The sequence below is a fragment of the Schistocerca serialis genome, chromosome 3 (genome assembly GCF_023864345.2).
Source record: "Schistocerca serialis cubense isolate TAMUIC-IGC-003099 chromosome 3, iqSchSeri2.2, whole genome shotgun sequence".
Classification (NCBI taxonomy): Eukaryota; Metazoa; Arthropoda; class Insecta; order Orthoptera; family Acrididae; genus Schistocerca; species Schistocerca serialis.
The window spans coordinates 91,961,768-92,105,946 of NC_064640.1; the positions used below are offsets into that span (position 1 = coordinate 91,961,768).

General features: G+C 41.9%; 1 non-coding gene across 1 annotated transcript; it reads left to right on the forward strand.

The window, feature by feature from the left end:
• The first annotated feature begins 117,535 nt into the window (after positions 1–117,535).
• Trnas-uga (transfer RNA serine (anticodon UGA)) lies at positions 117,536–117,610 on the forward strand. Its single transcript has one exon. It is a non-coding gene; the product is annotated as a tRNA-Ser (tRNA).
• Positions 117,611–144,179: the final 26,569 nt, after the last annotated feature.

Here is a 144,179-nt window from a genome sequence, read left to right on the forward strand (position 1 = left end):
ATTAAAAGTGCTTTATTTTTCTTGTGTTCTTTACTTATTTTCTGAGATAACTTGACTCTGTGAATGTTTGCATTGGGCCTTGTTTGTGTCCACGTGATTCTGGATTAGTTTATTTATTTTGTTACCTAGTGCATTCTTATCAGAATGATTTAAATTGGTTGTGTCACACTCAATTTGTGTTTTAACAACTACTCCTTTGCTAATATTTTTATTTGTTTTAGGTGCAGTATTATGTTTTAGGCCCTTCTTTAGCAGATTTTGCTCACAATCAGCGTGGTTAACAGTTTTGGAATTGATATCTCTACCATAGTAACAATCTTTACCAGATGGTGGGTTATTCTATGATTTCTTGCTTCAAATCAGGGCTGTTAATTTTCTCTTATGCCTTTGTGATGCGACATGATGTTCTGTCCTAATGAAAACTCAAATTTAATCTGCGATACGTATGAAATGCAGAAGAAACAGCACGTTACTCGGGTCTAAATTAAGCACATACATCCGTCTGTTCAGAAGCGCTTTGTGTTTGTACTGAGCTCTTATTTCACTACGTGACAAATACAGTTCACACTTTACCTTTGCTACTTGTGCCCTTATAGCGCTCTTGATGTTCGCTTTCTTATACACTATGTGATCAAAAGTATCCGGGCACATAAATGAAACCGACTTACAAGTTCGTGGCGTCCTCTATCGGTAATGCTGGATTTCAATATGGTGTTTGCCCACCCTTAAACTTGATGATAGCTTCCTCTCTCACAGGCATACGTTCAGTCAGGTGTTTCAATGTTTTTTGGGGAATGGCAGCCCATTCTTTACGGAGTGCTGCACTGAGGAGAGGTGTCGATGTCGGTCGGTGAGGTCAGCTATCCAAAACATGCCAAAGGTGTTCTATAGGATTTAGGTCAGGACTCTGTGCAGACAAGTCCATTACAGGAATGTTACTGTCGTGTAACCACTCTGTCACAGGCCGTGCATTATGAACAGATGCTCGCCATCCCCGAATTGCTCATCAACAATGGGAAACACTAAGGTGCTTAAAACATCAATGTAGGCCTGTGCTGTGATAGTGCCATTCATAACAACAAGGAGTGGAAGCCCCCTCCATGAACAACACGACTACACCGTAACACCACTGCCTCCGAATTTTGCTCTTGGCACTACAAACGCAGGCAGATTACGTTCACCGGACATTCGCCATACCCACACCCTGCCATCGGATCTCCACATTGTGCACCGTCATTCGTCACTCCACACAACCTTTTTCAAATGTTCAGTCGTCCAGCGTTTACGCTCATTATACCAGGCGAGGCGTCGTTTAGCATTTACCGGCGTGATGTGTGGCTCAAGACAAACCGCTCGACCATGAAATCCAAGTTTTCTCACCTCCCGCCTGTCATAGTATCTGCAGTGGATTCTGATGCAGTTTAGAATTCTTGTGTGATGGTCTGGATAGATGTCTGCCTATTACACATTACGGTCCTCTTCAACTGTCGGCGGTCTTTGTCAGTCTACAGACGAGGTCGGACTGTATGCTTTTGTGCTGTACGTGTCCCTTCACATTTCCGTTTTACTATCACATCGGAAATAGTGGACCTAGGGATGTTTAGGAGTGTGGAAATCTCGCATACAGACGTATGACTCAAGTGGCACCCAATCACCTGACCACGTTCGAAGTCCGTAAGTTTCGCGGAGCACCTCATTCTGCTCTCTCACGATGAATAATGACTACTGAGGTCGCCGATATGGAGTACCTGACAGTAGGTGGCAACACAATGCACCTAATATGAAAAACGTATGTTTTGTGGGGGTGTCCGGATAATTTTGATCACATTGTGTGCTTTGGAATCACTTTTTCAGCTAGACACTTCTTGTTAAGTGTTATATAGTAGCAAGTATCAGTTTCAGTAGTTGAAACTTGCACTCTCAGAAGTCTTAAACAGTTCTGTTTACCTGGATGGGTAACAACGACATTATTCTATTCATTTTGGTTGGAGAAACGGCGGCTGTTTTTGTAAATTACACTGTGGGAAATACTGCAACCTGCCACTAGTTACCCTGAAATGAGTACGTCTGCTTAGCTGGGTGGTAACTTGCTTGCCTCCCGTGCAGGTTCGATTCCCGGCGTGGTTGGAGATTTTCTCCGCTTGTGGACTGCGTATTGTGCTGCCCTTATTATCATTTCATCCTTATAACCGGCCCGCAACTCGCCCAAGGTGGCGTCAACTGAAATAATACTTGCACTTGGTGGCCGAACTTCCCCAGATGGGGCCTCCCGGGTCAACGATGCCTTACGCTCATTTCCATTTTTTTACCTTGAAATGATTATATTATACAAATACTAGTTTAGGGCGTAGGCCCATCGTCAGACGGTAGGATTGACTTTTTGCAAGTCTTAATTTTGATCCTAAAGTATTACAAAATTTTTCTGATAGGTATTTTACAAAAGGTTTTCATTTCACATTTATGTCATACAATTTTTAAAAAAATGTGTGATTACATCGGTTTGCTCTTAAATGTGCTCTGTAAATTGTACTTATTTTCTGGAAAGCCCTCCTTTACATATTATAACACAGAGATCTCGTTTTGTTTTACAATCCATCTGATCGATGAACAGAATTACAATGAAAATGATGAATACGTTTGCTTACATCAGCTTCTGTACGTAACAGTGTGCTTTGTGTATAGATACGTTACACTTCTGGAGTTACTTCAAAGATGCTTCTACATAGTACAGTTAATTTTATACAGTTCGACATTTAAAAATTTAGGTTTGAAAGATGCTGGAAAGGGTCAATGAAGAAATTTCTCTCTGTCAATTAAGTGTTTCTGTCGTTTCAATTTATAAGAGTTGTACGAAGTTGTGAGTACACATTTGGCTTTTTAACTGTAGTTGTTCATTAAGTATGCACTCAGGTTTATTGTCAATGTGTCTGTATATTTCTAATTCTTCTAACAAATTCATCTGTACTACTTTTTTGGCAAAATATAATATTTCTTAGTTTCCTTCAATGCTTATGTCTATGTTCCCGTGTTGGTCCATGCCGGTAGTGAAAGTTGACTTATTTAAGTTGTTGAGTCTGAGAGTATCCATGTGTTCTCAGAATTGTACACTGAAACTCCTATCCGTTTGGCTAATGTAAAATTGGGACACACGGAACAATTAATTTATAAATGCCAGACCTGTTGTATATTTGTTATTAAACATAAGCTTTAAAAATTTTGTGTTTCATTTTATTGTCTGTGGAAAAAATTATTTTGATATTTTGGTACGGAATAGGTTTAACATATGATATGACACTTTGCAAATGAATGGAATGGAGACATATTTTAAACGCCTCTGAGAAGCAATTTTTGCTAAAGTGCTGTTTGTTTTCGACTTAGACATACATTTGTTGACGGCCGCTGTGACCGAGGGGTTCTAGGAGCTTCAGTCCAGAACGGCGCGATTGCTACGGTCGCAGGTTCGAATCCTGCCTCGGGCATGGATGTGTTTGATGTCCTTAGGTTAGTTAGGTTTAAGTAGTTCTAGGTTCTAGGGGACTTCTGATCTCAGATATTAAGTCCCATAGTGCTCAGGGCCATTTGAACCATTCATTTGTTAATGGATTTATTTTTAATTCTATTATGAAGTTCACAGATGATGTCTTAGATGTATCCGTTATTGTAGGCTATTAGTTTATTTATTTAGTTATTTTTCTTCTTGTCATATCTTCAATCTCCAAAGAGATTTTTCCATTCTGTTAAGCATTGTTCTGTAATATAGCAATTTGTGTTTCTCAGTGTGACATGATGAGCTGTTGATTGCGACATCTTTTGTATTTTGTTTTCTGTATATTTTAAATTTATGTTACATTTGTATTTATTAATTTTTGAATCCAAGGAATATATGCCATAATAGCTATAAGATTCTCTGCGCTATGTAGAACAATCTTTGAAGTAACTTGAGAAGCGTAACATATCTGTATAGACATATCGTGTTCTTTCGTATATAAAATCAGCAGTTTATGTAAGCAAATGTATCCAGTATCTTATTTTTAGTTGAGTTCATCGATCAGTATGGGCTGTAAAAAATACGAAACCTCATTGTTATAATGTGTACAGGAGTGTTTAAGAAAGTATGTTGAATTATAGAGTACATGTAAGTGTAGAACTACGTAATCAGAAAAAGTTTGTTAAATTTTAGGAAGTGACTGTAAAATTGAAAATCCTTTATAAAGTTCATATTACAAAATTTTTCTTATGTTTTAGGACGAAAATTTAAAACTTGTCAGAATTGAACAGTACCATCTGTCGATGGGCTCAGGCCTCAAACTAGTAATGGTATAATAAGATCATTTCAAGAAAAGTTGTGGCTGTTTGCAGTATTTTGTACACTGTAATTTGCGAAAACGGCTGCGGTGTTCTTCAACCAAAATGGATAAAATAATATCGTTTTTACCCCAAAAGTAAACAGAACTGTGCATGAATTCAGAAAGTGCAATATTCAACTAATTAAAATAATACTTAGTATAGCATTTAACAAAAAGTGTGTAGCTGCAAAAGTGATTCCAAATTATATGTAACTGAACATCAAGAACAACAGTGAAAGGGCACAAATTGCAAAGGTAGAGTGTTATCTGTATTGGTTACATAGTGAAATAAGAGCTCAGTACAAACAGAAAGGGCTTCTGAACAGACGGATTTATGTACTTCATTTGGAACTATGTAATCTTCTTTTTCCTCTGCATTTTATTGTAGATGAAATTTGCGTTTCCATTAGGACAGAACGTCGTATAGCATCACAGAGGCATAAGAGGAAATTACCGGCCCTAATTTGAAGCAAGAAATCATACAGTAACCCACCATCTGGTGAAGATTGTTACTGTGATAGAGTTATCAATTCCAAAACTATAAAGTTCGCTGATTATGAAAAAAACCTGCTAATCAAGGGCGTAAAACATAATATTGCACCTAAAACAAATAAAAATATCATCAAAGAACTAATTGTTAAAACAAAAATTGCAAGTGACGTAACCAAATTAAACATTACATAGCCTAATTAAATAACTGTGATAAAAATGCACTAGTTAATAAAATAAACAAACTAATCCAGAAACGCGTGGTCACAAAAAAGGCGCAATGCAAATTTTTACGAGAGTCAAGTCATCTCAGAGAAATAAATAAAATACTTAAGGAGAATAAAGCACTTGTAGTTACAGCAGACAAAGGAATCCCTGTAGTAATAATGTATGAAGACGATTGCATAGATAAAACACTAAATTTCTGAGAAACAACACCAGAGAAAAACTTAATACCGACCCAACCATAAAATTGAGCATAGAAGAAAACCGTGAAACATTACCTTTTGCCAAAAAAGGGGTATAGATGTATTTGTTACAAGAATTAGAAATATAATAAACTGATTGCAAACTGAATGATCAACTAGAATTAAAAAACTAAATGTACATTCAAAACAACACACAACTGTTATAATATGAAATGATAGAAACAATTAATTTACAGAGAAACATTTCTTTATTGACTATTGACAACATCTTTCAAACCTAAATTATTGAATGTCTAGCTGTATAAAAGTATCTGTACTATGTAGAAGTAGCTTTGATGTTCCTCCAGAAGTGTAACATATCTGTACACATATCACGTTCTTCGCTACTTCTGATAAGCAGCTGATGTAAACAAACGTATCCGCCATCTTGTATTTAGTTCAGTTAGTCGATCAGTATGAATTGTAAAAATAAAAAAAAACCAACCTCTGTGTTATAATATGTAAAAGACGGCTTTTCAGAAAGTTCAAGCTGGGCAGATGGAGGAAACTGAACTGAGAAATGAAATGGGGCACCTCAACTGTGCAGATTTTTCTATACATTATCAATTAGTTTATTATTTATTTAGTTTCCCGTCACAGCTGCATTTAATCTTTAATGGTGACTAGTTACGAACGCTTGCGATCACCTTTAAACAATTACTCTCCATCTCTAGTGCTTAACTGCAGTATAATTTCAATGGAACATTCGAATTATTTGTTCATACACCACGTCAGCACAAAAAACTAAACAAATAATAAATAGATTGAGTTGCTTATTCTTCATGCCAATACAAAGTGGGAATGAGCATCACTTAATTAATAAATTATCAGTCACTTTCATGTAATGTGTTTCTTAAATAATGTAATGTAAACATTTAACGTCGAAGAAAATATGTGTCCTCAAGGAAATCCATAGAGACAGCCGCTGTCCGATCCGTATGCAGCTGAACCCGAACACCACTCGTAGGTGATTCAGAAGTATTTTCTGATTGCTTTGGCACAAAGAACTCGTAACCTCCGGCGGATCATCAGAGAATAATTGTAATTTGTATTACTTATTATCCGCTTTTATCTTTGTGTGTGTGTTGCAATCAGAATGCTAGTTCCATCCGTTCAAGATACTTGCCGTTGGCTACAGTAATGGTCAGTTTACCTTTTGCACTAAAGCTTGCATCCAGTATTGCTCGGTTCTCTCTCGTGTTAGCTTTTCAGGCAGTGTTAATTGCATGTTAACAGTGTCAGACAGTGGTATGGATAGGTTTACTGATCAAGAGTAGACCAATAGGTTGCTCATGAGCGAGTCCACTTAATGCAGTGGATGAGTGGAGCAAGTGCGCCATACGAAGTGAATGGAACAAAATCACAGTGCGTATGTTTCATCAGAGAGTTGTTGCATTACTCTGTTTACTGTGTTGGGTGACTGGGTGATTACACATTGCATGCTTTTTCAGTCATGAGAAGGTATTTTCACAGAAAAAAAGAATGATTGGGAAAATACGGAATAGATTATCATTACTTTTACTGTCCTGTAATTGGTCACCGGTGACCTTGGACCTCTTATACAAAATTCTCGTAATATATCTTTATGGCTTCCAACATATTCTTGGTGGAGTTAGAGTTCGCCCTGTATTCCCAGGGACGCATAGTTTTTGTCGTTTTCCCGCAGGTATTGTTCAGAAATGTGTAGCGAGCTGCCCACGACGCGATAGTCAAGGTGCGTACCTCGCGAACACTTCACTCGATTTCATATAGTTCAGGCCCGAACCAGCTGATCGATACACTGGGCACTGGTGCACTGTATTGAATCCAGGCTCTCCCACAAAATGTTAGTCCTTGCCAGGCTGCCACACGCATGCCGGACGCAATAGCACAGTATTTGAGCAAAAAAAGTGCCTTCACACGAAAGAAACGTTTTCCAGTTTTTCCATGTAGCGAAAAAGCTCTCGAAATAGAACAAAAGGGCTTAAACGTAATTCTTCTGATGAGAGCTATTCAGAAAATTGTTCACTGTTCCACGCAGAGTATTCTATGCTCTGCATTGTACAATAGTTTCAAAGCGGCATTGAAATATAGTTTCCTCAAAAAGTAAAATCTCTGCTGCATATGAAGTTACGTAAACCACAACGAAGTAAATTTTGCAGTTTCACTACCAGAGATTCACAGCAAACTTCAAGTTTACAAAATATTATTAGTAAGTAACAGTTATCAACCTTTTTTCTTCAGTGGCTTCCCTCATTTGGGTACTGTCATCCTCTCAGCCCTGCTGCAGTTTTTCAAAATCCAAAAATGTCATAATTCCAGTCAAAACATGATTTTTACAAAACACATAATGCGAATTGTGAGAACCCATTGTTGGCCCTCGATAGTGGACAAGTAGTTTTGTCCAACTCTGCGGCTCCATCCAACCATCTTAGTCTGTTTTATTTGCGGTGACAGTTTCTTGAGAGTTGAGCAATACACGTTTTTGTACTCCATTTGCAATATTGAAAATCGCCAATATTCCGTTCTCCACAGATGAACATCCTAAGTTATCAGTACATACACTGTCACTTTCAGACATACGCTTTTTATTTTGAGGCGTAAATGAATATTAAACGCAAGGTTTTTTGTTTTATTAATTCTGATTATTATAGCTGGACGTGCCACACTCGAATTCTAATTTCCGCCACAAAACACTATATTCCACGTATCGTCCTTCCTATGAGTGAAGCACCCGCACGGAAGAAACTTCGTACTTTTAATTCGGTGTTCTGAATTTTTATGAATCGCAGGCACGGATACAACCAAGGTTTCTCGCGTTTAGTGCTATTACACTGCCTCTTCTTCCTCCGTTGCATTCCATACCAGCAATATTCTACCCTCCTGGCGATTAAAACTGCAACGCCAGGAAGTATGCAGATAACGAATTCTTAATTATCGTGAGTATAGGGTATAGTAGGAAGAATACTTTCTTAAATGTTTTGGTGATTTTGTGGTATACATATGCGAAATTTCTTACACAGAGCTGTCAACTCTAGTAGCAACAACAACTCTATATGAGCTTTAATGACAGAAATGGGTGCGTCATTCCATGCTACTTCAACTCCGTTGCTGAGTTAGCCACTTGTAGTGGTTGGAAAATCTCCAAACTCCGTCCGAACAGGTCTCGGAAGACCCAACGGCACCGACCGACCGCCGCGTCATCTTCACCCGACCGGCGTCACTGGATGCGGATATGGATGGGCATGTGCTCAGTGCACTGCTCCCCCAGCCGTTGTTAGCTTTTGTGATTGCAGCCGCTATTTCTCATTCAAGTAGCTCCTCAATAAGTCTCACAAGGGCTGAGTGCACCATGCTTACATGCTTACCAACCGAGCTCGGCAGATCCGGACGGTCACCCATTTAAGTGGGAGCCAAGTCCGACAGCGCTTAACTTCGATGAGCTGATGTAACCGGTGTTACCTCCTGGGTCAGGGCTTACGGTGTGACTTTCAAATGGTCTCATGTTGAGCGCTTGCCAACACATAGCCCTAAATTTCCAGTGGGTGATATATCTATGTGCTGGCCAGGGCAACACCCAAACAAAACCTGTATCAAAATGAGACAGGACGGCACGGGAAATATGTTGTCTTGCGTTATCTTGTTGAGAGACAACGAAATGGAGATCTCGGCTGTAAAAATCCAGAAATGTAAGGTCTGCAGCCCAATATATAGGCTATTTGAACCGGAGGTGATTGTGTTACGTATCCAATGGCCCATACCATCACGCATGGTGCAGGGCCCATTTGACAAACGCGAATGCAGTCTAGGAACGTTTAATCTCCTCAGAGCGTCCACACACAATTACGTCCATCGTAGCGCTGTACGCAGAATCGGAAGTTGTCTGAAGAGAGGATATAGTGCCACTTCTGCTTCCAGTTATGTCGTTAGGCACATCACCGCTGCCGCATTAGTGGAAGCTGCCCCAGTATTCACTGCACTGAAAGTCTATTGTGGTCTAAACCTATTTTACTGTCCGCTTGAGTACTTGTATTGCTGCAAACAACCGATGGTCCTAACGCCACGTACGTGACGTATGATCCTGCGCAGCTTAGCAAATAGTTTGTCTGGCCTCCCGTGTGCTAATCGTGTGCGATCATTTAGATCGTGCATGGTGTTGAGTATGGCCCCCCTTGATTCTGTGATCGTCATGGGATCTCAACCAACACAAGCAGCAATATTGTTGAATGATGTATTGATGTATACAGTACAATCGATAGGCCACGATCCTACAGCTGACGCGCAGAAAGGCGTTCCTCCTCCTTACACGAAGTATGACATAATCTTCTCAAAAACAAACAATATTCATGTGGGATTTCTGAATAAGAAACCTACTGCGTAATCTTTCCTTATTTACAGAAAGTTCATTTCCATGTCCAAGCGCCGGCCGCGGTGGCCGTGCGGTTCTAGGCGCTCCAGTCCGGAGTCGCGCTGCTGCTACGGTCGCAGGTTCGAATCCTGCCTCGGGCATGGATGTGTGTGATGTCCTTAGGTTAGGTAGGTTTAAGTAGTTCTCAGTTCTAGGGGACTGATGACCACAGCAGTTGAGTCCCATAGTGCTCAGAGCCATTTGAACCATTTTGAACCATGTCCAAGCATGTAGTACACTTCATTCCAATTTGACGTTTGTTGCGTGCTGCCTTAATTATGTTGCAGTTTTAATGCTCAGCAACGTATTAGTGGCAGAGGAAGAAGCTGTAGCGAGTAGTGACTGTCCTCAGTGATACACCTTGACACATGAGAATGTAGTACAGCGATGTGGAAAATCTTCTCCAAGGGTTGGATTCATCTCCAACGAGAACAGACCCTTCACTCGGTTCCAGTATCAAATCTGTTGATGCTAACTGATCATTAGCTGAGATCAAACTGGTACTACGTTATTTCATTTCATTGCAATGATTGTATAGTTTGAGAACTGAATAGCTTTCTTGCATTAGCGAACGCCACACATGTGCAAATTTTCAATTTGACCGACTGTAAGGTCCGGCAACTTTCTTCCGGATAACCATTTAACAATTCTTCTATACAGTCTTAAACGCATACAACATTGCTAGCCACTGGCGTGCAACTAAGCTCTCATCCACCACAAGATATGCACAAAACTTAAAAAAGAGCTCGGTTAATCTCCCAGAGGTCACTTTTAATTAGTTTCACTTTATCTCGAGAATATCAGGGAAACCTTTAAGGTTTCTAAAAGTTTGAATATCGAAGGATTATTCATTAGCATAATTCAGGGTAAACTATAGTTCAATTTGCGCTATGAATATTAATTAATCCAACACTATTCGCAACAAAGACATATATTGTTTTCTTTGTCTTAATTAGCACACATAATATGATCGATATCTATAGCCGTGTTTTCGTCTCGAAGCTTCCAGTCTAAGTTCTGTAAATATTCCAGCTACGGGATGTTTAAATAATGAAAATAAAATTAGAGATTTCCACAAATTATCGTAGTTGCCTTTATGTAGACAGTGTGTTCGTAGTGTATTTTAATAGTTTAATATCTCGTCATACATACTCGTATAGTAATGAATTATTTAGCAAGTGACAAACAGTGAAAGAATTTCTTTGTTGTTTACAGATAAACATCTAGGAAGTACATGACTTACTTCTGGCGGTAGATGTATTCATATACCTGGGCACCTACCTGCTAGTCTGTTCTCATTATAATTCACATAAAAATATTCATTTCAGAGAAACAGGTTTAACTTTTACTTTAAATCACACACTGGAGATAATATTCACTATGATCGTTGCTCTTCTCTGTTTTCGTGTTTCTGCATAGTTTGAAATAATGTGATTTCTGAGTCCACGACAGAGGTGTTATGAGGAAATGATCCCTTCATTCATATAGTTATAAATAAAGATAATCATTGTCAATATATAAGGACTGATGAACAGTTACGGTGCCCTTATAGCCCAAAACACTATAATGTCCACCACAGCAGGCAGTATCAGACATTTAATTACGTCTCAACAATATTCGTGGCTAGGTAAGCTGTTTTAAGTTTGTATTGTGAGACTCTGCGCTACATATTATTTTAGTATGCACCATCATCCTCACAGCGCGTGACTATGATTTGTGAATTTTGAAAAACATCCTTCAGAAGCCTGATACCTTATAGACATCACTGTAGAGAATATGTACCGATTTTTTTCTCTTCTCTCGGTATCCCAAACCGTGATTGAAACATAACAGGTATATGAGTACTCATATCAACATATTAACACATTTAATCCATAAGAGATGAAAATCAGTGAGTAAATTTCGAAGCAGGGTCCTATAAAAATAATGATAGACAGCATTATTTATTAGCAAAAGTGTTCCCCTTGACTGTAGTATTTCATGGAAATCAACTGACATCAATGTATTGGAAAGCCTGAATTTAAATTATTACGTCACGTTAGAGCCTGAACACATGGATACACAAGATTAATACACAGAAGTCTTTTCGCGGATAAAAGAATACAATTTTGCGATGTGTTCCATCTCTCTGCCTGTTTCTGGAAGGCCCTTAGATTATTTATTTGTTTGAGATACATGTCAGCTGTCGTGAAGTGAAGGCCCATTTCATGCTTTATTCCCCTGAAGCGTCGGCTGTCTTGTCGGCTACCTGCCTCGTGTAGCTGCCACTCAGTGAGCTGCCACGGCATGTCTGGCTGACTTTACTTACAATTCAGCATGTGTAGCGCTCAAATGCAGATGAAAACCGCAGTTTGTACATAGTCACCCCTACTTCCGTCACACGAAAATCTCAGGAGAAACTAATCAGTGCCGACAGAGCGCTTAGCTGTTTTTCTTAGAAGAAGACTCGAAAGCAGAAATTATTCAGTACACGGAGAGTTTAATGGTGACAGCGATCCTGTCACCATGAAACTGTCTGTGTACTGAATAATTTCTGCTTTCGAGTCTTCTCCTAAGAAAAACAGCTAAACGCTCTGTAAGAGAGCACGTACATAAGAAACTATAATGATTAGAAACTTGGGCAATGGAAAATTACAAAGTAAATCAAGCTGAGACCATCCAAATGACATTGAGGAAGCGAAGAAAAATATCACCCCAACACAGTATAGCTATATGATAAATAGTATGGAAACATAAATATTTTGGAATTGCATTACAGACAACTGCAGCATTTTTCCGTATGCTTATCCAGGAAAGAGCAGCAGCGGCCTCCAATGCCTCAGACCATATATCGCAACATGACCAATCCATCGACAATCGCAACGATGACATTATTCAAAGCGTCAGTGGCGCCCATGATAGCGTATGAGGTAGATATTATATGGGAAAGAATTAATAGTGGCGATATGAAAGAAATAGAATTATCTTTACAGGTTGATATTACATCCTTTTCTTGAAAATATCGCCACCTATAAGTAAAGATGGTGAAACGGTAAGAAATTATGTTTGAGTACGGCAGCAGCTGTTTTATGTTCCGGTCTGACCACCGAAATTTTACGTATTGTGTATTTTCACAAAACAAGTTTAGGTGACTATTTAGATGGATCCTTCACAGATTTTTGCGACCAACAATTTTTATCAAATGTATCACTCGCCAATACATGTTCAACAGTACGAAAACTATAGCAGGAGGAGTTAATTAGAAAATTAATGTTTCAGGAATATGGTACAGAGCTACACTTTGTTTCTGGTAAGTGTATTTCAATAAGCATCTTTTCATCGTCATCCCCATTTACTGGTGTATAGGCCATTCATGAAATATCCATCAGTCACAGATGCTTGGTGTGACAATATCTCATTTGTGATAGAACACATAAATTGTCGCCGGTGGTAGCAACAGTCACGTAATTTAGATATCCTTGTACATTTACAACTTATATCTACATATGTTATTACAAATAGCTTAGGTGATAGGTAGTACCTAGAGCTTTCATTACTCTTTATTATAGTTTAAAATCTAAAGATTCCCTAATTCGTCAGAAACTGGTAATACGAGGCGTATTCCAAAACTAAGGACCCTTTGGTCACAGAAAAAAGCTCAGGAGGAAAGATTTTTCTGACAGTAATATTTTATTACACATCTACTTTACTTTTCCACACAATCGTCGTTCACATCCAAACACTTTCTGTAACGCTGCAACACCTTCCTTAACTACTCAGCAGAGAATTCTGCTGACTGGAATTGAACCAGTGGGTAACGCCAGTCTTGAGTTCATCGTCGTTTTGAAATCGTTGTTCACCCACTCACATTTACAATTGCAGGAGAAGGAAATACTCGCTTCGTGGAAGCTCGGGACTCTATGGATGGTGATCGAAAAGTTCCCAAACAAGGTCTTCTATCTTCGCCTTGGTTTTGGCAGCGGATTAGGTCAGACGACAGTTTTCCGCGGTGTCGATTCTGGATCGCACGTCTCAGCTGCTTAGTGTTTCACATAATGCGTCAGCTGTAATTGTTGACCATCGGTTCATGGAATCAACCAAAAGGACGCCCTTTTCGTTCCAAAAACGGTAACCATTATTTCTCGATTCAAGAACGGAGTATGGTTAAACTTCAATGGTTTCGGTGAACCTGAACGGTGTTATTGCATTTACAGTTGCTTCGATTCTGCGTTGGTATGCCATGTCCACCATCGCTGCCTGTAACAATGTGGGAAAACAGATAATTTCCATCTTTTCTGTAGCACCCCAAAAACTGCCCTGCACTACACATTCTTTGCTCCTTTTGCTGATCAGTGAGCATTTTTGGAACCACTTCGCACACGCTTGTGATATCCAAGCTGTTCAGTGACAGTCCTGTTAATTGAAGTTAGATCAACACTAATCGTTTTTGATTCACTTGATTAACGATGTCGTCGTTTCGAATACTGGGCCTGCCACTTCGCTATTCATCGTGAAGTTTTGTTCCTCATTTTGAAATTCTTGACACCATTTTCGAACGTATCTGTCACTCATTACTTCAGGTCCATAGCCTAGGCATAACTCACGATGGATTTCAGCAGCTGAACGCGGCATACGCCGGCCCCACATAATGCCACCCCAAAACAGCAGGGAAACTCCACTTTGCTGCACTCGCTGGACAGTGTGTCTAAGGCGCTGAGCCTGACCTGGTTGCCTCCAGACACGTCTCCGACGAGTGTCTGGTGGAAGGCATATGCGACACTCATCGGTGAAGAGAACTTGATGCCAATCCTGAGCCGTCCATTCGGCATGTTGTGGGGCCCATCTGTACCGTGCTGCATGGTGTCGTGGTTGCAAAGGTGGACCTCGCCATGGACGTCGAGAGTGAAGTTGCGCATCACGGAGCTTATTGCGCACAGTTTGAGTCGTAACACGACGTCCTGTGGCTGCACAAAAAGCATTTTTCAACTCGGTGGCGTTGCTGTCACGGTTCCTCCGAGCCATAATCCGTAGGTAGTGGTCATCCGCGGCAGTAGTAACCCTTGGGCGGCCGGAGTGAGGCATGTCATCGACAGTTTCTGTCTCTCTGTATCTCCTCCATGCCCGAACATCGCTTTGGTTCACTCAGAGATGCCTTGAAACTTCCTTTGTAGAGAGCCATTTCTGGCAGAAAGTAACAATGCGGACGCGATCGAACCACGGTATTGACCGTCTAGGCATGGTTGAACTACAGACAACACAAGCCGTGTACCTCCTTCCTGGTGGAATGACGGGAAGTGACAGGCTGTCCGACGCCTTCCATCTAATAGACGCTGCTCACACATGATTGTTTACATCTCTGAACAGTCAAAGGGACTGTTTCTGTGATACAATATCCACATTCAACGTCTATCTTCTGGAGTTCTGGGAACCGATGTGATGCAAAACTTTATTTGATGTGTGTATTATGTACAAGCACTTTCTCCCCTCTAGAAGTTTGTAACGGGAAATTTGGAACACCACCAGACTACCAATATATTAAATAATGTAATTTTACCAGGACACTGTTTACGCACCATAAATAAAGCTCTGTTATTTTTTAATTTTTTCTGAAGTTACTGTTTTAATGGCTAGTAGTGTAGTTATCTAGAAACGAGATGCAAATGTGTTTTGTTTATAAAATAAACTATGTATGCTCCACAACTGGAGAGTTTGTCTCCTATTGTACACTATCCACATTATGTTTTCATTCATAAAAATTACTACCTTGTTCTCTATTTGGTTAAGGTGTAATATCTATTAACTGTTTTCTTTTCTTTCGTAAATTTTCTGCAGTGATGCGTTTATATTTGCCTCACAGTCATCCATGGCTTTTCCTATGTGTTACATTCCTGTTCAAGACAGCGGTTTTTCATAAGTTATGCCTCCACTTTCTCTTTATTAACCTAATTCTTAGGTTAGTACTATTTTTTCAGTTCCATAGGAATCATCTCAGTACATTTGACACTGATGAGCTACCGAGGCTTGTAGAATATATCATGAAATAATGGCATGTACGCTGAAGTTCCAGCTTACGCATTTATTTAGGGGGAAGTGTGCCACATTTACGCATAATGTTTTGATCTAGAAACCCCTGATGATGTTACTAGTTTTCATATTCTGCACAAGTATAATTAAATCTTTTTCATTTCAATCCAGTGACACTTCTTCGATGTTCTACAAGATAATTTTCCTGTTCTTATATATGTCCGACATAATCTCCTTGCTGAATTTTGAGGTCCTTGACCTTTCTACCCATGGTTCGTGATATACTTAATGGTTTTCCGCTATCGGTAATGCACCACAGGAGTTTTTTTAAAAAAGGCAAGTGGCTGTATACAGAAAGTGGAGCTATGAAAAAATTATGTGTTTCTAACAATACCAGCTTGGCGCTTTTCCTCACTATGGTAACATCGGTTGTCGTCAGATCACCGTAGTTAAGCATTGTCGGGCTTGGCTAGCACCTGTGTGGGTCACCGTCTGGGTCTGCCGAGTGATGTTGGTAATTGGGATGTACTGAACCCTTGTGAGGCGCATTGAGAAACTTCTTGATTTAGAAGTAGCGGCACCTGTGATGAAGACTGAAATCGGCCGGGAGAGCGGTGTGCTGACCACATGCCCCTCCGAATCCGCATCCGGTGACGCCACAGAACTGAGGGTGACACAGCGGCCGATCGGTACCTTTGGGCCTTCAAGACCTGTTCCGAAGGTTTCACTTTTTCTTTTCTTTAACCCCACTACTCTATTCTATACGTAATCTCTTTGTATCCAGGATTTATGCTTTATTTTGGGGTGTGTAGACGACAGGCTCCAGGCCTATTTGTTATTATTGCCTCTGTAGATGCAGAGGACCTGTGTTCAGTTCCCTGTACTTTCAGGGATTTTTCTTTGCTCGGAGTACTGGAAAGGGGCCAGTCAGCCTCGTGATGGTAACTAAGGAGCTTCATGAATGGGAACTAGCAGACTGACGGTCTGCTGTAATTAACGACAGCCGGAAGAGTGGTGTGATGAAGCCACACCCATCCATACCGCATCCTAATTACGCCATAGACAGAGGATGACACAGCGATCAGTCCGTCCTCATTGGTCCGTCTGCGACAAGAGCGGCGGAACTTTAACATATTATAGATATTTCAGTTAACAGATTTCATTTCTTTCCCATTTTAAGGTAGGAAGGAACATCTTGTCTGTCATCTGTCTGCGTATCCAGTAAGTACTGTTCTTAATGTTTTCGTGCTTAAATTATTTTTGTGTTTCGTCTCTAGCGTTCAGGGGAGAAATTAGCTCAGCTGTACAGATGCAAGAAGGAGCCTGGTCAGGAAGGTTTTCCAGTGAAAGGATTGGCTAAAAAGTAAAAGTTCAATGTATTTTTTATACAGGTAATCATGGGATCAACCAGGTTGACCTGTGATGCCGTCAGCAAGTCGTAGTGGTCATGAGAAGATGTTAAGTTCGGTGTCGGAAGAAAGTCAAATTAAAGGAAAATAGGAGCAGGATGAAAACCAGTGCCAGAGATATGATGCTTGTAGGCGACGCCCTTTGACAGCGGGACAAGTATCTCAAAATTCACCAAGAAGATTATATCGGACATATAGTAGAAAATGAACATTATCTTGTAGAACTTAGAAGTGTCATTATGTTGAGAAGAAGAAGATTTAACTACGCTTGTACAGAAATTTCAAGGTATTTTCATTCAGTTTTACAAAATATGAAAGATCAGTAATATCTTCAGGGGTTTCTGGATCAAAACATGATGTGTAAATATGGCATACTTTCCCCTCTATAAATGCGTAAGCTGGAACTCCTCCGAAGACATCACTGACGAACATCGTGAATGCGTAATATATTCTACAGTCACTGGTGACTCAGCAAATATCAAATGGCCTGAGATGTTGCCTATGGAGACAGATGAAATAGTACTAACCTAAGAGTTAGAATCATTAAGAGAAAATGGAGGCATAAGTTACGAAAAACAGGTGTATTGAACAGAAATATAGCACATTTGAGAAAACATGGATGGCCACGAACCACTATAAACGCATCACTGCAGAAAATTTATGAAAGGAAGTAATATAGTAAATAGATATTTCGTCTAAGAAGAGAACAAGATAGTAACTTTTATGAATGAAAACACAGTATGGACACTGATCTCTCTCTCAAGCTTCCTACTGGTTACCGAGAACTTCTGAACAGTGATAATGCTGTCAGCTGATCACGTTGCACAGGAACAAACAACCTTTACTGAGGCGACGACTCTACTAGTCAATTAGACTTCAACGAGCTGTACTTGAACACAGTAGGAGAATGTTACAGTGAAATATTGGAAATACGAATAGCGTTCAATAAATAAAGCAATACTTCTTTTTCTCGGCCAGTTTTGGTTGATCAAATGCGGGACGTCGTAGAATATTCCCGCTTCAGCCGTTGTAGTTTCATGAAATTGAGATAGGTCGTGACTCGACATGTAGCCTTCAACATTGCGTCTGTAACGGAGGTACGTTCCAAGCAGTGCGCTATCTTTCAGTTTCTTTTGGCGGGAAACCATAGCACTGCATTGTCATGCTGAAGGAAAGAGAACTCCATGTGTGGACGAAGTTTTCTGCGGTTAAAATCTCGATAACAGCACTTTGTTTCTCACAGACACTGGTACGCTACACACCACCATCTTACGCCCTACAATTCGGAGTCCTCTAGCGGCAGAGGGTTATAACATGCAAAAATAAAGCGGAAAAGTCGACTGTGTAACGCGCATGACATGTAATAATCATCCGGTATTGGGAACGGAATAAAAAATTCGGAGGCATTACCTTTCATCACGCCCTCGTATAATCTTATTGCAGTGTGATTTCATGATACAAGTGTTTCATTTCAATAAAATTAGGATTTCCATCTGCATTTTTCCTTACGCAGTTCATCTTCTTTGCTGAGAGGTTATGTTCCTGGAGTTGGTTGACTATGTGCCATACTTTAAATTTAAAAAGCGATACATTTATTTAACTGAAGGGCCTTCTGTACCTATAGATTGACAGCCGTATGAGGGACGTAACAGAATATCAAAGAAAAATGAAAAATATATCAAATACTTCTGTAAGTATGCATTTGCAAAACCATTCTACGAGCCGAAGTTTCTTTGAGCTTTGGAGGAGACCGTTGACCATGATATCTAAATATTTGCGAGTTCCATAGTTTATTCAGACACCCCTTCTTTTCCATTGAGTCTGGGAAGAAGAGTCTGTGGAAGCCGTTAACCGAAATTACGTTTTCTGCAAGTTGTATCTGTGAGTGTAGTAGATCGTGAAACTTACTCTTAAACGCCTCTTCGAAAGACAAATTCTCACCTAGTCCTTGGGGCGGCTTGATGGTGATCATGGTGATCCTGCTCTGACTTCATCAGCGTACTACATACATCTGCAAAATTTTACAAATATCGCTGATGACAAATGCGCTTACGATACAAGAGGCAACCCAGCTTACACAAAATTATGTCAATCAGCGGAGATGAAATATATCATTCATCTGAAACAGTTTCCGCTTGCTAGCGGAAAAATTTGATCGAAGACCGTAATTTACTTGAAAGCAACTGGCTGATTAACGACCCACTTCCCTTGTATCTCGGATGAAAATAAGTAGGCTCACTGGACTGCAGCCAACGAAAGCACCACGCACACAAAAGCACACAATACGGGCGGCCCATACAAGTATAAAAGGAAACCTGACAACCTGTTCTTTGGAGACTTCATCTCATTCCCTTCTTTTTACTCGATAAAAATGAAAATGCTATTATCCCTATAGAAAAAGGAAAAGATAACTTCATAAATGTAGAAATTATAACTGTAGTCGATTCTAATAAGTAAATCGAAAATATGACTGTGTGTTACTCAGAAATTTGAGATGAGCGTATTGCCGAGACGTATAACAGGCGATTTAACCTCCACCGGTTCAAAGACTGAAAGAAAAAAAAAAATAATAGCGTTAGACACAGATGTTAGAAATAGAACAGAAAAAATAATCCGGAAAAAACATCAGCAATTAGGGCATGTGTAGCCTGGACACATGCATTGTACAAGAGATTCCTGCAACATCTTCGGAATGAATTAATTTAAAGCCGGAAAGGCACTGACTGATAAGGAAGTGTGTGAAATCTTATGCAACTTAACTGCTAAGGTCATCAGTCCCTAAGCTTACACACTACTTAACCTAAATTATCCTAAGGACAAACACACACACACCCATGCCCGAGGGAGGACTCGAACCTCCGCCGGGACCAGCTGCACAGTCCATGACCGCTCGGCTAATGGAAGTGATAAGGAAGGATATTAAACTTAAGATAGGTAGTTTCAGATGTTATTGATTAAGTCTTTATTTCTTTGCATGGCCTGCAAAAGGAATGTGTTATAAGAGATCTGAGAAAAGTGCTTAACTGCCTATTAATACTCACATAGCCACAGACACGGAGCACAGTGGCTGTGCCAGCAGAAGCTGTTTCTTTCAGTGCACCTACGCAGTGTGAATTGACTTTCGAGTGTAGTAAAAACAAGAAGTAGCCTACCAGAAAACTTAGATGCCACCCAGTGACTACATGTGGCATAGATAAAAACTGATTAGAGGTAAACAGGGAAAACATCTGTTGTGTATGGATGTAAAGTCCATAAACAGTTGGAAGCAGTGTTGGCCACAGTCGACAGGTTTCTGGCTGTGGCTTCGACTGCGGTAGCACTGGTTCACCTAAGACGAGTGGTTTGGTCTCTGGAGTCTATTGTGTCAAATGGGATCCCTACTGTCGCAGCGCTTTCCGTTGCGCCCGTCCGGACCGATCGATACTTACCTGACGGTAAATGGAAAACAGTGGTGGGGTCAAAAACCTAGGGGCCCAAGGTGAAAGTGTCTACCAGCCGCACGGTAGTCCCATCAAACGTAGGTTTGAAGTAATAGGCCTCTGCTGAACGTTCATCTGTGCCAGCTTGGGATGCCCTATCTCATAAGATTAGGGCCGACATTCCTTGAAGATCCGAACGAGATTGTCATTCTGAGGTCCAACTTCAGGGCGGTGCTGGAGCTCCTTAGTAAATCAATGGGCAGATCCGAAAAGAAAGTCAGCACCCACTCTGTTGGCTTGCTGTAAGGTCCAGTCTGAGATGTGGGGAAGGCTCTGACGGCAGCGATTCACCGTACTGGATGCACCTGGCTGCAAAATTATGGCTTACGTCGGCACAAATGATACCACCCGCCTGGAATCAGAGGTCTTCTTCGCTTCCTATACGTGCTGCTTTGGTGAGGACACGTAACCTCACTCGTGATGTGGAAGCAGTGCAAGGGTTTTGCAGCATTGTTCCCTGTATCGATCACTGTCCTATTGTTTGCAGCCGAGTGGAAAGCTTAAAACCAAGGCTCATACGATTCTATGACAATACTGAACGCGGATTTCTAGATCTCTACTATTGCGAGGAGAACTGTAGGACAGTTCATAATAGACCAAGCATGAACTACACGCAAAAAGCGGCTACTGGCTTCGAGGAGTACATATTGCAAACACATACAGTTTTTGTACGATTATGATATCGCTCCACGTTCCTCCTGCGGAGTGCAATCTTCATTGGGCCAAACAGATGGTCCTTTGTTGCTCTTTATGGTCTTGTACACTACCGGCCATTAAAATTGCTAAACCCCACGAAGTTGACGTACTAGAGACACGAAATTTAACCGACAGGAAGAAGATTCTGTGATATGCAAATGATTAGCTTTTTAGAGCATTCACATAAGGTTTCCGCGTGTGGCAACACCTACAACGTGCTGACATCAGGAAAGTTTCCAACCGATTTCTCATACACAAACAGCACTTGACCGGCGTTGTCTGGTGAAACGTTGTTGTGATGCCTCGTGTAAGGAGGAGATATGCGTACCAACACGTTTCCGACTTTGATAAAGGTTGGATTGTGGCCTATCGCGATTGCGGTTTATCGTCTCGCGGCATTGCTGCTCGCGGTGGTCGTGATCCAATGACTGTTAGTAGAATATGGAATCGGTGGGTTCAGGAGGGTAATACGGAACGCCTTGCTGGATCCCAACGGCCTCGTATCACTAGCAGTCGAGATGACAGGCATCTTATCCGCATGGCTGTAACGGATCGTGCAGCCACGTCTCGATCCCTGAGTCAATATATGGGGACGTTTGAAAGACAACAACCATCTTCACGAACAGTTCGTCGACGTTTCCAGCAGCATGGACTATCAGCTCGGAGACCATGGCTGCGATTACACTTGACGCTGCATCACAGACAGGAGGGCCCGCGATGGTGTACTCAACGACGAACCTGAGTGCACGAATGGCAAAACTTCATTTTTTTCGGATGAATCCAGGTTCTGTTTACAGCATCATGATGGTCTCATCCGTGTCTGGCCACATAGCGGTGAACGCACATTGGAAGCGTGTATTCGTAATCGCCATACTGGCGTATCACCCGGCATGATGGCATGGGGTGTCATTTGTTACACGTCTCGGCCACTTGTTGTTCGCACTGACTGCACTTTGAACAGTGGACGTTACATTTCAGATGTGTTCCGACCCGTGGCTCTACCCTTCATTTGATCCCTGCAAAACCCTACATTTCAGCAGGATAATGCACGACCGCATGTTGCAGGTCCTGTACGGGCCTTTCTGGATACGGAAAATGTTCGACTGCTGTCCTGGCCCTCACATTCTCCAGATCTCTCACCAACTGAAAACGTCTGGTCAATGGTGTCCGAGCAACTGGCTCGTCACAATACGCCAGTTACTACTCTTGATGAACTGTGGTATCGTGTTGAAGCTGCATGGGCAGCTGTACCAGCACACGCCATCCAAGCTCTGTTTGACTCAATGCCCAGGCGTATCAAGGCCGTTATTACGGACAGAGGTGGTTGTTCTGGATACTGATTTCTCAGGATCTATGCACCCAAATTGCGTGAAAATGTAATCACATGTCAGTTCTAGAACAATATATTTGTCCAATGAATACCCGTTTATCATCTGCATTTCTTCTAGATGTAGCAATTTTAATGGCCAGTAGAATATTAGGCGACGAGGAAGCCAGTGGGCACACACCTTTGAGTACAACAAGTGCTGTACGAGTGTGTCAGCACTACCAACACAGATGTCCAGATCTGCAGCGAGGTTTTTCATTGTGATCCATCGATCGCTTAGGATGAGAATGTCCGCACGTTACAGCATTGCAGGCTGGTTCAAATGGCTCTGAGGACTATGGGACTTAACTACTGTGGTCATCAGTCCCCTATAACTTAGAACTACTTAAACCTAAGTGACCTAAGGACATTACACACATCCATGCCAGATGCAGGATTCGAACCTGCGACCGTAGCAGTCGCGCGGTTCCGGACTGCGCGCCTAGAACCGCTAGACCACCGCTGCCGGCTACAGCATTGCAGGGATCACAGCTGTGTGCGGCCGGCTGACACGCGGGAGATCGGAGAGATTTGCGCGACTTAGTTGCCATGACGTCTCACCGTGTTTTTTTTTTCATTGCCAGCTCTCTGTAGGCATTCTGCAACAGCCTATTAAAATCCGTAATATTCTGATTTTCCGCCAAAGGAAACACAATTACAGCTCTCTGTTTGGAACGCACCTCCGTTACATACGCCATTTTGAAAGCTTTTGCACCACCACCTATCGGAACTTCATGGAACTGTAGGAGATGAAGCGGGAATATTCCACAATGTTTCACAGCAAATTCTCAATTTTTTTCTATCGAAATTTTCAGAGAAAAAAATGTATAGCATTACTTGTTGAATACGCCTCGTAGTATTAGTTAGCTGCACGAGCATCTACGGAAAAGACCCTAGAACTAGTCTTGCTTATAAACGGTAACAGCACATGCAAGCACTGGGTACAGGAAGCTGGCTGAAACCAGATGTTAATGGCTATGAAATATCTTCGCATGTCACAAAGACAGGTTGAACGCTGGCGGTGGAGGTATGTTTATAGCCTTACAAGACATGGTAATATCTAGCAAAGTTGGTACAGGTTCCGGATGCGAAATATTTTTGGTGGAGATAAGCGTTAAAAGTGGAGAAAACATGGTTATCGTACGATTTTGTAGACTCTCTCTCTCAGGAGCAGTAGTGGCGGAACGTAGACGAAATCTGAATAACATTTCACGTAAGTTTTCTCGTCATATTAAAGTGTTCAATAGAGATTTCCACTTACCAGCTATTGACTGCGAAACTCCGCTGGTGAAGCACAAGTTGACTAACAAGTCACATATTTAGCTTTTCTGATTGTTTTCGTAGTTTAATTCTCATGTTAGCGTTAGTAAGATAAATAGCGTTATCAGCAGAGAAACTGGCGCGTCGCATGGGACACCTCAGGTGTCGCTTGGTTGACCCGCGGTCTCTGCCATCGGAGAAATTTCCAGCGTACTTCACGCGGGAGATCTACGCTCACTGAAGTGTAAGTGGGTTGATACGCGGTCGCGCCACTCGAGGCGGAGAGTCAATATGGAGGTTGGTCGTCTGTCCTCGTCCATTCACCCTGTGTGCACTCGGTGTGGCTACTGGGAGGCCTCGTCTGAAATGTGGAGAAGGCGCTGACTGAGGCTATACAGGATGCAGGAGACAGTTGTCTGCAAGTTGTTGTTAATGTCGGCACCAACGACGCGTGTCGGTTGGGTTCTGAGGTCACCCCCAATTCTAAGGGTGGCTGGTGAAGATGCTGGCCTCGTTCGTGGAGTGTAAGAAGAGCTCACAATTTGCAGCATTATACCCCGAGTCAATCGGGGTCCTTTGGTTGGAGCCAGGTGGAGCGTCTCAGTCAAAGGCTCCGTCGATTCCGTGACGGTCGTAGCTGCGGAGTTCCGGACCTGAGTTATGGGGTGAACAGCTGTAGGACTTTCCTTGATATGCTGATGCAGCGCTACAAATAATGAAACAGATAGTCCAGTAGCAGAGTACTTGGGGAGTACACACGGGGTTTCTTAGGCTAGGTTCAAATGGTTAAAATGGCTCTGAGCACAATGGGACTTAATATCTGTGGTCATCAGTCCCCTAGATCTTAGAACTACTTAAACCTAACTAACCTAAGGACATCACACACATCCATGCCCGAGGCAGGATTCGAACCTGCGACCGTAGCAGTCCCGCGGTTCCGGACTGAGCGCCTAGAACCGCTAGACCACCGCGGCCGGCTCTTAGGCTAGGCGGTAATTTGATGTCTACGGATTCATTGTAGATGATACAGACAGACAGTCTTCAGAACAACTTTTGAATACTTTTGCAGAAAAATACCTTGAACAGCTAGTTATACAACAGATACGCAATGGAAATGTCTTAGGTCTTCGAGCTGCAAACAGGCGGCACCTTATCGATAGTGTCAGTATAGAGACAGGGATTAGTGATGACGATATAATTATAGCGACAATGGTTACAGTGTGAGATTTGTTCAAAGTATTTTCATTGGGGAAAATGCAGTAGGTGAGCCAGTGGGTATTCTAGCGAGATTCTCTCCTGGAAATGCAGAATTTGTAGCAGAAATAAGTTGATCGAGGAGCAGGAGCGTAACTTCCGTGTCCTTCAGATGCAGTTACAAGATGCAGAGGAGGAACTAGATAGTTTGAGGAGGGTCAAGGGCGATGTGGAATAGGAAATGGAATTTGGTAAGAAGGCAGCTAGGAGGAGGAGGTATTCAGACAGTTGTACTTTGCGTATATATAATAGGTTTGACCAAATGTCAAAGTTGAGTGGAGAGGAGCCTCTTGCAGCTGTAAGTGTAGCAGTCCTCAGCAGTCATGAGGCCTACGTCAGTTGCATACTGTAACAGAAAGAAGAAGGTTCTGCTGCAAGGTAGTTCGCATGGCAAAGGTGTCGGCCAGCAGCTGCAGGAAGTGCTGGGGAGTGAGTTCCAGGTAATCCGCTTTGTGAAGCCTAGGACACGATTGGCTGAGGCGACTTGTTAACATAGGGGAGTTATGCAGGAACTTAACGAAAGAGGATCAGGTAGTGATTGTGGGTGGACCTGGAAATAGTCTTGAAAGGGACGTGGAGTATGATGTAGGTGGTGGCCTGGTAGAAATAGCTACTGAAACTGGTGGCACCAATGTGCGCTTCGAGCAACTGTTTCAGCGTTGTGATCGGCTTCGTCTTAATGATGCTGTTAGGCTGGAGAAATACTGATGGTAGACAGCATGGCTCACATTGCAGTGGTTCCAGTTGAGTCTATCAATAGATCGTGTTTCACTGGACGTGGCCTGCACCTCAATAGCTAAGGGAAGGTGAGGCTGGCAAAGCTTATAGGTGACAGATCACTGATGGAAAAATTCCTGAAGTAGTTGCTGTTAGAGCTGCAACTTTTTTTTAGATTGAAGTCAGCTGATAGGTATCCCTGCTTAAAGGAAGTCCCTCTAACAAAGAAATCACCTTCAGAGGAGGTCAGGTATCAAAATAGACAAGGAATTAACATATTTCATCAAAATATAACAAGTATTAGAGATAAAGTTGGTGAACTGCTTATAGATGTTGACACTGGCATAATTGGTATACTGGAGCACCACGTAAACAATTTGACTGATCAGAGTCTTCCTTTACCAGGATACAGATTAGCTGGCTGTTTTTCAAGGACCATCTTGCGGAATGGGAGAGTGGCCATGTAAGAGAAAAAATTATTCCATTTGAGTCCGTAGAATTATCATGGCACTGCACTGAACAGGTATTTGAATGTTCTACAGGGGCAGATGAATTTAGTGAAAGTAAACTTTTAATTGTTGTTGTTATTGGTCCCCTAACTCTGACTTCAGAGCATTTCTCCTCAAGATAGAGAGAGTTCTTGGTTCACTTTATAGGAAGTACCAAAAATTAGTTATATGTGGTGACATCAATATTAATTTAGTATGTGATTGTGCAAGAAAAAAGGTGTTGGAAGGTCACCTAAACTCATATGATCTGATGCAGATTGTGTTTTTTGCCACCAGGGTGCAAAGGAACAGTAGCACCTAGGTATATGCACGGCTGGGGTACAGATGGCAGGGCTGGGGTGGCCCACTGGACGTTCGGTGGTTTGTAGACAGAAACAACAGTTAAGCCACTCAGCTCCAGAGTTATCACTTCTGTGTCACTGATCACCTGGCAGAACACTCCTTTAACACCAGAAACGCTGTTTTCGGCGTACATGATAGAGCCATGTGTAGATGATGGCAGGTATCCCATCATTTTGTAACCTGTAACCTTTCCCTTTCTTATATTGTCTTCGTTTAGACGGGCTTCCTGGAGGGCTATGATGTCAGTGGCACGATCCGTGGACAGTTTGCTGAAGTAGTCACATTTGTCTTTTGTCAATCCTTCTACACTGATTTGTAAAATACTAATACTTTGTCCAAAATTCTTCATGCTCTTTGTCTGGCTCTGAGAAAAGCCTTTGTTGAGGTTCGTTTTCTAGTTCTGTTGTCTTGAGTAGCCATGAGAGACTGATCTAGTATGCCTGCTGATAGTGTAGACTTTTCGCTGTCATGCCTTAGCAGCCTGTTGCCCGGGTACATCATCTTGGAGGTTGTCTACACATTACAATACATCCCTTGCTGGGACGACACAATAGAAAACTTGTTTGCAGAATACCAACAAACTGAAAACCCTGATACTGGTCAAATAATACTAGAACAGCTAAATGAAGCAAGAAAGCAGAAATGAATGGACCTGACGTCTAGTTTAATTTTCATTCATTCAAGCAGAAAGTCATGGGGATTATTAAGAGAACTTGGCACTGCAAACAAAGTCTGCAATCAGTCACCGAAGATAACGCCATCAGAACTTGCACTACATATAAAATCGAGAGTTAAGAAGGTCCCTGTGGGCAAAACCATGAAAGAAAAAGTAAAGAACAAACTGAATGAAGTCAATAGGCACCTCCATGATAACACCACACTATCAGACCCCTTCCTGGAAGAGATATAAGTGAGGCCATTAAGACATTGAAAATGAGAAAAGCTGCAGGACTGTACGGCATATTCCCTGAATTTATAAAACACATAGGGGGACATGCTAAGTGAGGCCATTAAGACATTGAAAATGAGAAAAGCTGCAGGACTGTATGGCATATTCCCTGAATTTATAAAACACATAGGGGGACATGCTAGAACTTGGCTGAGGAAGTTCTACAATGATATACTCAAGACCGGAAGGGTGCCTCAACAGTTCAAGATCGCACACACATTAGCAATCCTCAGATCTGGAAAGCCAGGACCTGACCCCTGAAGTTACCGACCAGTTGCACTGCTGAGCGTGTGCTTCGAGCTACTAAAACAACCTCATCCGTAACAGAAGACAAGGAATAATAAGCAACACAATCCCTGGGTTCAGAAGTAAGCGGAGCTGCTGCGAGCAGATCCTAACCTTGTCATCTTACCTTGAGACTGGATTCCTAAAGAAACTAAAGACATCAGTGGCCTTGGTTGACCTGTCAGCAGCATATTACTCTGTGTGGCTAGATGGACTCCTGCTTAAGTTAAGAAGCATGTCCCAAGTAAGAAACTGACGACACTTCTGTAAAATATGTTAACCAACCGTTACTTCAAGTTTAGCTTTAGACAAAAACAGAGAAAGTCATTTACCTCGAAAAACGGGCTCCCCCAGGGGTCCGTCCTAGCACCCCTACTTTTCAATCTGTAGACCAGTGACAAGCCAAACACCGCTAGCGAAAAGTTTTGCTATGCCGATGACCTTGCCATAGCCGTACAAACCAGCACACTTGAGGAAGAAGAAGCTCTGTTATGAGACCCACATTCCCAACTTATTGTCCCTCAATATATTTATAGTGCCCATGCTCATTGTACTCATTACTCGCTGCGTTTTGCCGATTCCCGTAAGAGTTCGGGCACTGTTAATGCATCTGCAGTGAGAGACTGGTCTTGCAATGACACCAGAAACTGGGAAAAGAACGTAAATTGTTTTCTACTTCCTGACAGTACCTCGCTGCGCTTTGATTGCTGTGTCTTCTGACTAGGGAAGACTAATCTTGTTCTTACTGAGGGTACTCGCTTCGAGAATATATCTGTATTAGCAATCCGTCGTCAGGCCACGAGTGGCCTACCGGGACCATCCGACCGCCGTGTCATCCTTGGTGGAGGATGCGGATAGGAGGGGCATGGGGTCAGCACACCCCTCTCCCGGTTTTAAGATGGTATTCTTGACCGAAGCCGCTACTGTTCGGTCGAGTAGCTACTCAATTGGCATCACGAGGCTGAGTGCACCCCGAAAAATGGCAACAGCGCATGGCGGTGTGGTTGGTCATCCATCCAAGTGCCGACCACGCCCGACAGCGCTTAACTTCGATGATCTCACGGGAACCGGTGTATCCTGCAGATTGGATTTCTGCCGAGCATTAACTCAGTGAAAGCTGCTAATTCTTCGGAATAAGCTGATATTGTTATCAAGAAACAACAGTTTATTTATTTATTTATCATATGGCAACAACAGCAAACACTGACAGGTACATAAAGTTTAATTTTTCATGTATATCTAGTTAAGTATTTACATATAGTTTAGTTTTATATATATGAAGATGGTATCTGTATGGCTTTACTTTCCCATCAAGTCCATGGAAAATCTCTTATAATATAGATATATTCTCGAAGCGAATCCGCTCAGGATGTGTTAACAGTGACAGAACAAGATTAGCCTTCCCTAGTCAGAAGACCCAACAATAAAAGCACGTACGAATGTACTGTGAGGAAGTAGAAAACTATTCCTGTTCTTTTGCCAGTTTTTGGTATCATTGCAAGACCAGTCTCTCACTAGGAGGCTCTTGTGTTTTAGCGGTGTTTCATCCACTCAGTCGTGATAACGGCTATTGAATTACATTTTTTATGAACTCTTTCATAACGTAGTGTATATGAAGGTCCTTAAGTAACATCATACTTCTATGTCTACATTTAGCTCAAACATTCTTTCTTATATCGATGTGCAACATAAGTCACAGTGCTGAGGGATGTTTGCTTCTGGTGGGTGAGGATTTTTATGCGCTATCTGAAAAAATATGTTGCACATTTTTTACAAGAAACTATAGACATATATTAGTCGGCTTTGCCGGTAGTTTAGAGCATGTTCAATTGTATGACTGGAATACACGAAAATGTGCTCCTGTAGGTGAGTGCACTTGTTCTCGTTAAATAGTTTAACTGTTTGTGGGAAGTCTCTTACTGTGGTAGTATGGTAGTATGATGACATAGTATCACTTACAGGGAGTGAGTAATTCTGAGGAATAAATCCGATATCTGCATTGAGACACTACATACCACTTTATTCCACTCATCTGGGGATAATATTACTGTGACATCACTATATCGTGATTTTCGTGTACCACCACTGGATAAAATTCATGATCCGACATCGTTCCTACGCTTGCACATTTACAGGCGCTATTTTTCATGCTGTACTGACCTTAAACAGCACTATTTACATTCCAGGCGGCTATAATCAGTTACATCTCGACATGAGTAGCCTTTGAAACCTGTCACAAGACTGGGTGAGCAATTCATCGGCAGCTCTTAATAGATATTTAGCACCAATGTATGCGGAGTTGAAAAAGAGAAACTTCTACATGAAAATATCGTTTTGGTCTTCTTTCATTAATATAAACTAGTAGAACTACAGGATAAAATTTTGTTTCTCCTCACAGAAGCTGGCAGAAGTGAGTATTGGTGACACACGTGTATATCTCCGAGCCAAATCCACTGCCCCCCAGTTACAGTACGACATTTCATTTAGTATTGTGGTGTGGGTGTTTTCGGTCGGAACAACTCTCCCCAATTCGGCAGAATCGTGATGTCAGCTCTGTTTCCGCTTCGCTATCTGTTCGTGACATGAAGGACGTTCGCAGGTCCACTTGCTATTTGCACAAAAAGAGGAAGTCTAGCGATATATCGTCACAAACCTTTAAAAATAAATGAGAATGATAGAAGACACAGATAAGAATTCTCGGTATACATTACGCACTTACATAGGCGATGGGTACTCCACTACAATACCATGCAGGGAGAATTAAAGGATTTAGTTGGAAATGAAAGAGCAACAACTTATAAGCACGGAAAGATGGCATCTACTTTTCTGTACATCCAAAACGGTTTGTGCTAAATTTGCTGACTTGGAGCTCTTGAATAAGTAGGTGGTACAAACAGTAAAATTTATGAAGTCGCACGCAGTGTTTCAGTTGCAACAGTTTCCAGTGGTACTGAACGAAGAGCGTGGAACCTTTATACACAGAATAGCCAAAGAAATTGATACGCATGCCATTATATCGTGTGGGGCCCCCGCGTGCACGCAGAAGTGTCTCAACACGACGTGGCATGGACTCGACTAATATCTGAAGTAGTGACGGAGGGAACTGACACCATGAATCCTGCAGGGCTGTCCATAAATCCGTAAGAGAACGACGGGCTGGAGATCTCTTCTTAACAGCACGTTGCAAGGCATCCCAGATATATTCAATAATGTTCGTGTCTGGGGAGTTTGACGTCCAGCGGAAGTTTTTAAACTCAGAAGAGTGTCCCTGGAGCCACTCTGTAACAATTCGGGACGTGAGGGGTGTGGAATTGCCCAAGTCTGTCGGAATGCATAATGGAAATGAATGGATGCAGGTGATCAGACAGAATGCTTACGTACGTGGCACGCGTCATAGTCGTATCCAGACGTATCAGGGATCCATATCACTCCAGCTGCACACATCCCACATACTTACAGAGCGTCCACGAGCTAGAACAGTCCCCTGCTGATATGCAAGGTCCACGGATTCATGAGGTTGTCTCCATACCCGTACACTTCCATCCGTTCGAGACAATCTGAAATAAGACTCGTCCCACCAGGCAACATGTTTCCAGTCATCAGCAGTCCAATTTCGGTGCTGACAGACACAGGTGAGGCGTAAAGCTTCATTTTGTGCAGTCATGGAGGATACACGAGTGGGCCTTCGGCTCCTAAAGCCCATATGGAGGATGTTTCTTTGAATGATTCGCACGCTAACACTTGTTGTTGGCCCAGCATTGAAACCTGCAGCAATTTGCGGAAAGGTTGCACTTCTATCACGTTGAACGATTCTCTTCAGTCGTCGTTGGTCCCGTTCTTGCAGGATCTTTTTCCGGCCGCTGCGATGTCGGAGATTTGATGTTTTACCGGATTTATGTTATCAACGGCAAACTCGTGAAATGGTCGTACAGGAAAATCCCCTCTTCATCGCTACCTCTGAGATGCTGTGTCCCATCGCTCGTGTGCCGCCTATAACACCACGTTGAAACTCACTTAAATCTTGATAACCTACCATTGTAGCAGCAGTAACCGATCTAAAAACTGCGCCAGACAGTTGTTGTCCTATGTAGGGGTTGCCGACCGAGCTTCGTATTCTGCTTGTTTACATTTCTCTGTATTTGAATACACATGCCTACAGCTGTTTCTTTTGCGCTTCAGTGTGTATTAGTGCAAAGTACTTTGGCTAAATCAAAGGGCATGCCTGAAACGTTTTCTTCTGTTTAAAACTCGCTATTGTTGAATTTATGAAGGAAAAAGGAATGCAGGAACGAAAATTAGAACAACCGGGATGGATTGCCGACTGCTCATTTTAAGTGGACTTGTCTACTCACTGCCCATAGTAAGAAACTTCGAGGCGTTCTACATTACTTTCTTCGGGTAGTTTCCGCTTCTCCCTAATAAGGGTGCAACAGTGATACAATATGTCGACCAATATATCTGTGTGAAGAACTTTTTTTCGTTCAAGAAACTAAATAAGTCACGATTACGTGGCAACCGAGTGCAAAAAGCTGTGAAAGTGTTTGTGTCTGTCTGTATGCCGACAAGTCTGTATCAGATAAAAGTTATATGTCCTCAGTGGGCCAAAAATAACTGAGTAATACTGAAATACCCAGATCGGATGTTGCAGTGGCTCTGTAACGACACCGTCTAGGTCGCCTGACCTCAGCCGCTCGATCTCTTCCTGTGGGGCCAACTGAAGATCGCTGTGTACAAAAGACCAGTGGAGTCAGCGGAAGACCTAGAGGCGATGCTACATGTAGCGTGTGAGGTTGTTCGCACTGTGCCCAGTATCTATGAGCGAGTGGGGAAGTCAACAACACGCAGAGGTCATGTTTTCTGCGATTCAGGTAGGCTTTTTGAGCAGCTATTATAACTACATTTAATTCGTAATTGGTGAAAGCATTGTTACTGGGGGTACCAGCGATCCGATAAACTAATTTAAAAAAGTGAAGAAAACTGTCTCGATCGCAGAAGAACACTGTGTTTAACGTTGGTTTCTCATGTTCTTTACTTTGTAAAATGTATTTATTTTCCTGTTCCAGAGGAATAAGCGGTAAAGTACGTTCTATGGATCCTGCTGTCTGGTGCCTGCCACGGTGTCTACACATATGCTTCCTCCCCGTTTCCTTTCATTCATGGTTCCTGTCCTCTGAATTCAATAAAGGCGCCGAAGTCTCGGAATGTCTGCCGCTATTCATGTAACGCGGCCGACCACCACACAGTGCAGTTGAGCAGACGGCGAGGGCTGCTGTGTAGTCTGAAGTTCACCGCCGTAAATTCGACGCTGCCGTTCTCTGTCTACTATACCGTAAAACATAGGAGATTGTATAGAGGATTCCGCGAGACAATACACTACGAATAGAAGCCCGTGTCCGACACAGTCAACGACGACTGCAAGATAGCACCGCATTCAAAGGAGATAAGGCCTGTCGATGCAGCAGCGGGCCCCATCTGCTCCACTGGCGATCGTGGCAATCCGTCGCGATCACCGAATGTCAAAAACCACACGTCACGACCTGCACACAGTTTGTTCGCGTACAACGTCACGCCTGCTGCCGAAATTGAGGCCTGGTGGCAGGCACCGGCACCTCTACCTTCGACTGTCTGTAGCATCGTCGGATGACGTTCCCGGAGACTGGTTTCTATCCTCATGTTGTTCCTTAAGACACCTACATGCCCCTAAAATTTTTCAAAAAAATGGTTCAAATGGCTCACAGCACTATGGGACTTAACTTCTGAGGTCATCAGTCCCCTAGAACTTAAAACTACTTAAACCTAACTAACCTAAGGACATCACACACATCCATGCCGAAGGCAGGATTCGAACCTGCGACCGTAGCGGTAACGCGGTTCCAGACTGTAGCGCCTAGAACCACTCGGCCACCACGGCCGGCCAAAGTTTTTCGGTGTCATTTTGAAACACTCTGCATATTCTTCACAGAGATTATGCCGCAGTCGGGAAGGCGTTTGTCTGGATCACTGTCTTCAGACATTGTGGTGCTAGAATTGGTATGGCTCCAAATAGATGCCGAGATGTTTATCTGAAAGTCTATAAAAGAACATTAATATACAAGGAACGACAGAAAATAAACGAAGAAACAGTTCTTGTCAAAGTGAAATCACTAAGTGAGCCGGCCGCTGTGGTCGTGTCGTTCTAGGCGCTTCAGTCCGGAACCGCGCTGCTGATACGGTCGCAGGTTCGAATCCTGCCTCGGGCATGGATGTGTGTGATGTCCTTAGGTTAGTTAGCTTTAAGTGGTTCTAAGCCTAGGGGACTGATGACCTCAGATGTTAAGTCCCATAGTGCTTAGAGCCATTTGAACCATTTCACTAAGTGAATCAGTCATGTAATGCTTGTCTTTACCTAAACAAAATAATTTCATTAATGTGAACTCAACTATGATGTAGAAGTATGTTTTCTGATATTGTTGGGAAAATTTCTTAAGCAGGTATTTTGTAACAAAAATATGACCAGTATTTTAATTTACCCTTCTCTTCGATTAGTTATCACAATTTACACATAGTTTATGTTGTACGCCACAGTCAGCGACAGCTATTGTAGCGCGGCCGACATTAACAAGAATTTATTTTCTTTGAAAAGTCAAGATTATGACTTCAATTCTAACAAGGTTCGTCTATAAAACCTGTGTTTAGTTTTATACATTTGGATCCAAGTTGTAGGACTTCGAAAATTCAGTACAGCTAGTGAAAACTGCAATCCAGAAAGAATCGCCCAAAGCAATCCAGACTTGGAAAATGTTTGTAGAGAGATCGGGGCACGTAAGTCCAGTAAGTCCCAAAACTTGCTAGAAAATCCAAAAAAAATCTGGTCATATGTGAAATACGCTGGCGGCAAAACACAATCAATGCCTTTCCTGCGAGATAACAATGGAAATATCATAGACGACAGTGCTACCAAAGCACAGTTACTGAACCCAGCCTTCCGAAATTCCTTCAACGAAAAGGACGAAGTAGATATTCCAGAATTCCTATCAACAACAGCTGCTAACGTGGAAGTATATATCCTAGGAGTTGTGAAGCAACTGAAAACACTTAACAAAAGCAAGTATTCCCGTCGAGACTGTATAGTAGTTAGGTTACTTTCAGAGTATGCGGATACAATAGCTCCATACTTAACAACCATATAGAACAGTTCACTCGACGAAAGATCAGTACCCAAACACTGGGAAGATGCACAGATCACACCAGTTTTAAAGAAGGTAGTAGAAGTAATCCACTAAATTACAAGTCCATATCATTAACGTCGATATGCAGCAGTATTTTGGAACATATATTGTGTTCGAACATTCTTAAACTACCTCGAAGAGAATGGTCTATTGACACACAGTCAACAGTGATTTAGGTAACATCGTTCTTGTGAAACACAACTAGCTCTTTATTCGAATGAAGTGTTGAGTGCTACTGACAAAGAATTTCAGATTGATTCCGTATTTCTGGATTTCCAGAAGGCTTATGACACTGTATCACAGAAGCGGCTTATAGTGAAATTGCGTGCTTATGGAATATCGTCTCGGTTATGTGACTGGATTTGTGACTTCTTGTCAGAGAGGTCACAGATCGTAGTTACTAATGGAAAGTCATCAAGTAAACCAGAAATGATTTCTGGCGTTCCGCAAGGTAGTGTTATAGGTTCTCTGTTATTCCTTATCTATATAAACGATTTAGGAGACAATCTGAGCAGCCGTCTTAGGTCATTTGCAGACGATGCTGTCGTTTATCGTCTAATAAAGTCATCACAAGATCAAAACAAAATTGAACAACGATTTAAAAAAGATATCCGTACGGTGCTAAAATTGACAATTGACCCTCAGTAATTAAAAGTGTGCGATAATACACATGAATGCTAATAGGAATCCGTTTAACTTCGGTTACACGATAAATCAATAAAATCCTATGGCCCCAAATTCAACTAACTACCTAATAATTAAAATTACGAAAAACTTAAATTGGAAAGAACACATACAAAATGTTGTGGGGAAGGTGACCCAAAGACTTCGTTTTATTGACAGAACACTTAGAAAATGTAACAGAACTACTGAAGGGACTGCCTACAATACGCTTGTCTGTCCTCTTTTAGAATAGTGCTGCTCCGTGTGAGATCTTTACTAGATAAGAGAAATTTCAGAGAAGCTCAGCACGTTTTGTAAGTAGGGGAGAGAGTGTCTCTGAAATGATTCAGGATTTGGGGTGGACAACATTAAAACAACGGCGCTTTTCGTTGCGGCAGAATATTCTCACAAAGTTTCAGTCTCCAACATTCTCTTACGCATGCGAAAATATTATGTTGACGTCGACCTACACTGGGAGAAACGATCATCATAATAAGATAAGGAAATCAGATCTCGCATGGGAAGATATAGGTGATCGTTTTTTCCACGGACTCTTCGGGAGTGGGATAACGTAGTATTATTGTGAAGGTGGTTCGATGAACCCTCTGCCAGGCACTCAAGCGTGATTTGCAGAGTATCCATGTTGATGTAGATGTAGATTTAGAAGACCCTAAATAAGTTTCGGTACAACTCGTCGACGCGAACGAGTGCAATATCAGCGTGTGACTGAGTTCCGGCGGGAAATTTGAACTTGTATAAGTTATATTGATATGACAGTGATGCGTATGTGGGGCAAGTATTCAGAAGAGGGTTTTAAGCAATGACAAGTAGGGACTGCTGTGCGCGCTCTCCGTATAGGGGCGACAGCCAACCGCCCGTTAGCAGCAGCATTTAAACTACCGCGACCGGCACTAGCAGCAGTCGGACCACATCAAGAAGTCAACTGATGGGCCGTAACGAGTCAATAAAAGCGGCCACATCCTCGCGGCCAGGATTTAAGACCGCACTCTGTCCACAACCGGCAGTTCATCTACCCATTCGCATGTCATTCTCCAAAGTCGTGGCTCGTTCTGCTCCCTAACCGCCGTTAGCCGCGGCCGCCGTCTGCCTTCGACGTCGCGCTTCTGCGGACGGGTCTTGCTCAGCACGACACTTTCGGACTTCGAGAAGATTGCACCCGTAACTACTGAACTGAGACAGATTGTCATAGCTCAGAGTCAAGGTAGGACATATTACGCCCCAGTGTAGAGCCTTTAACTGTTTTTTTTTTCTTTTCTTTTGTCCCAACTGTTATCTGAGTTTCCTGCTAGCAACTGACAAATTTGGTTCTTTGGACCTGGAAACTTCAAGAAGAAGTTAAACCTTTATTGAATGTCCACAAGAATTTTGTTTCACTTCTCGAGTGAAGCATCAGATCAACTTTGTTCGAAGACCTTTCAAACTGTGTATTAATAAAGGTGTTAAGCACCCTGTTCTCAATTTATTGGAGGCTTTTCAGGGACTAAACCACGAAATGTGACCACAGAAACGAACAGCCACCATCTTGTACATGTATATCTATAACGACACTCCCAAGCCCTCTGATAGTATGTGGCGGAGACTACTTTGGGTACCACCGTCAGTTCCACACTTTTTTAATTGCGAGTGGTCAGTGGGAAAAACAATTGTCGGCGAGCCTCCATGTCAATATGAGTAACTAATTTTACCGTCGTGGTGTGCTGCAGACTGGACTACTGACACTCATACTGTTGTATCACTTCGATTGTTCAAAACCTTACAGTAATTGGAAATAAAACAGCACATATTCTACTTAAAGGCAATTTGGTAAGAAATCTCACTTTAAAGTGTCTCCATTCGACTATGCAAGACATGCAAATTTTTGGATGTCATTCTTGACGAAAAACGGAATTTCTTAGCTCATATTACGGATATTAGTCAGAGAATTACAAAAGCTGTGTATAAGACTGTGATACTCTTTACGAAAGTACACGGGCTTACAATATTTGAATTAAAAATTAAATTAAATGTCGTAAGATAATACTGGCTGCGGAATCGTAAAGGGTGGGCTGAAATGCTTGTCGGAAACGGTGTTCTGTCTCGAAGAAAATTGTCCCCAGTTGTTATGGCTATGTCAGAGTTTAGTTGTGTGCGTACTTATGGAGCGCAGGTGATCTTAATGGATGTTTAGAGTGTATTGAGTAGGTAGACAGTGGATATTTGGGCATGCTAGGGGTACAGATGACGTCATCAATGACATCATGAGATTTTTTCCCCGCTGATAACGGTTAGTTGCTCGATGTATAAAATAAGGAAATTCAAAAACTGCAGCGGCAAATATATCGGAGCAGCACAGGGAACTCTTTGAGGAACTTGAGTTTCCAATATTTACGTCGCCTGCAACACTCACCAAATCTCAGGTAAGCCGCTACCGAATGCTGTTGTTCAACACTATATATCAACTGACCATGAACGGATCGAAGAGTGTTATTGTTGGGTTATCACCTGACATAGACTTCCATGTTGTAGTAGAAACAGAGAATGAAGCGCGCGGTGCAAAGGCGCAGTTCAAAGATACGGAGTGGAATCAACTTTGCTGCAAACTGAAAAACATTGAAGATTGCATGACAAGCGTGTGTTATGCATTTCCTCAAGACATCAGTATCTTCAGCAGCATAGTGCATCCATCATCAACATATTTAATGGCGCTATGATGAAGTTAACGTCTCTAAACCCGACGTAATGTGTATATTTAAAGAGCCCAAGTGTCATTAACCCTTTTTGGCCTTTATGATACAACACTAACCGCAATGGAGACAATCAGTGGTGTAGGTATGTTAAACTGCTCTTTGATGATTTTGTCAGTTATCCATTGGCATACAAAGTTCACGATAAGTATGAGGAGTGAAATCAATCCATAGGTGTATGTATGGGTTCTATGCCCGAGTCTACTAGTATTACTTCTGTAAACGGAATTTCGATACTAGCAGAGTTTACGGATGGCCTCCTCAAGTCTATTAGTGCTCCAATTCGTTTTTGTGAAATGTGTGCTGAATTTAAAGCACATAAAAAGTTTTTTGGAAAGTATTCCAGAATGGTGAATAGGACTGATGTAACAAATATATAACGGCAGTGTTTTTAACGATGGTGATTTGTTTTCCAGAGTTCATAAAGCACACACTGTGTATTAACGATGTACAAATGTTTTACCAGAGTATGTAATAATAAATAATACTTTTTTTATCAGTTGCAATACGTTTTATTCCATCGTATACATATACCATGTGACTTAACAATTCAGTTGCTGGAGAGAAAGCCTTAGTATCTCGTACATTTGCGATGTTAGAGAGACTTTACATCTCAGTTGTCACTATGTCCAACAGGCTTAGCCAACACCTCATGCAGTAGATGGCTGATCCCATATATACCCATTTGACATAAGCTCTGCATCAAGTGATACGATGAATAACATTAATGTACAACTGAAGTTATATGTATCGAACAGATCACAGAGTTAAAGTATGAACAGTTGAAATACGCGAGGTGTTTGTGGGAGCGAGGGAGGCAGCTCTTTGGGTACAGCATCAGACTTTACAGTCTTGCCCTTGGGCTGTACTACCTGTACCTAAGGGTGCCGATATGGAGGGTCAGTCTTCGTCCTCTTACAGATACCTTGTGTGATTAACTTGTTCACACTTTAATTCAGAACTGTTCGCTATATATAATACCAATCATCAATGATTGTATTCATTATACCAAAGGGGATAGGACATACATCAGACGTGTATACATATGGGATCAACGATCTAGCGCAGAACGTGTTGTCATATTCGATTTTCGAGTATATGTATGATGCATTAAACCGTGAATAAACATTTTGCTTTGCCTATTAATAAGAGAAAGACAGTGCAATTTGTAGAAGAAGAATGTTGTAAGAAAGCATATGCATTAATTGTTTGGGATTTTGCATGTCGTGCTGCACGTATTAGTCTATTGGAACAGGCGGTCTGCCACCTGTACTGGATGAATGCCATAGAAATAATACATGGAGTAAGTTTCATGAAAAAGGCACTTTATATATTCTATAATTCGAAACAAAGATGTATTAATTGCAGCAAGGCGTGCAGCTAATATTAATCTCTAAGAACCTGTAATGGTTGTTAGTCTTAAAGCACAGTTGTATTTTCATCTGACTAGTATGTGACTGTGAGAGCTATAAATGTTCTAAGTCTCTTTCATATGGCAATAACTGGACTGTAATATCTCTATGACGTTGTAAATCTCTCAACTACTAAAGCTCTCTCTCCAACATCTGAACTGTTAAGTCTAACGGCATATGTGTATAATGGAATAAAACATATTACAGCTTGTAAAAAGTATCATTTATTATTACATATTTTGGTAAGACATTTACGCTTTGTTAATCTACATTTTGTGCTTTGTGAACTCTGGGAAATTCGACCTGTTATGCTGTCATTCATTAACAGCATTCTAGAGGGAGTTCTCCAACATGATAACTCTCGCCACACACCGCTGTTGTAATCCAACGTGCTTTACAGAGCGTGGACAAGCTGCCTTGCTCTGCTCGATCACCAGATCGGACTCCTATGAAGCATATATGGGACATCATCCGACGACGTCTCCAGTGTCATTCACAAACAGCACTAAACGTCCCTGTATTGATTGACTAAGTGCAACAGGCATGGAGCTCCATCATACAAACTGACATCAGGCACCTGTACGACACAATGCATGCAGATTTGTATGCTTGCATTTAACATTCTGAAGGTAACACCGGTTAAAAAATATCAGCATTTCACATTTGCAGTGGCTCACCTTTCGCTTACATTAAGCTGTGATCCGGCAGTGTTAATTACTCAAATACGTTATCTAGACAAATATTTTCCTGAAATGTTATTACTCTACATTAATTGTTGTTGGTAATGAGAGTTATTTCCGTCAGTGTATTTTACGAGAGTACAGGTCAATACCCTACTTCCACACCACATTACAAAACGAAAAACTGAACTGCAGTCACTTGCAGAGGTCCTTGACATCTACTGGGGTAATATACACTCAACAGCCTCCAATAACAGCCATTTATCAGGAATAACGTGAGAGAGCCCTATCCAGCTTCAGGGCGTTGTGTATGACTCATGCGCAGCCAGCACCAGAAGACCGCGCTGCCAAGTCAGCGCCAGGGTGCATCCGGCCACATACACTGACTCCGACCACGCTGTCACTAGCTGGGTTCGATTTGTGGAATATTTTTGCGAGCGTAACCGATGGGCGGTGGCCGGTAATTCAAACTATACAAGCTCTACATCAGTTTTGCGTTTAACACCGAGTTTTCTACCGAAATGAATGAAATTTATACGTGTAAAAATAGGAAACTTTTCCCCAGGTGTGATCGTATGCTTGCTACAACGAATATTGTACCTGTGGTTGTACACACGTCGAAGAATCAAATGTAATTACCTACTGAGCAAACGACACGTGGCAGTAACCACGTACCAGACTTTCACAAAATGGTTCAAATGGCTCTGAGCACTATGGGACTTAACACCTGAGGTCATCAGTCCCAACTACTCAAACCTAACTAACCTCAGGACATCACACACATCCATGCCAGAGGCAGGATTCGAACCTGCGACCGTAGCGGTTGCACGGTTCCAGACTGAAGCGCCTAGAACCGATTGGCCACAGCGGCCGGCAGACTTTCACATTTAAGGCCCCCAACACATTATGTGTTTAATGGTACATACTTAACATCATCAATAGGATTTCTAAATGTTGACAAGTGACATGCACAGAGCAAGTCATAGAATTTTCACGTCAGTTTTCAGGGGAAAGCAACTAATAACGTATCGAAATCAATGACACTTCCTTCTAAAGAACTGTTAAACCCCTTTCTAAGTATAGTCTTCTGTTCTTAAAACCAAAGTTGCACCGACAACACTAAATTTTGCCTTGGAAACATTAAATATCCATTGAATTATCATATCGAGGTGTACTCAAATTATTTCAGTCATTCAGAAAAAATGTGTAATTCCCACGAAAAATTCGAGTAGAAGATAGAGAAGCGGTATCTACTACCGTCTGCGTGTCGTTGACGAACAGAGCGCAGTGAGGTCTAAATGTAATCAATGTTTATGGAATGTATGTTCTTATTCCGTGTCCAGGAACGGCATAAGTTATGTTCCGGACATCCAACAAACGCTAGCAACATAGACCGTGTGTTATGTGCGTCAACTCGACAGTTCTTAAAACATGGAAATACCTACTTACTACTGTGTTTGTCCACCACTTTTCGTCCCCAATACAGTGTCACAATTCTGTTAAATATAAGCTTTACAAGCTCTTGATATGCTACAATGGACTTAAAATTTGAACCGGTAGACAATTTGTCACCTTTCCTCAGTGAACTATACTGAGATAAAAAAGTTTTCTACTGAACCATACGTATACACACGAGATGAAAGTGCAGAACACACAGTGCGAATGTGATGTTGATGATTTAATGCCATCCAACAGTCCTTAGGTCCTCATGTTAAAGTATTATCAATAGATCCATCCTGTACTGGCCTGCGAGTCTCATAAAACTCCAGTCATTCCTTCTAAATATGACTCCGACACAGCTTTTCACAAAAGGGTAATTCACCTAAACAACTTGTTATACAAGACTGACTAGTTCCACATCTCAATATACGTAAACGGCAGAAACAGACGTCTGAAGTCTCTGCGGTATTTCTGATTTATTTATGATGAATGAAGTCGAAAGTCACGGTTTTGTAACTTGATAGAAGAAGCGTGAAAGTTTTGCACTCACCCACAAACACAAGCGCTGCAAATTGCAGTAGCGTGATCGATGACGTTTCTTCCAAATCTCTGTAAGATGGTACTTCATCCCAACTACACAGATTTTTCGAACATGCTTTGTTTTTAACCATTGTCTACGGTAAAATACCAGCTTTTCACAGTACATTATCGGTTATACTTACGAAAACCGACTATTATCAATATATGTCTCACTATCCACGTGATGGTCAAGATGTGACAGATGTGTGCTCCCTGCCGCCGTTGGATAAGCAGCTGCATCAGCAAGTCGTATACTCCTAGATCACTCATTTGTTACATAGTTTAATTCTTAATTTCTTTGCATGTTTTTGGTACTTGCATTGTATAATTCACAAATTTCGGGCGTATTATAGTATTTGAGAGTTGTAGCATCGCGTTTTAGTACCTGAATAGCGTAAAATCGCGTAGTCTCCTTCCGCCGCCGAGCAGTGTGTCAGCAGTGCGCAAGTAGCAGCATTACTGCATTTACTAGGCAATCTTGTATTTTAATATCCGTTTAAATTTTGTGTCGATTTGTTTGCGCTCTCTGTATATTAGTTCAGACGTTCTTTGCACAACAGTTTTTAGCATGGGTAGGGACTGCAACTGCTGTGTTCGGATGCAGGCTGAGTTGGCATCCCTTCGCTCCCAGCTTCAGGCAGTGTTGGCTTCGGTCACACAGCTTGAGACTGTTGCCAATGGGCATCACTGTGGGGGTCCGGATGGCGGTTTGTCGGGGACGGCCAGCTCGTCCCACGCATCCCCCGATCGGACTACGACTGTGGTTGCCCGGACTACTGCCCGCATTGAGGCTGATCCCTCACCTGTGGTAGAGTGGGAGGTCATCTCAAGGCGTGGCAGGGGGCGAAAGACATTCCGGAGGGCTGAACGGAAGGCCTCTCCAGTTTGTCTGACGAACCGGTTTCAGGCTCTGTCTCAGGCTGATACTGATCTTCGGCCTGGCATGGCTGCTTGTCCTGTTCCAGAGGTTGCCCCTCAGTCTGCAAGATCCGGGCGGTCGCAGAGGGTGGGCTTACTGGTAGTTGGGAGCTCCAACGTCAGGCGCGTAATGGGGCCCCTTAGGGATATGGCAGCAAGAGAGGGGAAGAAAACCAATGTGCACTCCGTGTGCATACCGGGGGGAGTCATTCCAGATGTGGAAAGGGTCCTTCCGGATGCCATGAAGGGTACAGGGTGCACCCATCTGCAGGTGGTTGCTCATGTCGGCACCAATGATGTGTGTCGCTATGGATCGGAGGAAATCCTCTCTGGCTTCCGGCGGCTATCTGATTTGGTGAAGACTGCCAGTCTCGCTAGCGGGATGAAAGCAGAGCTCACCATCTACAGCATCGTAGACAGGACTGACTGCGGACCTTTGGTACAGAGCCGAGTGGAGGGTGTGAATCAGAGGCGACGGTTCTGCGACCGTGTGGGCTGCAGATTCCTCGACTTGCGCCATAGGGTGGTGGGGTTTCGGGTTCCGCTGGATAGGTCAGGAGTCCACTACACGCAACAAACGGCTACACGGGTAGCAGGGGTTGTGTGGCGTGGGCTGCGCGGTTTTTTTAGGTTAGATGGCCTTGGGCAAGTACAGAAAGGGCAACAGCCTCAACGGGTGCGGTGCAAAGTCAGGACATGCGGGGACCAAGCAGCAATCGGTATTGTAATTGTAAACTGTCGAAGCTGCGTTGGTAAAGTACCGGAACTTCAAGCGCTGATAGAAAGCACCGAAGCTGAAATCCTTATAGGTACAGAAAACTGGCTGAAGCCAGAGATAAATTCTGCCGAAATTTTTACAAAGGTACTGACGGTGTTTAGAAAGGATAGATTGCATGCAACCGGTGGTGGAGTGTTCGTCGCTGTTAGTAGTAGTTTATCCTGTAGTGAAGTAGAAGTGGATAGTTCCTGTGAATAATTATGGGTGGAGGTTACACTCAACAACCAAGCTAGGTTAATAATTGGCTCCTTTTACCGACCTCCCGACTCAGCAGCACTAGTGGCAGAACAACTGAGAGAAAATTTGGAATACATTTCACATAAATTTTCTCAGCATGTTATAGTCTTAGGTAGAGATTTCAATTTACCAGATATAGACTGGGACACTCAGATGTTTAGGACGGGTGGTAGGGACAGAGCATCGAGTGACATTATACTGAGTGCACTATCCGAAAATTACCTCGAGCAATTAAACAGAGAACCGACTCGTGGAGATAACATCTTGGACCTACTGATAACAAACAGACCCGAACTGTTCGACTCTGTATGAGCAGAACATGGAATCAGTGATCATAAGGCCGTTGCAGCATCCCTGAATATGGAAGTTAATAGGAATATAAAAAAGGGAGGAAGGGTTATCTGGTTAGCAAGAGTAATATAAGGCAGATTTCAGACTACCAAACAGATCAAAACGAAAATTTCTGTTCCTACACTGACAATGTTGAGTGTTTATGGAAAAAGTTTAAGGCAATCGTAAAATGCGTTTTAGACAGGTACGTGCCGAGTAAAACTATGAGGGACGGGAAAACCCCACAGTGGTACAACAACAAAGTTAGGAAACTACTGCGAAAGCAAAGAGAGCTTCACTCCAAGTTTAAACGCAGCCAAAACCTCTCAGACAAACAGAAGCTAAACGATGTCAAAGTTAGCCAAAGGAGGGCTAGGCGTGAAGCGTTCAGTGAATTCGAAAGTAAAATTCTATGTACCGACTTGACAGAAAATCCTAGGAAGTTCTGGTCTTACGTTAAATCAGCAAGTGGCTCGAAACAGCATATCCAGACACTCCGGGATGATGAAGGCATTGAAACAGAGGATGACACGCGTAAAGCTAAAATACTAAACACCTTTTTCCAAAGCTGTTTCACAGAGGAAGACCGCACTGCAGTTCCTTCTCTAAATCCCCGCACAAACGAAAAAATGGCTGACATCGAAATAAGTGTGCAAGGAATAGAAAAGCAACTGGAATCACTCAACAGTGGAAAGTCCACTGGACCTGACGGGATACCAATTCGATTCTACACAGAGTACGCGAAAGAACTTGCCACCCTTCTAACAGCCGTGTACCGCAAGTCTCTAGAGGAACGGAAGGTTCCAAATGATTGGAAAAGAGCACAGGTAGTCCCAGTCTTCAAGAAGGGTCGTCGAGCAGATGCGCAAAACTATAGACCTATATCTCTGAAGTCGATCTGTTGTAGAATTTTAGAACATGTTTTTTGCTCGAGTATCATGTCGTTTTTGGAAACCCAGAATCTACTATGCAGGAATCAACATTGATTTCGGAAACAGCGATCGTGTGAGACCCAACTCGCTTTATTTGTTCATGAGACCCAGAAAATATTAGATACAGGCTCCCAGGTAGATGCTATTTTCCTTGACTTCCGGAAGGCGTTCGATACAGTTCCTCACTGTCGCCTGATAAACAAAGTAAGAGCCTACGGAATATCAGACAAGCTGTGTGGCTGGATTGAAGAGTTTTTAGCAAACAGAACACAGCATGTTGTTATCAATGGAGAGACGTCTACAGACGTTAAAGTAACCTCTGGCGTGCCACAGGGGAGTGTAATGGGACCATTGCTTTTCCCAATATATATATATATATATATATGACCTAGTAGATAGTGTCGGAAGTTTCATGCGGCTTTTCGCGGATGATGCTGTAGTATACAGAGAAGTTGCAGCATTAGAAAATTGCAGCGAAATGCAGGAAGATCTGCAGCAGATAGGCACTTGGTGCAGGGAGTGGCAAGTGACCCTTAACATAGACAAATGTAATGTATTGCGAATACATAGAAAGAAGGATCCTTTATTGTATGATTATATGATAGCGGAACAAACACTGGTAGCAGTTACTTCTGTAAAATATCTGGGAGTAGGCGTGCGAAACGATTTGAAGTGGAATGATCATATAAAATTAATTGTTGGTAAGGCTGGTACCAGGTTGAGATTCATTGGGAGAGTCCTTAGAAAATGTAGTAAATCAACAAAGGAGGTGGCTTACAAAACACTCGTTCGACCTATACTTGAGTATTGCTCATCAGTGTGGGATCCGTACCAGATCGGGTTGACGGAGGAAATAGAGAAGATCCAAAGAAGAGCGGCGCGTTTCGTCACAGGAATGTTTGGTTACCGTGATAGGGTTACGGAGATGTTTAACAAACTCAAGTGGCAGGTTCTGCAACAGAGGCGCTCTGCATCGCGGTGTAGCTTGCTGTCCAGGTTACGAGAGGGTGCGTTTCTGGATGAGGTATCGAATATAATTGCTTCCCCCTACTTATACCTCCCGAGGAGATCACGAATGTAAAATTAGAGAGATTAGAGCGCGCACGGAGGCCTTCAGACAGTCGTTCTTCCCGCGAACCATACGCGACTGGAACAGGAAAGGGAGGTAATGACAGTGGCACGTAAAGTGCCCTCCGCCACACACCGTTGGGTGGCTTGCGGAGTATAAATGTATATGTAGATGTAGATGTAGAATGGTGTACTTCACATGCTTCATCGTTTGATGGACTTCTTCTACAGGTGATGCAACATGAGTTTCCGATTTTGCGTGAAAAACAAGGAGTTTTCTTTAGAAATTGGTTTTCCAGTGGTTTGTATCCAATCTAAGCAATTGAGTTCCTCAAAGTAGCTTCTCTAAGCTTTCGGTTTATAGCTTAGCGGGAATAATGTGAAATCTTGTATTTACAATTGTTGCAAATGTTTCTGGACTTTTAGCTTTGACTGCGAATACCCTACATCTCAGTATACATAAACGATGAAATATACATCAAACGTTTCCAGGGGGTATCTAAATCATTAATAATGAAGTATAAGGGTGCTTGTACAGCAAGCGCTATAATGGTTCTAGCAGACTTGTTGGTCACCGTGGCTCAGTTTGTATGGTTCTAGCGATTATAATAGAAATAGCAGTAGATTCAGTAGATTCATACGTTAGGTCTAATGGAGAATTAAGGTTTCAGTGGATTCGTAACTAACTGTAGGATTCTCAGCCAGATAAACCGCAGCAATCTGCATACTCTTTTGTTAGCTGACACAATAATTTTCTTTATTAGCACCCATTTTCGCAGGTAAGAGATGGTGCGATGAAAATTTGATATCGGTGTGGACGAAAAATTAAACTCCAGCCATCATTCCTATGAACAAAATACGATATAATGTCCAAGCTATCACTGCATTTTTAAGTGATTTCTCACAAAGATTAGCTGCATCAGAATAGAACACAAATAATTGCACTGTTCAACTCTGAATTGCTGATAGCGTTATTGAACTACACTATTGTAAGAACCACCCAAGAATAGCCAAAATATACTTCAAGAACGAGAAAACCTATACATTTCACTCACTTTCAGAAACATGATGCATGTCAGAAAAACAATCCAGAATGTTATATCCTTACATGTCCACGTTTTATGCAATTCTCTGCAGAAACCTTACTTGCCTCACCCACCAGAACACTCAGAAGATGTCTCTGCTATGAATTTCCAGTATGCTATTCACATGTAACATTCCAGCACAATGAACCACTTGGCACACTAACTGTATGACATCACCCTACGGGTACTAATCTGTACGGTTCAATGTTTAGAATCCAAGATAATGATCCATGTGGTCTTTGATAACGCAGAATCCTAGATGGCTTTCCTAGGGATACAGACACACTACAAAATAGTTGTTCCAAACCCTTGGCACTGTGGTCATCTATCCTCACCAATCATGTTCAGCAGCGAGGCTTACTAGCCATCAAGCAGAGCCACCATCTGATCACTCGAGTCTATAATGAAAGGTTCGTCATCATCATCAAGCGGCATCCGCCTTCAGGCAGAAAAGTCTACTGTATTAAACCAGTCCTCGCTCTCTATGTTTATTATTAGTTATGTGTGTACGTGTTTCTTCATGGTTTCCTTTTATTTCTGATGCAGTGATCAATATGTCAGAGTACACTGTTGAACTCTTTCCAGTCTTGGAGTTCCTACTAGATCCAACGTCTGCACCACCCATCAAACATCAGCTAAGTCGTTACAGTGTGCTGTTATTTAACACTTGATGTCAGCTGACCACCAATGGATCTGAGTGTGCTAATGTTGGTTTAGCACCTGATACAGAATTAGAAGCTTTAGTGAAAGTAGAGAATGTCATGCGTGGTACTAAGGTGCTTTTCAGTGATATGGGTTGGTACCAACTGTGCAACAAGCTGAAATACATTAACGATTGCATGATAAGCAAGTATAGTCCACACATCGGTAGCTGTAGCTGTAACAACGCAGCCATCATCAACACTTTCGGGAGTGATGCGATGAAGTCAACGCCTCAGCCGGCCGGTGTGGCCGAGCGGTTCTAGGCGCTGCAGTCTGGAACCGCGCGACCGCTAAAGTCGCAGGTTCGAATCCTGCCTCGGACATGGATGTATGTGATGTCCTTAGGTTGGTTAGGTTTAAGTAGTTCTAAGTTCTAGGGGACTGATGACCTCAGAAGTTAAGTCCCATAGTACTCAGAGCCATTTCAACGCCTCAAGACCCGACACAACGTGTATATTTAAAGCGTCCAGGTGTCATAAACGTGCGTGGACGGTACTATGCAGTACTGCTCCATCATGGAGAGGCTCAGTCTGTGGCGAAGGTACGTTAAACTGCTCTTCAGTTATATTGTCAAGTATCTATTAGAAGATGCAGTTCACCATGAGGATAAGGAGTTAAATGCGTGGATGGGTATATTTATGTGTGTTGTACCTATGTGTAGTAGTATTCCTCCCATAAACAGAAATTCGGTACAAACGTAATTTACAGATGTAATTCCCAGACTGCCAGTGCTGCAATTGGTTTGCGTGAAATATGTGCTGAATTTAAAGCGTATAAAGAATACTTACTTGGAAAGTATTACAGAGTGACGAATGGCACTGATGTACAAAAAAAGAGAACGGCAATGTTTTTAACAGAGACAGGTTGGCTTCAAGGCCTCAATTGCCTCCCTTCTAATCAACACACGGCAATCACTGGCACCTACGCAAAACCAGCTTTCATCAAAAGACACAAGAGACCTCCCCTCTGCATTTCAGTGATCTCTTGCTTGACGGCACTGAAGTTCCGAATAGCAGTGATTTGGGGTCAATGTAATGCATGCTACAGGACGTCAGACACGTAGATGTCCTGGAAGTAACCGATTTGTAAAAGTTAATTTTGGTGCCATCTGCTGCTGAGATTTCTGCTGCAGGTGCAGTACAACGCGCCAGAGCAATACGTCGAACACAATAGGCACCCTCTCGGTAGTGATACGTGGCCTTCGGGAGCCCGCTCCAGTAATCATGTACAGTTTCTACGTTCCTGCCAAGTATTTCTGCAATGTTGCAGAAGGAATATCCAGTTTCTTGTAGCCCTATCACATGATCTCGTTCAAATTCAATGAGGAGTTGATAATGGCGTCTTTGTCACCTTCATGGCATTCTTGACTAGCATCAACTCACCACGACCTATCTCAAAGGTAACTAGCGCTCACTACCTTAACGGCATGTACGTAAGGGAAACCTGACGTGCATCCTCGCAGCGGCGCTACTAACACAACTCCTACGCGACTGGCCAGAAATCTGAAGAGATATCATCTTTCAGCTGTAGAAACGCGTCTACCAACTATCGTTTATCTTGGACAACTCCTTCTTGGTGTTACGAATTTTTTTTCTGGCCGTGTGTAACATACTTTCCCGTCATATGTATCTGCTGCGTTTTTGGTGGCTACAGTTCGACTTGTAAATAAGAATAAGTATTTCGTTCCCTAATTTGTTTTGTTGCATGGCTGCTGCATATGACAAAATTGAGTTTTTAGCAGTACTGGGATGTCGGGCTACGTTACTGCTGGTAAAATAGCCACTATCCAGTAAACGCACAGTTTATTGAGGTGAATTTTACAGGCATCGTACCGGAACCGATTGTTGTGGCTACAGAGCTGCAGCACAAGTGCCCATCATCTCTTCATTTTTGAGTCAGCATCCAGACTGTATGTGTCCACTATAGGTAATTTGTAATTTGAACTTACGTAATTTGGACTCCCTGTCATTTGAGTTAAAGTAAAAGTATTCTTTCTGCATTATTGTACTTTCCCATCGTTTTAGCTAAGGGCATGGGGGGTTAGGTTGCAGTTATGTCACAATAACATAGTGAACTTATATACTCCACTCTACATGAGCACTTCACTTCTTGCGCCTGTAGCTTGCAGTACACCACCATCTAGACTGTGACGTTATCCTACGGCGCGATATACCCATGCGTTTTGCCTACACTGCGGACGTCTCTTTCCATGTGGTCCAGTGCAGTGGGTGTTCGCTACCAGACCGAGCCCTCTTGAGGTGGCTTGTGCATGCAGGCTGTTCGCAGGGGAGTCATGGGAGTAGCATGGGTGGCAGAAAGCCCTTTGCTTCTGGTGTGGTGTAAGAAATATGAAGTGGCAAAATCGAAATTTATAGTTACGAAAAGCAGTATGCAATGATCACTGAATGAATGATAGCTTGTGGAAACATGTAGGAAGTAGGATATCCATTGTCTAAGAGGCAATGCTGGACCTGTAGGGGAACAAAAAAATAATTTTCGTCTCAGGTGGTAATCTGAAGTCATAGTGTCATTATTCCATGTCAGACATCCTGAATTCCTACGTGACAATACACCACTACGAATTTTTAGATTTCCTCTCTAGTTTATACTTAGGACAACAGCGCTATTTCATAGGAATGGGGATGAGGGTATCACACTATCGCAATTGAGTTGTTCTTTAATTTCCCATCAAGTTTTGAATTTCCTGCCAAAATTAGAATTTTAGGCCAGTTTATACATGGAGCAATTGATCTTTGTCAGAATGCTTGGATCCCACGACATCTTTGATGACGTCATTAGTTGTTGTGTCTAGGAATCCTACATTCTTGGTTCATACAATCAAACAATTATTATTAATGAGTTTTATTATAAAAAGACAAGTACAAATACTTAACTTTGATAGATGTGTCGCAAGCAAAGGGTGACATAAAAAATAATCAGTCTTCCTCAGGATAGACAAACTTAAGTCTGTGCTACGTAGAGATTGCTAATGATGGAGGCTGTGATGCGTCGGCTAATGAAGTGGCTAACGCTGAAGCTGCTATCGAAGTGGGCTGCCAGCAGTCGGGCGCGGCTCTTAGGTCCTCTTCACCTAAAGGCCGCTGCTGTTGCGTTGTTGTCTTGGAAGGTGGTCGGTCAGTGTGCGATTGGCTACACTGTTCTCACAGTCTTCTATTCTCTGTCATTTCCGACAGGCGTGCTTGCGCTTACTTTACGCCGTAACATTAGTGACCTATGCGGACCTGATCAGTAGTGGTGTGTGAGCGTGTGAGCCGGCCGGAGTGGCCGAGCGGTTCTAGGCGCTTCAGTCTGGAACCGCTCGACCGCTAAAGTCGCAGGTTCGAATCCTGCCTCGGGCATGGATGTATGTGATGTCCTTAGGATAGTTAGGTTTAAGTAGTTCTAAGTTTTAGGGGACAGATGACCTCCGATGTTAAGTCCCATAGTGCTCAGAGCCATTTGAACCATTTGAGCGCGCGCGCGTGCGTGCGTGCGTGTGTGTGTGTGTGTGTGTGTGTGTGTGTGTGTGTTTGTGTGTTTTGTATGATGGTGACTGAGTGGGTAATCCAGTGCCAGCATATAGACTACTCCTCTCACAAAGCGCCCAGTGGGATACTGAGCTTAATGTCCCTATATGACAAACGGATCACCATGAAAAGCAGGAGGTGGTGTTTTGAGTTTAACGCCCAATCGGCAGCGAGGTGATTGCAGACGGCACCGCGAGAAGTGTCACATGCCCTCACGTTATGAGAGACTGCACAGAGGTATGAGATTTAATCCGAGATATGCTCGCAAAGACAGGAACTTCAAGCACCACCTTTCCTCCCTATCGTGCCAATTATTGGCACTGAAAATTTCATTCACCACCAGGACTCCAATCAGCGTATCTCCGATTTGAGCACCAACGGAGAGGCGTGCGTTAGCGACTCCGGCTATGGAGGCTGGTTAATATCTGGCTTAAAGTATTTCACGATGCCATTTTGGGCTCAGTGGTGATATTTGTAGCAACTTCGCTCGAAATTCGAAGTAAACATGCTGCAATCAAACTGCAGTCGCGTCCAGAAAAGAATATAGCTGCCGCTTTGGGTAGCCGCGTGGTCTCAGGCCCCTTGCCACGGTTCGCGTGGATCCTCCTGCGTAGGTCCGAGTCCTCCCTCAGAGATGGGTGTGCATGTTGTCCTTAGCGTAGCTTAGCTTAAGATAGATGAAGTAGTATGTAAGCCTAGGGATCGATGACCTCGGCAGTTTGGTCCCACAGGAATTTACCACAAAAAAAAACAAAAAAAAACAGAGAATGTAGCTCAAACTGACGAGCGATTTTACTACAATGCCTGTCGAAGTGCTTCTGATCTTGTTAGGAGCTTGCCGCATAATGATAGAAGTAGTATATCTAGCACCCTGTCGCTGTCGTTGATGGCGCAGAGGCAATCTAGCAAAGGGCGACATAAAAATAATCAGTTTTCTTCAGGATACACAAACACAGGTCTGTGCTACGTAGAGATTACTGGTGAGAACATCAGTCACGATAAACAATTAAAGGACTGGATGCTTGCGGAATGGCAACGTGACTGTGAGGCGGGGCCTGTGGTTTTGCCAAGCATTAGCGCAAAGTTTCATCTAAATTATATAAACCTTTTCAAAGGGAAGAAACATTTTTTGACACGACGTCCACGTATTATTTTAGAGTTAACAAGATTAGTTGTTGATAATTCTTCCGGGTTATATGGTTTAATTCGTCTAAGGCTTTTTTACCGTGTGTCCAAACCACGAATGTGTCGTCTACATAACGATACCAACAACATGTTTTGTTATTTGCTTTATTCAACGCTAATTGTTCAAATTTCTGCATGTAAAAATTGGCAATCGCAGGGCTAAACGGGCTACCCATGGCAACACCATCCACTTGCTCATAAAACTCCTCATCCAACTGAAACTGGCTAGACGTGAGACAGTGGGATGAGGAGTTTTATAACCAAGTGGATGGTGTTGCCTTGGGTAACCCGTTGAGCCCTGCGTTTGCCAATTTTTACGTGGAGAAATTTGAACAATTAGCGTTGAATAAAGCAAATAAGAAACCATGTTGTTGGTATCGTTATGTAGACGACACATTAGTGGTTTGGACACACGGTAAAAAAGCCTTAGACAAATTTTTTGATTATCTTAATAGCATAAACCCTAAAATTCAGTTTACCATTCAAGTGGAAAAAGAACAGGCTATTTCGTTTCTCGATGTGTTAGTCATGCGACAGACCGATGGCAGTCTAAAACATAAAGTGTTTCGGAAGAGCACACATACTGATAGATACTTACACAAGAACTCCAATCATCACCCACAACAAAAAAAAGAGGTGTAATCAAAAGTTTAGTGGACGGGGCAAAACGGATTTGTACGCCGGAACATCTGGATACGGAACTGAATCATCTGAAACAGGCCTTCGAAAAGAATGGGTACTCAAACAAAGAAATTAATAGAGTTTTAGGACCTAATTACAGCAGGCCAAAGGACAAGGATGGTACACAGCAATGGAAGAACACGGTGTCTTTACCTTTCATTAGTAGGGTTATAGATCGAATCGGCTAAATTTTGCTGAAACATAAAGTGAAACCGGTAAGCAAACTTACCAGAAAAATAGGACAAGTACTTCGTTCTGTTAAAGATAGAAGGCCACCATTATCTTCTAGCGGTGTGTATAAAATTCCGTGTACGTGTGGCAAGGTCTATATTGGTACTACGGAAAGAAGTCTTTGCCGACTGGGAAAAATAGATAAATCGGCCGTTGCGGAACATGCACTTCAGTCAGGAGAGCATGTAGGTAAGTTTTCTGAAACTACAGTTCTAAGTGCTACCACGAACTATTATCCACGACTGTATAGGGAGGCTATGGAAATTTATAAACATGAAGATAATTTTAATAGAAAAGAAGAGGCCTTGAAATTGAACCGAGATATGGACAGTGGCGTTACAGAATCGATAAGTGATTTGTATCTATGACGGACTATGATCGATAGTTACATTTTATCTTTGACTAGTTTTCTCTCTGCTACTATGTGCAAGCTAGACCACGCCCACTTTCCTCGGTATTTAGGCCGCTCTCCGACGCCCGACTCGTCAGTCGGCAGGACTCAGCAGGACCAGCCATACCTCTGAGGATGTCCAACGTAGTACTGGACGAAACGTTAGGAATAGAAGAATTCCATGGACCACGGCCATATAAGCCGGTAGAATTATCAACAACAGCACCATACGGTCGTGAAAGCCTTCATTATATAACAAGATTAGGACACAGACATGCAACTGTGTATCGGCAGCCACACCTGAATCCACTTTGTTTGAATGTTATCAACATATTGAATTCAGACAGGCAGTGGACACAAGATCAGATAGTGCATACATGTAAGGTATAGTCTGTAATGAAGAAAAGTTGTTGCTGCTTCATATTCTAGCAATAAACTATCCAAATTCACACTAGATGAACATCAAAATACCACAAGATTCGAGAATGAAAGTGAAGTTAATAGCCGTCAAAACAGTTCATTAGGAAATACAGACCATCTAGTTCTGACGATCGCTGCATGCAAAGAAACAGCATAAGTGTTTATGATGTCACTGAGTCGAAGACGTGGCCTTTCCACCGAAACGAGTACTCATGAGTGTTCAGGAAATCAGTGACAAAGAAACTACCAACCTGGTGCCGTGTTTTGTTGGGAGACTCCTAAGGAATGGGTACTGATGAGTCCTGTGGGGATGAGATGCTCAATACTGGCACACTGTCAGTGTTAGGGTGTAGAGCCACCATTGTTACACCAGGAAAACGTTCCTGTGGTCATCTCACGCTCAGAGAAAGGAAAATGTTTCGTGTCATAAATACTTTCTATGGACTCGATAGCGTGACATTGGGCAGATTAATTCATCAGTAGCCTGTTTCTAGTAATATGGTGTATAGCTACTGTAATTAATCTTACTCCGTTTTTCTGGAATGACTGTCATCACCATTTTCTCCAGGAATACCAAGTCACAGTTTTGATATAAAACTGCCTATCTACTCAAAGTGACATAATCTTGGTATTTAGTTTTAAGGGGTTAGGATAGATTATTCTAGCTGTAGCAATTTTGTTGAACAACGAGTAATGATTGTGTGAGAAGCCAGCTTTAATTTTTACATAATTAAAATGCGTTTTATAAACCCTGTGCTAGGTAATGAGACAGCGAGTTTAGATTGTTAGTACAAAACTCGTTTCAGCCCGTTTTACACTGATATACAGGGGCCAAGATATACAGGGCTCTCCAGGAGGAATGATCAATATTCACAGAAATGACAGAACATTAATTCGAAGCAAATGCGTCTAATAAACATGCACTCTAAAATGTATACCTTAAGAGTTGGTGAGCACTTCTTTATCTTCATACTGTAAAACCAGTCTCTTGTACTGCCAGAGGTGGTACTACGAATAAAACAAGAAAAAATGTCTAGTAAGCTTGGGGTTTAAAGTGCATACTTGAAGAACTATAAGCACTTGGTCATCTTCGTGGAACGGTTTTTTACTGCAGAACAACAGCACACAGGTCGTCAGGTATGCATTTTAGATCCCATGCTTGCTAGTCTTTTTGCTTCCAATTATCGTTCCTGTCATGTCCATGAATATTAACAGTTCATTCTGGCAAACCCTTCCTCAGCAGCCACTGTTGTAGTTTTGCGAGCTCCCTTAATCCACACGCATGAAAATCTGAAGAATATCGAAATTCTCGTGTTCAGACCATACGCTGCTCACAGGGCTGTCATTCGCCCTGTAAAGGCGTCTCAGCATTCATAATTCTGTCTCTGAGATAATTTCCAGTTCTGTAATTTTCATCATTTATGTTTGCCATGTCCTATCAAGTACATCAAAAGTATCCGAATAACGCGATTTGGTTCCACTTGATTTGCATACAGCCTACTTAGTTCTCACTTCCTATGATGTTTCTGCGTACCGGCAACTGACTATACAAAATATTTGTCACAAGAGGCCGCTAGAAAACACTACTCATTATTGTAATGAGTCTAGATGAAAATATTGCCACGATATTTCAAATATTAGGAAAATGGTCATTTGAGATGAGACAGACTTTAACACACGTACAATCAACTTTATTACAATTTGTGACATTACAAATATGTAAACACTCTCATTAGCATCTAAGACAACTAATACCCATAGTTTCATCACATAAATCAAGTAGTAATTCTTAGTCAAAATTAAACACGTTTGTGAATATCAGATTTCGAAAGACTATCTGTACTCCCAAAGTCCTATGACAATTCGAAGAGTTTTTGCTCGCTAAAAGGTTTTCCAACCGCCTAGTAAGGCGAGTGGTTAATCAACAGCGGGAAGCGTTTTATGGAAATCCCAACCACAACAGCACATCATTAGTAATGTCGCTGTACTCATGATGGCACGTGATTTAGGTGCAGTCCGAAAGTCACCTACTGCGCTTGTTACCTATGTGAAAACGCCATAAAATATCTAAGGTATTAATGAGCAGCTTCTTGTACACGCGTTTGGACATTAAATGACATGTATACCTTTTTTCCTTCTGTATCAGGATTCAGACCTGACAACTATAGGCAGTGGTAACTAAGCAATGCTTTAGTGCCTGGTCGAGACTCGATTACCACACCGATCATTACTGCTCACTCGAAGTGACGAGTGTCAGTTACCAAGTTAACTTGGAAATTTATTTACTTATTTATCCTGACCAGATTAGGTCCTTCGGGACCTCTCTTACACTGGACAAAGGTTTCACACTACAGTTCGCTTTTTACTTTATGGTTATCTAAAAAATAACAATAATTTCAGCATGACAAATAGTAATAAAATGATATGAATGTCTGTAGAATCAATGTGAATAAACAGTACTGACTAAGTGTGAATCAAATTAATATTGGCAGTACTATAACTACTGCTGCTACCAACAATACAGATAATAAATACAACACTAATAATAATAACAATAATAATAATAATGACAATAATAATACGAATGATAGTGGTAGATGTAAACAAAATTAATAGGTGTACAAAATACGGATAGTGCAGCTATAAAAGAAATGTATGTGTGTACAAAATAGATACATTCTGATGTAGTAACTTCTGAGGTAGGAAAATTTAAGTAGACTGTGTATACTAAGAACGCTGGAAAGTGAGGAAGATATGGTTTGAAAGAAGGATGTAAAGGGGTAACGAGAGCGTACAGGAACAGTGGTAATCGTTATTGTTGTTTCAGTAGATGTGTCAATACCTGCTATTGAAAAGGACTTCTAGAATGTGGCCGGGTCGGTAAGTGGGACAGAAAGGTTTTGCTCTGACTGGAACAGGCGTTTCTGTCACCTTGTTAAGACAGGAGCGTTAACGTCGAGGAGAGAGATGAGGGACAGTGTACATTTATCAGACGACAGAGAAGAGAGAGTGTATGGAAATCTCTGCACTTGTCTGCACGCAGCCAGGATAGCGCTGCATGTGATGGTGAAATATGATAAAAGAGCCGAACGTCACAGACATATCTAACACATGTGTTCGTCATCAGTTCCAGGCGCCGCGAGCATTCCTGAGAAATTCTTTGCCGGATAACATTGCTGTAACATGTAACTGGTAAGATATGTGTTTTCACAGGTTTCTTTTTCAGGCCAAGAGGGAACGGCCTGTGAGGAAATGGTGAGAAACTCTCCATTTGAAGTTTATTTATTTCTAGTCAACAACATTGATCGGTACTGTGATCGAGTCTCGGGCAGGCACGAAATCTTTGCATGGTTAGCCATGGCTAAAGGTGCTGAGCTTAAATCCAGATATGGAGCAATGAAGTTCATCATTATATTTAAAGTTCAGACGCGTCCAACCATAACTGCTCATGAATAAATTAGATAGTTAGTGGTACTTTGCGCTAGATAACAACGGCGATAGGTGACTTTTGATCTGCACATAGATCCATGTGTTATCATGAGTACAGTGAAATTGCTAATCTTACGCCTTTGATGATGAAGGTTCCATAAAACGCCTTCCGCTGTTAATCGTGGATTTTAAATTTGTTGGTTCATTAACCAGAACATGCAAAACCACTCGACTAACGCCGGTCAGCAGGTGACTGGATTATCTTCCAGAGAACAAAAATACTTCGATCTGTCAGAGAGCTTTGGGAGTCCAGATATTCTTTCGAAAGCTCGTATTTATAAAAAAAATTTAGTTTTGACAGGGATTATTCAATGATTTACGTGATAGAGTTGCAGGTATTAGTTGTCTTAGATACTAATTAGAGTGGTAATATAATAAGCAGTAAAATGCAGATAAAAAAGTGGTAAACTAAGTACAGGCTTATTACAAATGATTGAAGCGATTTCACAGCTCTACAATAACTTTATTATTTGAGATATTTTCACAATGCTTTGCACACACATACAAAAACTCAAAAAGTTTTTTTAGGCATTCACTAACGTTCGATATGTGCCCCTTTAGTGATTCGGCAGACATCAAGCCGATAATCAAGTTGCTCCCACACTCGGCGCAGCATGCTCCCATCAATGAGTTCGAAAGCATCGTTGATGCGAGCTCGCAGTTCTGGCACGTTTCTTGGTAGAGGAGGTTTAAACACTGAAAATTTCACGTAACCCCACAGAAAGAAATCGCATGGGGTTAAGTCGGGAGAGCGTGGAGGCCATGACATGAATTGCTGATCATGATCTCCACCACGACCGATCCATCGGTTTTCCAATATCCTGTTTAAGAAATGCCGAACATCATGATAGAAGTGCGGTGGAGCACCATCCTGTTGAAAGATGAAGTCGGCGCTGTCGGTCTCCAGTTGTGGCATGAGCCAATTTTCCAGCATGTACAGATACACGTGTCCTGTAACGTTTTTTTCGCAGAAGAAAAAGGGGCCGTAAACTTTAAACCGTGAGATTGCACAAAACACGTTAACTTTAGGTGAATTGCGAATTTGCTGCACGAATGCGTGAGGATTCTCTACCGCCCAGATTCGCACATTGTGTCTGTTCACTTCACCATTAAGAAAAAATGTTGCTTCATCACTGAAAACAAGTTTCGCACTGAATGCAACCGCGCCGAAAATTCAAAGCGTTTGACTTTGTCATCGGGTGTCAGGGCTTGTAGCAATTGTAAACGGTAAGGCTTCTGCTTTAGCCTTTTCCGTAATATTTTACAAACCGTCGGCTGTGGTACGTTTAGCTCCCTGCTTGCTTTATTCGTCGACTTCCGCGGGCTACGCGTGAAAGTTGCCCGTACGCGTTCAACCGTTTCTTCGCTCACTGCAGGCCGACCCGTTGATTTCCCCTTACAGAGGCATACAGAAGCTTTAAACTGCGCATACCATCGCCGAATGGAGTTAGCAGTTGGTGGATCTTTGTTGAACTTCGTCATGAAGTGTCGCTGCACTGTTATGACTGACTGATGTGAGTGCATTTCCAGCACGACATACGCTTTCTCGGCTCCTGTCGCCATTTTGTCTCACTGCGCTCTCGAGCGCTCTGGCGGCAGAAACCTGAAGTGCGGCTGCAGCCGAACAAAACTTTATGAGTTTTTCTACGTATCTGTAGTGTGTCGTGACCATATGTCAATGAATGGAGCTACAGTGAATTTATGAAATCGCTTCAATCATTTGTAATAGCCCGGTATTATTACAAAAGTAATCACCATAGCTGTTAATACTATTGTGTCACTGCGAGACAAGATGGTCAGTGCCTTCATGGAAAAATGTTTGCGACTGCCTACTGTAATAAAACTGGTTATGGTGAGATAAATGTACTAACCAATGTTGGATCATATGAAATGACCGATTCCTAAGCTGAAGACAAAACCAGAAATCCACTACCATATAGCTACACGAAAATGTATAAACGTGGACATATATAAACACTTAATGTAATTACCATGATGACTGCGGACTTCTCAAAAAGGTAATCAATGATAAACAATTATTTGTACTTTATTTTTGAAGTGAATGTGTCAAAGATGATTTTGCACACATAGATCGATATATGATAGAATTATCTTTGCTACATGTTGTTAGAGGTAGATTTTTGTCTTTTGGCAATTCGTAGTACAAGTTTGATGTGCCAGGTTGGAATAAAAGTTACGTGTGTTGTGATAGCATGGTGATTGATATTAATTTGTATTGTGAAGTGAAATGACTATCCAACAACAGAAAGTCGGCCAGTGTTCATAGTATTATTTAAATGAAGCCGAGCATCCTCTAGACCAGTATAAGGAATTGAATTTTAGAGTAGACTACGAACCTACAACTTTCAACAACGAAGGACAATAAAAGGTGAGCAGTATGAAAACTGTTCATTCATATTCTGTCGTTTCTATCTCTCTCTGCAGTGTGTCACTGCCTCAGAGTGCCAAGAGCTGTGAAAATGTGTACAGTCGCCCAAATTTAAACTTACTTCAAAATTAATAAATCGATTTTGGTTTATAAGATGGTTATTATGGTCAGATTACGGAACCAAGCTTGTATCCAGGCATGCACCTCCTCGTCCGAAGCAAATCGACGACCACAAATGTCTTTTCTCTGAGCTCAAAAAGTATGGAAATCGCATTGCAGTGGATCGGGAGTGCGTGAAGGATGTGAAAGGGCTTCCCAGCGAAACTTCTGCCGCATAACCTTGGTAACATATCGGCCATGCTATGAAAAGAACTAGTTACACCACATGAATCACGGCGAAGTGACAAGCTCACTGCAACCTTAACCATGATTTTAAATAGATTATTTTATAAGTTACTGATATTTCTAATTGTTATAGATTTTACAAATTATATCAAATGTGGTAAACACGATACATACACTTGTGGTACGTAATATGAAAGCTGACGATTCCGGCAATTACTATAACATGTTACTTTGACGGGTAAGCAAAGATTTCAGAATTTATAAAATATTTACATAGTGAATTTTTATATGCAAATTATGCCCTAACTACCAATGTTCCACGTGAAAACATAGCACTTTATTAGAACAGTTTTCCCAGTCCATGATCCAACAAATCCTCACGTTAGACAAACCGTAATTCGATGTTAAAAATTCATATACAGTTCGTAATTTGAACCTGAACGCACGAAAGCCCAGGATGTGGTAAGATAAAAAGTAAATTAGTTTCATATGAGATTGGAAACTGACTCTGAATATATATGCTATGGTCTAGTATATATACATATGTGTGTATGTGTGCGAAATGTTTCAAACATGAAAGCTGATCAGTGAAACACATGAACACATAAACGTGCGTGGAGAGCTGCAAGACTTGAGTCTGAGAGTTTGGTGACAAATGGGCGCTCAGAGCGCCGCAGGGCCTGAGATAGCGCTCGTGGGACATAGTAAATTTCTATTAGTCGTTACTTGAGCACTTTGAAATATTTCTGGAACAAGAATAGTTTTGTGGGATTCAGCTGTGGACTTCGAATTCTGTCCAGACGTAGAGATTTTCGTGTGGTATTCAGTGATTGCCTTTTTTCAGCTACGCGTACTCTTGTTATGAAGTATTAAGTGTAAGCATATTTTTGGCCGAGTAAAGCTAAATTTTGGCTATAGCCCTCAGCTGTATATTCATTACCGCAATCTGACTTAACTTGTTATCGCTTTCCCCCGACTTTCTGAGAAGTCTACATTTGACAGTAACAAGGCCTTCTACAGGCTGACTAATGGATGTGTGAAGTTCTACATGTCACCTCTGTAATGAAGCAAACTCTCCTCGGTTAGCTACTGGAATTTCGAGAAGCAGGTAATTAGTCAATAATACTACTCAACACCGCTTGTTTCACACTTTGACTCGACAGTTTTATCATCTTTTTTGTACATACAGTGGATTCTTTATGCACCTTGTTTCATAAATAACATTTTTAAATTTTATGACTCGTTAAACGTTGCTCGTATTGCAGTTAAATCAAGTAATCCTGGTTGCAAAATGCATATAAAGATGAGTTTAAAAACAACATACAATGTACGTTGTTAGCATCAGTATGAATAATCTGGCTTCACAAACATAGCTGTCACCTCATGACCTGCTAATGATACAAAATGGAACGAAGTTAATTTTTGTGGTAATTACAGTTACTAATTTTTGTGGTAATTACAGTTACTCTGCTGACAACTGCATAACAACAATTAACGTCCTTTATCCAAGTGAAATTACTGTCCTACACAGTTTGTCTGTGTTACAACGAGTTAAACAATCAGCTCACTGCAGTCCTACTTCAACTATTTTGAAATTTACTGACCATTAGTTATTTGTAGAAACAGGCGTTGTACTATGACTCACATGAGTTTGGCATCGACTGTTGCCGTCGTAAAACATTGACCGCGGAAACGCCTGCGTTAAAGTACTGTTACAGTGGAAGTATGACAAATGTTCTCAAACCATTTTATTGTCTCTCCAAAAAATGTGTCAACCGCTGGATAGCAATTTAGTCTGCCTTTACTAAGATTAGCCGCCACCTGCTGAGGCAATAAAGCGGTACATATGACTCGACAAGAACCCATGCCTAACCAGCTATGTAGTGCATTCGACCTGTTGCGGTGCACTTTTCACACAAGGACGTAATAGAATTTTGTAGACTCTTTCCAACAGGTATCTCATTCGCAGAGCACTAGCTCCAACTCACATAAAACTCATCATAGCAAACAGTTCAACAAATTGTCCTAAACTGAGATGCTGCCTGCTCTTGGATATTTTATGGTCGGACACAAATCTTTAAGATATTCAAGCTATCCTTACTTTCACAATGACTCACTGTAAGGACTTAACATAAGATCTTCCATGTATCACAATTATTGTGTCACAATTATATACCTTTCTTACGAAATTATGCACAGATACATATAAAAGTACTCTCATAAATCAGGCTATTTTGGTAATACGTTTTTATAATGTTGTTCATCTACATCTAAATCTTCATACATACTCCGAAAGCCATCGTACGGTGAGTGGAGGAGGGTACCCCGTACCATTAATAGTCATTTGCTTTGTTGTTCAACTCGCAAAGAGAGCGAGGGAAAAACGATTGCCTACGTATGAGCCATAATCTCTCTGACCTTTTGTTCACGGTTTAATCATTCTGCAGTCAGCACGAAATGCCGGTTCTCTAAATTTTCTCAGCAGTGCTCCTTCCCTACAGCGATTACCATTTGACTTCCCGAAGCATATCCGCAATACTTGAGTGTTACTCGAGTTTACCAGTAACAAAGCTAGCAGCCCTCCTCTCAATTTCTGGAAGGTCTTCGTTTAATTCGACCTGTTGCGGATCCCAAACACCCGAAAAGCACTCAAAAATAGGTCACACTAGTTTCTATATGCGGTCTCCTTTACAGATGAACCAAACTTTCCTAAAATTCACCCAATAAACCTGAGTCGACCGTTCTCCTTCCCTATTACAATCCTTATACGCTCATTCCATTTCATATTGTTTTACAACAATAGACCTGCTATGACTGATATGACTGTGTCAAACAGCTCATTATTAATGCTGTTCTCGGACATTATGGGTTTGTTTTTCCCACTCATTTGCGTTAATTGATATTTCTCTTCATTTAGAGCTAGTTGCCATTCATCACACCAACTAGAAATTTTTCTCTACGCTGTCTTGTCTCCTCATACGGTTACTCAACGACGACACCTTCCCATATACCACAGCATCGTCAGCAAACAGCCTCAAACTGTTCTTTATAAATACAGAAATTAACAGCGGTCCTATCACACTTCCCTGGGGCACACCTGACGAAATCCCTGTCTCTGATGAACACTCGTCCTAGAGGAAAACATACTGGGTTCTGTTACTTCAGAAGTCTGAGAGCCACTCACACACCTGGTAACCTATTCTGTACGCTCACACCTTCGTTAACAGTCTGCCGTGGGGCACCGTATCAAACGCCTTTCGGAAACCTGGGAATGTGGAGTTTGTCTGTTGCCCTTCATCCACAGTTAGCATGATATCATCTGAATAAAGGGAAAGCTGAGATTCGCATGAGCGATGCTTTTTACAATTATGATTTATGGACAGAAGCTTTCGCATCTCAACGAAGTTTACTATCTTCGAACTGAGAAGATGTTCATGCATTCTGTAGTAAACCGATGATGAAGGTATTGGTCTGAAATTTTGCGGGTCCGTTCCTTTACTTTTCTTATATACAGGAGTCACCAGCACTTTTTTCCAGTCACATGGGAATCTTCGCTGGGTGGGAAATTCGCAATAAATGCAAACTAAGTAAGGGGCAAATGCTGTTGATTACCCTTTGTAAAACCGAACTGGGATTCCATGAGGACCTGGTCGATATTTCCTTTCAACTCTTTCAGTTGTTTCTCTACACCAGACATGTTTATTATTACTATGTCCTACATACGGGACGCTGTGCGATGGTATTTTTGTACGATTCTCCTCCGTGAACGATTTCTTAAGCGCGAAATTTGAAATTTCAACTTTACATTTCCTGTATTCTACTGCCACACCACACTGGTCAACGAGTGACCTGATAGGAAGCCTTTCACCTATTAAGCGATTTTACGTAGGACTACAATTTTCACGGGTTCTCGGCAAGATCTATTACTAACGTATGACGGTGGTAGTTTAAAGTTTCACGCATCCGTTTTTTCAGAGACGCACGAACTTCTTTTAACTCTTGCCTATCGTCATTTGCGCCTTCTGTTTTGAACCGAGAGTGCAGCAGCCCTTGCTTCCTCAAAATTTTTCGAATTTCGTTGTTATCACACGCTTTAAGAAAATAATATTAGGTGAAACTGAAGTATCAGTGAATGGTGTCTTCCATAGAGATATTGAAACCTGCCCTTACGTCAGCTTCCAGTAGCTGAGAAAAGTTGAGCGCCTAGCTGGTGCTGGTTTCGGATAGAAGCATAAGTGTGAGAAGTTTAGATGCCCCGTCCCAGAATATATTCGTATTGCTGCAGCAGCTAAACCTGGCAACATAACAGAATATGTTTGGTAACTTATTTCCTCAGTCGTGCTAAATAAGTCACTTCGAACTTTCTTGTCATTTCGATGAAATATTCTGAAGAATTCTGATGTAAGAGGTGCCAGAAGCTACAAATTTTAAATTATCTACTGCAAGAAGATAATTTCACAAGTAAGTTACAACTGCTCTTTCCTTCCACTATGTGAGTGATTAGTGCCTGTCTGTTACTTAGTTGCTACTGCAGGAAAAAGGGAGTGTTCACCTCAGCACTGTCACACTTTTAATTTGTCATGAACTTCGTTTCCTAAAGTTAACGTTGCTAAAGCCAACGGTTCAAAACTCGCTGAAAAGGTAGTGCACTTCATGGCACTTTATTTATTTCATTTATAATGTCACTCAAAACGACCAAATTAAATTTAGTACCAAAAGGTACTGCATTTTCTGTAGAATACACAAGTGGAAGCTGATAATTATCAGTGCTCACTTAGAACGTCACAATTTACAGTAATTGTTCCTATGTTTGTGTTTTAGTTCCTTCACATGAACGTCTCTGCCACTCATGGTGGAGTTTTAAGAATGTAAGCACTGAATGTTCGTCACAAAGAATACCTAATTAGAGCAAGTTCCTTTGGATTCTAACAGTTGGATGAGGCTATTGTTCAACAATATTATTTTTTATGATACGTCATATTTTTGTTCATACGGTTGTCTGCATCCATGAACACTAGTATTGCTTTTATCTGATTTTGTGGCTACTTCCTCCTCTTATGTAGTGGTTTTCTTTATTGGCTTAATTTTTAATGCATCTTCGTTATCTTCCTGTTTGCTTCTGTGAGTCTTCTTGGGTTTCATGAAGACATGTCCTGATTAGCTCTGTATTTACATCAACATTTTGACTTTGTCTTGTGCTACAATACTTCAATTTTGTTTTATGATATCCCTAATGTATGCATTTTTCAATTTATTCTTCTCAATGTTATATTTACGATCTTTCTCTAACAATTATGTTTCGGCTCCACTCAGCTGGACGTGTGTGAGATTCATTATGATTAGGCAAAATGAGTGTTGGAAGTGTTCTTTATCTTGTTATATGAGTTTGTCTGAATTCTACGCTAGTTGTTTACTCGTGGGAACATTTAGTTTCATTTTTTGTGATTTCTGCTATTCTACTGATATTTCGTGTGCTGTCTGTTCTGCTAGGACTGTAGGACTGTTCAAGGAAACTGGTATTTCCAGGGTCAAATCGCGTAGTTCTTTTGTTTTTTTACATACTGTTTTTTACATACTGTTATCTAATTTCATTATTAATTTAACTTTCTGTGGTACTTGAGAATCGTCATGTAACTTTATATGAATTTAATAGGCAAAAATTGTAACGATTACATTTTTTGTTGAATTTGAAGTTGTTTCTTCTCTTGTGGAATTGAATGAGAGTGTTCTTGGATTTGTTGTAGGCCTGCGATGGAAGTGCTTGACAGGCAGTAGCATTAAATTGCTAATATTTGCCACCATTCTTCCGCAGATGTTACCTCAATTATGATTATGACGTAAGTAAACTCACATTCTATCCCTCCCAGTGGAATATAACCTCAACTAGGCCTAAAATCGAATCTAATGAATAGCTGTATTATCCAGTCAATAACGTCAATTGTATTTTTCTAGTGTAGAACATTATCCAATACCATCTTCTGCATGGGGGCTTAATTATTTATATGCAAATAATTTTTAATTTTAGTCGCTGTCTGTCCGGTTACGCAGTCTCGTAACCGGTTGGCCCTGACCAGTATTAGTACGCAATCTGACTGCATAGAATAACAACAAAGAATGAAAGGAAATTTCCGTTAACACAATTAATTAATTAAGTCCCCAGCAGCTATAAAACCTAGCAAACAACAAAACACAAGTGTAGCTGTTCTGTGTGTGGAAGTGTAATTCAACGTACACATCTGGCACGGTTCTTCCTCAATAAGACCAGATATTTTAAACACCATTTATACTGAAGTAATTAAAAAAACCAGAAATACTATAATTGCACATAGAAACCAGAAATACAGTCTAATACAAAAACACGAGCCAGATGCTTTGTTGACTGAACCTGTGACCAAGAGGCATTATTGTTTAAGACATTGAAATAATAAAAAAAAAGAAAAAGGAATTTTTTACCTTCATATATATTGACGAAAAGCACACTTTGATCATTACAGCATCCCCAATCCAACAATATCTGGTGTCTAGTCCATCAAAACAATATGACAACATCTGTACAAGCACTCTCCATGGGAACTTCTCAACAACGACTCACCACTGCTACATCTCAACAAGCACTGCCTACTGCTACTTCTCAATAAGCACTCTCCACTACCACATCTCAACAAACACTGCCTACGGCTACTTCTCAATAAGCGCTGCCAGTGGAGGCGGCTGAATAATACTCTTTGGCGCAATCTCTGGCGCTGTGACTCAGTGTAGCCACCTTTCATATGCCCCTCCTCCACGGGCTAGAATTTGATGGTATTTTTGCCAGCATTGGTGGTGAAAATACCACCAAATTCGTCCAAAGAAGAAAAAAAAATTACAGACAAAAAAAATAGATAATATTAATAAGTAAATATCACATAACTAGATAAATTTTGGCTTTGCACTGACCCTTCAATAACTTAATATATAAAATACAGCAAGGAATACAAATGCTTGCAAGTCTCATAACATTTCATAAACAGTAAATACACAAAAAATCAGTTTATACAAATATTCACATAAAATCCTTTCAATAGTTCAATAAACAAGTAGAACTCCTCAGAGTAGTTGACAGTTCCAACAGTAGCACCCAGCAATGATCAACAGGTGCAAATAGCAGTCTCATAACATTTCATCAGCAGTATTTAAACAGCTTCAACAGTGGCAACCAAAAATGGGGAGCAGGCGCAGACACCAACAAGTGACATTATCTCAGTAGAAGCAGTCCATTAGTGGCACCCAGTAATGTTGAACTGGTGCAGACACCAACTTGTCATCATTTCAGCAGAAGCAGTCCATCAGTGGCACCCAGTAATGTTGAGCAGGTGCAGACACCAACAAGTGACATCATTTCAGTAGAAGCAGTCCATCAGTGGCACCCAGCATTGTTGAACAGGAGCAGACACCAACAAGTGACATCATTTCAGTAGAAGCAGTCCATCAGTGGCACCCAGTAATGTTGAACAGGTGCAGACACCAACAAGTGACATCATTTCAGTAGAAGCAGTCCATCAGTGGCACCCAGTAATGTTGAACAGGTGCAGACACCAACAAGTGACATTATTTCAGTAGAAGCAGTCCATCAGTGCCACCCAGCATTGTTGAACAGGTGCAGACACCAACAAGTGACATCATTTCAGTAGAAACAGTCTATCAGTGGCACCTAGCAATGTTGAACAGGTGCAGACACCAACAAGTGACATCATTTCAGTAGAAGCAGTTCCATCAGTGGCACCGAGTAATGTTGAACAGGTGCAGACACCAACAAGTGACATCATTTCAGTAGAAGCAGTCCATCATTGCACCCAGTAATGTTGAGCAGGTGCAGACACCAACAAGTGACATCATTTCAGTAGAAGCAGTCCATCAGTGGCACCCAGTAATGTTGAACAGGTGCAGACACCAACAAGTGACACCATTTCAGTAGAAGCAGTCCATCAGTGGCACCCAGTAATGTTGAGCAGGTGCAGACACCAACAAGTGACATTATTTCATTAGAAGCAATTCCATCAGTGGCACCCAGCAATGTTGAGCAGGTGCAGACAGCAACAAGTGACATCATTTCAGTATAAGCAGTTCCATCAGTGGCACCCAGTAATGTTGAACAGGTGCAGGTAACAGTCCATAATATTCACTATCACGAATCAGACAGTTCATCAGAGTTTATCAGCAGAAATTAAATATTTCCAAGTGGCACCCAGCAATGTTGAACAGGTGTAAGCACGAACAACAGTTTGAAGGCACACACAATTGCTTTTACAAAATTATTATCAATGCTCTTACACTAAACATAAAAATTATAATAAACACATAAATGATATCAGATAATTGTCATATTAACTATTACAATACACAATTAACAGTAAACCTATAATACTTATGGGTGTCAGTGCAGGCCACAACAAACAAGTAAAATAATATTTAGGTGATAGATCGGTACCAATTATTTAGGATCAGGAAAGGAAAACACCCAAAACACACTCACTCACCTTTCATCCACATTAAGTACTACTGTGTAATTGAATAGTGTTAACTGTGTAAATGCAATTGTGTCCAAAATTTTATGTTCAACTTGTGTATCAAGTAGTAGTGGCAGCAATGTATAACAGTCAATAATAGTTAGTCAACGTCGTAGTCATCATGTCAAGACCAATGTTTGCCAAGCCAAATCAAAATATACGGTTGCTGAACAACTGTCAGTGTGCCAAGATATGCAATTACTTCCTCTCTCCAAAAAAAATGTATACTGCTTAGTGATTTAACAAAGTGTGTGTGTGCGTAGACTATCTTCCTTCTACTTGAGTGTTCTAGTCTGCCAACTTCATCCTCCTTGTTCCATATAAACCATCTAAAAAATATGCTCCTCACTTAATTTACCTCTTATCCACCAAAACTCCAATAATCATTATCATCACATAATCTTAATACCTCTTACGTCGATACATATAAACCTTATCATCAATATCATTTACCTTACCTCTTGTCCACCAAAACTCCAATAATCATCAACTTCACACAATCTCAATACCTCAATAATACCTCTTCAATACGTCGATACATATAAACCTTATCACCAATATCATTTCACTTCCATCTCCTCGAACAAGTACAGACAAAATCCTAGTGCAAACTTCAATTTATCATCCCATGCCATCCGAAGACACAATGTCCACACACATCCTCTGTGTAGTCCACCTGAGCCAAATCTTCTACTCATTATGAATTATAAAATACATTTTAGGTACCTTGTCCATCATAAAAGAAAAGAAATGCATACATGACCTCTAACAGCCTTCAGTTTGAATAACTTTCAGTAAGTAAGTACGAGTTCGGAGTGTGAATGATAGTAATATTTCACAGTGTGTACACCACTTCAAGAATCATGGCAAAACAGAAGCAAACATGTGGAGTATTTCTTGTGTCAAGTGTCACTTACTGTTTCAATTGCTCACGAAGAATGCAGTGTAATAACTGTCAATGGTCTAAACATAGTGTTGGTATGTCATGTCGTTAGCTTCCTTCCTATTAGCATAAATTTATACAGCTTCCATAAAACCTCCAGCTCATGGCAGTTCATTTTCTTATCTTAAAATATAAGGCACTAAGCGTAAGCAAAACATGCAATAGCGAGTACAGAATGTCAACAAGTGGATGCAGCACAATTCCTACAACGAGGCTCTGCCAAGCGAACAATCTATAATTAATACCATAGTGTGACCTAAACTCTATGTTCGCACACAGTATATCAGTATTTCTATATACCAAATTAAAGAGTAGTTATGACAACAAACAGAAATGTGTAAATATGCAATTCATACGCAAAGCAGCAAATATGTATCTTACATAATAAACAGGTCATTAGCATCATTTCAGCATAAGCAAATAAATGTTCATATGTAATCTTAATAAGTAAACATGAAGGCGCAAGCAGATAAATCACAAAGTATAACTTACATACATAACCACAGTCAGCACAATTAATCAGGTGACAATTATAATTTAAATAAATAAGCACAGCAGCCACATAATAAAAAAAAAGAAAATGTGACATCAGTGAAAAAGCAGTGCAGCCAAGTGATGCATAATATACATAATTAACAACCCTGTTCATTAATCAATCATTGTCAAAATCAGTTAATACAAAGTATAAATCACGTAATCGCGAGCAGCAAATTACGTCTAAAGTACGTACCTAAGTGTAAATATGTTTCCTGAAAAATAAACTCAATTAATAGTTACCTTTTTAGTTTATTACTTTCTTCTTCAAAATGACATTCTTCCTGAAATTTTCTCGATAGCAAGTCCTCTTAACGTCGGTCACACACAGAATTTACCTGAAGTTCTTAAATATTTTATACAACCGTATCCTGAAAAACACTGAACGTTAATAACATAATTAATCAAGTCACTATAGCATTATACTGAATTTAATCGGAGAAATTCGGCTGTGTATTTGTTTATGGCTCTCAGTGCATTCGCACTGAGCGCTCGATCAGCTGTAGGTACGCGTGACGTTGGAAGTAATTGTTTGCGGTCAACGACTGCCTTATGCGGCGCGCAGACTTGACTGTTGCTTTGAGTATGTGCCGCCGCCGGAACACGGCGCGGTATCCTTGTATTCTCTGCGTGTTTACATGTAACTGTTAGTCTGTCAAAAGTATGTCATTCCACAAAAATTTTAACGTTCGATATGTGATGTATTCCCTTAGAGCGCCGAGATTTAAGAGTTTCTACTTCGACAGTGTTATCATGAATAATTTTGCGAACTCTATATGGACCGTTATAAAGCAGAAAAAATTTGCGACACAAGCCTTTTCCTTTGTGCGACAAACGGTGAGACTTAATTAACACCTTTTGACCAACTGACAAGGTTTTTAAACGACCAGGACGTTTAGATGATTTCTCTCTTCTAGCAGCCACAGATGCAATATTTTGTAGAGCCAGATTCACAACTTCAGAATGCCGCAGTTTCCGTGTAGCGGAAAAGGAACGATTTCAGAAATGCGATTTGTCGGTGCTTTATTTTTTAATATCAATATAGGCGCTAAAGAAGTTGAATGATTAGGGAGTTCATTCAGAATGTTTTGAAAAATATGAAGATACTGATCCCAAGTTCTGTGATTCTGATGACAATAAAGACGACACAATTTATTGATTTCCTTCATCCATCTCTCTGAAGCGTTAGATTGAGGGTGAAAAGGTGAAATGAAAATTGGTTTAATCTTACGACGCCTTAGAGTACGAAGCCAAATTTTAGAACGAAACTGTGATCCATTATCTGATATAACCTTATCAACATGACCCACTTCTTTAAGAAAATGTTTGATGAAAGCATTAGATACTGAACGAGCTGTTGCTTTGCGTAAAGATGTAAAACACACATATTTTGATGTCAATTCCACTGCTACTAAAATGTACGCAAAACCATTAGTTGAACGAATCACTGGACCGAACAAATCGACTGCAGCCATCTCCTTTAATTTCGCTGGAATGATAGGAAACAACGGTGCTCTGTGAGAAATAGTTGGCAGCTTAGCCTTTTGACATAATTTGCATTTGGCAAGAACAGATCGAATACGGTTTTCCATATCACTGAAGTAGCAATTTTCTCGTAATTTATGAAAGCATTTTCTGGGACCAAAGTGTGCATAACTGAAATGTGTGTACCAAATCAATTTATTGACCCACTCATCAGGAATACAAACTAACCAAACAAAGTTGTCGACCGATTTTCGTTTAAAAAGAATATCATTGCGAACTAACTAATACTGTCTAATCGCTACGCTTTCCTTTCTCCTCCACTTCTCCTTAATGTCCTTCCAGATTGGATCCTTATTTTGCTCCTTAGCAATGTCCTGGAGCGAAGACGAATTAAAATTCTCGAACGCAACACCTTGAATATACATCAAACAATAATTGTTTTCTTTGCAATCCTCTTCAGCTCTTTGTTTCAAACCCATCGGTGCACGTGATAAGGCATCAGCAATAATATTTGAAGAACCCTGTAAGTAAACAATACTAAAGCGAAATTCCTGTGGATACAGCGCCCATCGTGACAATCTTCCATGTGTTAATTTTGTTGACATAAGAAATTGCAGAGCTCGATGATCGGTGTAAACCTTAGTATGTCTGCCATACAAAAATATGCGAAATTTTGTGAAAGCCCATACAACAGCCAAAGCTTCAAGTTCCGTAATCGAATAATTCTTTTCTGATTTAGAGAGAACACGACTTCCAAATGCAATAGTTTTCTGTACTACAACGCCGTCTTCTTCCATCTCTTGAAATAAGTGTGCACCTAGGCCTTTGTATGATGAGTCCGTCGCCAAACAAAAATCTTTAGATAAATCCGGATGTGAAAGAAGTGGAGCAGCAACTAAAGCATCACGAAGTTGTTCAAATTCTGATTGAGCTTCCTCATCCCAACACCAATTAGATTTCTTTCCAGACAGTTCACATAAACGAGGTGTGGCCAAATTGTCCAACATAACAAAGCGTCTAAGAAAATTACAGACACCAAGGAAACTATGAACATCACGTTTTGTAGCAGGCACAGCATAATTACGAATAGCGTCTAGTTTCTCTGGATCAGGAAGAATACCTTCTGTAGAAATAATATGACCAAGAAATTTCACCTGAGAACGACCAAATTCATATTTTTCCAAGTTCACTGTAATGCCAACTCTTGCAAAAATAATGAATCCAAAATTTTGTTATGCTCACTCCAAGAACGTTTAGCAATAAGAATATCGTCAACATATGAAGTAATAATGTCGCGAAGATGAACAAGTAAAATTTCGTTTAAACTACGAATGAATGCTGCTGAAGATACAGTAAGTCCAAACGGTAATTTCCGAAACTGATAACAGTTACCAAAGGCTAAAAAGGCAGTGTATTTTCTACAATCCGGGTGGAGTTCTATTTGCCAAAAACTTGCGCGCATATCAATCGTGGATAAAACTTTAATTCCATGAAAATGTTGAAGAAGTTCATCTAAATTTTGTGGACGGTCAGTTTCAGGAATGATGATATTATTTATCTGTCTGGAGTCCAGAACCAAACGAATTGACCCATCCTTTTTAAGAACGACGTGTAATGGGTTGGTATAAGGACTGACTGCTGGCTCAATAATGTCTTGATCTAACATGTATTGAAGTTCATTCTTAACCTATTCTCTGTACGCCAAAGAATTAGCGTACGTTTTCCCCCGAAATGGTGTGTGTTCTTTTACCTTAAATAAATACTGTAGCATGTGAAGTCAAAATTTGGTGCAGCTCTTCTCTTGCAACGTCATCTGGCACTTCAGCTTTCTTAACCTTTTCATTAATTAATTGGTTCAAAATGGCTCTGAGCACTATGGGACTCAACTGCTGAGGTCATTAGTCCCCTAGAACTTCGAACTAGTTAAACCTAACTAACCTAAGGACATCACAAACATCCATGCCCGAGGCAGGATTCGAACCTGCGACCGTAGCGGTCTTGCGGTTCCAGACTGCAGCGCCTTTAACTGCACGGCCACTTCGGCCGGCCATTAATTAATTCTTCGCTATTAATTATATCATCCATCCCGTCTCTGTCTCGATTGTCATTGTCATGAATGAACACATTGTCGTCATAATACTCAGCGAAAACATCAGATGTAAGAAACCTTAAACATTTTATGTCTGATTCAGATCTTGTTAAACACTCGAAAAATTTCAAACATTTCGGCATTCCGGCAACAGTCAAATTCACACTTCCTTCTTTAAAGTTTAAAATTGCCTTATATGCGTTAAGAAACTCCATACCTAATATAATTTGTGTACTGAGTAATGGAACAATAATAAAATTAGCAGAAAATTCGTATCCTTGACAAATGAAATTTAAGTTTGTCTGTTGTTTGACTTCCACACTTTTTCCAGAAATAGCGCCTCGAATTGTAGTTTTAGAAACAGGTAACACAGGACAAGCAATAGTTCTTACACATATACGAAAAACTGATTCACTAATGACATTCAATGGGCTCCCAGAATCTAAAACTGCAGTGAACTTATTCTTACCCACATATACTTCAATAACAGGATGTAAAAATGTGTCTACATTATTTTCCTTTTCGTCTAGCAAAATGTCTCTCTTGTCTTCCAGGCATACGTAGTGTAAAGTCGTAGTGTCATTACTTTCTAAACCGTCTATATTGCTGCCAGAAGCCGAAGCTACAAGTCATTGTCGATTGTTCGCGTCACGTCTTTGATTATTCCCGTCATTTCGCGGATCAATTTCTACTATTTGCACTTGTCTCTCTGAATTTCTGTCACGCGGAGGATGCCAATTAGGTCCCTCCTGTCTGTTACATGTAAATTCTTGGTTGTGTCTGTTATTAAAATTTATGTTTTCCTGGCTATCTGCACGACTACTTCTTGTGTAATTGCGACTGTCACTTCTGAAATTATTGTTATATCTACTACCCTGGTTATTTCTGTAGTAAGAATTTCTATTATTGTATGAATAATTTCTGTCTTGATGATACCGATTACCGTTTCCGTATGATTGATCATTCCGGTAGGAGTTTCCGTCATTATAACTGTCTGTGTAATTTCTGTTAGAACGTCTGTTATTGTCATAAGGCTGATATCTATTATCCTGTCTGTTTCGTCTGTCATTCTCAAAATTACCCATATAACGTCCGTTCCGATCATTATCCCTTCTCTCTGAAAATCTATTGTGATTACTGTTACTGAAAATATTACAAGAAGTCCCGTCGTCGTTGTCATACTCAAGTTCTTGTAGCAACGTCTTAAAAGTCTCAATGTCGTCTTTACATCTTCCGGCTAAAGCAATTTGTCTTATGGATTGTGCCAAATTTCACGCGTCTGTAAATTTTAGCCAATCTTCTGGATTTCACGATCTTCTGAACTTCGCATGCTTTTTCCGTTGCCTCTGAAACAGCGTTCGGACCTTTTTTGTGTACCATGGGGGATCAGTTCCATCGCTTACCAACTTATGAGGTATGAATCTCTCAATTGCTGTTGCTATTATATCTTTGAATTTGAGCCACATCTCGTCTAGATTTGCATAGTCAGTGCGGAAGGAATGGAGATTGTCTCTTATGAAAGGCTTCTAGTGACACTTTATGCGCTTTTCTAAATAAAATTATTTTGCGTTTGTTTCTGGTGGATTTGGAAGAAACGGTATTGAGCCTAGCTATAACGACCTTGTGATCACTAATCCCTGTATCAGTCGTGATGCTCTCTATTAGCTCTGGATTGTTTGTGGCTAAGAGGTCAAGTGTGTTTTCGCAACCATTTACAATTCGTGTGGGTTCGTGGACTAAGTGCTCGAAATACTATTCGGAGAAACATTCCCACAACTGTAGACCAGGTTCTGGACTTCCGCGTAGTAAGGACACATATTGAGATCGACGTATTATAACAGTAGCGGTAGCCGACCAAGTGTCATCCAGGAATGAAATGCGGACTTACGTTGCTCCTGCTGTGTGACCAGAGACCACTAGAAAACGTCTCCTTGCAGCTGGATTAAGATCATTTGTACCTCTGGCCGGGCTACCACTGAAACCACGACACCACCGAGCATGGTTACTCTTGCGTCGTGAAAGAGGTGACTGGCGAGTGGAATGGTCCTTTGATGTCTTTAGTGCCGATAGCAGGTCCTGTTTGTATGCGAGTGCTTGTCGTACACGTGAATGGCGTAGACGTGATAGGCTGCCTATTCCTGAGCGCATTCGTACTCTACATACAGGTCCTATCCCAGCTTCACGGTTACAGTGACTCGCGTTGGCATTTGCTGTTTCAACACGGTCAAGTAACCAATGCCCCCCCCCCCCCTCCCCCCCACACACACATGCTGAGCCTATTATCCCCGCGCTACTGCCATTTCTTCGACAGGATGGTACTGTTCTTTTTCAGCAGGACAGCCCACGTACACAAACGGCTGCTCCGATGCAACGTGTTCTTCGTGGCTTACAACTGCCCTGGCCAGCACCAAATCTCTCACCCAATGAACATACAGGGTGTTTCAAAAATGACCGGTATATTTGAAACGGTAATAAAAACTAAACGAGCAGCGATAGAAATACACCGTTAATTGCAATATGCTTGGGACAACAGTACATTTTCAGGCAGACAAACTTCCGAAATTACAGTAGTTACAATTGTCAACAACAGATGGCGCTGCGGTCTGGGAAACTCTATAGTACGATATTTTCCACATATCCACCATGCGTAGCAATAATATGGCGTAGTCTCTGAATGAAATTACCCGAAACCTTTGACAACGTGTCTGGCGGAATGGCTTCACATGCAGATGAGATGTACTGCTTCAGCTGTTCAATTGTTTCTGGATTCTGGCGGTACACCTGGTCTTTCAAGTGTCCCCACAGAAAGAAGTCACAGGGGTTCATGTCTGGCGAATAGGGAGGCCAATCCACGCCGCCTCCTGTATGTTTCGGATAGCCCAAAGCAATCACACGATCATCCAAATATTCATTCAGGAAATTAAAGACGTCGGCCGTGCGATGTGGCCGGGCACCATCTTGCACAAACCACGAGGTGTTCGCAGTGTCGTCTAAGGCAGTTTGTACCGCCACAAATTCACGAAGAATGTCCAGATAGCGTGATGCAGTAATCGTTTCGGATCTGAAAAATGGGCCAATGATTCCTTTGGAAGAAATGGCGGCCCAGACCAGTACTTTTTGAGGATGCAAGGACGATGGGACTGCAACATGGGGCTTTTCGGTTCCCCATATGCGCCAGTTCTGTTTATTGACGGAGCCGTCCAGGTAAAAATAAGCTTCGTCAGTAAACCAAATGCTGCCCACATGCATATCGCCGTCCTCAATCCTGTGCACTATATCGTTAGCGAATGTCTCTCGTGCAGCAATGGTAGCGGCGCTGAAGGGTTGCCGCGTTTGAATTTTGTATGGATATAGGTGTAAACTCTGGCGCATGAGACGATACGTGGACGTTGGCGTCATTTGGACCGCAGCTGCAACACGGCGAACGGAAACCCGAGGCCGCTGTTGGATCACCTGCTGCACTAGCTGCACGTTGCACTCTGTGGTTGCCGTACGCGGTCGCCCTACCTTTCCAGCACATTCATCCGTCACGTTCCCAGTCAGTTGAAATTTTTCAAACAGATCCTTTAGTGTATCGCTTTTCGGTCCTTTGGTTACATTAAACCTCCGTTGAAAACTTCGTCTTGTTGCAACAACACTGTGTTCTAGGCGGTGGAATTCCAACACCAGAAAAATCCTCTGTTCTAAGGAATAAACCATGTTGTCCACAGCACACTTGCACGTTGTGAACAGCACACGCTTACAGCAGAAAGACGACGTACAGAATGGCGCACCCACAGACTGCGTTGTCTTCTATATCTTATCACATCACTTGCAGCGCCATCTGTTGTTGATAATTGTAACTACTGTAATTTCGAAAGTTTGTCCGCCTGAAAATGTACTGTTGTCCCAAGCATATTGCAACAAACGGTGTATTTCTATCGCTGCTCGTTTAGTTTTTATTGCCGTTTCAAATATACCGGTCATTTTTGAAACACCTTATATATGGGACACGATGAAGCGGTAAGTTACTTGTTTTCCAGCGGCTGCAAGAACCGCTGCCGAACTGCAACAAAAGGCACAAGATGCCATTCCGCATGAATGTTTGCATGAGAGGATACACGCCTGCTTTGCCTCCACCAGGGGGAGAGAGGTGCACCGTGTATTGATACAACTGCCTAGTGGGGGACGTGAATTTCATCTGATCCGAATTTGTTATCATACACTCCTACAATCGTAAAATGATGAATTACCTGTCACCTCACTTTTGCTCACTTTTGATAAAAATAACCTTGTCCTTGAGCAGGTTGCATTTTTCCGGCAGTGTAGTTTCATATGCTCCATTTACAAACACAAATAAATTGTATAAATAGAAAGTGTATCTGAATATGTAAGATTCACTATTAAACGGAACCATGCATTTTCTAAGTGTGGCCCACTATTCCTGGTGCAACCTTAAACCTCACTACATTTATCACACTCCTATCGAAAGAATATCTCCTCAAGTGTGTAATGTTGTTGGTAGTTAATATGAGCATATTCTTACCGACTTCCCCAATTATTTTCAAAATGCATTGGTATGTGTCTTCACAATACCCTTGTCGTTTCCATCTTAATGGAACTATTAACCATTCATGGAGCTTACTGAATCCCACGAGTTTACGACTACGCTAGGCAACTGAGGTTATATTGGGCTTTTCCTCGTTCAAAGAGGATCATCAACTCGGCAATAACTGCTTGTAAAATGTGCGCTCGTAAAATTTTATAGCTTTTATTAAAACATGGATTAACTATTAAGATTCTTTTCCTGTGATGATTATATTCACTGCGATTGAGGTGTCCCTTAGCCCTGTAGATGGGGACGGCGCTTTGTTTCCGCATGACGAAATTACGCTTCGGTGTGAACGTAATAAGCCGAGAACAATGTTTATGAATACTTAACTGTAATAATTCTCTTATGTATAGACTGTCGAGTAAAAAGCATACATACAATTTGTATGCGTTTATTACGTTGTGTGACAAGGGACGTAAATGTCCATCTACGAAGGACTAACGAAGCATTTAAACGATATTTTATTGCATCAGAAAGACAGGTAAAACGATCTCCTTCACCTTACCCTAATTAGTGCGATTATTAAATAATCTAAGGCTTGTAAAATAATACATATCTGCCAGTGTTTCACTTGTAACAGCCATCTTTGGAGTGTGTAGCAGCGTCTTCGCCATCTGTCATCAGAATATTATTTTTCCCCCGTGAGTGACGTTATAACGATCCTACATACCTCTATTCGCTACATATATCATGGTCTAAGTCACTTTACTCTATTTGTAATTATAGTGCACTTTTATCGTCCTTCATTAAGAATGGTTGATCGCATCTGCAACACTGCCTTACATTACTGCAACGCTGAATGGCTTCTTTAGCGTCTAACAACGGACTCGCTAGGAATATTAAAATTAACACTTTGAGAATTGTTTGGACTTAAGCTTAACTTTCTTATAATTTCTAACCGCGCTTAAATCGGCTTGAATATTATTTCGGCTATCGCACTTATTCCGGAGCATTTAACGAAAAACTATGGAGGGGTTCTATTGAGAAAGAAAACTTAACACTTCACTTAACTTATTACCCGCAATTATCATGTTCATAATTAATGTTTCCCATTAAAACGCAGTGCCAGTATTTAGCACCTAGCCAGCAACATATACCAGCTCTCCTTGAGAAATTACCTGATGAAAATATATGACACTGCCTTCTAATACCGGTTACCAGGACTGATGGGTCAAATTCTTAAAATAATTCTCCCCATTAAGCAATTTTAATAAACATTTTTGGAACAGCGATAAAAAAATTTTAAAAAATCATTAACGAAATTACCTTTAAATAAATTTACTTTGAACTTTTAGCACCAGAAAAAAAACTCAGAAATCTTTAACGGCTTCATTTTTCAACAATAACTTTTAAATAAAAATTAAGTTAGTTATTCTTCCCATACTGAATTCAATTTAGTCTTGAGAAACTAATAAAAAGAAGCTAAAAAAGTACTGTTACAATGCCCCCATCAAATCTGAGCGTCTCCACCTTCTTAACTAAATGAACCAAACTAACACACAATTAAATTCAGTTACATTCCCTGTTTACAAATAGAAATTTTAAAACCGGATTTAAGCAAAGTAAATAACACGCACTTGAAATAAGAACATAATAGTTTTGATAACTGACTGCTACTGTATCAATCCAGCAGCACAATCACCACAATTTCTGTTAAGAAATGTCGGGATTGACTGTTACATTAATAATTACGAAATAAATTATCAGCAGCAGCGCAGTTGAGAATATGGTGCAAATTAGCTTCGAGACTATCTTCACATCTCATTTAACTAAGATAGACGAAACTGACCATATTTTAAACGGTTTTGGGCCGTTCTTGAAGAAAAATGGGGCATTTCTTTCAGCACTACATTTTTTTTGTGGAAATACACACATCAAAAAAAGGTTTTGCGTCACCCCGGTTCCCAGAACTCCTGAACATAGACGTTGACTGTGGATATTGTTTCACAGACACAATCCCTTTCACTGTTCAGAGATGCCACAAAACCCGCCTAAAGATGTAAACAACCATGCATGAGCAGCGCTTGTTAGACGGAGGGGGTCCGACAGCCGATCAGCTACAGCCATTTCACCAGGAAGGAGGTACACGGCTCGTGTTGTCTGTAGTTCAACCATGCCGAGACGATCAATGCCGCAGTTCAATCGCGTCCGCATTGTTACTTTTTGCCATGAAAGCTCGCAACAAGGGAAGTGTCCAGGCGTCTCGGAGTGAGTGAAAACGATGTTGTTCAGACATGAAGGATATACAGAGAGACAGGAACTGTCGATGACCTGCCTCGCTCATGCCGCCCAAGGGCTACTACTGCAATGGATGACCGGTAACTACGGATTATGGCTCGGAGGATCCGAGGAACTCTGACAGCAGGGCCACAATGTTGAATAATGCTTTTCATGCAGCCACAGGACTTCGTGTTACCACTCAAACTGTGCGCAATAGGCTGCATGATGAGCAACTTCACTCCCGACGTCCATGGCGGGCACCATCTTTGCAACCATGACACATTGAAGCACGGTACAGATGGGCCCAACAACTTGCCGAATGGACCGCTCAGGACTGGCATCACGTTTTCTTCACCGAGGAGTGTCGCATATGCCTTCAACCAACAATCGTCGGAGACGTGTTTGGAGGCAGTTCGGTCAGGCTGAACACCTTATACACACTGTCTAGCAAGTGCAGCAAGGTGGAGGTTCCTTACTGTTTTGGTGTGGCATTATGTGGCTCCGACGTACGACACTGGTGGCCTTGGAAGGCGCCGTAACGGCTGTACGATACGTGAATGCCATCCTCCGACCGATAGTACAACCATATGGGCAGAATATTGGCGAGGCATTCGTCTTCATGGACGACAATTCGCGCCCCCAACGTCCACATCTTGTAAATGACTTCCTTCAGGATAACGCTCGACTAGAGTGGCCAGCATGTTCTCCAGACATGAACCCTATCGAACATGCCTGGTTCAAATCGTTCAAATGGCTATGAGCACTATGCGACTTAACTTCTGAGGTCATCAGTCGCCTAGAACTTAGAACTAATTAAACCTAACTAACCTAAGGACATCACACACATCCATGCCCGAAGCAGGATTCGAACCTGTGGTCGTAGCGGTCGCTCGGTTCCAGACTGTAGCGCCTAGAACCGCACGGCCACTCCGGCCGGCGAACATGCCTGGAATAGATTGATACGAGTAAGGGCTGTATATGGGCGACGTGATCCACCAACCACTCTGAGGGATCTACGCTGAATTGTCTTGAGGAGTGGGACAATCTCGACCAACAGTGCCTTGATGATCTTGTGGATAGTATGCCACGACGAATAGAGGCATGTATCAATGCAAGAGGACGTGCTAATGGTTATTAGAGGTACCGGTGTGTACAGCAATCGGGACCACCGCCTCTGAAAGTCTGGCTGTATGGTGGTACGACATGTACAACATGCAATGTGTGGTTTTCATGAGTAATAAAAAGAGCGGAAGTGATGTTTATGTTGATCTCTATTCCAATGTTCTGTAAAGTTCCAGAAATCTCGGAACCGAGGTGCTGCAAAAGTTTTGTTGGTTTGTGTACCTTGTATTCACGGCTACAGATAACACGACAAGACTTTTTACTACAGAATTACTGATTATCACCTTTAATATTAAATTACACAACTTCAGCACAGTATATAAAAACCTTACATAACTTCACTCAACAGCTGCTAACTGACTACTTTTCCCACTTCAGTCTGTCTGTCTTAATCCTGGTTCAAAAGAAACCGCGTTCCAGAAACGAAAACGACAAGGGCACTTGCTAGCGCTATATTAACGCTGTCCTCTCGGTCAGCTTACCGCTCATTTCTGCCACAGGAAAGGGGTATCACAAACGGAAACTACCAGAGAGTAATCCTTTCAGTTCGTAGGGTTAACGGTTTCCCAATTTTGTTAGCCGGATATCACTACTTTGAAAATAATGAATTATTGCTTCCTCGGGAAGAGACCAGTCTCCACAAATTTAACTGTTATAATGAATAAGTGTATAACAATAAAAGAAAGTGTTCAACTGCTTATCACAATATACTTTTACAACCATCTTCTGACATCTCTCTTCCGATATTCGGATTGACATAGTCATTATAGGCTTTATACCAGATACTGTCAACATATTATGGACATGTAAACTCAATGCTCTTTCGTTGCAAGGTGCCGTAGCCAAAGTGTTAAATTCCACATTTAAAAATATATTAACGAAAGAGTTTGCTAGGATACTACTACACCAATTTTTGAAACCCCTGAAACGGTACAGTCTCTTCCTCTACATATGGTCTGTCAATTAGAATTTCCGAGCGCGTTATTAACACGTGAGTCACACCGAATGGTGTACTTTTACTGTGGTGATGGGCCTCTGGAGGAAGTGTGAGAAGGAAAAAGGGTTTATTTATTATGTTCTGTATCTACTTAATCCACATCCCTACCTTTATACACTTCTGAATGATCAAAATTAGGAAAGTATCTGTTTTGTAATTTCGAAGCGGTACTAGTAACTTAACCTCAGTACGCCTGACGTTAACCAACGGAACAATTTTCTGGTGGTAGAGAATAGCAATTAACGTAGCCAGAGACAAACCATTTTCTTTTAAGTGGCTATGAGCATTGTTAGTACTGCCTAACTGTTCTGCGTGATCCTCCACTTTCAGAGAGGTAGCGAACGGCCGACGTTTTCTAACGATCAGATTCACTTAGCTTCTGCGACACAAGCGTGTGACACCGTAGCTCTTCCGAGTTTACTAGTATAGTTTGGAGTTATATCGTAGTTTGATTCACTTCAACACGTAGAGAGTTTCAGTCTGTTCAGTCAGAAGTGTAATACAATTCATTCCCTTGAAAATTATAATTGTTGATTGCTTTCATTCAAATTTTGCGTGTGGAGTGCGATTTGGTATGGAAGCCTATGTCCGTGATGAGAAGTTCAAATGGTTCAAATGGCTCTGAGCACTACGGGACTTAACTGCTGTGGTCATCAGTCCCCTAGAACTTAGGACTACTTAAACCTAACTAACCTAAGGACATCACACACATCCATGCCCGAGGCAGGATTCGAACCTGCGACCGTAGCAGTCGCGCGGTTCCAGACTGTAGCGCCTTTAACCGCTCGGCCACTCCGGCCGGCGTGACGAGAAGTAACAACGTGCATCTTACGTAAGTGAATTTAGTCTCTCATGAGTTGATTCGTTCCTAATTTAAGAGCGTATTTGTTCACGAACCTTTCGGAGATCATTTATTTGTATGAATTTTAATATGCTAAACAATACTTTTTATCTTGGCAGTTTGTCTGTGACTACGCCAGATACCAACACAGCCAACCTAAGTTCATTTTGAATTAATCACCTGGAAATATCAGTGCCTTCGTCAAGCTACGTTAGTTACTTCACGCCCCTCTTCCTGCAAAACACTGCATGTCTGTGAGTGAAGTTAACTGAATCAGAAATAATCGCCATTCACACACACCCTTAAATTCGAATGCTGGAATAAATGTACATAAAGGAATAATTAACGCTATGAAATATCGTGGCCCTAGCAGTGAATTTTAAGGTGGGAGTATGCATTTTATCATTGAAAAGTATTAAATACCACCAGGGAGACAATATCTATTTGGATCAAAGACATGTTTAAGTGACCTCTATAATTTATTAAAAACTGATACGAGAATGAATACGCATCTGAATTAGCCATGAAATCATAAGTATCACAAACATAAAATATTTACTGTGAGTAATAGATAAGTTAACCATAGGTTATTCGGTGAGGGTCGAAATAAGTTTGTAATCATATGCCTCACATTAAGTGCCGGCCGAAGTGGCCGTGCGGTTAAAGGCGCTGCAGTCTGGAACCGCAAGACCGCTACGGTCGCAGGTTCGAATCCTGCCTCGGGCATGGATGTTTGTGATGTCCTTAGGTTAGTTAGGTTTAACTAGTTCTAAGTTCTAGGGGACTAATGACCTCAGCAGTTGAGTCCCATAGTGCTCAGAGCCATTTGAACCTCACATTAAGTAATTTCTCTCAAGCTATCTACGCATCAGTTTCACTAACTCTTTTGTGACTGGAGAAACGAAGAAGCCCATTCAACTGAGAATGAGCTAACGAATGTGGGAAAGTGAATCCAAATGGTTCAAATGGCTCCGAGCACTATGGGACTCAACATCTGAGGTCATCAGTTCCCTAGAACTTAGAACTACTTAAACCTAACTAACCTAAGGACATCACACACACCCATGCCCGAGGCAGGATTCGAACATGCGACCGTAGCGGTCGCGCGGTTCCAAACTGAAGCGCCTAGAACCGCTCGGCCACTCCGGCCGGCAGTGAATCCAAAAATGAATGTGAATTTCTAGTTTTGCTATGGTCATACTATGTCGAAGCTGCAAATTACGCTCACCATTATCGCCTGTGCGATATGAGCAGCTTTGTGATCCCATATCTGGCTGCCATCAATTACGTCGCTAGAACCGTTCATTTAAGGACTCGAACATACGAGCCCACCCTGCTAATGGAGTCTGTTGTTCCAGCTGAGAGCAAGGTCTGCGCAGTACCGATGTAGTCAGTGCCAAGTACAGAGACGAAGTCCTTCTTTCTAGTCAGTAAAGAACTGACTGCTCCCTTATTTCCACCAAGAGTATCGACAAATAATCTTCTTGAAATTTTATAGGTCTGCCAATGGCGTACTTGTTTCCTTGCAGCAATATCTCCCACCAGAAGAAGTCAAATGCTACAATCCAATGTTCTTGATTTCGTCCCCACTTCTCTCAAAAACATCGTGCTATGTGTTATGTCCTCCTGCATAACATCAATTTCACCAGTCGGTGCCCTCTCAAGCAGCATTTAGCTTTGTATCACAGTCCATGGGAAAAGCAAGAAAACTTTTTTCGCATCCTTCTCTCAACTATGCAGTATCTTATAATGTCGGATGTAATATGTCGGAGCTGTTATTCCATCTTTTTTGGACAGCTGGAAGATGTTTATCAGCTGAATGTACTTTAATTAGCACAGTGTGGCTACTAATTCCTACAGGCACAGTTCCGTCATCTGGAAGGAATGCTTTCAGCTCGGCCATTCAAAATAGATATGTGCAATAAAGTCTAAATATGCCAGGCGCCAGTATAACGTTAGCCAAAGAGACTTTCCCCAAGATAGCACGAGGCCAGTGTCTATCTGTCAATCCTACCACTAGTGATTGTGTGAAGACCACTTTCCCTCGGCCCACAGGAGATAAGGCTCAGTGAGTCACACTTGCAACTCCCCCGCCCTGTATCCTCAGTACTTCTCAATTCGAAAGCTCACCCAGAAAAGGAATTGGAAAAGCCATCACCCGGTTAAAAAGGAGGAAGTGAAATCAGTGAATACAACCTCTGTATTCTCATTAATCTATCTAAACTTCGATATTTTCAGAGTCTGTCTAGCTCAAATCATACTCAGTAGAATTATTCATCAAATATAAATGAAAAGTTTGCTGCTTTTTATTATTTCCCACTTGCACAAAAGTTTTGAGCAAGAAGTGTCCCACTTACGAAAGGTAGTTGGGCATAAAGGAGCAAAATTTGAAATGAGCTGTCCCCAGCGTGGTGGACAAGTTTAACTAGATCATTCCCAAAGTTATTAGCTGAAAAGAAGGCGAGAAACAAAAAGGTGTCGTTGCCAAACAGAACATCGAAATAAAGGTCTCAAAAACAACCCACGTTCACCTACAGGGCAACCATCTGAAACATTCATTCTTAAATCTGTCCGCCCCCTGTAGCTGAGTGGTCAACGCGACAGGATATCAATCTTAGGGGCCCGGGTTCAATTCCTATCTGGGTCGTAGGTTTTCTCCGCTCAGGAACTGGGTGTTGTGTTGTCCTAATCATCATCATTTCACCCCATCGAGGCGCCAGTCGCCGACGAGCCGTCAAACCGAAAGACGTGCACCCGGCGATCGGTCTGCCCGACCGGAGGCCCTAGTCACACAACACTTACATTCTTAAAGCTGATCATTTTGCTGAAGTTAGTTATTTGGTGCTGCTACTGCAGACTGAGGTTCGTCATCAAATTTACAAATTGGATAACAAATGTCCAGTTGGTCCAACGATTCGCCCCTTACCAAGACTTGATTAGAAACTGTGTTCCAATATTATTTTGTGACTCTGCCCTTTCTCAAAGTGTGGTTCTCTGCTTAGTCTCTAAGAGACATGACAAATAAACTTCCATTCATGCCGTTTACGTACAATATTGATCACTATTGCTATATAGACGTTTGTAAAGTAATAGATGATTCGCAGCATACATAAACTGTTACCAAAAGTGTCCGCACCTCGTGGTCGTGTGGTAGCGTTCTCGCTTCCCGCGCCCGGGTTCCCGGGTTCGGTTCCCGGCGGGGTCAGGGATTTTCTCTGCCTCGTGATGACTGGGTGTTGTGTGCTGTCCTTAGGTTAGTTAGGTTTAAGTAGTTCTAAGGTCTAGGGGACTGATGAGCATAGATGTTGAGTCCCATAGCGCTCATAGCCATTTTTTGTTACCAAATTTGAAATTTTGCGTTATCGATACTATTTTTAGGAAGAATTATGCAAAGATTACTGGTGTCATAGTAATCAAATATTGAGGTGAAACTGAACACTACGAAATCGGACATAATTTGTATACTAGTATTGTAATATAAGAATTATTTGGAAACATACAAAAGAAACACGTATTACACAAAATAATCAATTGTACTCCTAGAGCTACGGATGTTACATGTGAGTGTGATATATATTTGCAAACCTTAGATACAACAAACAAAACCGGAAAAATTAATGAAACAATGAAATGTAAAAAGAATGTATGTGAAAACATGGTGCTTGCAGTTATCTTGCTTTGACTATTGTCATTAACAATATAAAGATTAATATGCAGTAAACACACAATAACTTCATTATTTGTAAACATCTTGTAATAGACCAATGCTTCAGCCTTCGTTAGTGCTTGAAAATTTTAATTCTTAAATTAATTACATAATTCTTTAGTTTTGTATTTGAGAAACGTAGTATCGGGTTTTAGTTACGGTAACGTGCACATCTTCGCTGCAGTTCGCGATCGAAGTTGAACATGTCTCCAGTCTGCCCTCCGCAGGCTGCTGCCTCGGGGTGTGGTGGCAGCGGAGAATCTCGCACGTCTCGCTTAACAACTCAGGTGTCGCTTGTTTCGTTCACGGGCTCCGTTGTCGAGGTGCCTTCTAGTGTACCCAATGCTAGGGAACCGAGCACACTGCAGGGTGAGTGGTGTGTTGTTACACGGTCGCGTAGCTCGAGACGGAGAATCAGTGTGGAGGCTGGCCGTCTTACCTCTCCAATTCACTGTGTGAGTGGAGATGTGAACGCTCCTTCAGCAGGATCCAGACAGCCACGCGGTGGGATGGGTTTACTAGTTATTGGGAGCTGCAGTACGTTCAAGGGTGGAAAGAATTCCAATGTGTACTTTGTGTGCCTGGCGGGGGACCTCATGAGGGATGTGGAGGAGACGCAGCCTGCAGCTATTGGAGGAGGGTGCAGTAATCGGCAAGCTGTTCCTCATGTCAGTACCAATGACGCCTGTCGCTTCGGTTCTGAGACCTTCCTCAGTTCCTACAGGCGGCTGGCGTAAGAGTGGAGACTGTTGCCATCGCTCGCGGGGTACAAGCAGAGCTCACAATTTGCAGCATTGTATTCAGAGTCGATTGGGGTCTTTTAGTTATGAAGCGAGTAGAGGGTCTCAAGCCGGCCGGAGTGGCCGAACGGTTCTAGGCGCTACAGTCTGGAACCGCGCGACCGCTACGGTCGCAGGTTCGAATCCTGCCTCGGGCATGGATGTGTGTGATGTCCTTAGGTTAGTTAGGTTTAAGTAGTTCTAAGTTCTAGGGGACTGATGACCTCAGAAGTTAAGTCACATAGTGCTCAGAGCCATTTGAACCATCTGAGGGTCTCAACCGGAGGCTCGGTCGATTGAGTGACGGTCATGGCTGCAGATTTCTGGACCTGCGTTGTATGGCGGAGAGTTGTAGGACATCCTTTGATGGGTCAGGGGTGCAATACACTTAGGAAGCAAGTACCCGGTTAGCAGAGTAATTGTGGAGGGCACACGGAGCTTTTGAGGCTAGGCAGTAGTTCGAGGTCTTCTAATGAACGCTCGCCTGTCGACAGGCAGAGAGCGAAATCTGATCGCGTGCAAAGTAGAGTCACTGCTACTGAAAAAGTTTTAACTGTAGATTGTCGAAGCATTCGTAACAAAGTTCATGAACTTACTTCCCTACAGAAAAGTTGCGACGTTCAAATTATTCTTGGAAACCTGAGCTGATTGAAACTGGAAGTACAAAACTCCGAGCCGGCCGGAGTGGCCGTGCGGTTCTAGGCGCTACAGTCAGGAACCGAGCGGCCGCTACGATCGCAGGTTCGAATCCTGCCTCGGGCATGGATGTGTGTGATGTCCTTAGGTTAGTTAGGTTTAATTAGTTCTAAGTTCTAGGCGACAGATGGCCTCAGAAGTTAAGTCGCATAGTGCTCAGAGCCATTTTGAATAAAACTCCGAAGTATTTAGCGAGGCATGGAATGTACATCGAAAAGACAGATTAGACGCTATAGGAGGGAGAGTATTGACTGATAAAAATATTGGGTCTACCGTGGTCTAAGATGAGTCTGAGTGTAAAGTTATCTGGGCACGAATAGCAGGCCTAAGTGAACTCAGTTAATTATCAGTTGCTTTTACCGGGCACCAGATTCCGCCGTAACAATTGTAGAATCATTCAAAGAAATCCTGCGCTCAGTTAGGCGGAAATAACCAGATTGTGCAGGATTAGTTGGAGGTGACTGCAATACCGGGTACAGTCTGTAACGCCTATGTATTCACTGCGGATGGTTCGGAAAATCAGTCTTGCGAAGTACCTTTTAACACGTATCCTGAAAACACCCTTGAACAAATAGTTACACAATACACACTCAACGAAAGTATTTTAGACGATATAGCTACAAAGAGGCCTAACCTTATCCACAGTGTCGCTGTGGAGACTGGGATTAATGATCATGATATCATCATAGCAACGATGTTTACTAAAGTTCATGAATCCGTCAAGAAAGATAGGAGAGTATTTGCGCCAGAAGAATTAAATAAGCAGTTGTTAGCATCCCCCTTAGAAAACGAATGGACATCATTTATCTCCAGAAAGATGGGTGAAAACGAATTGTGGGTAAAGTTTTAACGGATTGTAATTTTCAATCCGGAGAGTTACATGAAAAATAAGTGGATTAAGGATGGAAAGAACCGCCGAGGTTTAACAATCGAATTCGGAAAATCGTGAGTGAACAGAGATTGCTACACTTTCTGTTCAAAAAAGAACTCGCAAATGTCGCGAGGCAAAAGTTAGTGGAAATTGGTGAGTCCGTAAGAGTATCAGTGCGCGAATCATATAACAACTTCCGTCATCATACCTTAGCAAAACATACTGCCGAGAACCCGAGAACTTCTGGGTTCGTCAGTAGTAGCATCAGAAGGCAGCAAAAAGAAAGCTGAAGTTTTAAATTACGTGTTTAAGAAATGATTCACGCAAGAGGATCGTACAAACATACCACCTTTTGACGTTCATAAATACTCTCACATGGAGGACATTGAAATAAGAGTCAATGGCGTAGAGCAGTAACTGAAAGAGATGAAAACAAATAAGTTGCCAGGACCCGTTGGAACACAAATTCGGTTTTGTGGTGTCGTTGCAGTCGACATCGCAGGAGGCGGCCCCGGCGATAGATGGCAACATGTCGCAAGAATTCCATGAACGCCGATAATAGTCGCGCAAAACGACACGCCGCGCCGCGGCCAAGGCTGCGCGCCCGCCGTGCCCGCCCTCCACTGTTTGCAGGCACGAGCGACCTCTGTGTACTGGATACAGTTCAGCCATGCAGTTGCCAAAGGACAGTTCAGTTGGCCGTAGGCTAGAGAAGAACACGTCACGTCCTACCTATAAGATTGTGTGTCTCAGACAATATGCAAAATGTGTGAGGAGGTAAATTCGTTTCTTTCCAAGACTGACAATTTTCAAAGAGCAAAATTAGCCGAATTTAATTGTATAAGAAGTTCAGTAATAACCTTCTTTTAGCTCAAGGTTTCATCTCTATGGAAACGTAAAAATTTGGAGTATTCTACCTTATTTACTGATTGCACCTTGTGTGCTACATAAACTGTTGGTATGACTCTATTTGTTGTGCAGAAGTGAATACAGTGCGTTTTTTCAAAATGTAGGGAGAGCCCATTTTCTCATAACCACTTAATAATCCTTTGGAAAACATCATTTACTATTAATTCTGTCGCTTTCTCGCTAATGAGATTAATTATAATACCAGTATCGCCTTCAAAAAGTACCAATTGTGCTCGTAGAACTCGAAGTGGATGTCATACATATATGTAGAAAAGAGGGACCTGAAATTGACCTCCGTTGGACTCCCGTTGTGATTTCTCGCCAGCCACAACATTTTATATTCGTCCAACACTTTATGAATTACTAAACCCGACGTTGTGCATTCTAGTATTTCTTAAGTGCGGTTCAGATCAGTTGTGTACAAAGCGCTCAATTCCATAAAACTTGCGTTATTCTAAGATAGTAACATCATCTACAGAAAACGTCTTGGAGAGATCACAAAGACTGCCACTGGAGATAATTTGTTATTTATTGCTTCTACTATTTTATGGATGAATGTATAAATAACATTCCCAGTGGCGCAACCCTCTTGGAACTCAAACTGGGATATGCTAAGTAAATTGTTTCCCATGTTGCTAAGCCTAGTATCGGCAATATCCTTTTTTCCAGGAATGCTGGTCCTGTAAGTTTCGGATGAGAACTTCAGTGAAATTAGGAAGGTAGGAGACGAGGTACTGGCGAAGGTAACGCTGTGAGGACGAGTTGTGAGTCATACTTGGGTGGCTGATTTGGTTGAGCAGCTGACTGCGAAAGGCAAAGGCCTCACACTCGTACTCCGGCCCGGCACAAAGTTTCAATCTTCCAGAAAGTTTAATATCAGCACACTGCAGAGTGACATTTTCGTTCTGAAAACATTCTCAGGTTGTGGCTGAGCCTTGTCACTACGCTATCTTTTCTCCAGGAGTAGGTCCCGCGAAGTTTGCTGTAAAGTTTCTGTGAAATTCGGAAGGCAGGAGACGAGGTACTGGCGGAACTAAAGCTGTGAAGACCGATCGTGCGTCGTGCGTAGGTAGCACTGTTGGTAGAGCACTTTCGCAAGGAAATAAAATGTCCCGAATTCGAGTCTCGGTCCAGCACAATGCTTTAATCTGCCAGGAAGTTTGAGATTATTATTATTATTATTGAAACTGTTATGTTCTGCTCTAATTTCTTTCAGTAATGTCCGTCTGTAACATGATTCTGATTTCGTTCAGTACTGTCTGTAACCCGACTCTAAACTAAAAAATGTGGCCATTTGACTCCAGGACTCACAGGGATTTTTTCTTGTTTGCTTCTGGCCCATCTTACGCTTTGTGCAACAGGCTCAGCTAATGTTTACTTCTACCTTCTAGTCAGGTTCAGGTCATGATTTTTGTATCCACATCTCCCAATTGCAGGAACGGGCATAGCACAGATACGAGACTTCGTTTCAGTCAGAAGCAATCCGCTCAGCTCTCTGATAACAGAGCTAACAGCCGTGTTAACCCAAGACTCGTCATAGTGCTGTAAAACTTGCTCAAACCTTACACAAGTATATCCTGATGTCACATTTAATGCTATATTCAAAGTTGCCAGGCAGGCTGTTTCCTGTTTCTCCTACTCCAAGTACGCTATCTTCTACATCAAAATCTCTGCAAAAATCCCCTGTATTGTCTGTCACCTGGCTAACATTGGCATTAGGTTTCGCAATGCGTGTAACCTGATACTCTACTCACAGCTTTTGCTGTAGCATTTAACATACACCTCTCCCGTGACTGGTGTAGCAGCAAGACTCTTATTTTCTTCATCACTTTCTACCGACCGAGTCTGTTGTACTCTACTTACTTGTTAGCTCAAAAACTGGCTGAGGCTCTGCTTCTGTTTCAGGTAACAAGTCTAACTGACTGCTAACCAGAATTTGAAATGATAATGCCTACACCTTGTCACCTTCTCCCTGCTCTCATTGTACGTTTTCCTCTTTAACCTATCCAATTAAAAATACGTCATTTCCAAATCTGCCTGCAGGACAAAAATCTTTCTACACTGTTCGAAGATTTTTTTTGTCTCTATTACATAATCTACAATTACCAATCGAGCTTAAATAATGGTTGCAGTGGGACTAGAGATCAAGACAGTAAATCAATGGAAAAAATATGTGCTAGGAGAAATTGATGGAGTTCAAGAAAGTAGTCCAACGCATTGAGAACTGGATAGCGGTGATTGAGAATGATTTGATGGCACATTCTGATCGGACACCCATGGATAATGGTCGAACTAAAGAAATAGTGAACGACTTTTGTACAAAACAACAAAAAGCATTAGATAGTGTGTGCCAACATGTGGCACACCGGGAAGTATCATTTCTTAAATGGAAGGTCGAGATTAACAAGGTTACTGATAAACTACAAGTGTTAAAGAATGAAGTCAAATAGCTTTCTTTAACGAGTGAGGATGAATCAAATGGCACTCGACTAGTGGTTATTGGTACTAGTGCTGAGCCGTAGTCATTATTACACTTTAAACTGATACAATCATAAACCAAAGGATGCAGTCATGAGGAACTGTTTCGATTGCAGACACAAAGATATGCGATGACGAAATAAAAACACGTGAGGCTGCCACGTTTGGAGACTTGGTGCAGTGAAGGAGGACGGAATCAGAAAATTTGTCACAAACAGAAGAGAGATTATGTAACGTGCACCGATCTCCATGGCCTCTGGTGACAAGAGTGAGATATGAAACTATCGAGAACAATAACGAGGAACTGGTTAAGTGTAATTAATATTTTGATGCTCCATATAATTGACAAGAATTAATCACACTTTATCTAAGTTACAAGACAGGCTGCAACAGGAGATTGTGTTAGCTGGACATCACATGCAGGACTGTAACTCATTTCCGAGTTTATTACGACAATTGGGTTATGATGGGAACGCATAAAACCATGACTCTGTGAGATGGTCAGGCAGGGATTCTCAGCAAAGTAAAGACAATTGGGAACAGAGAAACAGGCAGTTGCACCATCTGCGGGAAGACATAACTGCCGATGGGACAGCAAACGCACACATTGTTTGTGGAGTCCATGTCCTAGTTGCATCGGCGCTGTTTTATCAGGAATATGCATCCGAAGAACAATCGACTTCCCCATGTATCATGGAAATTAAGTCAGCTGATTATCACAAAAATGAACGTTATGTGGTCGAGGCTGAGAACCCAAGATACTGGCTGATAGAAAATAGGGTGAATAAGGATGGTAATCCAGAATGAGCTTTTCACTCTGCAGCGGAGTGTGCGCTGATATGAAACTCCTTGGCAGATTAAAACTGTGTGCCCGACCGAGACTCGAACTCGGGACCTTTGCCTTTCGCGGGCAAGTGCTCTACCAACTTTTTTTTTTTTTTTTTTTTTTTTTTTTTTTTTTTTTTTTTTTTTTAATTGCTGGGCCGCTGTAGCGCAATATAAGAAATGAAATGTCTTCTTGAGTTTTTTTTTTTTTTTTTTTTTTTTTTTGCCAGGTAGTAAACAGAAATTGTTATGGTGCACAAAAGACTATCACTTCATAATTGAAGGAAGGTTGCTCCGCTCGCTCCGCGAGAGAAGGGAAATGTGAAAGCGAAAATGGGAAAGAAAAAATGCCTTCTGCATTGGTGACCATCTGAATAGTATCGTAAAATTGCGGCAAGTGCTAAAGTCCCAGGGAGCAAATGGGAGTCATACATACAGGTCACTGGCAACCTCTGCGATCCGAAAGATTGTATTTGAAGCATTTAACCGTTAATTATGATGTTCAGCATATTTCCAAATATCCTCCTGTAGTCACAGTGTTGTCTCATTTTAAAGTGTTCAATTTCTATGTAAGAATAATAGTCGAGGAAAGTAGCATGCCTATTCTGCATAATAAACGATGCTGTGTGGCCCATGATCCACGTTGCAGCGTTGTTTTTTGCTCGTGGATATCTCAGTTTTTGTGGCTGAATGATCTCTAAAAGATCTACACCACAGGGCGTCGTACGGTCTATCACCGACAATCGTTGACGAAGAAATGTAGTAATTTCTTCTGCATGTCCGCACGTGAACCTATGGAGAAGCGTATCGACCCTTCCGCATGCGTCACAGTTGGACGTTGGATGAAGGCCAATTTTATGTAGCTTTTCATTCGTTGCTACTTTATCGTTGACTGTTAGATACCAGTCGGCTATGACGCGTGACGGTAACACGTCGCTGTGCACATTCCGCCATACTATACTCCAATGTGTATGTGGATGTTTTTCTTCGAGACGATTCCTGTGGTTTGTTGTCGTGAGAAGGCCATAAAGCTTCCTGTTCGTCAGGCTTCCGTTATCGACGATGTTGTGTCGAATGTAGCTCATTTCCATGTAGTACAGTCGCACATGTCGGTAAGCAAGTGGAATGCCGGCGATATTAACGGGTGGGTCAAGGCTATGAGGCTTCCACCGCTGAATGAGGTTTGTGATGATACTGGTCCTCCGGGTACGGAACTCCTTCCTGATGCGATTTAGGAGCAGGGTGACACATTTTTTGTGTACTTTAATGAGGTTAAGGCCACCTTTGAACGAAGGTAAGGTTAAGGTATCGAATTGAACTTTGAAAATGTGCCCCCTAAAAAGAAACCAACATAACGCTTGTTGTATACTCTTGGCTAGATGGTCGGAGATGGGAAGAATTTGCGCCAAATAAGTCATCTTGCTCGTAATGGCGATCTCGATGGTCTTAACTTTCTGTAGTATGTTCAAGTCACGGTCGGAGTGAAGTATCAAAGCAGCACGTAATTTATTAAGCATGTGTGACCAGTTCTTCGTCAGGAATTTGTCTGGTTTGGCCTCAAAAGTAACACCGAGGGTTGTGTGAGAATCCTTGACCTTGCACCAGGTAACATGGGATATGTCTCCGATACCGCCACCGATCTGCAAAGCTGTGGTTTTAGTTCTATTGAGTATTGCTCCTGAAAGAAACGTGAATTTTTGTAAAAGAGTTTCCGCTGACAGAAGTTGTTGCGATGATGACACAGTGACGCATACATCGTCAGCATACGCAATGCATGGGATAGTGACAGACTGGACGCTAAGTCCGATCCCGCTATGCGCCAAGTTGTTCAGTAGCGGCTCCACTGCAATGGCGTACAAAATCATTGACAGAGGACATCCTTGGCGGACGGATTGCTCAATGGAAACTTCTTTTGTAAAATGGCCATTAATGAGAATCCGTGAAGAGGCGTTCGTAGTAAGTTTGCGAATTAATTCTATGAGATGAAGTCCAAAACCTAGTTTCTTCATGCTTTTAAAGAGGAAGTCATGACGTACACGGTCATAAGCCTTCTCAAAATCTAGAAAGATCAGAGCGCCCTGTCCTTTGGTTTCAGCATACGAACAGATGATGTCCCTCAAATCGCAGGCTGCTGAGATTGCACTTCGGCCTTGCACTGCACTGTACTGGTAACTGCCCAAAACCTTGTACATAACGGTTTGCATCCTTAGCTTAATCGATCTGGTGATGATTTTTAAGTCGGCATTCAGGAGTGTGATGGGTCGCATGTTTTCGACCTTCCTGCTGTTCCCTTTTTTCGGTAAGGGCAGGATGATGCCTTCCGTAAATGCCTTGGGTATAACTTCCAGGTGCCAGAGTTCATTCGCGATCTCGAGGAGCGTCGGACCGAGGAGGTTCCAGTAACGCTGGTAAAACTCAGCGCTGAGACCGTCGGGTCCTGGTGACTTCCCTTTCTTTGCACTGTGGACCGCCAGTCGGATTTCGTCCTCTGTGAAAAGAGATTCCAGATTTGCAGTATCCTGTGGCGACAAGCGACAGCTCAAGGTCCTAAGAAAATCGTCGCACGAGTGTTCATCAACGGCTTGCTTCTTGTAAAGTTGACTATAATAGTCGTAGACGTGCGAGATGATGTCACGTTGCTTCGTGATGGCATTCTCAGCGTCATCAACAACGGCTTCAATCAACATGGCTTTACACCGTTTCGTCGTTCTCAGGATGTGGTACAGAGAGGCCCGTTCTTCGGCGGCAACGTCCTTGGGGTGGGCTCGCACGATGATGCCTTGCATTCGTTGGCGTTGTATCGCCGTGATTTTCGCTTTATATCGTTTGATCTTTATGTCGATATCGCCAGAAGGATTGTTAGCGCGACTGTACAGTTCTCTCAAACAGCGATAATAAAACTCAATAGTCTGTTTCTGCCAAAAACTTTTTTGTCGGGCGTAACTCATGAGGGTGAGGCGTAATTTAGGCTTAGCACACTGAGTCCACCACTGGAGAGCGCTATCGTAACGACGTCGTTGCCGCTGGAGCTGTTGCCACGTCATGTTCACCTCCTCTTCAAGTTGGGCATCCTGCAGAAGGCTGACATTCAATTTCCAGTAGCCTTTCCCGCGGTATATTTGCTGGCGTCGTAGCTTAAGGTAACACTGATACGCACAATGGTCGGAGATGTTGACAGGAGCTATGTCACAGTTCACAGCGTGTCGCTGGAGGGCCTCGGACACATAGATCCTATCCAACCGACTGGCAGAATGACTAGTTACGAAGGTGTACGCTACCCGTTCACCGTGCAGTTGTTGCCATGTATCGTGAAGACGCATGCCATGAATTAAATGTTCAAGTTCGATACATCTGTTCGTGTGAGGAGTTTGGTCTCTGTCGTTAAGCACACAATTGAAGTCACCACCGAGGATGAGATGTGCACGATAAGCGCTAAGAAGAATGGGAACCTCGTTTTTATAAAATGTTGAGCGATCTCTCTTATGAGTGCTACCTGAGGGAGCGTACACGTTAACAATCTGCACACCATTCACTCGAAGAGAAATGCCACGACCACTAGGCAGCCGCTGCACATCCGTAAATGGTATACCGTCGCGCAGAAGTATGGCAGTGCCTACAGCATCCTGGAGATTGATGTTATCAATGAGAACGTAACCGGGCACTTCTAAGACTGTGACTACCTCCTGTAGGAGGGCAATGTCAACGCTGGTACCATACAAGAAATCAGTTAGCGAACGGAGTTTCACCGCGCTGTGAATTCTATTGACGTTAAGTGTGGTAACGTTGTAGGTTTGGCTATCGCACATGATGGTTCAGAGGACAATGAGCTCTGTGTAGGATCGTCCTTCTCGACGTCTTTGAATCAAACTCGTTGGGAACGTCTGGAGTACTCAGAGAGTGGAAATGTCGCAGCGCGAGAGCAGCTACTGCTGCATCTCCTCGTCCTGCTGCCACCACGGCTCATTGCTGTCGGGGTGCTTCGCGGTGCGCGCGCCGCCCTGCCCGCCACCGCCGGCTGAGTCTGTCAACGTGGTCGCATCCGCCTGACCACCACGCGGGGCTGCGACTGACGTCAGCGAGTTCCTGCGGGAGCGCTGCTGCAGCTGCTCGCTGCTCTGCTCGCTCTTCCTCTTTGCTGTTACGGTGCTCTGTTTCCTCTCAGCGCTCAGTAGTGCCTTCAGGTGTTTGGTCTGTTCACGAATGCGTTCTTGCCTCGCGGTGTCCTCGCAGCGCACGGAGCAAGAAGATTGAGGTTCAGTCTCGCTGCCACTTTCTGACATGTGTACGGGTCTCAAATCATCCGACTTTTCCTCTTTGCTACTATTCCCTTTGCTTCTCCTTCGGCGGCCTTTCTTCGTGTCTGCTGCAGTCTCTACCGATAGGGGCGGTTCAGGCAAACTGATCTGCACCCGCTCCTGTATCTCACACGGCTTAGTTTCAGAGGTGGCTGGCGCATCGTTCTTATCCAGCGGTAACTGCCCCGGTGAGGATGACGGTGCCGGATCGACGTCCGTCCTACCGCAAATGTCTTGGACACTGCATTCCACCTGAACTGGCATCTCCGCCTCGCTAACACGTTCCGGCTGCCGAGGTGGTGGTACCGTCCCCGCGACTACCTCACTCAATAGCGGAACAAGCTTTTCACTACCGTCTGCAGGACGTTCCCGTGGAAGTTGAAATGGACGTCGACGTGTACAGTTCATCCGCAGATGTTCTGTTGAATGGCAGATCGAACAGGTAGGGGGTAGTCCAATGTAAGTTACCTGTGCACGACAGCCGCCAATGGTAACATACGAAGGTATATGCTTTTTTAAGTCCACACGTACACTTCGCACCCCGCTGTTAACTTGGTAGCGATATGCACTCGACCATTTTTCATTGGTAACCGACAAAACAACGCCGTACAGTGACAGAGAACGTGCAATCAGGTCATTAGGGCACTCAGGTGGCACATTAAATACCCTGACGGTTCTCACTCCGTATCCCGAAGGCACGATTTGGACATTGCTAATACTGCCATCATTATGACGAAATGGTCTCACACCAGCATGCTCCTCAACGAATTTCTCATAAGTGTCACTCGAAATAAATTTGATAAATAACGAGTACTGCACAAAGTCCAACTGGAACGTGTCGACTATATCTTCCGGCAATTTCAGATCCTCAAAAATCCACTCATGGATTTCGAAAGCCGTCGGTCGCAAGGCTGCACGATCGAAAACACACTGAACGCTGTTCGCTCTGTTAATTGTCGACATCTTACTTACAACAGTGGTACAGAAACAAACGTTAACAGCGCTCGCACACGCTGCGCAGCTCGCCACCGCAGCACTGCTCGCGACGTAAACACTGGCCCGCGCTACCGCCCGTCACCGCGCGATGTGCACTGGCCGAGTGCCTGAGCACGACCCAACTGAGCTACCGAAGCACGACTCACGACCGGTACTCACAGCTTTACTTCTGCCAGTACCTCGTCTCCTACCTTCCAAACTTTACAGAAGCTCTCCTGCGATCCTGCAGAACTAGCACTCCTGAAAGAAAGGATATTGCGGAGACATGGCTTAGCCACTGCCTGGGGGATGTTTCCAGAATGAGCCTTTCACTCTGCAGCGGAGTGTGCGCTGATATGAAACTTCCTGGCAGATTAAAACTGTGTGCCCGACCGAGACTCGAACTCGAGTCTCGGTCGGGCACACAGTTTTAATCTGCCAGGAAGTTTCAAGGATGGTAATACTCGACAAAGAAACCGGGTGTTCTGTACATAGATTTTGGCGACATTCTGGAGATGCGCCTAGAGGATAGTGAAGAAATTATTGTATTTAAACATGCAACAGTAAATGCAAATGCAGATAGTGCTACTTTTCAATCTATTTTAGACTCTGGTATTTATTTGTCGGCTATCAGGGAAGATGTATTCACGAGTTACGGTGAGAGTAGAGCATGGCTGGTTGTCCTGCTGCAAAAGGCTGATTACAGGAGCAGTTAATACGAAGAGGGAATAAATTAAACAGCAAATGTGGTTGTACTTCATATGTCAGTCACAATCGCTTAGTGTGAACTTTCTGGTTGTCCATGCCTTGACTGTTTAGGTTAGCCTATGTTGAAATATCTTTAGTCTTTACCAGGTGGTTCTTTATTTATATGGAAGTTGTACGACATTCGATGCAGACGACATGCAATTAAATTAGCTTTTGATGAGTGCATGAACGAAGACGATTTTGCACGTGGACTGCTTGGCGTGGTAGTTGATTCAGGTATATGAGCGAAGAGAGAATTGTGTCTTAACAGTGATATGGCAACAACACAATCGTGCTGTGAAAATAATGGTGAGATTTGAGTAATAAAATTTTTAACATGTGCTGTACTCATTTACTTGTCAAGTGAATAGTCCACTGAAACGCCACCGAAATTGAGTCCTTATTAATGAGAACATTTCACGGAGTACAACACGTTTCCGACTACAAGTCTTCATCGCACAAAATTTGTGGATGGCCTCAGTGTGAGAAGTTCTCAGTTTTATTCTATGTCCACAAAAGTAATATTTAGTGTTCCTTTCTCTTTTTCTCCTTTTTTTATAGAAGTATCTAGGTATTCAGATTATCATTATCCGAATGGCTACATCCATGTTAGTCATATTCCGTCATTTTTTTAGTAGATCTGTAATTTCGTTTAAATGGTAATTGTGTAGTATCTTCCAGTGTTATTGAATGGTTGCTATTCTGAGGTTTTCCACTCGGAAGAGTGTGAAGACATATGCACTATGAAGTGAAGATCCAAAGGACTGAGTATGGATGGTGAGTAAAGTTACGAAATGTGTCGCCTTAAGAAGCATTTAAGATCTTATCTAGGATACAGGAGCTGATGTTATATTTTAGAGCAAGTCGCTGAACTCATGCTGAGGGTTCGTTATATTTTGAGCGCCAATACCAGGAAAACTGAGATGCAGAAAGTGTAATCCACTCTACTGATCTGTGTAAATTGAAAGTAGTAACCAAGGGAAAACGTCCTTCATAGTAATTTTCATTGCAGAAGAGCTACACGTGTCGCTACTTTTACTAGGGCAGGACGTAAATGAACTGAAACGCCGAGAGAGAGAGATCAACAACGGGCAAATCAGGAGTATCAACCTTGAATTTTGAGGATATAGTAACGTCAAAGAGTGGATGTTCCCAACAAATTAATGTACGCCAGCTTGAGCTACGGACTTCATGGAGTTGAACAAAGAAGCTTGAAAACAAATGGACAAGAACAATCCGAGGTATATAGATTAATTATTGCAATATGAATGGTGTGTATTTTTCTAGAGGTTCAAGTTCCAGCAGGTCGAGAGACCGGAGAACACGTCTTTGATATAGGTACTAGTATACCACTTGTGTTAACAACAAACTCTGTTGCAGGACTGACAGATGGGCGCAGACACGAAAGCCTAATCAGGAATTTACTAAGTGAACCTCTGTATGGGCTCGTTTCTGCATGGGTCTAATTTGTTACATAAATGGACATAACGTATTACTTAACGATATTTTTCAATTGCTGATTGAGTTATGGAAAGGTGAGGATGTGTAATGTTCTGTTGACTTAATTTGTGTAAATCCTTTTGCAGGGTGTGAATATCATCCCAAAAAATTTCCATTGGAGGAATTTGTAGATGGACGTAACGTAGTTTGTAGTGTATTAGTGTCGTGGTAAAATAGCTGTTTGTTGGTTGACTACCCAACGCATGTGTAAACCAAGGTTGGTTCCAATGACTCTGAGCACTATGGGACTTAACATCTGAGGTCATCAGTCCCCTAGAACTTAGAACTACTTAAACCTAACTAACCTAAGGACATCACACACATCCATACCCGAGGCTGGATTCCAACCTACGACCGTAGCAGTCGAGCGGCTCTGGACTGAAGAACCTAGCCGGCCGGAGTGGGCGAGCGGTTCTAGGCACTACAGTCCGGAACCGCGCGACCGATACGGTCGCAGGTTGGAATCCAGCCTCGGGTATGGATGTGTGTGATGTCCTTAGGTTAGTTAGGTTTAATTAGTTCTAAGTTCTAGGGGACTGATGACCTCAGCAGTTAAGTCCCATAGTGCTCAGAGCCATTTGAACCATTTTTTTAAAGCGCCTAGAACCGCTAGGCCACCGCGGCCGGCTGTAAACCAAGGCATGGCAACCACATGTAGAGATGGCGTTTGAACGGCTAGGTAATGTGGGGGTGGAAGCGGTCGAAATTCTTGTCTATATCAATATTAAATTAGAATTTTAAAGTTAGAAAAAGTAAAAGTACTTTCGATGTAGCCCAGGACGGTATATGTAAAATCATGAATATCTCAGCCATGACGCCTCACGATTGCAAAGCTAGAGAAGAGTCACGAATGTAATCAACACTACTATAAAAACCCACTTCGTTGTTTAACGTTGTTACCAAGAATCTCAAAAAATATTTGACCGATTTACTGCACGTTTTTACACTATACCCTAATGAACATTCTGACGGGCATAATCTATACATTCTTTAATACATATAATATACAAATGTAAATTGAATAGAGGATGGGGAAATATTGTTAGCAAAAATCGTGAAAAGTGCTTGAGCGATTTATCTCCAATTTTTACATGACACTCTAATGTACACTTGGGCGAACATAAGCTATATATATATCTTTTAATGGATATAATGTATAAAGATATCTTTAATATAATAAGGTGAAACGTTGTTACGAAAAATTTATAAAACAACTATAAATGTTTACTTCAAATTTTTACTCATACTGTAATAAACATTTAGACGGGCAGAGGCTACATTCTGTTTTAAATGACAGTGCACAGATTTTCTGTTAAAACTGACTGCAAGGAAGAAAATGTTGTGCTGTACTCTGCAGCGAAAATGTGTGCTTTTGTTTTCTTTCTTTCAGCGGTTTTCACAGATAACAAGAAATTTCTATTTATCACTTATTGGCCCAAGATTAGAATGCCACTATGAAATATGAAGTTTCAGTAACAATAAAAAAGGCTCAAGGGGAGAGAGTAGGGGAAGAGGAGATGGATGGAGACGGTGGGTAGGCGGAAATAGCCATAGAAAGGAGCAAGGAGGAGATGGACAGCGAGAAGGGAAGGATGGAATAGTGAGGAGGGGGATGGACAAAGAGAGGAGGAGTAGGTAATGAACAGAGAGAGGGAGTGGAAGAGAAGATGGATAAAGAGAGGGGGAGGAGGGGATAAAGAGAGAGAGGGGGACGATGGAATGATGAGAGCGGGGGGGATGGACAGAGAGAGAAGGAGCAAGTAATGGACAGAGAGAGGAGGTGGAAGAGAAGATGGATAAACAGAGGAGGAGGAGGGGATGAATAGAGAGAGGGGGAGGATGGAAATGGACTGTGCAGCTGGTCCCGGCGAAGGTTCGAGTCCTCCCTCGGGCATGGGTGTGTGTGTTTGTCCGTAGGATAATTTAGGTTAAGTAGTGTGTAAGCTTAGGGACTGATGACCTTAGCAGTTAAGTCCCATAAGCTTTCACACACATATGAACATTCTGAAGATGGAATGGTGAGGCAGAGGGATGGACAAAGAGACAAGGAGTAGGTAATGGACAAAGAGAGGGGGTGGAAGAGAAGATGGATAAAGAGATTGGGATGAGGAGATGGACAGAGAGAGGGGGGAGGATAGACTGGTGGTGATTGGGGGGGGGGATGATGGACAAAGAGAGAAGGAGTACGTAATGGTCAGAGAGAGGGGGTAGAAGAGAAGATGGATAAAGAGAGGAGGAGGAAGAGATGGACAGAGAGAGAGGGTAGGAGTAGTTTTTGATGTATGTACGTTTCTCATATTTATTTAGCAACTGCAACGTTTTGGCAGGTTCGCTATTACAGTATTTAAAATTCGAAGGATATACCGATGCCAGCGGCAATCAGGTATCAAAATAATTCGATGGTGAAAGTTGAAAATTAATACCAGAACACGACTCGAACTTGGATCTCTCGTGCAAAGCAAACAGTTGCCTTCACCCCATCACTCATCCGGACATGCTTACCATTCGACCCAAATTCTCAGCCTCTTACACGCTAGTAGCGTCCACTGTCCGTTTAGTTAATTTCACGCACTGAGTCCTGTATTGCTAGAAGAGGCTAGGACCTGTTGTTCATCTGCACTGAAATTATCAAGGCAGTCACGTCTACAGATGTGCTCCCTCTCTCTTTCTATCTCTGTCGATATTTCCAATTCATTCAAAATTTCTTATCGCAACAGTGCACATTTAGTGCATGAAGTTATTACATTTACAGATCAATAGCACAAGCGGTTCTTCAGTACCATGTGTCGACCAATGCAGAAACATCCGTATTGGTGCGTGGCCGGTACGTGATTAAGCCTCCACGGGCGGTAATGCAGGTGCTCACTCTGGTATCCAGTCGATCGTACCGATGGCGAAACTGCGCTGGGATACGTTATGCCACACCTGCTCGACCTGGTCACGTAGTTCTGTAAGAGCTGTTGGTTGACGCGTCGCACGAATCACTTCTCGTCACATCATATCCCGCACGTGCTCGACTGGGGACAAGTCCGGAGATAGTGCTGGCCAGGGGAGTTGCTGCACGTCCTGCAGAGCACGTTGAGCTTCCAGGGAAGTGTTGAGGAGAGTATTATCCTGATGGACCAATAAACCACCTTCCTGTTGCAAGAATGACGAGAGAACGGAACATTTGCACGTTCCGAGCGCTGGTTAGGGTCCCATTCAGAAACATTAACAGTGAACAAGTGTCGATGTTGTGACGAGAGTAGAGGTCGGGCTAGCGGTGTGTGTGCCCATAGTCACACTGCTAAGAACCGGTTCGTAGCATTTCGTGTTGACCCGTCTGAGCTCTCAAGCCTTCTTATCTACGTTTTTGCAACTCTACGGTCTGCCACTGCTACCCTTAGAGTACGTCGATCCTGATGAGCGTCTGTGCCGCTTGGACATCCAGAATCTCACGTACGGGTGTGAGAATGGTCATGTTACTACCAATACCAGCATCGTTGGACAACTGACGCAAGGTGTCCAACTCATGTGACAATTGTCCGAAAGGACCATCCCACCACTTGGAAAGTCACAATTTGACTCCTCTCGAAATCGCTCAGTTGGCTGTAGGAAGCACGAGTGCATCTCCATGGTGAGGTTGCCTGGTTTCTTCACACCTGTCCACCACACTCAGGCCTTCTGGCTGTGAGCATTCGTCTTACCAGGTGTACTGATTATTTCTCGGCGGCGTATAATGTTGTGCCTGACGAAAGTACAATCGTCAGTACAACAGTGGGTTCTTTACTTTGTCTGAAAGGAGAACGAGTGGGAAATATACAGTCCAGTCACATTAGTTAGCCTGTAACACCACAACTCTGTGGATTATCATAAAATTACTACGTGATTTGCGAAGTTTCCGTTAATTGTTGTGCTGAATATTATTCTTGTAAATATGTTGTCAAGTTATAAATGCTATTTGTTATTTAAGAAAAAGAATAGGCAAGGAATGTTAGCATTTTGTAAGTAGACACGTTGCCCTAGACAGGGAAAAACTATTGTTAAAGACTGCAATACATTGGAAATGCATTATCGCTTGGCATGCGAGCGCGCCAAAAAAGCAACAGTTGGGAGTCGCGAGGAGACGATTGGTGTCGTCGATTGTGTGTATTCTCCGGTGTGACTATACAAAAGTGCGGAGACAAATTGTCTGTTTCCGAAGTGCGGAGCCGTGAAAACTGAATTGGTTGTTTTAGCGGATGTTTAATATGGACAAGCTATGGCATTTATTGGGCACAGTGCAGATGTAGCAAGAGTAATACACGTAACATCAGTAGTACTGTGGGCCCTTGTTATTAGCTATGGTATGGCAAGAAGAACAACCTGTGCCCTATTTACCGCTAAATAAAGTCACTCGACAAACCAACGGCATTATGAAGTGAAGTAAGATCTAGACCCTTATAACTAGAAGTGTAATAGACTGACCAGCGTAGTTGGCATTTTACTGCTTGAATAACGTTGTTTTTGTGCATATTGTCAAGTAAATAATTTTCCTAAGTCATTATCCAAGTTGTCTCCATCCAATCCCTGTGTATGAACCGAGATAACCAGAAAATGGTTCAAAATGGTTCAAATGGTTCTGAGCACTATGGGACTGAACATCTTAGGTCATCAGTCCCCTAGAACTTAGAACTACTTAAACCTAACTAACCTAAGGACATCACACACATCCATGCCCGAGGCAGGATTCGAACCTGCGACCGTAGCAGTCGCACGGTTTCGGACTGAGCGCCTAGAACCGCGAGACCAGAAAATGAATTGAAAATGAAGTGAACATTAATTTATTAGATTATTAAAACATAGTTTTTCCAACTTTTGGACAATTACGTAATAATGATATCTTTGGTTGTAGTCTCAGAAATAGAATCATGCAAAAGCCGGTATTAATTCATTTGCTAAAAATGGAGTGAATATCATAATAAAAGAATGATGGTAAAACTTGGACACTGAATTTCATTGTCAGAGCACAGTTCTAATGTATAACTTGTGGCATAATTTGTAACTTTTATTACAAAGACATATCAAAGTAACTGCTAAATTCAAACAATCTTCCTGCTTGCTGCAATTACGACAGTCTGTATTACGGTGAGTAACATAACAATAAGTTTCTGTCCACAGCCAGTAAACAATCTTACTTTAATTGATGTTTGAAAATTAATAAGATATGTTGTATGTGTTTGCTATTTGATTATTATTTGACTACTGTGAGAGGAGTGGTGTGAAGTACTTGAAAGTGTGCGTTAGGTACTGTTCCCACGTCATGATGCCAATAACTATTCTTATGTAAGACTCCTTATGAGTATACAGTTCAGTTTCAATTTAATTATTCTTGTTCCGGTAAGGAACTGGCGAGCGTTGGTTATTTCATTAATGACATACTTTAAAAACCTTTCTACCTAATTTTCCACTAACTACTGTTAGTTAAAAAATAGTTTACGTAGTTAAAATAGATAAAGTTAACCGAACTTTGTTTCTAACTGTCATTGCTAAAATACTGAACAGTGGCGATTCGGTTATAACTTCATCTACTTCTCTCGGTTTTGCATTATTCTTCGGAGTAGATGCCTTTTCCCCACAGATTAGGGACTTTAGGTACACGGTCATACAGCCTAATTAGCCGGAGAGGTAGAAGGGTTAGAAGCCCACCACCTATGTCCGGCGTCAACGTGCAATAACCACTCACAGGCATCAGATGGCAGCACTAACAGTGGATGAAATACGAGTATATAGCGTCTCGGAGGCGACACGGAAGACTGTGCAGTCGCTCTCGCAATGCTGGAATGGATCGACTTATCTGAGGTCCAAAATAGCATGATCAGCAGCTGCCAGGAAAAGGGTAGAAGCATTTCCGAAACGGCCAAGTATGCCGTGCATGGCAAAATGGCGCTATCTGAAAACGGCGCCGGGACAACTGGTGAACTACAGGCCATAGTTGGCAGGGGTGAACGATGGTGTAGAGATTTATGCCGGCGAACAGACGTGGGACTGTTTGAGCATCTGACGGCCCAGATGTACCAAAGTGCTACCAACGACTGTTCAGCGAACATTCCTGCGTATGGGCCTCGCAGAAGACATGTTTCATGCACCTATGTTAACTGTTGTTCGTCGGTGACAAAGGCTCGAATTTGCATTGCAATATTGCAGCAGGACGTCCATTGAATGATTTGTGGCCTTTTGAGATGAATGATGTTTTATGTTCCATCGGACAGATGGTCGTTGGCGTGAACAGCATGAAACGTCTCAAAGCGAAGGGATCCACGCCGAAGGAGGAAGTGTTATTGTCTGGGGAATGTTTTCGTGACAGTTCCTAGGTGATATCGTCAGGTTCCGGGGATCGACAGAAGTATGTATTTATCCTTGGGTCCGATGTACAACCCTAAATTCAGTTAGTTTTTCCTCCGCACAAAAGCATCTATCAGCAGGATAATGCAGCGTGTCACGCAGCTCGTAGCGTATGTGCGTGATTCGGAGAACATCTGGATAAGTTTACCGTACTCCACTGGCCATCAAACTTCTCGAATTTAAACCCAATCGAGAATCTGTGGGACCACCTCTCTCGGGCTATTCGCGACATGGACTCTCAACCGAGAAACCTAGCGCTGTTGGCCACTTCTCTGGAGTCCGAATGGCCCTTCATCTCTGTCGATGCATTCCAGAACTCGCGCTCCTGAAGGTGGTTATTCAGGCTTCTGACAGATGATCACATAAATGTGAATGGAAAGTGTAGAGAAGGAAAAATATTAGTTCATTTTGACACAAGATATATGAAGATTTACTTAACTTCGTGTAATGCATTGTCACAGGGATTTTCTGTGTCTTACAACTGTCTCTGAATATTAAAGTATCACTGGATGGAAACAAATTTAAAAGAATCTTCCCTTGCAATTCACAGACGTGATGTTCACAGTTACACTTCAGCATTAGATATGATATATACTGGTGTCCTACCTGAGACGATACTATCATATTAACCGTTAATCACGAACTGAGGACAAGTGTTCCACTGCTCTGCTTTATCTCGGCGTCTCGATACGGTGGCGCTGCCAAGCTGAGAGAGAGTGTGACTTCGTCAGCGCCTTACATTCATCGTTGGATTACGTAGCGAGACATCGTCACTTTCTCTGGTATAGGTGCGAGATGTCGATTTTGTTACGGTACCGCGATCTTTCGACTATACTACATATACAGTATTTCTGCAGGCGTGACTACATTCATAACTTCAGTGCAGATGCCTCTTGTGGGAACACATGAATCTCTGTGAGCAAGTGAGTGAATAGACAATGACCGCTACTAGTGTGTGACACGCTGAGAATTTTGGTCGGAAGGAGGTGTGTCCGGATGGCTGAGGTGGTTTTTCGGTCTGCGTTAAGTGTGTTCGGATGGCTGGCGTGGTTAAGGCAATTGTTCGTGTTAAGCAGGAGGTCTGGGTTCGAGTTTCAGTCCGACACAAACATATAACTTTCACTATCGAATTATTTCGATGCCTGATTGCGGCAGTATAAACAACAACGTGGTGTCTGTTGCGTCGGACATGTCGGACACATGTGTGGAGTGTATTTTAAGCTCATTTTGTAATGCAGCTAGCCAGTCTTTGAGCAAAAGTTGTATACCTTTATCAAAAGTAATAAGAAGTAGTGCGGAAGTCACCGTGGAGCGTTGTATTAGCAGCCGAGCCAGTAGCCACCAGTGTCGTGAAATGTGAGCCATAACGACAGACAGGCAGTAAACAGCAGTGGACAGAGGTAACTGAGCAGCGGCACGGTGTCACCGCACAAGAGCAAGTCTCAAATCGTGGGCGACGTAACTAGGTGCCGAATTTTAATGACACTAATGTGTGCCAGGGGCATACAAATAAATACGAATTTTGAAGCAGGGATCACATTTCGTCAATGGAGACCAGCAGCACCACCACGATGGCTGGCAGTAAGACTACTGGGCGCAGTCAGCAGCAGCCATAGGTTCAAGACTTCGCTGCACGCGACACAAGCACCAATTTCTCCACTGGACTTGGTGCCACAATCCCACTGACGTTACTTGCCTGTCTGCTGCTGCTGATGCTTAGTTCCTAGTGGGACTTGGGGCCTCAGTGCTAGTCATTGTCTGACTCCTGCCAGGGGACCATCCCGACATTTACTACGTGAAGCGATTTAGGGATATCACGGAAAACCTAAATCACGTTGGCCGGACGCGGGTTTGAACCGTCGAATGTGAGTCCAGTGTGCTAACTACTGCGCCACCACGGTCGGTCATTGTGGTGAAAGTGCAATATTATTATTATTATTATTATTATTGACAGCGAGATCATCGCAAGTCTGTAGGTTTCGCCAGTGGATGAGTCATATTTGTAGCTTCATTGTGGGATAGGGGAATGTAGGCGATTCGCCGGCCGCTGTGGCAGGGCGGTTCTAGGCGCTTAAGTCCGGAACCACGCTGCTGCTACGGTCGCAGGTTCGAATCCTGCCTCGGGCATGGATGTGCGTCATGTCCTAAGGTTAGTTAGGTTTAAGTAGTTCTAAGTCTAGGGGACTGATGACCTCAGATGTTAAGTCCCATAGTGCTTAGAGCCATTTGTAGACGATTCTTTTTGAGGAGACGTAAATATCTGTTAGTTTTCATCTGGTTGACATGGGCAATATGCATGTCATGAGCAAGAACTGTGGCTCATTGTTGAGTAGTATATAGGCTTTAACCATGAGTAGTGATAAATGAAGATGACTTTAGTCGTTGTTTCAGTGTATAATAATAAAAGTGATTTGCCATTCATACGACAGTAATTAAGTTGTACTAGAGAGTAATATGACAGTTTTACGTATAAGTGGGATTTCAATTTTGTTTTATTTTACGGAGCAATGAATATGGCTCGGTATTTAAGCATGTATGGTAGTGAGAAATGTTAGGGTTGTGGTATGTTTAAGCCACTTTTCTTTTCGTATATATTTGCATAACTGATTGGAGGTAATCACTTCGGGGTTAGTATCACAGGTAGCAAGTTTGTCAATAAAGCTAGGATCTATCAGCGACGAGTTATTGAGAATCGTAAGAGGCAAATTAGATAAGCTGAAGCGGAAACGGTGGAGCGAGACAAGGAAATAAAAGCACTTGAATCGGAATTCAAGGAAATGATTGATCACAAAACTCCTGAGAATAAAGACAAGTTGCGGAGAGAACACGAGGAATTTATAATGGGAAATGAGCCTCGGGATATGAGGAATATGTTGATTATGGCGAGGTCGGAAAGAAAGGAAAAGGAGGAAGCAGAGTGAAGGGAGGAGAGGAAGCTGTAAAGCATTGGGACAGGACTGTAGACAGTTTATTTACTCCTGCAGAACGTCTGACTGCTGTTGATTTAGTCCAGCCTGTCGATCCTGCGAAGTGTAGGCCAGTGTGTCCCAATTGGTTCGACGGTTCTTTTAGTGGAAAGATTAAATTAGTTGTGGATGGTGTTGGGAATTGAAGGAAGGCGCGTAGTAATGCCGTTTTTAAATTTAAGTAGAATAATGTAGAGCATCTCTAATACACAGTGGAATAGTGGAATCTGTGGTAGAGGAAACGAGTGTGGGCTGTACCGAAGTGATAAATAGTGGGTCAAGTAATAGGGGCAATTTAAGTGCAGTAGCATCTGTCCCTCTGAGTGATGATGGGTATTGCGTTGAGGCCAGAGAGACTGGCCCAGATGACCAGTTGCTTGTACAGGTAATTCTTCCACAAAGCCTCATCATAATCACCATACATTTTAACATATCCTTCGTAATATATTACTGTAACCTAAGAAAACCGGTAGTCAACGAGGGAAACAGCAGAACTTTGCTAAGAAACAACGTAATATAATAACAGTGGTGCTACAGAAAGAAGAAGAAGTCGATAATGTCGTATTAGGGCTAAAATTTAAGTAATTACCTAACAGAACAGTGATAAACGCTTACTAATAGCAGATGACGTACTGGAAGACCATACCAATGGCTTTTCTTCGCATACCAAACAGTTTTGTGAACAGAAGTGTGTAATAATAAGGTATATATTTATTTTTCATGTTAATATTCCAATCAATATGCATAGTAGCGTACCACTATACACTAAAAAACTGATAAATACCACAAAGCATAGATTCTTTGTATATTGTTCAACAGATAATAAGTAAAAAACCCTGTAGATGGATATATTTCTCCTAAACATGTGTGGTTAGTAAAACGAGAAAGATTGTGTTTGCTGAGGACAGAACGGCATCTCCTTATTACATATTAGGAAGCAAATGCGGACAAGCAAAGAGCTTCCACCAAAAAATGAAACTGTAAGGGTAGTGTTCGGGTATGTTGTCTTGGAAGCGTGAGACAACTATTGTTACACGAACAAAGATACGAAAGTTGCTCCAAAATAGAGGATTAAAAAGCCACCAGACAAACAAACGAGGTACTATCATGCGCAAAAGTATCCAAACGACCTGAAATGTGATCCGCCTGATTTGCATGCAACCAACATAACGTAAATATCTAGCGGGTCCTCTAATAATTTTGCGGCACAGTCGTTCGACTATACAAAAGGGATACCACGAGAGACCACAAGACAACACTGTTCTTTAAGGCAATCAGTGCGATGATACTGCAAAAACTAGAATAACACGTAATTAGAGATGAGTTGGTCCCTAACGCTTTTACAGGTTACAATGATTCTCTAAAGCGTTAGCATCTCATTATAATCTGAAACAACTAACTATGGCACATAAACTATGTAGCAATAAATAAACAAAGTTAATATTTGCATGAACAAGATATTCTGTGACAATGTCTTCACTACTAGAGATCTACGACAGTTTGAAGTACTTCTCCTCTGTGTAAGGTTTTCCCACACCTGCTAAATGTCCCATTGACGATTGGTTTTGCATAAACTGGTCGTTAAAGGAACTAGTTAAAGAATACGAAATAAACAGCGGTAAACGCTCGATAGAGACCGCAATATTAATAGAGTATAATTAGTAACGTCACTGTACTAATTATTGCTGAAGATTTATTTGCCCACATGTTTGAACTATAAATGACATGACGAATTTTCTGTTCTGGATCTGGACAGAAACCCAAAAACGTAGCCACTACTAACTAAAATACATGTTCGCACCTCTCTGGGACTTGGTCAAGACAACGGTCATCAATGCTGACTAGCCGTAAAGAGACGTGAAATATAAAGGTTTTCACCAGTATTAGTTAACACATCTGAACTTGAAACGAAATGACGAAATTATCTCTACTACATCAAAACCATTATCGCCCTGTTAACTGACCACGAAATACGTTTAATATACTCTCCTTCACAAGTAACCAAGTATGCATGTGCTGAAAATTGGAATGCTATGCTTTAAAATGTTGTGACGGGATTTTCTACCCAGTTCGTTATCGGATTGTTAACTAAGTAAAATCACATGTTAGAAATCGAATTTATTTACCAGCAACGAGCTGTACCAATATGAGATGAGGGTACAATTTGTTTTGCTTGCATGAGAATCGAACCGGGCGCGTACTGTCGCTGTTTCCCATCCATAAATAGACGTTAAGTATCAACTGCTTGCTCAACAGTAGTGAGATGCTCACATGTTTCACTAGAAATAACGGTGCCTATCGTTACTGTTGACTATTCATGAACAGACATTAAATTTTCAAATTATATTTCGATGGTAGGTCAGTTTGCACATGCTAGGGCGTAAAATGAAATTATGAATATGTTTGTCCTGGACCAGGATTGCAAGCCAGATACGTTCCATTCCTAGAGATCCGAATTCGAATTCCAATCGAGGATCAAAAATTGAAACGTCTCAAGTTCAAGTTAAATATGAACACTGTGAACGAAATAACTATTCCCAAATTAAATAAAATAAACGTATTATTGCTAGACTACTGGCAACAGAGTTTGTGTCTTCGGTGACTGCCGCCTTTGTTAAGGCGCCACTTAAACAGGCTCTGACGCTGTTGGTAGTGAAGGGATATTGTGTTTCATGCGGATTATGAACCACTGTGTGACCTAACATTCTGGACGTGGCGTTACCATAGGTGAATTAGATGTTTTCGTGGATGTTGGAAAGCGACGCCGTAATTGAGAATCGAACCTATACCCCGCAAGTATCAGTCTACGATCACCCCAGCAGACCACCGCAACTCACTGTTGGCAACGTCCTGATTGTGTTCTTGTGGCCGACGATTCGCCTTGAAACTGTGAAAACCTCCTGCTCTCTCGATTAACTGGCTAATTACCTGCTTGATTCTAATGCAGGTATTATTCTAATCTTATGACTGCGTGATATAAGGACCATTCTAGTCTTCATACCTCCGATTTGATGCCAATATGAAATTTTTTCTATGACAACTAATGTTTTAGTTCAAGTAATACAACTGCAGCGAGTGAGGTTACCACATAATTCGATGATTACTGTCATGATTGTTATTATTATCTTCATTATGCTGCTACGACACATGTGATTGAAGGAAAGGTATATGCTCTTTGATCATATTTAGAACCATCTGCCCAAAGATAGTAATTATGTAGTTCCTTCCATGTATAGGGAATACTTTTCAATTTAATGTTGGAAATCTCGAATTTTTCGTTAATCACATTAAAACTAAATTAATTGCTGAAACATTTATTTGAGAACAGAAATTGTGTTGCTTTTTCCTATATTTATTTGCGCTTAGCAACGATGCTTGCAAAATGCGGTATCTGGAGGTAAAACACTATGCAAAATGTAGGGATGTTAATGTCTACCGTTAAATGTCAAGTGTATGTTTTACAGATGACTTTGTCAGTTGTTGCGGTCGCAGGTTCGAATCCTGCCTCGGTCATGGATGTGTGTGTGTCTTTAGGTTAGTTAGGTTTAATTAGTTCTAAGTTCTAGGCGACTGATGACCTCAGAAGTTACATCGCATAGTGCTCAGAGCCATTTGAACTTGGTCAGACACTTGTGCAACATGTGGGTGTTACATTGCTGCTGATTAATATCTCCCTCATTTTTGTGTGTCGTGTTTAATAAACTACCGAAAGGACCATATGCGGTATGCGGTATAGTAGTAAAAATTGACTACATCTTATCACGACAACGGTACTAAAAAGTCTGCCTTCTTAAGGCAGAATACCCCAAATCATTACGAATTAGAAAATGAATTTAAAAAATCATTCAGTGCCACACGTAAGTCAATAGTATTGACGAAGCAGTAAAAAAGGGATTAACATGTGTGCAATTCTGTAAATGTTGTGTCTATACATCACAGACTAGAGAATAGAGATACGATATAGTGGTGCAGCATTTCATTCGATGTCTTTACTGATTGTTGATCTGTCTTCGAGATCCTATTTTACAGAGGAAGAAAAAGTCCCGTCACCACCAGTATTTGAACCGACAGCAAGCGCAGTTTCAAGTTTAATGTCCAAACAATTTACCCCTACGCTAGCAGCCATCTGCAACAAACCTTGCCTCCTTGTCGCCTCAATCGTAGATTCGACAGGTAAACAGCGATGTAAATAGCAAAACCAGGTGCAGTTTCTGTTGAAACGAGCTTCCTGGAATCAAAATTATTCGTTTGGTACATTCTATATCATCCTGTAAGGGATAATCATTCAGGACATTTAATGAGAATGATAAGATATTTCTGAGCCATCAGTCCAGGAGGTAATTCGGGTCTGCAGCTCGTGGTCGTCCGTTAGCGTTCTCGTTTCCCGCCCCCCAGGTTCCCGGATTCGACTCCCGGCGGGGTCAGGGATTTTCTCTGCCTCGTGATGACTGGGTGTTGTGTGCTGTCCTTAGGTTAGTTATGTTTAAGTAGTTCTAAGTTCTAGGGGACTGATGAGCATAGATGTTAAGCCCCGTAGTGCTCAGAGCCATTTGAACCATTTTTTGAAGTAATTCGGAGGCCACATTGCTGCCAAATGTATGCTGCAATGTTGTCAATTTTCCATTAGACTGGTGACAGGCAGAAGGCGCCTGATAACGCGAAAAGTCTCTTCAGCTTGTAACCATAGGACAAGCTTGCACATTACAGACGTGGCAGGGCCGGATTTGGCGCTAGCGCCGATTGCTACCTCTTTGACGGTGACCTGAATTAACAAACGTAAATGCCAATTAACAACCGATTGCAACTTGAACATCAGATATTGGGGAATATCGGGGGAATAATTTACGGTGCCCCCCTTTTAAGTAGGTGTCGTAGCAATTTTTGTTATTATGTCTTATAAGAACTGCAAACTAGAAAAAATTATTCTCCATAAGCGATTAGGTTCTGTAGTATCACCTGACGCCGTTCACAGAATGAATAAATAATATTCTTTTTGGTATTAAATACGTGAATTTAATTTAAATGCATAGGATTTCTTTGGCATTACTGCTGAGACATAATAAAACAGATGAAACCACAAGATGACACTGATTACAAAACGCGAACATCAACAAAGACATTTCATAAACTGCGAATAACACATTGTCTCGTCAACATCACACAAGCTGTTTTACGATGTGATAGAGGGCACTTTCTACATCACTATCACTTCACCAGTTGTATGCTCCAGGCACGAATGTTTCGTGGGAGGGACGATGGCTGGTAATCATCTATGCGCATTCTGATCCCTCTAATTTTACCTTCACCGTCTTTCTGCGAGATATAAGTAGAGAGAAGCAATATACTGCTCGAGTATTCAAGTTACTTAAGGTCTAGGTATTAAACAGTAGACCATACCGCAGTGGAGGCTGCCTCTTTTGCAGCGTCTTCACCTGGAATTGAAAGAGCAACTCTCTGGCGCTTTAGTGCTTACTAAACAATCCAGTAACTAAAGGACTGAAACTTCCTGGCAGATTAAAACTGTGTGCCGGACCGAGACTCGAACTCAGGACCTTTGCCTTTCGCAGGCAAGTGCAAGTGGTTCGCCGGAGAGCTTCTGTAAAGTTTGGAAGGTAGGAGACGAGGTACAGGCAGAAGTAAAGCTGTTAGGACGGGTCGTGCGTCGTGCTTGGGTAGCTCAGTTGGTAGAGCACTTGCCCGTGAAAGGCAAAGGTCCCGAGTTCGAGTCTCGGTCCGGCACACAGTTTTAATCTGCCAGAAAGTTTCATATCAGCGCACATTCCGCTGCAGAGTGAAAATCTCATTCTGGAAACATCCCCCAGGCTGTGGCTAAGCCATGTCTCCGCAATATCCTTCCTTTCAGGAGTGCTACTTCTGCAAGGTTCGCAGGAGAGCTTCTGTAAAGTTTGGAAGGTAGGAGACGAGGTACTGGCAGAAGTAAAGCTGTGAGGACGGGGTGTGAGTCGTGCTTGGGTAGCTCAGTTAGTAGAGCACTAGCCCGCGAAAGGCAAAGGTCCCTAGTTCGAGTCTCGGTCCGGCACACAGTTTTAATCTGCCAGTAAGTTTCAAAACGTTCTTTTGTCATAAAGTTTCCTCCCTAATGATACAATGGATTCAGTATCGTGTCCAGTTTCCATCCTCCTCTACAACAGCCTTTAGCCGCCGGGGAACAGAGGCAACAAGTTTCCGGCTGAATCTGTTATTCTGCGACAGCTCTTCCCATGTATCATGAACTGCTTCGGACAGCGATGCCTTGGTTGTTGGTGTAGGTCTTCTACACCAAATAATTTTCTCCTTCTCTGCCCATACGTTCTCTACAGGATTGACGTCAGCACCTTTTGGAGGCCAGTCCAGGAGATCGATGTCTCCATTCATTTGAAACCATTGTTTTACACAATTCGCTGTATGGACTGGGGAACGGTTATGTTGGAATATTATACTGCCTCCCGAAAACCTCTGACGAGCAGAAGGAAGCATTATGTTCTCCAGTATTTGGCATTAGTAATGACTAGCAAGCGGATGGTCCAGTTCCCACAAAACGCCACAACCATCTGCTGATATCCATTCCCAAACTGTGATAGAAGTTCGATCACACCTCTGCCTCTGATGAACATAGTTTCTGTCAAATCTCGCTCCACGTGGACGATATACAACTATTTTGCGCAGTAGAAAACACCTTCTCGTCCGTAAATATAACTTGCTCCCAGTATGAAAGTGACTTATTCCTGAACTCCAGAGCGAAGTTTAACCTGGCAGCCCTACGCTGCTCTTTCAAAATTTCCAAAAGCGCGGATTTTCGTCCACACCTTCACTTGCCGTTGAGACGTCGTCGTATGGTCGACCTGCTCACGCTTAACTGAAGGATCTTCCTTATATCTGTGCTGGCCCTAAATGGGTCGTCATCACTGCATTGTAGTATACTATTGTCTTGTTTGGTTGGCGTGGCCTTCATCCACATCCTCTTCATCGGGCATGGATGTGTGAGATGTCCTTAGGTTAGTTAGGTTTAAGTAGTTCTAAGTCTAGGGGACTGATGACCTCAGATGTTAAGTCCCATAGTGCTCAGAGCCATCTGAACCATTTGAAGGAACGGAGGAACGAAATTAAACCTCTCCTGTTGGGAGGTTATGTGATTTTATTTCAGTGATTAGAGAATCAAGTGAAAACAACAATGCAGTTGGCATCACAAGCCCACTGCTGGTGTATGATGTTACACTACCTAAACCGGAATCGATGCAGAGCCTTAAATTCTTGAATTCTGCAATCGATACGTATCCATTGCACACGAAATTACTGTTACGGTATAGTCGTGGATCCTAGTTTGATAACTGGGTGGTGTGGGTTCGATTCTCATATAGGTCGTTCATTCTTAACACTCACTAACGGATCTACTGCATCTCTGGTAACGCCAAGTGAAGAATATTATGTCACACCATAGTTTAGAATCCGCATGAACACCATATCCCTTCGCCAGCAACAGGGTCAGAGCCTGTTTAAATTGCACCACAAGAAAGGCGGTAATCGCTGAAGACATAAATTCTGTTCGGGTAAACATGCACAAAATATTTTTTTTTTTCATTTAATGACCCAATGGGCATTACGTTCACAGGGCTCACATTAAATGTAAATTTGAGACGTAGAAAATTTTGGTGATGGAGAGGAGTTCGAGTTCGGTTCTCTATGAATGGAACGTATCTGGGTTGGAATCCTAGTCCAGTACAAAAATATTTATAATTTCCTTGTGAGCCATAGTGTGTGCACAACGAAGTACCAGCGAAAAATAATTTTCATTTTTAATGTCCTTTCATGAATTGTCAACAATAGCTGCCAGTATTTCTAGTCAAACCTGTGAGCGTCTAATTACTGGTGACCAAGTAGTTTATAGTTTCTATCTGTTTATGGATACATAAGGGCGACACTAGGTGCCGGCTTCGTTTCCTGGGCAGAAAATGAGTGTATCGTTATTATAAAAAATATGGTTCAAATGGCTCTGAGCACTATGGAACTTAACAGCTGAGGTCATGAGTCCCCTAGAACTTAGAACTACTTAAACCTAACTAACCTAAGGACATCACACACATCCATGCCCGAGGCAGGATTCGAACCTGCGACCGTAGCGGTCTCGCGATTCCGGACTGAAGCGCCTAGAACCGTTACTACATATTGATAAAACTCGCTGCTGGTGAATTCAATATTTAACATTTGATTTTACTTAGTTACTCATCCGATAACGTGCTGGGTACAAAACATTGTCACAAAATTTTACATCACACCATTGCAATTTTCAACATGTGCTCACATGGTTACATGTTAAGCAAAGTATATTAAACATCTTTCGTGGTTAGTTGACAGGGAGATAAGGGTCTTGATTTAGCACGAAAAATTTCGTCATTTAGTTTCAAGTTCACATGTGCTAACTGATAGCTTACAAATCAATCGTTTGACAAATACTTGAAAGCTACTCATCATTCTAAAAGCCCAACAAGAGCAACACCGTTAGTTACATGGTTATTTAGAAAGCACGAAAGCTTCGCAGAGATGCTGAGTCACTTTCAGTTGCAGACGCTGCAACAGAGGGATCCCACATGCCGGTATGCACAGTTGTATAATACCGAGAGCGTACGACACATGAATATTCAACTAATATATGGATTCCTCCTACTTACATGTCGCGGAAAGACCGTGGGGATAAAATTAGAGAGATTCTCGAGCACACAGGGGTTTACTAGCAATCGTTCTTCCTACGAAATATTCGCACCTAGAGTAAACAAAGGAGGAAATGATAGTGGTATATATAGTGTCCGGTATCACACACCTTAATGTGGCTTGTGAAATATAGATGTAGATGAAATAATGTTATTCGCAGTCTATGAAATGTATTTGTTGATGTTCGCGTTTTGTAATCATTCTCATCTTGTGGTTTCATCTGTTTTATTATGTGTCAGCAGTAGTGCCAAAGAAATCATACGTAATTAAAATTATTTTCGCGTATTTAATACCAAAAAGAATATTATTTACTCATTCTGTGAACGGCGTCAGGTGATACTACAAAACCTAATCGCTTCTGGAGTACAATTTTTTCTAGTTTGCAGTTCTTATAAGACATAATAACAAAAATTGCTACGACACCTACTTAAAAGGAGGGCACCGTAAATTATTCCCCCGATATTTATATCTGATGTTCAAGCCGCAATCGGTAGCAAACTGGCCTTTACGTTTGTTCATTCAGGTCCCCGTACGGTAGCGAACGGCGCAAGCGCTAAAGCCAGCCCTGCCACGTCTGTGTTGTGCAAGCTTGTCCTATGGTTACAAGCTGAAGAGACTTTTCGCGTTATCAGGCGTCTTCTGCCTGTCACCATTCTAAGGGAAAATTGGCAACATTGCAGCATATATTTGGCAGCAATGTGGCATCCGAATTACTCACTAATATCTTATCATTCTCATTAAACATCCTGAATGATTCTCCCTTAGAGGATGATATAGAATGTACCAAATGAATAATTTTGATTCCAGGAAGCTCGTTTCAACAGAAACTGCAGCTGGTTTTGCTATTTACGTCGCTGTTTACCTGACGAATCTACGATTGAGGCGACAAGGAGGCAAGATTTGTTGCAGATGGCTGCTAGCGTAGGGGTAAATTGTTTGGACATTAAACTTGAAACTGCGCTTGCTGTGGGTTTAAATACTGATGGCGACAATACTTTTTATTCTTCTGTAAAATAGGATCTCGAAGACAGGTCAACAATCAGTAAAGACATCGAATGAAAATCTCAGCCATTACATCGCTACCTCTATTCTCTAGTCCGTGGATCTATAGACACAACATTTATAGAATTGCACTCATGTTACTAACTTTTTTCTGCTTCTGTCGATAATAATGACTTAAATGTGGCACTGAATGATTTTCTAACTTTCTCATGCTAATTCGAAATAATATGGCGTATTCTGCCTTAAGAAGGCAGACTTCTTTGTACCGTTATCAAGTAATTAATTTTTATTACTATATTGCATACTACATACGGTCTTTTCGGTAGTTTATGATGCACGACACACAAAAATGAGGGAAATATTAATCAGCAGCAATGTAACTCCCACATGTTGTTCAACAGTCTGACCAAGTCATCTGTAAAGCATACACTTGACATTTAACGGCATACATTAACGTCCCTACATTTTGCATAGTGTTTTACCTCCAGATATCGCATTATGCAAGCTTCGTTGCTAAGTGTAAGTCAATAAAGAAAAGCAACACGATTTTTGCTCTCAAATAAAGGTTTCAGCAATTAATTTCACTTTAATGTGATTACCGAAGAATTGGAGATTTCCGACATTAAATCGAAAAGTATTCCCTATACATGGAAGGAGCTACATAATTACTATATTTGGGTAGATGGTTCTAAAAATGATCAACGAGCATATACCTTTACTTCAATCACGTGTGTAGTAGCAGAATAATGAAGATAATAATAACAATGATGACAGTATTCATCGAATTATGTGGTAATCTCACAGGTTGCAGTTGTATTTCTTGAACTAAAACATTAGTTGTCATAGAAAAAATTTCATATTGGCATCAAATCGGAGCTATGAAGACAAGAATGGTCCTTACATCACGCAGTCATGAGATTAGAATAATACCTGCATTAGGAACAAGCAGGTAATTAACCAGTTACTCAAGAGAGCCGGAATTTTTCACAGCTTTAAGGTGCATCGTCGGCCACAAGAACACAATCAGGACGTTGCCAACAATGAGTTGCGGCGGTCCGCTGGGTTGATCGTAGACTGATACTTGCGGGGTGTAGGTTTGATTCTCAGTTATGGCGTCGCTTTTTAACATCCACGAAAACATCTGATTCACCTATGGTAACGTCACGTCCAGAATGTTAGGTCACACAGTGGTACACATTCCGAATTAAAGACAATAGCCCTTCACTACCAACAGCGTCAGAGCCTGTTTAAGTGACGCCATAACAAAGGCGGCAGCCGCCGAAGACACAAACTCTGTCGCCAGTAGACTAGCAATAAAACGTTTATTTCATTTAATTTAGGAATAGTTAATTCGTTCACAGTGTTCCTATTCAACTTGAACTTGAGACGTTTCAATTTTTGGTCCTCGATTGGAATTCGAATTCGGATCTCTAGGAATGGAACGTATCTGGGTTGCAATCCTGGTCCAGGACAAACATATTAATAACTTCATTTTACGCCCTAGCATGTGCACACTGAACTACCACCGACAAATAATTTGCGTATTTCATGTTTGTTCATGAATAGTCAACAATATACTATTTCTAGTAAAACATGTGAGCATCTTACTACTGGTGAGCAAGCAGTTGATACTTAACGTCTATTTATGGATGGGAAACAGCGACAGTACGCACCCGGTTCGATTCCTGGGCAAGCAAAATAAATTGTACCCTCATCTCATATTGATGCAGCTCGCTGCTGGTAAATAAATTCGATTTCTAACATGTGATTTTACTTAGTTAACAATCCGATAGCGAGCTGGGTAGAAAATCCCGTCACAACATTTTAAATCATGGCATTCCAATTTTCAGCACATGCATACTTGGTTACTTGTGAAGGAGAGTATATTAAACGTATTTCGTGGTCAGTTAACAGGGCGATAATGGTTTTGATGTAGTAGAGATAATTTCGTCATTTCGTTTCAAGTTCAGATGTGTTAACTAATACTGGTGAAAACCTTTATATTTCACGTCTATTTACGGCTAGTCAGCATTGATGATCGTTACCTTGATCAAGTCCCGATCTAGAATAAAAAATTTCGTCATGTCATTTATAGTTGAAACATGTAGGCAAACAATTCTTCAACAATTATTAGTACAATGACGTTACTTATTATACTTTATTAATATTGCGGTCTCTATCGAGCGTTTACCGCTGTTTATCGCGTATTCTTTAACTAGTTCCTTTAACGACCAGTTTATGCAAAACCAATCGTCACTGGGACTTCGAACTGTCATAGACCTTTATTAGTCCAGGCATTGTCTCAGATTATCTAGTTCATGCAAACACTTACTTTGTTTGGGGATTGCTACATAGTTTATGTACCTTAATTAGTTCAGATGGTTCAAATGGCTCTGAGCACTATGGGACTTAACATTTGAGTTTGGTTCAAATGGTTCAAATGGCTCTGAGCACTATCGGACTTCGCTTTTGAGGTCATCAGTCCCCTAGAACTTAGAACCACTTAAACCTAACTAACCTAAGGACATCACACACATCCATGCCCGAGGCAGGATTCGAACCTGCGACCGTATCAGTTGCGCGGTTCCGGACTGAAGCGCCTAGAATTGCTCGGCCACCGCGGCCGGCTCCATAGTAAGTTGTTTCGGATTGTAATGAGGTGGTAACGCTTTTCAAAATCATTGTAACCTGTGCAAGCGTTAGGGACTAACTCATCTCTAATTACGTGTTGTTCTAGTTTTTGCAGTATCATGGTGTGATTTTACACCGCACTGATTGCCTTAAAGAACAGTGTTGTCTAGTGGTCTTTCGTGGTATCCAGTTTGTATAGTCGAATAACTATACCGCAAAGCGATTAGAGGACCCGCTAGTCAGCTACGTTATGTTGGTTGCATGCAAATCAGGCGGACCACAATTCAAGTCGTTCGATACTTTTACGCATGATAGTACTACGTGTTAAAGTTTTAACGAAACCAGATAATGTTTGCTGACGTTGATTTGTTAAGGATAAGTTATTTAAGAAGGAACAAAATGATTTTTGGTTGCAAGTGTAGAATGGAGAGTTGGTTTTCAATATGGGAGATGGATCAAACAGTCTTGTCATCTGTCACATAGGATTAGGTAAAGATGGGGAAGAAAGACAGCTGTGCCCTTCCAAAGGAACGATTCCGGCATTTGAGGGAAGCAATGTAGAGGAATCACGGAAAACCTAAATCTAGATGGCTGGATGCGGGATAGAACCGTCGTCCTCCCGAATGCGAGTCCCGTGTGCTAATCACTGCGCCACACCGCTCGGTAAAATGGAGAGTCAGAAATTGTTTGTGCACATGCGTGGCAAGGTGCCTAGCGGTGAAACATGTTTTCTAGTATTTGGGTTAATGAGTAGAGCAAGGGACCGTTGGGAGTTATTGTGGGATTAAGCAATACGAGCATGAAACTAGAGAAAAGTTTATGTAACTGAGAATTAATATAATAATTGTTTGGTAAACAAAAATAACTGGTTTAGTGTTAATTGTATTTGTCTGCAGACTGAGTCAGAGAGTAACCTTGGATGGAAATCTGGTCAAAGTACGACCCAAGTGGCTGGATCTACTCAGTGGAGCCGGCCACGGTGGCAGAGCGGTTCTAGGCACTTCGGTCTGGTACCGCGCGACTGCTTCGGTCGTGGGTTCGAATCCTGCCTCGGGCATGGATGTATGTGATGTTCTTAGGTTAGTTAGGTTTGAGTAGTTCTAAGTTCTAGGGGACTGATGACCTCAGATGTTAAGTCCCATAGTGCTCAGAGCCATTTGAACCATTTGTACTCAGTGGAGAGGGACAGTGAGTGCTACTAGCCAGTCTGTGACCAACCATTAGCAAAAGTTATAAGAAGTAGTGAAAAAGCGCCCATGAAACATTGCATTAGCAGCTGCGAGCCAGTACCCACCAGTGTGATGAAACGAGAGTCACAATAACAGACATACAAGTGTATATCGAGGCGAGGAGAGTACACTGCACCCCATAGCAGTAACTGTGTAGCCAGCGGGGCGATGTCACCACACCAGGGCAAATCTCTTGATATAGGCGACGTGACTAGATGCCTGGTTTTAATGAAAGAAATGTGCGTCAAATGCACATAAATAAGTCTGAATTTTCAGGCGCGGACCACTTCTCATGGCTGGAAACCAACACCTCCACCATGACACTAGAGCTACACCAAACAGGGAGACAACTGTGCACTGCCAACAGAAGCATGTGACTGAGACTGGGTTACACCTGCCCAATACCATGTCTTTCATTGGACTTGGTGCCACAGGCCTGCCAATCTGCCATCCCCAACCCCTGCCGCCTGTGCTGAGTTCCTAGTGGGACTTGGCTCCTCAGCACTAGCTGCCATCTGACTCCTACCAGAGGGCAGCAAGTCGTACCCCACACAGCCATCTTCAACCTCTGCCATAGTGACACATGCAGAGCGAGAGGGTGCTTGGGCTTCACATCAGTGAGGGAAGCAGTACGCCACCTACATCAATGGTTACGGCCCTATAGCTTGCCGGCTCACTACAGGCTTCTCGCCAGTATTACAGGGTACCTGCTGTGCAACCAGGGTTGATGCCATCCATAGCACTGGCCAGGGACAGCAATGAGAGCCTTTTCTGTGTATCCGAGATGTGACACTTCATGTATTGGAGATAGATAAAGTCATTCATTACCGTTAACAGTGTTTCCACTGGGCCCTTCAGCCCACCACTCAACCCATGGACTCTTCAATTTTGTATGAAATGTGTATTACTTTGTAAACCTTGTAAAACCCATCTTGAAGAATATTTGGACATGATACAACGAGAGCAGACACTATTGGCGGCAGCAACTGTGACCACATCTCCATACTGTTGGTTCAGACAACAGTGCAAGAGTCGCACAGTAATTCTTGCACACACTAATCCGAAGTACCAGCCAGCGGACTGTCCCGCACCACTGATAAGGCGACAACGCTGCCTGTAGTTCTCCTTTGGTGACGACTACACTGCTGCATTCTGATGACTGCCTCATCTATGAACGTGACTCTGTACGCAACCAGGGTATGGTCAGCCTATCAGAAACCGTAGGCCACTGCCTGGGTGCATATGTTAACTGTCGACACTTGGCACCACACTTGGCCAACAACCAGCTGATAGAGGACTCTCAGCAGACCACAGATTAATCGCTAATGGAGTACTCAGCAGGCTTTTTAGTAGGTGTATGCGTCGGCAAAAATTATCTATATGAAGCACATCGTGGAGACGTGCCCACTACCGTGTTGAATAACAACACAAAAGGACGCAAGTCAGTGCCGTCAACACGTTCACATAATAGTGTAATCGACAACCACATCGGAGTGCCATTATAAGGAGAAAGATGATGCGGAAATGTGCCTGAAGCAATACTCTACAATGTGAGCTGGTGACGAAGAACATTGTCGTCTTGTCAAAAATGGTTCAAATGGCTCTGAGCACTATGGGACTTGACATCTGAGGTCATCAGTCCCCTAGAACTTAGAACTAATTAAACCTAACTAACCTAAGGACATGACACACATCCATGCCCGAGGCAGGATTCGAACCTGAGACCTGTCGTCTTGTCAAATGAAGCTCTAAGTGCGGGTTACGTTTATCTGTCATCCCAATGGTCCACTCCCACGTTAGTCTATGAACACCCGCCATATTGTCCCATTCCTTGCATGTGGGAAGCTATAGAAATTTATATGCGATTAACAGAGGTGACTGTCATGAACTGTATTTTTTTCGATTTTAAACATTTCAAGTAATTAACTTTTGTGGTCACTGTTTATCGTATTTCATCATGTATGGTGATTTTGTATTTATTGTTTATTTCGATTCTATGGATTATCTCTCCTCTAACATTGTTCAGTTAAGGTCTGTATTGTATTTTCATTATTTTGTTAACGATAACAACTCAAATTTCACACCATTTTCATGTGCTTTACCACTTAGAACAGACTACATTTGTCATTCGGTTCCTCTTTCTTGCATCCGTATTTCTAGACTTAGTTTTGCTCTCAATTTATTATTCCAATGATTTAATGGTAAATGCACTAGTGTAAGCACACAAGAGACACAGATTTTTTGTAAATTTCCTTCTTTATCTTGTTTAAGAATTTTTATAAAGAGACTTGTAAGTATTAGGTCTCTGTTTATAAATTCTTCGCATTACACAAGCAACAAAATATTGAATGGCGCTGTAGATGTGGTTTTTTGTCGTGACATACTAGTGTCATAGGAACACTCATCATTACTGGTACGCAATATGTTTTATGAAAACAAAGTGTATCACTAATTTTCATGCAGTTAATTGTATGTATACTGCTTAGTTGCAAGCCACAGCTATACGGCTTCCCTTTAAGTGCCTATGAGCTGCAGTTGGTACTGCCTAACTTTCTGTGTGCTCCTCCACTTTTCGAGAGTGGAGGTTTCAGTCTGTTTCCCAATCAGTCAGAAGTGTAATTCAATAAATGACTTTGCTATTATAATTCTTGGTTTCTTTTATCCAAATTTTAAGTGTAGAGGGTGATTTAGTGTCGAAGCATTCGTCCGTAGTTAGATGTAAGCACGTGCACCTTCAATGAGTGAATTTAGTTTGTCATGAGTTGATTCGTTCCTAATATAAACGCGTACTTGTTCACGAAGCCTTAGGAGACCTTTCCTTCATAATGTGCGCGATATGTAAAAAAATATCTTTCACCTTACTCTTTTGCTGTGATTACGCCACTTGGCACCACAGTCAGTCTAAGTTCATTCTGAACTGATTTACTGAAAAGACTAGCGCCTTTGACGATGCAGTTTAGTCATTTCGCTCCACACTTTTTTAAAAATACTTTCTGTGAGTTCAGGTGTTTCCTTTTAACGACGAACTTAGCCGTGGTGGGCAGACCATGTCACGTGTCCTTTACCTTGTATTCAGCGAGTAACACTATGTTCCATATTGCAATACGTGAAATTATGGGCAGAACGAGTAGTAACATGGGTAAAGACTTTTCCCATTTTATGTTTATAGATATTAATATATTTCTTACCACTTGGTGTCTGGCCAGTGACATCCCCGTGTTCTACCCGTTCGTACCCTAGTATGTTTCATTTCAATAGCTTACCGCACCTAGTATCCTAACATGTCTAGTTCTGAGAATTTGTGCGACTTACTCCTGCTGTCCTTGTTCCATATAATACTTTCACGTCTGCCACGTACAGGAGACTAACTATGTCTGTAATATCACCCCCGTGCCCATAATCTTCTTTTGTTAACTACTGTGGTGTCACCGCCAGACACCACACTTGCTAGGTGGTAGCTTTAAATCGGCCGCGGTCCATTAGTACATGTCGGACCCGCGTGTCGCCACTGTGTGATCGCAGACCGAGCGCCACCACAAGGCAGGTCTCGAGAGACTGACGAGCACTCGCCCCAGTTGTACGGACGACGTAGCTAGCGACTACACTGACGAAGCCTCGCTCATTTGCAGAGCAGATAGTTAGAATAGCCTTCAGCTAAGTCAATGGCTACGACCTAGCAAGGCGCCATTAGTAACATTGCATGTATCTAAAGAGTCTCACTTGTATCGCCACAATCTCCAGATGTACCAAAAGGATGGATTAAAGTTAAGTATTCCAGAAGCTACGTACTTTTCTTTATAGCATTCATTACGTATCCTGTTTCAGACCTCACGCCATCCGGCTTTAACTTAGCGCGTGCCTTTCGGCTTCCTCTCATAGTGTCTAGGCTGTCTTGTCTAGACACAACAACTACACTAAAGGCTTATTTAATTAACTTTATATTATTGCTCTTGTTAATACTGTGCTCATATGCTGAGGACGTTTACTTCTTCCTTTTGTGTATATTCATGGTAACCTTGTTGTTAAGAGTAATCAAACTGCCTGTCGGTGTAAATACGAACCCCATCTTTTATTCATAACACCTATGAATCCAAAGTTGGTCCATTCCCATAGGTTTAATCTGTTTCATCGATGTGATGAATTAGAAACGGAATGAGTCAGTTTATCGTAGTACTTGTTAGGCCGCTGGGCTTATTCAGTTACATAGATTCAGATTATTTTAGTCGCATTTGCACTTAGAATTATTGCAATTCTTGGGGAGAAAAAACCAGTAAGTTGACGTATTTTTCATATTTTTATTCAATAATATAGTATGGAATAATGTTCTGAGGTAACACATCGATAGAAAGAAAGTCTTCACTGCTCAAAAACAGGCTGTAAGAATAATATGCGGTGCTCAGCCACGGTCTTCTAGAAACATCTGTTCAAGGGGTTCCAGAGTTCGGCTACTTTTCCACAGTTTATTTATCCCTTTTGATGTTTGTTGCAAATAATACAGTTTAGTTCAAATGTAACAGTGACATACCTAATTGCAATACCAGAAGAAAAAATGGCATTATTACGCCACATTAAGCATGTCTTTAGCAGAAAAATGAGTTTACAATGTTGCTACTAAGGTTTTTGATCACTTACCAAGTGATATAAAATTATTCGCAGACAGGCCGCGCGAGATTAGCCGAGCGGTCTGGGGCGCTGCAGTCATGGACTGCGGGACTGGTCCCGGCGGAGGTTCGAATCCTCCCTCGGGCATGGGTGTGTGTGTTCGTCCTTAGGATAATTTAGGTTAAGTAGTGTGGAAGCTTAGGGACTGATGACCTTAGCAGTTAAGTCCCATAATATTTCACACACATTTGAACATTTTTTTACTCACAGACAGAAAGTTAAATTTGAATACAAACTGAGAAAGTTTCCCCTTGACAGCTTCTATTATTGTATTATATAAACGATGGAGGGTAGGAATTACTAAGTTACATCGGCTGTGTGGTTATCTTTTTCAGAAAACTTATCGATGGTCAGCATGTAGCCTTATTTACAATAAATTCGGAATGTGAATATAAAATGACTGTTTTGGCATCATTACGATTTACCGCGCTATGGAACTTTAAACTAGCTAACTAACTTTCAGACAAGCCTAGTACGACGCGAAATTCAATCCTGTTATTCTTCAAGGTATCCTTGCATAGCCAGCATTACTATATATGAGCATAATTTTTTTTTAAATACGCCTCCGTCATCTGGCTTTTAACATTAGACTTCACTTTCATAAATACAAAATATTCATAATTAATACACCTCGGGTCAGCAGTAACTCGATTAAAAATGAAAAATATTTAAACAAAGACTCTGGGTGTTGTAAAGCAGTTCAGAAAACCGTCACGCGTAACTGGATATGCGCCCTATGCATCTCTGTATGGAAAAAGAACTGATACAATGAATTCCAGACAAATATTTCTGTCGTTCATCTTAGACCATATTTTTTTGCTAACTTTATGACGCTCCAGGAGGAAATGCAGCTTTTCCGAAAGAATGAGACAGACTAATCAACGCATGATACTTGTCATCTAGATGATACTGGTTAAGAGCTAGATTCTGTCTTCCTAGGATATCGAAACGAATTCTACACAATACCACACTATCGACTGAATTTTAAAATCCTAAATTATGAAGTATCTGCGCATACACTCATGAGGCAAATTATTATCATCAACTGTTGTATAGTGCGTTTGTCCACTTTTGAAACTATTCTGTGTGACATGGATTCGAAATTTCCTTGGTAGGTTTGTGAACGTATATGTTACCATATATCTACGAACAGGTCACTCAAATTACGCGTCATTGAATTGTGGGCGCGCACCTGGCTCTTAACAGCGTCCAGGTGTTCTCTATCAGATTTATACGAGGTAAATTTGGTGGCAGAGACATCTACGTGAGATCACTCTCATGCTCTTGAAACCACGGAATACTGCTCCCACCGGCTTGCATCCGCGACGCAGCGCATGTCTTGAACAGCGATCACCTGGATGACGGCGTATTCAGACAGGACAGTAGACAAGAAGTAAAAATAAACGTGATACATTCGACCATTGACACGTTTTCATAGGTCCACGGTTCAATCACGATGATCCTGTACCCACTGCAATCGCACCTGACTATGTCACTGGGTCAGCATACGAACAAGTTGGGGTCGTTTGCTGTGGAGCCCCGTATTCAGCAAATTGCTCTGAGCGGTTTTCTTCAAAACAGTTGTGCTTCCACTTTGATATTTCCCCATTTGTGGCCGGTACAGCGCTAGAATGATTTCCCAATTTTTCAAGTGACGGGTGCCAGGCCCGTCGCCAAAGCGACTTGCCCTGTATGAATGGATAAGATTAGGGTAAAGGCTATTATTCCTTTCTTGTCGATATAAGTTCTCTTGAAACGAGTAGTCTGTGATAGACTCCAGATGTCCAACTTAATGTCGCGACGACGTTGCCCTAACATTGCTGAGAAGCCTAGTTGCTTGACGCCAATCGTTGTGTAGCGTAAGGCAGACGTGTACCTTGTAAAGGTGGCCTGGATGGGGACGTGTGAGGTCTATTTTGTTGATTTGCAGTATTGTGTGTCGAACTTGACCGATTTCTTCGAAGAAGGTGGTGGCTTTCTTTTGTATCGGTTCTCTGGCCTGTAAGCTTCGTATGAGTTCACATAGGGTCGCCTAGAGAACTCACCCACCGGAGGACTTTGATGTGGAGTACTTGTAACTGCTGGATCTTGGTGTTGGAGGCTATGCCCTAAGTGATATTGCTATACAGTAGCTCCCGATGTACCATTCCTATCGTTCTCTGGACGAGATCGCCACTTAAGGAAAATTGAACCTTCGTTATCGGAATGCATTTATGACGTTTCGCTCTCCAAAACGCCACTGGGGTTATGAAAGTACAAATCTGTATCAGATCTGTGACTTTATCGAGCACCCACTCTCGATACGCAAATCGCCACACTACGATTGACATATACACTGAAGAGACAAGGAATCTGGTACACACGCCTAATATCGTGTAGTGCCCCCGTGAGCACGCAGAAATGCCGCAGCACGACGTGGCATGGACTAGACTAATGTCTGAAGTAGTGCTGGAGGGAACTGACACCATAAATCCTGCAGGGCTGTCCATAAATCAGTATGAGTACGAGGGGATGGACATCTCTTCTGAACAGCATGTTGCAAGGCATCCCATATATGCTCAATAATGTTCATGTCGGGGTAGTTTGGTGGCCAGCGGAAGTGTCTGAACTCAGATCTGACATGCAGGGTCCATGGATTCGTGAGGTTGTCTCCATACCCGTACGCGTCCATTCGCTCGATACAATTTGAAACGAGACTCGTCCGACCAGGCAACATGTTTCCAGTAATCAGCAGTCCAGTGTCGGTATCGACGGTCGTAGGCGAGGTGTAAAGCTTTGAGTCGTGCAGTCATCAAGGACGCACGAGTGGGCCTTCGGCTCCTAATGCCCATATCGATGATGACTTTTTGAATGGTACGCACACAGAGAGTTGTTGATAGCCCAGCATTGAAATCTGCAGCATTTTGCGGATGGGTTACACTTATGTCACGTTGAACGATTCTGTTCAATCGTCATTAGTCCCGTTCTTGCAGGTGTTCTGCTTGTTTACATACCTCTGAATTTGAATACACTTGCCTATACCAGTTTCTTTCGAAGGCGCTCTAAGTCCCCTGCAGAAATACTGAGCCATGCTGGCTGGCTCTATAGACGTTCATAACTGCGGAAGTGTTGCCGGTGCAGGATTTTGCGCACGAACTAACCTCGCCATTATAACCTGTAAATGTTCGAAGAGACCATGTCGAGTGATCTGGATGCCTAAATCATTCTCTCGAATTGTTTATAATGTTACTGAAACCAATCGCCAACAGCTGTGTGCCAGTGACATGGCACATTGTCATCTGTAAGAATCCCTTCGTTGTTCGGGAATTTTACGTCCATGAATCGCTGCAAATGGCCCCAAATTAGCAGAAGATAAACATTCCCAGTCAGTGACCGATTCAGTTGGATCAGAGGATCCAGTCCATTCCATGTAAAGACAGTCGATACTATTCTGGGGCTACCAGCAACTTGCACAGTGCCTTGTTGACGACTTGTATCCATGGCTTCGTGGGGTATGCGCTGCACCCGAATACTACCAACAGCTCTTAACAATTGAAATCTGGACTCATCAGACCAGGCTACGGTTTTCCAGTGTTCAAGGGTAAAACTGATATGGTCACGAGCTCAGGAAGCCGCTGTAGACGATGTTGTACTGTCAGCAAAGGCATCCGCGTCTGTCGGCTACTGCCATAATTTATTAACGCCAAATTTCACCGCACTATCCTAAGGGATACGTTTGTCGCACGTTCCACATTGATCTCTGTGGTTGTATCACGCAGTGTAACTTGTCTTTAAACACTGGTAACTTCATCAAAACGCCTTTTCTCTCCGTCGTTAGGTGAAGGCCATCGGCCAGTGCATCGTCCTTGATGAGAGATAATGTCTGAAATTACCAAATTTCGGCACACTCTTGACATTGTGGATCTCAGAATATTGAATCCACTAACGATTTACGATATGAATTGTTCCACGTGTCTACCTCTAACTGCCATTCCACGTTCAAAGTCTGTTAATTCACGTCATGAGGCCATAATCAGGTCGGAAACGTTTTCACGTGAATCACCTGAGCACCAATGACAGTTCCGCCAATGCACTGCCCTTTTATACGTTGTGTACGCAGTACCACTGCCACCTGTATATGTGGATATGGCTATCCCATTATTTTTGTCATCTTAGTGTACAAAACCGATCATATCACAAACTGGAGTTGAGTGCAGGGCGAAATATGAATTCGTGCAAAACAGCTCCAGATGATATTGAATCATAAAGGATGCGTTCAGGCGGAATGGGAGACATTTTGGCGATAAACCTGTGATGTGTTAAATGAATAGCAAATGCGGTGACGCATTTGTCATGATTATTACGTCGATTCCGAGAAGTGAAAGGGTAAAAAAATGTACGAAGTCCAAACAGCTAAGCGTGGCCAGGGCATCAACTCAGTTCAAGATGAATGAGACGATGCCCTAGTCATGTGAAGCATACAAACAGCAGTTCTACTGGCTCGCCACGTTGTTGCGTGAACTTACACTTAATATGTGGAGCTGGATGATGAGGTATCGCTGCCAAGAGGTGGTGGACTGCAGAAGGCTGTTGCACTTCTGTTGAATGTTGCACCTGGAAGCCACGCCAGTCTCCAAGCCAGAATCTCTAATCCGAATGACGAATCATGAACGCCCAAAGCTGAATCTTAAGTGACTAATATTTAAAATAGCATGTGAATCATGAGACGTGAATTTTGATCTTGAATGAGGGTGAAACTTGTATTCCATTGGATCTTTGATCACGGCTCTGCCACAATTACACGTAAGCCAGTCTGAAGGATTTTCTCAACCTCAAACAATGATGGCACATATTTCTAACATTTCTCTCTGTTATTATGAATGTTTGTTAGATCTCTTGCTTATAGTACCATTTTTATTAGGCTAAGCAAATTCTGTGAATTCACTGCTTCAGAAAGCTGCGAGCTCTGACGAATGGCACACCCATGCTTCTGTAGTTTGCGAATGCCAACCAAACTGATCGTAAACTCGTTTCCGTGTCCAGAACTCCATGTGGACCATACCTCAATAGCGGTGCCATCGAGGAGTCAGGAGACTGCGTATCTGTCGCTTAACGGTGGTGCTATAAACCGACTTTATCATGCTGGGCAGGCCAGAGGCACACACAGTTAACAGACGGACTTCCAGTCGGCCCAGCTCACCCTGTATGTGGTCTCCTGCAATCATGAGACTCGCCGTTGATGAATGTCATAGCCTCACGGATGTGGACCGTGCCAGCTCGGTGCCCCCAGTTCGCCGAAACGTTAATACCCCCCAAATGGCGCTTGCCGACCACTCACCTGAGTGGAATTGACGACACCGCAGCCGCCCACTAGTACAGAATAGCCTACGTCCCGGCCCGTTTCAGGGTCCCAGTCCTATCAACCAGTCCTGCCATCCTAGCGGAACCGTTTTGGCGGTGGCTCGTCTGCTATTGCCAGTAACTATATAGAGACTAACTACGGACAGAAAAATTACAGAACAGGAAGAAGTGGCTTCCTCATTCATCGTTCCTGCACCATATTAGTATCAAATCCACAATATGCCTGTACTACTTTATCAACGGAAAATCTGCATATCACATTACGGAATTAATGCAAGTGCACAATAAATGAAAACTCAGGCTGGCAACAGCCTGGCGTTAACAGAAATTATGGTTATTAAAAGCAGACTTGAGTCCAAAGTAGTCCCGAGGTATCTAACGTGAGGCAACCGTGGAATTCTGTACTTGAGCACTTCTCATTTCTTTTAGCCTGGGCCGCTTCCTGAAAAAATACTCAGCCGTTGACCTGAGTAGTTCTGCGCTATGCAACCACATGGCTCATTTGCCTCTGTAGAACTGTGACATTCACGAAGTGCTTCCTTCCGCTTTTGAAACACCACAGTGTTATCCGCGTATTGCAGAAAGCTTAGCGTTGGCCGTGAGGAGTAGGTCATTGATGTAACCGTTAAATCGAATTCGTGAAAGGACCTCCCCTTGTTGGATTCCGGCTGATGAGGCTTTCAGGCGCGAGTGCTTCCCATCGATGGTGATATCAATAAATCGTCCTTGTAGGAAACTGTTATCTGCGCATAAGACAGTACTCGAAGACTTAGTTGACAACTTCTGAATAATCATCTATGACCAGACCTTTTATTACGCCATGTCGTAGTCTAGAAAAATGGCCGCCATCGATTTAAAAGTATTGAAGTTGTATGCGACATTATCAAGCATAAGGGAAACTTGCATGTCTGCAGAGAGCTTTGCTTGGAAGCCAAACTGCTCTGATATTTGATTCTCTTGAGGATGACTCCTTCCAAGTCCTAGTACAGCTTTCACCTTCTTTCAATGTGGTGTGAGGAATACAATTGCATATAACAATTCAAAATTCTGCTGAAAAACACAAGAGATTTCCTCGGAAAGCTGTTGAGGTGCTCGTTACTGACGTGGTCGATGTCATCTCCGCGAGTGTAATAGGAAGATGATGATGTTTGGTTTGACGACGCTCAACTGCGCGGTCATCAACGCCCGTACAAAGTCCCAATTTTTACACAAGTCAATCTAGCCACTGTCACGAATGATGATGATGATGACATGAACACAAACACACAGCCCCCGGGCAGCGAAAATCACGAAGCCGACCGGGAATCGAACCCGCGACCTCGCGATCCAGAGGCAGCAACGCTAGCCACTAGACCGCGGGCTGCGGACGTGTAATAGGAAGAAGTGCGCTAGCAGTCGGGCGTCGTCTATAATCGTCGATAAATTGAAGTGTGCTGTATTCTCTGAGTCGTTCTACGTTAAGGGGAGCCGGAGGTGGTCAAATCCAAAAAATTTCGATTTTTTTTTTTGCTACCGAAAATTAATTGGAACATTCCTCTTTAATGTAAACTTTGAATTATTGTTCTACTCGCCCTAGAAGTGGAGTTATTACCATTTTCCCCCACGCCTGCAGAGGAAATGGGCGGCCGTTGAATGCATCTAACACCCTCTCGTGACTTCCTGGCGAACTGCTTGGGATTATCTCGGCCTGTTACGCATATAGCGAGTGTGCAAGGGTTGGCTACATTGTTTTCTGTAACAAATATTACCCGTATTTCCTTACAGCTTACTCCTATTTTCCTCAGAATTTCGAACATCTTGCTCCATTTAATATTGTCGTACACTTTTGATCTGGTTACGATGCCACGTTTTAGTAACCGTGTATATAAGAAGAGGAAGAACGTAGGGAAAAGAAAATTAATACTAATACCAAGTTGCGATACTACAATGAAGAAGAGCGCGGAACATCGTCTCTTTGCTGTTTACCGTTTCGAATTAGTTCAGTGTTGCACCTGTTTTTGGTAGTATTATACTTCTTGTGTAAAGCGGGAAATATGCAGTATGTACAAGAATCAGTAGGGAACAATAAAACCAATTTTTCATGACTTAGCACAGCCAGAATTGTTACACAAATGTCTACACGGAAAGACGCAGAATCATAATGAGAGCGTAAACAATTTGATTTGGAAAGTGATTCCTAAAATGGTGTTTGTAAGCATAAAAACACTGCACTCTGGCATTTATGATGCAATAGCAACCTACAACCAAGGGAACAGTATGAAGTGTGAAGTTCTGAAGGCATTAGGATTTACAGCTGGGGTGAACACTGTACGAGCACTAAGAAATATTGACTGAGAAAGGATAAGAGGAGCAGAAAGAAGAGAAAGGCATATGAAGTGTGATGGAACAGCAGGCCAGAAAAGAAGACAGAAGAGGAAGCTTTTGGAGGATGAAGAAGAAGACCCTGATAATCCATCCTATAGTGCAGGAATGTATTGAGAAACTTTGATAGCCATTTCCCGGAAATTAGAATTTTACGAATATAAGGAACATTTTCTCAAAATCCACTCAAGCTAGAGAGATGAAATTTTTATACAGCACTCCTAGTGGTCAAACTTACAGTGTAACACAGCCATTTGGCAATATGTTCAGTAGTTTCATTTCAGTTTAATTATAAAACAATTATTTATAAAGAAATTTGGGTCATTAATAAAAAAAATAATTGGAAGGAAACTAGAAAAGATACTCCAAAATCCCTCTGTCATAACTGCAATACCAAACCACTCTATATGTAAAAAAAATCAAATTTTTCTATTTGGTATTTTATTCATAGATGTTCCTCAAACGTAGTGATTTTAACATGGGAAGCATAGGCACCTCCGGCTCCCCTTAAGTCGTACAGAGAGAGTGTATTTTGCCGCACATAAGAGTCGAGGAGAGTTTCAGCAGTCTGGAGAGTTTCTTACACCAATCTCTTGTCTGTTGCAAAGACTTTATTCCATATTCGTGGTGTCCATATAGCTCTCACCATCTTCGATGTTTGTTCTTGTCGTATGGCTCTCACAAACCACCACTCCAAACTCTCCAACTAGTCCTAAAGGTTCGTTTCTTTGTAGTCTGTGCATTTGGCGTCTTCCACCTTCGCCTATACTGGTGTTTTTGACATTAGTGCTCTTGTAGAAGCGTTGGGAGATCATCTTTTGAATGGTCAGGGAACATTATTGTTGTGATCGATCGATTGCTGGTTGTCTGGCGTTTTTTCTCACGCATTAGAGCGCAGAGATAACAAATCCCTCTATTCGTAGTTTTAAATTGGCCTGACTCTCTTGGTCAAGCAACTTTTAAATGACGTCTTATTTATCACTTTCGTGGCCCACCCATGTGTTGCTATGGTTATAAACTGGAAGAATACTAAAACAGAGTAATAATGGGATGATAGATTGTTTATTGTGGTTAAGTCGATTGTGGCTGAACATTTTTCTTGAGTGCTGTGTCCAGTATATCTGGCTGGAGGCAGTTACTAAATAGCATACATATCAGTTCTGTGAGTGAACTGGTGTCGAATTCAGGTTCTTCTGTCAGGTCCAGGAGATAGTCTTGCAACTGTATGGTAATAAAGCAATATCTGTGAAGTTTCCTTTGGCTCATATCTTTTTTGTAGAGTCTATTGTCCATATCTATAGTTTTTTCAGTGACATAAATTTTAATCAATTCCTGATGCACAAAACAAGAATATAAAACAGTTATGTGGGTTCGTAGGTGCTGCATGCAACCAACGTTGTCCAAAACTAATTTAGATTTGAACATCAAACACAGTTTACTCATTAAATACTCATGTTAAATGGCAGACTTGTGAAGAATCTAATTCCTGAACCTAAGTAGACCTAAAACGGCCCAAGTACTTAGAAACTCACTATGAATCCGGTAGCACCGTAAAACCAGTTAAAGTGCCTAAGTTGGCTTTCTGAAAAGTTCTGTGTAATGACCAGCAGTTACTGCAACAGTGACAAGTCTGTCCAACACTCGATGGAAATACTACAAGTGTCGACCGCTGTAAAAGATTCAGAGTCTACAATGAACTGTCTGACATAGAGCACAACTCGTTGAAATGAAATGAAATGATCGTATAGCATTTATTGGCCGGGATATCCCCTTCGGGTTTCGGCCGTAGTATTGCAAGTCTTCTTAATTGACGTCATTTCAGCGACTTGCGTCTCAATGATGATGAAAATGATAATGAAGAACACACAACACCCAGTCCCCTGCCGGGAATCGAACGGGGCCCCCCTTGCTGTAATGAGACTGGCAGTATTCGCGATAACCACAAGTCCATCTGACACTGGACGAAAATACTCTAAATGTCGACTGAGACAAAAATATTCAGTTTGTGGGAAAGCGAACAAGCGTTGAGAAGCGAATTTTTCCTCATCACTCAACCAAGGTCGAGACAACAGAGCCTAGTTGTTGTAAACACTTCACCAATGTTGTTGCACATGGTGTGATCAAAATCGAATTTATTCGTTGTGCCAGAGATGTAATTATTAAATAATTGACATATGCAGGGAATAACTTAAGCATACGTCTTTAAAATTACTGAAATAACTGTGGCTTGCGAAATATGTTTGTTCATTTAAAATAGATTCTAGTTTTTTGATACTATGGAGTAATATCTCCAGTCTTCCAAGAGATTTAGGGACTTACCATTGGCTTCATTATACAGCACTTTCAATTGATTTTTTGAAGTGGTTGAGCCTGAAAGCATTTATGTTTCTACCAGTTATTCCTAGATAGTAGACAGGACAAATGGGGCGTGATACTTTGTAAAATCCACTGTTGTTGAGTTTTATGTTATGGACGAGTATGTTTTATTATTGGTTGAGAATGCAACTTACCCCCCCCCCCCCCCTCCCCCACCTTTTTTTTTTTTTTTTGAAAGATTAGCGATCTTTTGTGATATGGGGACCAGGTATGGGATAATAGGAAACATTTTCTCACCTTTCGCAGTGTGGCTATTTGCTGTCTTTCTTTTGAGTGTTTATATGTCTAAATTGTCAGTTGTTTTCGCCGTGTAGCCTTTGTATATGGCAATACTTTTTACTGTATATAGCTCATTCCTAAGGCAGTTTCATTCTAAATCAACAGAGTGCACTATGTGTAGCATGGATCTGAATGCAGCATGTTTCTGTGAGGTGGGATGACATGATGAGTTGTCCATTGTTATGTCTGTGCATGTATGTTTTCTGTGTATGTTAAACTTATTTTTTTGTTAGTGGTTGGTGATTTTAAGACCCAATAAATTTATGCTTGTTGTCGGCATGTTCTATTGTGAATTTTTTCTGTAAAGAATTGAATACTGCTAGTATTTCTTCAATCTCCTTTTTTGTTCCATCAGACAGCAGCAAGGTATCATCAACATATCTCCAGTAATATTTTATTTTACCTTTGAGTCTATTGTTTTCTGAAAAAAATTTATTTTCCACATGAATGAGAAACTTGATGTGCTACTGTCTATGTCAAGACCCTCTTTCTGCTGGCAGACTTTCCCGTTACATGTAAAGTAATTGTGTAATAACATTAACTGCAACATGAGCTACACTTTTGATGTTTCTGCAATTGAATTTTTTTTTCTATGTTTTACCAAGTTTTCAAAGACTATGTCGATTTTTACTTCAGTTGGTGCATTTGTAAATGAGTTAGTCAGATCAAAAGAGGCAAATCTGGCATCTGCAATAGATCAAAAGAGGCAAACCTAGCATCACCAGGAGTTTCTGTATATTTAAGTTTAGTTGTTAATTCGTGTGTGTTCTTAAATGAGTATGACTTATCAAAAGTATAGTACTGCTTCATATTTAAATTCAATAATTTGAAGACTTTGGAGGCAGGTTTATTTTTAGAATTAACAGTAAGCCTCGATGAAATATGAGGTTTATGGTTTTTAGGTTGAGCTCTCAGTCTTGGTGCTGTGGGATTCATTAAAATGCATGTTTTTGCTTGTTTCTCTGTGAAGAGGAAATTGCATTTATTAACCAGTTTTCTGATTTTGTTTTGGAATTTTCCAGCGAGATTTTGTTTAGGCTTTTGTATTTTATTTCACAAAAGAGAGTCTGTGTTGTAGTGATGTATTCATCTTCGTTCATAATTACTACAGAATGATTTTTGTCAGTTTTCAGACTCATGGCATCGTTATTATTGAGTTACATGTCAATGGTCTTTACTACCTTTTTCTCTTGATAAATTGCTTTTAGTGTTTCTTTATAGTTACTTATGCTTTTCTGAATAATTTTATTTCTGTGGTTTGTTAGGACAGTCTTTTCAATGTTATTTCGGTCAGCTAAATCAGCTTCCTTTTTAGTGAGTATGATGAGGTTTTTAGGTTACTGTTATTTGGTGTGGGTTTTACATTTTGTTTTAACCCTTTCCTTAGTAGATGTTGTTCTTTTTCATTGAAGGTGATGTCGGTTTGGTTAATGATACTTCCATAAAACTGTGTTTTGTTTGATGATTGGTTGTCTTGATGCTGATGCAGCTTTAGTAAATAACACTAAACATGCACCCAAAAAAAAGCAGCTGATACGCCTGACCTAAATAACACTGAAAACAACTGAAAGTGCATCAGCATCAGGACACATATGCATACAACGAAGAGTCATTAATCAAACTGACATCGCCTTCAGTGGAAAAGAACAACATTTACTCAGGAAAGGGCTAAAACGCAGTGTAAAAGCCAGATTAAGTAACAATAGCCTAAAAAATCTCACCATACACACTACAATAACAGCTGATTTACCTTACCAAAATAACTCTGAACATACTGTCGTGGTACACAACAGAAATGAAATTATTCAGAAAAGCATAAGTAAGCATAACGAAATCCCCAAAGCAGTTTATCAAGAAGGGAAGGTAGTAAACAGCATAAACATGAAACTCAGCAACAGCAATGCCAACATTCTGACAGATGACAAAGCAATTCTACAATAATTATGAACAAAGATGAATACACCACTACAACAAAGCCTTTCTTTTCTGAAAGCAACATCACAAAAATTAAACAAGACCCATCTCTAAAGTTCCAAAACAAAATCAGAAGAATGCTTAATAAATCCAGTTTCCTCTTCACAGAAAAACAAGCATAATCATGTATTTTACTGTATCCCACATCGCCAAGACTGAGAACTCAACCTAAGACCCATAAACCTCATATTTCATTGAGGCCAATTGTTAATTCTAAAAATACACCTGCCTCCAAAGTCTTTAAATAAAATTGTGAAGCAGTACTATACTCTTGATAAGTCACACTCAGTTAAAAATACAAATGAATTAGCAACTAAAATTAAAGATGTAGAAATTCCTGCAGGTTCCAGGTTCGCCTCTTTTGGTCTAACTAACCTATTTACAAATGCACCAACTGATGGAAATATCGATATAATGTTTGAAAACTTGATAAAACATAAAAATATTGTCAACTGCAGAAATATCAGAAGTCAATGACATGTTTCAGCTAATATTATTACACAATTACTTTAAACGTAATGTGAAAGTTTACCAGCAGAAACAGGGTCTTGACATAGGCAGCAGCATGTCAAGTTTCCTGGCAGATATATTTCTTACTCATTTGGAAAGTAAGTTCTTTCAAGAAAAAAATAGACTAAAAGGTAACTTAATATGTTACTGGAGATATGTTGATGATACCTTGCTGTTGTCTGATGGAACAGAAAAGGAAATTGAAGAACTACTAGCAGTATTCAGTCCTTTGCACAAAACATAAAATTCGCTATAGAACATTGTTACTGCGTAAAGTCAAGTGCCGGCGCCCCAGTTGGGAACGGTGGAGCAGAGAGGGCTGTCAGAAGAGGTCAGCCAATCGTTCGCTGACAGACCTCTTTCCAGGACGACACCGCGACAGCAGCGGTCTCTATGTGAAGAGAGCGTAAGTGTCGCGCCCGACTGGTCGCGCTCCAGTCGATCAGCAGCCTCAAAACTAGCAACATGCATAGAAGCGTCGGAGATCATTGCTTCGCTTGTACTAGAATTGTTATACGAAGGAAGCTTGTTTATTTCGGATGTCGCCCTTTGCTTGCGTCACATCCATGTAATTCTCAAAGTTAAATAATGTCATTTACTTTTTGTAATAAAATTCATTAATGCGATTTGTTTGAATTGATTGGCTAGCGATCCGAGAAAGCAGGTTTCCTGGACACATCCTCTTTGGTGATTAGGCAGGATTTAACAAACATGACGACAAGAAAACCGTAAATTTTCTGGATCTTAAAATCACCAACCACCAACAAAAACGTAAGTTCAGCATACACAGTAAACACACATGCACAGACATAACATTAGACAACTCATCATGTCGTCACATCTCACAGAAACATGCTGCATTTAGGTCCATGCTACACAGGGTACACTCTCTTGATTTAGAAGGAAACAGCCTTAGGAAGGAGATAATTCAATAAAAAGCACTGCCACAAACAAAGGCAACACAGCCAAAATAATTGGCAATTTAGACAGACAATACATAAACGTCAGACAACAAATGGCCCCTGTGTGAAATATGAGAAAATGTTTCCTATTATCCCATACCTGTGCCCCATATCACAAAAAATCGATAACCTTTTCAATGAAACAAATGTAACAGTTGCCTTCTCAACTAATAAGAAGATAGGAAACTTACTCGTCTATAACATAAAATGAAATAAAAAAAATTCAATAACAGTGAGGAGTAAGAAGTATCATGCACCATTTGTCCTGCCTACTATT